Source organism: Astatotilapia calliptera, chromosome 4, assembly GCF_900246225.1.
Source record: "Astatotilapia calliptera chromosome 4, fAstCal1.2, whole genome shotgun sequence".
In the NCBI taxonomy this organism is placed as follows: Eukaryota; Metazoa; Chordata; class Actinopteri; order Cichliformes; family Cichlidae; genus Astatotilapia; species Astatotilapia calliptera.
This window is the reverse complement of record NC_039305.1, coordinates 32,397,408-32,541,586: the sequence shown is the minus strand read 5'-3', so window position 1 is coordinate 32,541,586 and position 144,179 is coordinate 32,397,408. Positions and strand designations below refer to the sequence as shown.

General features: G+C 43.1%; 3 protein-coding genes across 13 annotated transcripts in view; 1 reads left to right on the top strand and 2 right to left on the bottom strand.

Moving 5' to 3' along the window:
* Positions 1-10,880, bottom strand: part of cog1 (component of oligomeric golgi complex 1) — a 30,049-nt gene extending 19,169 nt beyond the window's left edge. Inside the window, exons 1-7 of one of the 3 annotated variants that reach the window (XM_026166208.1) lie at positions 10,854-10,880; positions 3,163-3,410; positions 2,876-3,057; positions 2,592-2,768; positions 2,125-2,281; positions 170-380; positions 1-40 (exon numbers count right to left, since the gene is read on the bottom strand). The exon at positions 1-40 is cut by the window's left edge and continues 318 nt beyond it. In XM_026166208.1, coding sequence (XP_026021993.1) covers positions 1-40; positions 170-380; positions 2,125-2,281; positions 2,592-2,768; positions 2,876-3,057; positions 3,163-3,410; positions 10,854-10,877 — 1,039 coding nt within the window. In that variant the 5' untranslated portion in view covers positions 10,878-10,880. Of the gene's footprint in view, positions 41-169; positions 381-2,124; positions 2,282-2,591; positions 2,769-2,875; positions 3,058-3,162; positions 3,411-4,421; positions 4,958-5,679; positions 5,719-10,853 lie in introns of those variants that run through there. The other 2 variants (XM_026166207.1, XM_026166205.1) reach the window with 2 other exon arrangements.
* An 893-nt stretch (positions 10,881-11,773) lies between these two features.
* Positions 11,774-22,775, bottom strand: rogdi (rogdi atypical leucine zipper). Of its 2 annotated transcripts, none has more exons than XM_026166256.1 (11): positions 21,685-22,775; positions 18,801-18,872; positions 18,424-18,506; positions 18,198-18,255; positions 18,034-18,114; positions 16,510-16,605; positions 16,334-16,432; positions 15,411-15,524; positions 15,276-15,325; positions 14,788-14,914; positions 11,774-13,531 (listed from the first exon to the last, which is right to left on the bottom strand). In XM_026166256.1, the coding sequence occupies exons 1-11, from the start codon at positions 21,757-21,759 to the stop codon at positions 13,490-13,492; spliced, it is 897 nt and encodes a 298-aa protein (XP_026022041.1). In that variant the 5' UTR covers positions 21,760-22,775; the 3' UTR covers positions 11,774-13,489. The 2 variants fall into 2 exon arrangements, with proteins under 2 accessions (XP_026022041.1, XP_026022042.1); XM_026166257.1 differs by having other exon boundaries at positions 18,198-18,252; positions 21,685-22,771.
* A 22,083-nt stretch (positions 22,776-44,858) lies between these two features.
* LOC113021485 (potassium voltage-gated channel subfamily C member 1-like) lies at positions 44,859-134,860 on the top strand. 8 transcript variants are annotated; one of them, XM_026166232.1, is made up of 7 exons: positions 44,859-46,226; positions 73,256-73,387; positions 82,878-83,739; positions 86,803-87,015; positions 87,722-87,791; positions 88,997-89,072; positions 120,618-122,277. In XM_026166232.1, the coding sequence occupies exons 1-7, from the start codon at positions 45,684-45,686 to the stop codon at positions 120,630-120,632; spliced, it is 1,911 nt and encodes a 636-aa protein (XP_026022017.1). In that variant the 5' UTR covers positions 44,859-45,683; the 3' UTR covers positions 120,633-122,277. The 8 variants fall into 8 exon arrangements, with proteins under 8 accessions (XP_026022017.1, XP_026022019.1, XP_026022015.1 ...); XM_026166234.1 differs by lacking the exon at positions 87,722-87,791; XM_026166230.1 differs by lacking the exon at positions 120,618-122,277 and having other exon boundaries at positions 88,997-91,007.
* The last annotated feature ends 9,319 nt before the right edge of the window (positions 134,861-144,179 follow it).

Below are 144,179 nucleotides of genomic sequence, written 5' to 3'. Positions count from 1 at the left end.
ACAGCACTGAGATGGCTTCAGTTTCCTCTTTAGTGATGACCTTGAAGAGTCGAAAGAAACAATAAAAGTGTTACAATAACTGCATGTTTATCCCCCGTCATTAGCAAGTATACAGACTAAGTGGGCCCTGAAAATGAACCTATAAAGCTAAAGATAGAAGAACAGCAACCTGCAGCCGCTGGAGGAAAAGCTGCTGCAAGATGTCCTCCCAGACGGTGAGGGGGTGCTCCAGCAGACGCTGACAGACGGTGCTCCAGTGCTGACTGATGGAGTCTGCTGACAGAAGGTCCCAAACAGCGTCTCTGATGGCTGCCAGCCCCTTCAGGCTCTTGACGTAGACCAAAAGGCTTCCAACACCATGGCAGATGTCCTCCTTACAGCTGGAAACAACACATTTGGAGAGACTGGAAATGATCATGTAGCCTTCATGAAACACACGCCCTGCACTCGATAACATCAAGGTGAGCTTTGCAAACAGGCCAGAAATAACCAGTGTGGGTAAGTTACTTTAAGTAATTAATTACCAATTACTTAACCAACAGTGTATTTAAAATACTTATCTAATTACTGTGTCTGAAAAGTAACTTAATTACTCAATAAGTAATTTAACTAAATACTTCTTAAAATCCCAATAAAACCTTGAGTGGCAAACAATAGAAATTAAACTCTTTAAATAATAAATTATTTTAAAGACGGAGACTCTGCAGCAGCGGCATCTCTTCCAGTGTCACCTGCAGTCACCGTGGGTGCTGCTGAAGTAAAACCAGGTCCTGCTCAGCAGTGTTATCCATGGATGATGAAGGATCGCTCAGAAGTCTTCGTCTATGCTCTGTGTCAGGCGCTTCAGCAGGTTACTGCTGCTGTTAACAGCAGCCCATAGTTTTTACATATCACTGTAATGTTCTTGTCTGCTTGTTTCAGAAAAGTGAAGAGGCGGGAACATGTCCACGTCATGAAACAGCCACTCGCTTCAGTCCGACAGCTTCCGCTGTAGAAAACGACCGTGCAGCAAACTGGTGTGGAATGACGCGCAGCTGCACCTCAGCCATGTTACAGAGCAGAGTTTACTTCTACCTTTAGAAGATAAATGATTGAAATTAAATAACGATGTTCAGCCAGTTTAATTATTTTACAATGTAACGCAAGCACATTGTAAGTAACTGTAATTAAAATACCTAAAAATGAACAGTAATCAGTTACTCTACTTTTTCAGTGGAAAAGTAATTTAATTACACTGGACCATGACATGAGAATAATAACGATAACAATAAGGAGTAGTGAATAAATAGATGTGCGAGTGGTGAGCACATGTGACAGGTGGTGGGATGAGACGCTCCCTCATCTTTGTGTTGTTTGTTCCGTCTCTGGTCGGAGCTTCATGTTTGTTGTCCTGCAGTGTAAGACATGATTGGACCACAGACACTGGTCTTCATTGTGTCCCACAGCAGTCGAGGTGCACACATCTGCAGTGGATCGAATGTAAGTCAGCAGTTCTCTCCTACACGGCTGCTGAGCACCACCTGCCTGGACGCCAGTCATCACACGGTCACAGATAGATCCAGTTTTCACGTCGACGACTCCAAACCAGTAAACTTCATCTGGTCTTCCACTCGTCGTCTCACAAACTGAAACTAAAATGAAGATCAGCAGATAATGATCCTGTAATGAACCACATTAAACACTGACCCTCCTGCTCCTCGTGTCTAAACCTAAAACTTTGTCCTTGAGCCAACGATCATGACGGTGTTCATGGCTCCACCCTCACTGGTCCCCAGGTGGAGGACCCACAGTCATCTCCGGACATGTTTAAGGCCACTGCAGCGGTGTGTAAGTGGCCGAGGATAAAATGCAGCGCGTCGGCTCCCTCTGCTGCTCGAGGAGGCAGCTTTAAGGAAGTCTGCAAGGCTGTGCTGGATCACGTATGCTACCCCGAGGACTCCCGCCGCCACTTCTGTGAGCTGGACTCCGCCTCGGGGTGATCGCTCCCTTCTATCAGCTCAAAGTGATCACAAGTCACTCCTGACAGCACAGAGGCAGAGCTGGAATGCTACTATTAGCACATTTTTCTATGCAAACAACACTGAAACTGAAAGAAAGGAAACAGCAGACATTCAGTGGCCTTACGTATCGATCCACTGTTGAAGAGTGTCTTGCAGGTGCTCCCTCTGGATTGGCTGAGCCAGGGTGCGAAGGACAGGTTGAAACTCTGAGATGGACGCAGGCAGATACTTTAACCAGCTGCCTGTACTCACATCTTCCTGCAACACCCTTCTGTCCTTAGCTGAGGACACAGATGGGGAACATTGGAAAAAGGGGGCTGTTAGTTTCTCAGACTGAGTGTTTCAGAGCAGTGCTCTTACTGCACACTCACAGCAGCTCAGACTACACGCACAATACAGTCATACAGTGTTGTATTCAGCATCTGCGTCACATCCACAGACAGTTTAGAGTCAGCTGCTCCTGTGAGGCACGGGGAGACATGGCCATGCTCACCCAGGAGATGAAAGCCAGCAAATTCTTGCTCTGAAGCAAAGCTTATTCTTATTAACCTGAACACAAAGACCCCGACGTGTCCTGTCTCAGCTGTTTACCTGCAGGACTCGTAGATGTGACGTTGTCCAGGACAGAGAAGAGCATGCCACAGCTCAAAGCTTCATCCCCTGGCCTGGGGCTGCCCTCTGGGGGGAGGTAGAAGATGGCATAGGCCTGAAACAGAGTGGTGACCAGCAGCTCCACGAGGCTGCACACCTGGGACTTGATCCCTGCACCTGCAGAAAAGCACAGGTTCATGGACTAACAGAAGCCTCGAAGGCTTTTTCTTTATCAAATCAAACATTTGTCACGCTTTACCACAGAAGGAAACTATAGAGCATACCATGCTGCGGTTGGTTCAGCAGCTGATGTATGGATGATTTCCGGGCCAACAAGAAGTCAGCCAGAGCCTGCCGAGGAGAGCTGTCTTCAAGCAGCATGATGGACACCAAGGCTTCAGCGATGGCCTGGTCCGACACTGCACGGCCCCTCAGCAGAGCCCTGCTGTCCAGCAGAATGGCTGCCCTGCAAGAAGACGCTTACTCTCAGCTACTACAAGTGCACTATTTTAGTTTCAAGCCACGGAGTTTCGATTTCAAGTTTCCGTTAAGCAGGAATTGTGACACAAACCTGAAGTGTTCGGTGGTGGCAACCTGTCGGATTAGGATGGGAAATCGGACAAGGACGGAGCTGTAGAGGCCTGCTGCAGTGGCCTCCAGCTGCAGCAGATGGTGCAGGTGGCAGCACATCAGGTAGAGCTGCGTGGCTCGGAGGTAGTGAGATGCCTCCATGGCACTCCAAATCCGCTCCGGGATCTCCAAAAGCAGCTTGATCTGGGAGGCCATGGTGTAGAACTTTAGCTGCCACGGTGTCTGGCTCTGCAACAGGACACACAGTGCGTCTCCGTCACAACGTCATCAGCTTCAAACAGTTGCTGCAAAAGCAGTTTGTGCACATGTGAAAGCGTTCGTTCTCTTAACTCAGGAGAAGCTTTAGAAGGAAACACGCAGTTTAGACGTCATTTCAACCAAGTGTTGAACTTTGACTGATGAAGTCCAGAAGAGTGTGTAAGGACTTCCCCAACACATCCACCCCGACACTGCTGCTGATCATCTGTGTGCAATATCTCAGTCTCTCCATGTTCTGTGCACTTATTCTGGTCCCAGTCTGTTTCAGTGTTTCCTACACATACACCATGTATATAGTTCCACTCACATATCTATACATACACACTGCTTTTTATTTTATTCTATTTATTTATTTATTTTCCACCTTTGTTGTATATTGGTTTCTCTTCTTCTTACTTCAGCACCTTTGTGGTCCAGAAACTGCACAATGACAATAAACAGCTGGAAGTCTCTGAAGCCTTTTCTCCTGAGCAGCTGCCTCACTGTCTGTATGGTAACTGCACCGCAGTACAGTGGATCGTGAGAACAGCTGGGAAGATCACTGGAGCCGCTCTTCCCTCCATCACAGACACTTATCACACTGCAAAGCCACCAGCATCGTGGAGGACCACACACCCCACAGACACACACTCACTGCCAGACTACAGAATAGTTTCTTCCCCCAGGCCATCACACTCCTGAACACTCAGTGACTGGACACACACACACACACACACACCAGGTCACTTCTGCACTGTTGTGTGTCTGCATCCTTCTGTTCTGCCTGATGGTGCTTGTGTGCTGCATGTAGCAGCGGTGTTGAACAGGCTGGAATGAACCACACACTGCTCTGTGACGAAGCTGTGTTCAGGTGGTTCAGCAGCCTCACCTTTCCTGAGCAGCTGCGAGTCTGCCGCGTTTGTAGGTGAGGTTACGGTAGATCTTCATGACGTTGTAAAGTACTACTAAGGCGCATGCGTCGACACACGGCGTTTGGCTCACCTCCACTCTGCAGCTGGCCACGCTGGCTCTGCCCTGCTTCAGCCTGTGGCAGTACTGCTGCATGTCCTGGATGGACTGCACGACGCTCTCCGAGCACTGCTTCATCTCCCCGATCGTGTCGGCGGCGTCGATCAGGTCCCGGTACCGCTCGCCCACCATCTGCCTCAGCTCCTCCCTCTTCTGCTCGATCTCCCCGCGGACTTTGCGCTCGATTCCGCGGATCTCCTCAGTGTTATAGCACTCAAAGAGAAGCGCCGGGTCGCTGATCTCCGACACCCGGAGAGAAAGCGCGTCCTGGGCCATGGTAGACACACAACAACATCAACCGAGACTCCGATCCGGAAACCAACGGAAGACACTTCCTGTCTCCACGTAAGCGACAGCAGCGGAACTGGTCACGCTGCTGTCATTTCCGTGGGCGTCGCTGTCCCGTGAACCAAGCGAAACATCCCCGAGTTCGCTCATCTTATGTGTGTGTGCGCATTATGAGTTTAACACACACTAACCAGCCGTTTACACATGATCAGATATCACTGTGTGACGTTTAAAACACACTCATGACAGGCCGAGTGCAGCAGTGTGCGCACGCCGTCGTAGAAACAGCAAACAAATAAACAACAACAACAATGGCGACTCTATGTACAGGTAAACACGTGACCTCCGCCTGTGAAATGAACACAGCGGCCTGTTTCCTACAAACTGCATGAATGACTTCAGTATGATGTGTGGTGATGTTTGAAGATGCTGCTGTCAGCAATCAATCTATCTATCTATCTATCTATCTATCTATCTATCTTTATTGACAGACGTTACGTCCATAGTTTCAAAAAACAACAACACAACATACAAATCTTAATAAAAAATATAAAATATTTGTGAAGATATAAAACCATAGTGTACGCTGCTCGTAAGATGACCATGAGGGGGCAGTATATAGCGCTGTGAACGTCTGTCTGTTTACGTCATCGTCATCAGTGAAGGGTCTCTCTTTAGTTGGACACAGAAATCCATTATTTATCACAAGAAAGCGTCCAGTGTATCATAAACACAGAGACACATTTAGTCTGATAGAAAACAAACAGGTTCCTCTACATGCTGACTAGATTTCCAGCGACGGTGGAATAAATGTATGCAGGGTTTTGGTACTTCTTCAGTAAAAAATAGTTCTGTAAAGATATAACGACCTAAACACTATTTGTGGGTTGTTATATTCACTTTCTTTGGCTTCATCTCACTGTTACTCTCTTTTTAAACGTACCTGGACACTGTCCAAGGGCTGCATATGTGAAATACGTCCACAGTCAGATCTCCACAGTACCAGCATGAAACGTAACCCAGAAAGTAAGGTTTCCTCGAGCAGGCCAACTATCTGTTGGCTTTTGATTGACTTCAGTGATAAACTACTGTCCTACTGCATTTATTTGGATGTAGGGGTGTGTCTAACGTCAGGGAGGTGTGTCTAACGTCAGGGAGGTATGTCTAACGTCAGGGAGGTGTGGGGGCTGTGTCCAATGTCAGGGGGCTGTGTCTAACGTCAGGGGTGTGTGTCTAACGTCAGGGGGGTGTGTCCAACGTCAGGGGGCTGTGTCTAACGTCAGGGGTGTGTGTCTAACGTCAGGGAGGTATGTCTAACGTCAGGGAGGTGTGGGGGCTGTGTCCAATGTCAGGGGGCTGTGTCTAACGTCAGGGGTGTGTGTCTAACGTCAGGGGGCTGTGTCCAATGTCAGGGGGCTGTGTCTAACGTCAGGGGTGTGTGTCTAACGTCAGGGGGCTGTGTCCAAAGTTAGGGGGCTGTGTCCAACGTCAGGGGGCTTTTTCTAAAGTCAGGGGGCTGTGTCTAATGTCAGGGGGCTGTGGGGGCTGTGTCTAACGTCAGGGGGCTGTGTCCAACGTCAGGGGGCTGTGTCTAATGTCAGGGGGCTGTGGGGGCTGTGTCCAACGTCAGGGGGCTGTGTCTAATGTCAGGGGGCTGTGGGGGCTGTGTCTAACGTCAGGGGGCTGTGTCCAACGTCAGGGGGCTGTGTCCAACGTCAGGGGGCTTTTTCTAAAGTCAGGGGGCTGTGTCCAACGTCAGGGGGCTGTGTCCAACGTCAGGGGGGTGTGGGGGCTGTGTCCAACGTCAGGGGGCTGTGTCTAACGTCAGGGGGCTGTGGGGGCTGTGTCCAAAGTTAGGGGGCTGTGTCCAACGTCAGGGGGCTTTTTCTAAAGTCAGGGGGCTGTGTCTAACGTCAAGGGGGTGTGGAGGCTGCGTCCAACGTCAGGGGGCTGTGTCCAACGTCAGGGGGCTGTGTCTAATGTCAGGGGGCTGTGGGGGCTGTGTCCAACGTCAGGGGGCTGTGTCTAACGTCAGGGGGCTGTGTCCAACGTCAGGGGGCTTTTTCTAAAGTCAGGGGGCTGTGTCCAACGTCAGGGAGGTGTGTCGAACGTCAGGGGTGTGTGTCTAACGTCAGGGGGGTGTGTCTAACGTCAGGGAGGTGTGTCTAACGTCAGGGAGGTGTGTCTAACGTCAGGGAGGTGTGGGGGCTGTGTCCAACGTCAGGGAGGTGTGTCTAACGTCAGGGAGGTGTGTCGAACGTCAGGGGTGTGTGTCTAACGTCAGGGGGGTGTGTCTAACGTCAGGGAGGTGTGTCTAACGTCAGGGAGGTGTGTCTAACGTCAGGGGGGTGTGGGGGCTGTGTCCAACGTCAGGGGTGTGTGTCTAACGTCAGGGAGGTGTGGGGGCTGTGTCCAATGTCAGGGGGCTGTGTCTAACGTCAGGGGTGTGTGTCTAACGTCAGGGGGTGTGTCCAACGTCAGGGGGTGTGGGGGCTGTGTCCAAAGTTAGGGGGCTGTGTCCAACGTCAGGGGGCTTTTTTTAAAGTCAGGGGGCTGTGTCTAACGTCAGGGGGGTGTGGGGGCTGCGTCCAACGTCAGGGGGCTGTGTCCAACGTCAGGGGGCTGTGTCTAATGTCAGGGGGCTGTGGGGGCTGTGTCCAACGTCAGGGGGCTGTGTCTAATGTCAGGGGGCTGTGGGGGCTGTGTTTAACGTCAGGGGGCTGTGTCCAACGTCAGGGGGCTGTGTCCAACGTCAGGGGGCTTTTTCTAAAGTCAGGGGGCTGTGTCCAACGTCAGGGGGCTGTGGGGGCTGTGTCCAACGTCAGGGGGCTGTGTCCAACGTCAGGGGGGTGTGGGGGCTGTGTCCAACGTCAGGGGGCTGTGTCTAACGTCAGGGGGCTGTGGGGGCTGTGTCCAAAGTTAGGGGGCTGTGTCCAACGTCAGGGGGCTTTTTCTAAAGTCAGGGGGCTGTGTCTAACGTCAAGGGGGTGTGGAGGCTGCGTCCAACGTCAGGGGGCTGTGTCCAACGTCAGGGGGCTGTGTCTAATGTCAGGGGGCTGTGGGGGCTGTGTCCAACGTCAGGGGGCTGTGTCTAACGTCAGGGGGCTGTGTCCAACGTCAGGGGGCTTTTTCTAAAGTCAGGGGGCTGTGTCCAACGTCAGGGAGGTGTGTCTAACGTCAGGGAGGTGTGTCGAACGTCAGGGGTGTGTGTCTAACGTCAGGGGGGTGTGTCTAACGTCAGGGAGGTGTGTCTAACGTCAGGGAGGTGTGGGGGCTGTGTCCAACGTCAGGGAGGTGTGTCTAACGTCAGGGAGGGGTGTCGAACGTCAGGGGTGTGTGTCTAACGTCAGGGGGGTGTGTCTAACGTCAGGGAGGTGTGTCTAACGTCAGGGAGGTGTGTCTAACGTCAGGGGGGTGTGGGGGCTGTGTCCAACGTCAGGGGTGTGTGTCTAACGTCAGGGAGGTGTGGGGGCTGTGTCCAATGTCAGGGGGCTGTGTCTAACGTCAGGGGGGTGTGTCTAACGTCAGGGGGTGTGTCCAACGTCAGGGGGTGTGGGGGCTGTGTCCAAAGTTAGGGGGCTGTGTCCAACGTCAGGGGGCTTTTTCTAAAGTCAGGGGGCTGTGTCTAACGTCAGGGGGGTGTGGGGGCTGCGTCCAACGTCAGGGGGCTGTGTCCAACGTCAGGGGGCTGTGTCTAATGTCAGGGGGCTGTGGGGGCTGTGTCCAACGTCAGGGGGCTGTGTCTAATGTCAGGGGGCTGTGGGGGCTGTGTTTAACGTCAGGGGGCTGTGTCCAACGTCAGGGGGCTGTGTCCAACGTCAGGGGGCTTTTTCTAAAGTCAGGGGGCTGTGTCCAACGTCAGGGGGCTGTGGGGGCTGTGTCCAACGTCAGGGGGCTTTTTCTAAAGTCAGGGGGCTGTGTCTAACGTCAAGGGGGTGTGGAGGCTGCGTCCAACGTCAGGGGGCTGTGTCTAACGTCAGGGGGGTGTGGGGGATGTGTCCAACGTCAGGGGGCTGTGTCTAACGTCAGGGGACTGTGTCCAACGTCAGGGGGCTTTTTCTAAAGTCAGGGGGCTGTGTCCAACGTCAGGGGGGCTTTTTCTAAAGTCAGGGGGCTGTGTCCAACGTCAGGGGGCTGTGTCTAATGTCAGGGGGCTGTGGGGGCTGTGTCCAACGTCAGGGGGCTGTGTCTAACGTCAGGGGGGTGTGGGGGATGTGTCCAACGTCAGGGGGCTGTGTCTAACGTCAGGGGACTGTGTCCAACGTCAGGGGGCTTTTTCTAAAGTCAGGGGGCTGTGTCCAACGTCAGGGGGCTGTGTCTAACGTCAGGGGGGTGTGGGGGATGTGTCCAACGTCAGGGGACTGTGTCCAACGTCAGGGGGCTTTTTCTAAAGTCAGGGGGCTGTGTCCAACGTCAGGGGGCTGTGTCTAATGTCAGGGGGCTGTGGGGGCTGTGGGGGCTGTGTCCAACGTCAGGGGGCTTTTTCTAACGTCAGGGGGCTGTGTCTAACGTCAGGGGGGTGTGGGGGCTGCGTCCAACGTCAGGGGGCTTTTTCTAAAGTCAGGGGGCTGTGTCTAACGTCAGGGGGGTGTGGGGGCTGTGTCCAACGTCAGGGGGCTGTGTCCAACGTCAGGGGGCTGTGTCTAATGTCAGGGGGCTGTGGGGGCTGTGTCCAACGTCAGGGGGCTTTTTCTAAAGTCAGGGGGCTGTGGGGGCTGTGTCCAACGTCAGGGGGCTTTTTCTAAAGTCAGGGGGCTGTGTCCAACGTCAGGGGGCTGTGTCCAACGTCAGGGGGCTGTGGGGGCTGTGTCCAACGTCAGGGGGCTGTGTCTAACGTCAGGGGGGTGTGGGGGCTGTGTCCAACGTCAGGGGGCTGTGTCCAACGTCAGGGGGCTGTGTCCAACGTCAGGGGGCTGTGTCAAATGTCAGGGGGTAATGAGATCAATTAGATAATGAGATCAATTAGATCAATTGTTTGTTAGACCCTCATTACAGTAATAACAGTTAGAGAAAACAGAAATAGAAACAATAGAACGCTACAGCCAAGACGAAGACGTACCAACCACAGTATACATGAACCTTTCACAGTAACTTTAAGCTAGCATCACAAAGACAGTGGAAAACATAACGTCTACAAATACATGTCAAAGCTGGTATATCAACACCACATTAACTCACTCATTAAAATCACTGCTGTCCATTTCAATCCTTTTACCTGGTAGCACTGCCTTATTTGCATGAAGTCAGGAAAATGGATTCTGGGCTGTTCCCGTCCTTTTCTTTGTGGCCCTCTGTGTGAATGGATAACAAACCTGAGCGATTAGCAGGGGTAGAGGGCCTCTCCTGGCTCCTATCTGTGGGGCTGATTACAACCAATAATGTCCAATGAATGGACTGATAACATCTGAAGCAAGTGTGAGGACTGCAGACAGTCCATTCCCATATTTTGGAGGTAAGCTCTGATAAACCCTGCTCTATGGGAACGAGCAATATAGAGTTCGGTCTCAGAATATGAAAATATGGGAGTGCCAGTGGTTGCAGTAGCTCATCTCAATATCTCTCAGTATTGAGACTGCAGTGATGACAAGTCTTGTTTCTTCTAGTGAGAAAGATGGTGCGCCAAACTATATCAAGGTCTTCCTCATGGTCGTGTTCCAGCGCTGACACCGACAGTGCTGGTGGTCAAGGGCAGTCCCGGCAGCACTATGACCTCAGAGACTCTGAACCGTCTGAGCCATTGGTCAGATCATTCTGCAGACCTCGATGGTTTGTCAGTGTTGACGAGGAGTGGAAACAGTTTTTTTTACCTTGATTTACACAAGTTGCTCGCTTTGTTTTTTCCTGGTCAGTGTGACAAAGTGGAGGAGCAGTTGCAATGCTCTCCATTTGTCCCACATGTGTTTACCTTTTTTTTTTTTTGCACATTATTCTGTTTCTATGTATTTGCTATGATTTGCTGTTTGTCATGTAACTTTGCTTCACTCACTGTCCCGGGTTTGTTTGTGGAAGCGTTTTGTTGCTGGCAAATCAAACATTCTGCAAATTAAGACAAATACTCAGTTACATGTTTCTTTATATTTTATTATGTTACACATTAAGTAATTCGTTCATACTTACTCTGTTTGTCTTTTCAGTCTTCATGAGGGTCAGGTGGGGGGAAACGCCCACCTGGCATGTCCTCATTTTAAAGTCCTGATGATGTCACACATGACATCAGCAGGTTGAACCAAGTGGAGGGGTTTCTTTGTCCACAGAGATGCTTCCTTTTGTTTGTGTTAAGGTTTAAATGGATTTGTTGAATGTGTTTCCTTTTGTTAATACTGCCATTTAGTCATGTAAATGTGCATGTTAGAAGTGTGTAGAGGTTTTGTGTTTTTAGATCATCTGTGTAGTTTTAGATCCCTCAGTTGAGTGAGTGGTACTGGCTGGGCAATTGGAGGGAAATTGATGGCCCTATTTAAAGCCAGTCTCTACCAGATGCAGCAGAGGTGAGCTGTGTCATCAGAGCCATGTTATGTTGCACATTAAATTAAGCTCACTGTAAATAAATTGCTCACCTTTGGAAACCTGACATGTCTGCGTAATCTGCTTTCCTTCCACCTTCCTTGACGTTCGAGTGCGACTACTTCAGTCAGCAACCATTGTTGCTTCCCTCAGCATTTATTCTTGGCAATGACAAGGCATCACAACTGGATTTTGACTGAACAACTCCAATATCATTTTGTCTGTTTTGAGCCTTTCAGAAGTAAAGGTCCTGGTGTTTCATCTCACTGTGCTGCTGTATAACCAAGTACATGAACTTGAGCTTCATGGAACAAACTGATGGATGTTTCAGAATTCTGATTGCAAATCAGGTGCAGCTGGTGTTACCACAAACAAACAAACCGGGTCGGGTAGGTTTGGATCTCTTTCCCCCCCTAATGTAGGACATCATTACAAAAATGAATTTTGCATGAATCTTTGTCTAATATTAAATCTGACAACCTGAAATGTGACAAATACAATGTGGCACTGCATTTCCAATAATACAAATGAAGTTCAGTGATGACTTTTTTATTACATGCATCTTAAGATCACCAAAGAGAGTTCATCAGGACGAAAGTTTAATTGCACACATTCCACATTTTACATGACAGGCATCTTTAAATACATTAATACTTAGTGGAAAGAAGTCATTTGTTCATGTCTACAATAGTATTTGGTTCAAAGAAAATCAACACGAGACGAATACAAACAGCAACAGATGATGTCACAGGTAGCTTATTTAAATAAATCCATGTAGTAACAAAGAGGGAATGTGAGGTCGAGGGATGAAGGGCCCTGCTCCAGCCACGTTTGTGTTCATCAGTTTGCACAAATGTGTTTCTGCTCATCCTGCTCGTCGGGTTTTCTTACAGCTTCTGCTGTTCTGAAACAAACGTGCTGCCATCTGTACTGAGCTCAGGCCGGTGTGCAGAAGCAGACAAACACAGCACATCAGGACTGCACGACAGTCTGAACCAAAGCAGACTGGAGGAGCCATGACACGTGTAAATATACGCCGTGCGTGGTTCTCTGTAAAGCAGACCACAGGGGGAGACTGTGGCATGTTCGTGATATCACTCCTAACAGATGTTTTACCCATTACAACAACGTTTGATTCTTACTGTGTCCCACACACCCACATACTGAATGAGGGAATAATTCGGAGGAAGAGGCTGAGCTAGAGCAACACTTCCTCTGTTGATTGTGCACCTTATAAAACTGGAAACAGGATCAATTAGAGCTCAGCTCTGTGAAGAAGAATCTCAGTATCTACATACACAGGTCAGCCAATCAGCTAGTGACAGGTAAAATGAGCTGAGCAGCTGACATCTATGTCCAAACTGCCACTCATTACACCCCAAACGACCTGGTACAGTGATGACAGCCTCCAGCAGAGCCCCGTCCTCCACGTACTGTGGAGCAGGTTTGTTTCCTGTGGGAAGATTAGAAAGGTGCTACGGCAGGAGAAACGGAACAGGAGCTTCTTCAAAGACCTTCCTCCTTTGTTTACGTTCTTGGTCCCATCAAAAATACAGAAAACTGTTACCTTCATCACAGATTCGTCCTCCTGTTCCCACTCCAACATGATGCGCTTGGCAGCCACTGAAACTGCCTTTTCCATGTGCATCATAACAGTAACGCACAGGCACTGTCACGCAGCACTGCTGCTGCATGTGAGGTTAATGCTATGCAGCAGAGTGAATAGATGATGCTGTTAGTGGCAGCAGACTGTTTGACTCTGAGCATTTTACACAGTCACAGGCTTGTGGTGTCCACCTGTGTACCAGTACTACAGTACTACAGTACTACAGTACCACAGTACTACGGTACCAGTACTACAGTACCACAGTACCAGTACCACAGTAGTAGGGCAGGACTTTACTACGAGGAAGCTTTCAAAGCGATCACCATGCTGGGACAGAACAAGTACAAGAAACGTACTTTTAGTACAAAATTAGTGTTCTACAAAACAACTCAAACACAATCAGGAATGTGAGTGTGGGTAATAAATAATTCTATTAAAGGGAACCAAATGACATGAATCCACACGGCAGTACTGAGACGCACTGACGGGACTGTCTGCTATCTGGGCTAACATCACTGGGGGCGGAGCTTTAGCGCTCTGACATCACACTGCATTTCAAATAGCTAAAATAATGAACACTTCCTTTACAACAGAGTGCTAAGTGCGAGTCCGAGCGGAGCCTGGAGGATGACGGGCTGCAGGATTAAAAAGGTCTGTAGTTCCAGAAACTGGAGAAAACCGAGATCTGCAGGGAAGGAAGCAGCTGGGATTCAGTCAAAGATGAAACAGTTTTCACTTCCTTTCACTTTCTGCTCACTGTAACAGATTTAATGGTGAAAAACAAAGAACTGTCTAGACCAAAAGGAAAGGTCACTTTATGAAACAAACTGCCAAACGGTCAAATACTTCACGCCACTGTAGAAACACGTTTAGGCAAACCGTGCTGTGATCATTTAAGCCAGAGCTCTTTGATCCCGATCTGTTCCCACAGTAAAGACTCAGGCTGCTTCTCTAAAGTAAATGAAACAAACCCAAAGTCTTTGTTATCCAACGTTGCTCATACAGCTGTCACGTGACCCTGGCTAACGTCTCGGTTCACCCCAGGTTAGTTACAGCGGTGTGGAGACGTGTTCGTGCCCTTCATCATAACTGACTTTTTGTATGTTTGATCCGAAACACTTAAGCGTGACAAAAAGACCCCCCGCCCCCCATGAAAGCTCCAGAACCATCAGCATCAGGGGTTAGGCTAAGCCTCGCTACACTGAATGGTGGTGTTACTAAAAGTTCATATTTTCTAATTAGTTTCTGTTTTTATTTCACTTTTAGCTTTTAATTCAGTTTTCAGAGTAAATGTTCATATTTCATTTACATGTTTGAACATTTTTAGTGACATTTGTGTCATGCTGGCACAGAAAAATCAGTACAGGTGTTACAGTAGGAGCTGTCACGGAGCAGAAACGGGAGCTGGAAGCATGTAAATATAATAATAACCACTGCAGCCAAACAGAGAGCCTGACGAGCCCAGCTGTAAGTAAGCTGTTAAGACTCGACTGTACGCTGTGTTCCTGTTTTCCTCTGAAACAATAAGTTCTGTTGCAGCAGCCTTTCAACGCCTCTCTCTGTCTCTCACTGCAAACTTGACCCACACAACAAAGTAAAGCTAGTTTTCAGCTACGAGCCCGACACGAACCCGACGTATCAGCCAGAGGTCCCTTTACTACGGTTCGGAGCCGCGGACCTGTTTTATATACGCGTGGGATAGTTTTCTATATGAGATCGCTGCAAAAAAAGTGCAGCCTTACCTAATGTCCACCTACTGTTACTCATTTATATGAAGATTTTAACATCTAGCTGGTGTTGGTGTGGAGAGTAACAGTTCATTTTAAAAGTAACCTTCCCAACACTGCCGAACAGACAGCACGTGCTCCCAGAATGAATGCTCCATCTCCTCCACGTCTCTCACGTCATGATTAATAATGTGCGAGTGTTTGAGGGACTGACCTTGTCCTTCAGCTGCTGACAGAGCTGCAGGGATATGGTGAAGAACACCAGCGTGTCGCTCAGCCAAGGCACCACACACTCCACTTTGTGAACATGGCTCACCTCAAACCGGTTGTTGTTGAGCTCACTGTGTTAGCAAAATGTAAAGAGAGCTTAGATACTGTCCACCATGTACACTTTAGCACTACTGTGTGTTACCAGTAACTAGATAGTAAATCAGTTTCCATCCAAGCCAGCATCATGGGGCAGGAGCCCAGCTGTTGAGTAAGAGGCCATTTGGCCACAGTCATATTTAAATATTACTCATAGAGCCAGGTTTCAGTAATATTACACAACAGAATAAGGCTGCATCATCTGGTAATGGAAATATGTGGTTTTCTAATAATAAGCATGTACAGGAATAGTTGCAATGACACTGATGGCTCTTTGTGTAAACGTTTCACCTCCTACAACATGTTCAAGCTTCATCAGAGGACTGAAGGACTTACAACATCGCTCCAGGGCTGTGCAGCACTGAGCTCCCAGCAGGCTTGAAATTCTGCAGATATGAGAAGGATCACAAACACTGGTCACATGACAGAGGGCGGCTCCACAGACGGGTGCACGGTGTCACAGAGTCTAACCTTGGTGGTGTTAGCAGGCAGCACGTGGAGCTGGTACACAGTCAGACACAGTTTGCTTAAGTTGATGTAAAAGTTGACCATGACATCCCCGGGTATGGGAGGAGAGAACATTTTCTGGTGATCAAACAAGAGAGGCCGGTGTGAGGCAGTCAGGCTGAAACATCACAGGAAGGTTTAACCTTCAGCAGTATTACTCTGCTGGGTTTCTCTGCAGTGACTTCACTGAGCCAGCACTCAGAGCTCATCAAGTCCTGCTTTAAAATTCATCATCAGAGCCAGGAACAACCTGCAGATTGCTTTGGTGTATTTCTGTCCTGGTGGAGTTTATTTCCACCCACACCACCTCCATGAGTGCTTCTCCAACCTTTCTCCTCTAACATCAGAGCAGCATGGGCTCCGAGCAGGTTCATTGGTTAACGATCTAACGAGTAATACTTGATGTGGCTACTGCCACGTGGCTCTAATAACATATCCTGCATTACACAGGTCTAAAGTGTGGACAGCAAAGGTGTAAATAGCTCCTACAGGTTACCTGAAGTTCATCTCGGATCCTGTGAGTGTCGACCGAGGTTAGTCAACGCCAACCCAGACTGCGGGCGCTGGTTTCACAGAACAGTTGTGGATTCAGAGCCCAGCACTGAGACTGGGCTTTTTACAGGACCTAACTATGACTCACTGCGACTGTTCCACTTCAGCACTGCTTTTGATGCCATAGATCGCCCTCGTCTGTCAGCGGGAGCCTCCCCCCAGAGTCAGAGGGCTGGAACAGTTTACACTGCACTGACCTACAGGAGGACAGCTTCCTGAGAAACCCTGCTCTCACGAGGAACCTGATTTGACTAAACTTGCTGTCATGTTTTCTTTAAAACCTGCATCTTTACACAGTTATTCTTCAGTAAGATCACTGAGTGCAGCGTGTATACCATCAAACCGCTGGCAGCCAGCTCAGGCAGCGTCATGGAGGCCGGGGTAGTGAGGCGGTTTCGAGCTCGTGTAAGCTGCAGCATCACTCCATCCATGAGCTGCAGCATGAACACAAACGTGATGTTAGTATCAGCAGCATCAGCAGAGTGGCAGCTCTGTGCTAACAGGGACACACCTTGTTGACCTCAGCCCCAGACTTGAAGTGGTAGCTCTCGTCACGGCTGCTCAGCAGCTGCAGAGCCTGGTTCACGTGGTTCCTGGCATCTTGGATCTGATGGGCCACAGAAACGAGGACCAGTGAAGGGTGGGGGTCATATGTTAACACAAGTTCCTGAAGAAAACTGTCCAGCATCACCTCTCGGCTTCATTGCATTCACTTTTAAAAGCTAGACTAGTATGGCGTTATTTTTGTGCCACTACTCTGAGCGCACGTAAAAAAGGTTTGCAGGTGTAAGTGTTGCATTTTGAGGAGAAATTTATTTTGTTCACTCAAAATAAATTTCTCCTCAAAATGCAACACTTACACCTGCAAACCTTTTTTACGTGCGCTCAGAATAGTGGCACATAAATAACGCCATAGACTAGCTGATGACTTACAGACCGTCGCCTGTAAGTCATCAGGTGCAGCTACTCATACGGATAATAAGTAAAGCTTTAACTGTGAACATGTTTAACAGCTTGGTTTTTCCATGAGCTACTACAGAGAGGAGCAATCTTCTGTTTGACAACATAATCATGCAAATGAAAGCAGGACCTGAATAACTGGTAAAGTCTGTACAGAGAACTTCAATAAATAAACACGGCCTCACAATGACAAAGATATTATTCCTAACTACAAACAATGTGCTGCTTGGGGTCTTTCCATCACTGCAGAGCTCAGACATTAAGACAAACGTAGTGCTTTGGCTGTGGGACCAACATGTAGAGAGGAGAACTGGATCCACTGTCCCCTCCTGGATGTTACCAAACATCAGACATGTGAAAGAATCTGCTGCTTTGTTTTCAGCTCGTGGCATAACATGTCCCTAACATGAGAACAACATGTGACCAGTGTCACGTTTCCAAAGTAGACCGAGGCGTCTGCCTCCACCCACACCTGCCCACACCTGCCCACAGCTCGGCTGCTTTGGGCTCAGTGATATCTTCATAATGCTCTGAATGTCAAACTGTGTTTGGTATAATTAATGCAAAGTGTTGATTCAATTCAAAGTCATGTTAGAAGCTCGCTGGTTGTGATGTGGTCAGGCCTCCCTGGTCAGAGGCCCCGCCCCTCTGACCACAGTCCTGCTCACGTTTGTCATTAAACTCTGAACAGACACATGCTGACAGTCTTATAGTTACATGGATGCATCAGGTAATACTTCTGTGATGTCACACTACATGCGTGCTAGCAGAGGGCCCACACAAACGTTACAGTGACCGTTAACGCCGTGAGACTGGTTTCATTGGTAGTTAATATCTGACCTAACATCGCTCTGCCTCAGCCTGGCTGCACTCTGACAAACAGTAAGAGATTGCTGCTTTGCTCTGTGTGAACCACGTCGTGCACGTTAGCTGCTTCATGGTGAGCGTTATACCGGGGAGCTGAGGAGCTGCCTTCTTTCTCGTTGTTTTCTAAGGTTTCATCCTCAAACTTCTGTAGCTGTAAAGTCAGAGAAGCAGCTACGTGTTGTATTAAGTGCAGCGCTGTTTTCTATACCTGTTGCAGTTTCCACTGTTTGTCTTCTCTAAACTGGAAGTGCAACACTTGGCTGCTCTTTGCAACCTTCAGGTTGATATCCTGTTGAGACAGAGTCAAACATTAAAGATGCTCAGCCTAAAGCAGTGTCGTTAAAAGCCTTGGTGAGAACGTCATACACTCACAGCCTGAGTCAGCACCTCCCCCTGCAGAGTCAGCACGCCCTTCACCTGATCCATGCTGCTGGAAAAAGTCACATTTTTACCTTTGGAATCATCACAGGACAACAAATACAGAAGGAAGTGGATGTGAAAGGTGACCCTATCACGTATAATGCCGACAGCGCTACATGTAACGTGATGTCACAAATGATTACCACGGTAACAGTACGGCAGTGTGAGCTGCATTTACGTTGAGCTGCCAAGGATGAAGTTCTCCTGCTTCAGCTGATTTTCAAAGCCTGGTGTCGGCATGGAGAAACGTCTGGATGCCTCCTGGTGACAAGAACACAGCAGAGACTTCTTCATGTGCTGAAACGACCTGAGAGCTTCTTCCTGCTCTGCTGTGGAGTCCTGTTAGAGGACTGTGTATTTATGGTGCTGAGGACACTTGTGTTTGCCCAGCCTTTCAGTTAAAACAGCAGCGCTCTGTCATAGTGACCTGCCAGATGCTGTCAGCCTGGCAAAGACTTACCGTGACCAGCAAAGAGCTCCATGGGTAAAGCTCATGTATCATTTCAGCCACGTAATTATGCAACTATTTCTAACACATGAAAGCTCATCGTTTACCTTGAGAACATCTTGGAGCTGCTTTAAGACAGCGTGCACTTCTTCTTTAAGCAGCCAGTTGAACTCCTCCTCCTGCCAAACACAGTGAACCAGTTTCCTGTTAGTGAGAGACAAAGATAACAGCTCGCCCTGCACGCGTACACAATTACTATTATTGATGGTAAATGGGCTGATTCTTATACAGCACTTTTCTACTCTCCCGGAGTACTCAAAGCGCTCTATACAACATGCCTCATTCACCCAGTCACTCCCATTCTCACAAGCACTACCTCTGTACTGAGTGCTTTCTAACTACACTCACACACATTCATACATCGGAGAGCAAATTGGGGTTAGTATCTTGCCCAAGGATATTTGGCATGCAGAGTGGAGGAGCCTGGGATCGAACCTCCAACCTTCTGATCAGTAGGTGACCTGCTCTACCTCCTGAGCTACAGCCACCACCCATTATTGATCAATAATACATATCAATAACTATACGAGACTTCAAATTACTCATATGTCAGTAATTTACATGATTACCTAATAATCTGCAACATTGTGTCCAATACCCATAAAGGTGTATTTTGACTTCATCTGATTAGACTGATTGACTCTATGGAAGATTTCTGCTGCAACACAGGCAGCCGTCAGGTCAGGTCTGTTACCTGACCTTTTGTAGTCTCGCCTCTTTCAAATAATTCAACTAATGTGAGACTGAAATTGAGCACTTGAAGGGTTTGAATGGAATATTTACGCCCGTTTAAAAAAGCTAACTGGCTAGCAGTGTCATTAATAGGGATGGGTATCGGTGTCCGGTGCCATGATGGCACCGGTTCTGACATAAACGGTAGTAACCAGACCGAAAAGCAGCGCACATTTTGGTGCTTTTTTTTCCTGAGCTGTGATACACTTCTAGCCAATCATTTTACGTTTCCGAGGATAGTAGGCGGGTCCAGGTACGTACGTTCTTTTAGAGCAGAGCTACAGATTAAAAATGTCCAAGGCGAAGCGGTCAAAGTCTGGCTGTACTTCACAGCAAAAGATGCAAACTCAGCAGCAACAAGTGCTTCAAGCTGATACTGTGATACTGTCAAAGGAGGTAACACCAAGAATCTGATGAAACACCTGGCGACGCATAGCGTTTTTTTTAAAAGCCCAGAAATGCGCCGTATTTGATAGCTTGCTGCGAGACCTCACACTATTCACGTTGGGTGGGTTGCCTGTTATCGGACCCGGAGCAACATCCCCCAAAAACCCGAAGAGGAGAGTCCTGGCCCCTAACCCTGCCAGTGTAGCAGAAATGATGAGGATGATGATGCAGCAGCAGCCGTTCTTCTCTGCGTGAGTAGCTTAATGTTGTTCGTGTGTAATTTACGTTGAGTAGGCTAACCACGTTATTACATTAATGCATGTAAGGTGAACTAGCAAACACCATCATAGCTACATGCGGCTGTCTTCTTGTTTGATGGCAGATGCTCCCTTCACCCTGGCCAAAAAGGCTAAAATGACCAAAGAAAAAGTGGAAAACAGCTAAACATGAGAGGTTTTTGGACAAAGTTTGTGTTTTTTTTCCATTGTTTAAGCACTGCTTCCAGCCAAGAGTGATGCCATATATGCCCTATAGCTGCAGAAAAGGCTAACATTGTTATCTTTTTACAAAAAACAGCTGAACATGAGAGGTTTTTGGACAAAGTTTGTGTTTTTTCCATTGTTTAAGCTTCCAGCCAAGAGTGATGCCATATATGCCCCATAGCTGCAGAAAAGGCTAACACTGTTATCTTTTTACAAAAAAACAGCTGAACATGAGAGGTTTTTGGACAAAGTTTGAGTTCTTCATTCGTTAAGCACCGGTTCGAGCACCGTTTAAGCACCGGCACCATTTCAAAAGTACCGATTTGGCACCGGTATCGGATAAAACCTAAACGATACCCATCCCTAGTCATTAATGTCGGTGTAACATCCACATGAACACAGGGAACCCTAGAACAAACTGTGGGGTGTGGCCCACTGGGGGGAGCACCGGTCTACAAGGGGACAAGCCGTTCTGCCAACGAGCCGTTGTTTCTTTAACGTCCCCACACAGACCACTGTTTCATGGTCCAGGTTCAGCCACTTAAAACGGTCTGATCCTGGACACTAATGACTCCAACAGGCTGTGACGTGGAACTAAGCAGCAGTGGTAATGTGCCGCGTGTCCACAGTGGGGCTCAGTGCAGAGGCTCGCTACAGTAGACCTTACACCCTACTGGTTTGTATGAAAGCATTAAAACCACACTGCTAATGTTCTTTCACAAAAGTGTTGACATTATTAGCTGTGATGTTACTGCCCCGTGTGTCCAGCTCAGACTTTGTTCCTGTGCGCGTCTCATTACTGAAGGACAGGCCAGCTGTGGACCGTCAGCCAGCTGTGGACCGTCAGCCAGCTGTGGACCGTCAGCCAGCTGTGACAGTGGGAGCTTACTTGTGATTGGTTGTTACTGGCAAGCAGACGGTTTTACCAGTACATGGCTGAATCTGTTCACAGCCATATTAGATCATTCCCTCCTGCTGTCGTAGAGATACACTCTGTGACATTTACACGCGTGTTGATGCCGTGTTTAACAGTACGACCCCCGCCCTGCAGGGAAAACGTTTAGGTCCAGTTTGTCCTCGGTAGTCAGCAGCAAACAGAAGGCTCGGGCTCAGCTGTCGCTCTCACGGTGACGGTCAGTGAGCCGTTGCCATGGGCCCACTGACCGTCAACCACAATGTCACAGTAACATGACAGCGCGCGGGGCTAACAGCTACCGTGGGCAGCTCTGTGCAATAACAGACGAGTCAGTGCGAAGCACCAGCAGCCTTTCAGTCACAGCGCTGTTTGCTAGTGCAATGGTGCGATATACGCGACGGCTGAGCAGCTTACCAGCACAACGCGCTCCACCTGACTGGCCGTCGACGTCTTCGGGAGCTCCGACAGAGACCTCTGCGGATTCAGCATTTTGTCCTGGCACCACAAACAAACACCGGCCTCTCTCGCTCGGGGTGACGCCGTCTCACGGTGGCCTTTGGAAGCTGTGTTGCCTTCACTGACGTCGGATACAAGTTAAGTTAAGTTGAGCACCCAAAGAAACGGCGATAAGTTGAAATAAGAAACCAAACAAAAGCGACCACGGCACGATGCTCCGTCACGGCAGTAGTTTATAATCCGGCCTGTGATCATGTGAGTCAGACGTTATATTCACTACTGCAGTCCATAGAGTCTGTATACTACCGGACTACCTGTGTGCTGTCGTTACACACAGACGATGCTTCTTCTCTTTAGCTTCCGCCTGCTGCATTTAGTTTGAGAGAATGAAGCTACATTTGTATTGTTTTATGACAACCACCTGAATGCAGCATCAAATTAGTCACGTGTTTAGTGCGGAGCCCTCCCATCCAACGGCTCTGGCGTAGTGGCGCCACCCACCAATCCATATCTGGCTTAAGAACTTCCGCTTGGCGTTTTCCACGCCGTTACGCAACCCACGCCTGACAGTTGGTCAAACTGGACGTGACGCAGCGTCAATGCGGCGACATTCCTCGTCCTGAGAGTTGAGTCGGGAGGAGGTCACAGTGAAGTCCTGTGGAGTGCGCTGAGATTTTATGTAAGAGCGAGGGGACGTTTGCATTCACTCTTCTTGGAGGATTAGCATCACCTGCGAGGCTCACCTGCCTCCGTCACATGTCTCGCATTCACATTCATACACCTCGCTGTGATCTTGATGGCACATTTGTTTCAAGGTTATTTTCAGAGAGAGCAGGCGGACTGATGGTCGGGATGTCCGCGGATTTAATAAACAAGTTTCCATAGAAAACACAGTCGTGAATCGCTCCAAGAGGATCCAAAGGTGCCAGACTGTGCCATTTAAGTGAGCAATAGTTAGTCAGGCTTTGTGAAGGTCATTCACAGTGTTGAAGTCAAAGGCGGGTAAAGCAGGAAAAAAATGAAACACCTTTTCAAGACAAATGAATCCGAGTGAGAACGACGATCGCTTAGCAGAAAGTGCTTTTCTAACAGTCAAGCTCTACTAAGGTTAGATGTTAGTTAAACTGCAAAGCTGTTTGTCTACAGTGTTTCTTCTGTGGTTCATGTACAGAAACCTGTAAACAGACAGGCACTTAACGTGGAGCCGTTGTGTCTTACTCACAGGGTCCAGTTTCCTGCACAGAACAGACATTACTGCCACTGTGCATGTGCTGAACACCCAATGAGGTATTTATTAGGTGCAGTCCTCCAGCTTAAGTAGGAAGCTGATCACACAGGTATTCACAGGTGAGGTAATCATCTGCAAGAGCTGGGAGCAGGAGACGGACCACCTCTAAAATACAAGGTGTGTTTAATCCATAATCACACACAGAGACATAAAGACCATCGTGGCAAAAGAAAGAGTGAGTGCGTTACAACTGTAATGCATTTCAACGTCTGTATAAGTGTCACCATAACAACGGTCTACACGTGTACAAACGAGAGGTGCATCTTCTCGAGTTCAGTGAACTTGTGACTGGGGGGTTGAGAGCTGGATTCTTTTGGTAAACTGGAGAAATGACAGATATCCATGTACCGACTTTGGAAACAGCAAGGAAACAACATTTTGGATGTTTCACCACTGTTTGTAGCCTCTAACAGTGGAGACTGGTGGGGGCACAGAGACAACTTACAGGTGTTAAAGGAGAAGTGGAGGGGAGGGACGCTCCCATGTTTTACTCCCCTGCAGGCAGACTTCCCCACACTGCAGTAAAAGCTCAGATACAGACGCTGTGCTGCACAGAGGGAAAGTGTGGGACAGATGGAGAGGTAATCAGGAGCATCCATCCTCTCTTCTCTACATTTTCCTCTTCCTACTTCCTCCCTGCTTTCTTTCTCCTGTGTAGTTAAAGGGAGGCTTTCATGTTTTGTTTCTGGGAGAACAGGAAGAAGAGAAATACAGAGCTCTGTATCAGGGAGGTATAGAGCTGGAGTCAGAACTCCAAGCACAGTGACTGGTGGTGGAAACAGAAGCTTGCACATGTATTCAAATCTTTCATATCTGAGTTTAGTTTAAATGTAGAAAACCAGGATACATTTCTGACGGGTTATACATTAGTTTTACTCATTTACATTATTATAATAATACTTTGATTTAAAGGTAAAGCAGTTTCTCGTGTGTGGAGCCTGTCTCAGTGAGCAGGCTGGTGACATCAGGACTAATCGGGGAAGATTAGTGTTTTTTTGTTTTTCAAACAGATGTGTTTGTCATTTGTAACTGACATTTCAGAGCTGAAAGAAAGACTGACTGAGAGTGCTTCCTGGGTTAAAATGCCCATAGAAGTGATCATCTATATAAAACTAAAAGGTATTCAGATCAACTGATGCATACATTTTTATCCTTAGTTATCCTTTTTCAAACATGTATGTTCAGACATATCTGCCATCTTTCTCTCACAGCTACGATGGCCAAGCTGACTTTAGATTGGTTTCCCCTACAGAAGAATAATTTTGAAGTGGTTTGTGGCTGTGGTTGTTTCTAGTTTCTACTGGGACCAATCCGAACTTTCTGTTCGCTAAGCTTAACTTAGTGGCTTAGTGAACTAATATGTCTGTGAAGGTTCTCAGTCCTCCAGGTCATCGTAGTCTAAGGAGCTTGGAAAGAAAAGCGTCTGGGCTTCTTTAAGTTGCTTGAAGACGTTTCACCTCTCATCCGAGAAGCCTCAAGACATGCTTCCCCCACACTGGATCCTCACCAATGCTGTACCCACAGGATGCTGTACCCACAGGATGCTGTACCCACAGCGCTTCACTGTGTACTCTCACACCTGGACAACAAGAATACATAAGCAAGAATGCTGTTGGCTTCATGTGGAAACAGAAAATGGGCACAAGAACAGTTTAAGGGAGGAAAGAGTTTGATATAGTTCGGGTCACTCCCTTGGTGAGGAATGTCAAATGGATGAGAGTGACAGCGAGTAAGAGAAGATCCCAGAATGATGTCTAAAGAACAGTTAGGAGATCGTGTGTGTCTGTGTGTGTCTTTAGAGGACACTGTGATGTAAGGAGCCAGGATGTCGTTCCACGCAGAGCCGTCAGACACAGACACACAGAAACTTGTACAACTGCAGATACGGATGTATGCGTCATGCGTGGTGTCACACAGGTGTATTAGCCCAGGCACAGACCTGAGCCACAGCCAAGTCATTCATAAACAAATCATCTGCTGATGGGAAAGTTAGTGTTTGGTGGTCTGTGTGCCAAAGTATTCCTGAACCCAGTTTGCTTCACTGGAGTGTGAATGTAGGAAGTGCTATAAAAAGCAGTCTATTATTTCATTGTTACTAAACACTTATATGAAAACCAGCTTGTTTGTTAAAATAAAAATTTTGAACCAATTAATTGTTTTCTCATAAATTTACTGACATTTTGTTACACTTAAAACACTTTATTGTCCTGAGGCAACAAACCAATTTCTGGTGTGTGTGTGTGTGTGTGCTGAGGGGGACTAACATCATTGGTTTATATACAAACTGTCTCGAGCCATCAGAGCAGCGGCGACATGTGGTGCATGTGGCAGGGCATCCAGGCCATCAACACCTGCCTGCCGCGGTGACGCCTCCCTACCAGACGCACGGAACAACTTCTATGCACGGTTTGAAGCTCAGAATGACGTGGTGATGAGGAAGTCCAACACCCTCACACATCCGGGTTCTGTGTCTGACCTCCGCTGATGTGAGGAAAACTCCTTGCAGAGTTAACACATGGAAAGCTGCTGGTCCAGATCACACTGCTGGGAGATTCCTGGCTTCAAACTTTAATCTCTGCACAATAGCACAGGTTAAAGAAGTTCCACAGATACATACAAATATTGTAACTAACAGAAAAAATGAAGGATGTGCTCATAATTCACAAAGAACAAGTAACATTCAATGTGTTTATTACATTAGATTGAAATGAATGAAGAACTGTTTGCTGGAAACAGTTTTGGTGGTTTGTGGTACAAAATGTGTAAATGATCAAACTGTAAACCTTCATCTTTTTATGTTTTTATGTTTTAACAGAGGTTTAAGAACAAAAGCTGTCAAAATAATGTGACATTCAAGTAAATTCTGTTTCACTCCTATAGTGCTAAATCAGCAGTCGTCTGATAATACCGAGGAAGATTTTTGTGAAGAAAGCGCCATCTGCTGGTGACATGTTGTAATTGAATGAAAGGCCTGTTTACAGGGGAAAGCAGTAGAGGAGGGACTCCCAGCAACTGTCAGCTGCTGAGGGGCAGTTTTATGTATCTACACATCCTCACAACAGTAATACACACATGCATGCCTCATCCAAGGATCCTGTCCACACGCATACTGTACATGTAGAGTAAGTGTGCACATATATCATCCTCTGTAATTTCCATACTGTGAGCAGTGCTACTCAGTGAGCTAACCTAATTAACTGAGTGACTGTGTTTAAATGTGCTCATGCTCTGTTCACCACGCTCTGCTGTGGATGTTAGGCAGAAAGCTTTTAGGCATGTTTCAGAAAGCACTGAGTGCTCCAGAAAAATACCCTGTAAGAATCTACAGGCGCTTGATGCAGTTTATGAGAAATATTTGCACACAGTTGTCTTATTGGACACAAACTCTATGAAGAAAAATGTCAAAATACACAACATAATATATTAAAGTTAATATTTCAGTCACCTGAGAGGCGCTGAGCAAGACGGGTTTGATTTTCATACAGACGCCAAATTATATATGTAACTGTAAATAATCATAAAGATTACTATTTCTGTTGTTATTTAAAAAAAAGCTCTATCCAACTACACTGACACACTGATAATACTGCGCTATAATGACATATAATCAAATACTTTGTGGTTTAAAGATGAAACAGCTCAATCTGTCATAACGTTTTCTCTAAATTTAACCTTTATTAAGGAAAAACTCTTGAGATTAATCTCTTTTTCAAGAGTGTGCTGGCCGAGACGTACAGTGGTGCAGTCATAAGTTTCAGCAAATACACATACAAATCCAAACACTACCACAGACCAGGAGCAAACAAAGAGAAAACACAGAAACAAACAATACCTTTAGTAAAAGTCACTGTAAAATAAATAAAAAAGGGAAAAAGGCAAACTATTGGCAGCCTGTTGAAAGAGGTGGGATTGGCTCTCATTACACCCGAGAAAGGTAAAAGTACTTAACATCCATAAGAAATGCATGTCTGGCCTGTTATGCATGATTTAAATAAGAGAAATAACAGTAGCATTTTTGCTGCACAGCGGTCAGCACTGTCGCCTCACAGCTAGAACGTCCTGAGTTCAAGTCCACCATCCTTGTGTGGAGTTGGCATGTTCTCCCCATGTTTGTGTGGGTTCCCTCCGGGTACTCCGGAGACAGCTAAGACAGCTGGGATAGGCTCCGCCCCCCTGTGACCCTAAAAAAAAGAAAAAGAAAAAGCAAAAAAAGCAAATGGATGAATGGATTAAGCATGTTGTAATTCATAACTGAGAATCAGAATATATGTGATTTTGCAAATAGTTAATTCTGCTGAATAGAATAAATGTAACAAACATAAATCAGAAAACGTATGAAATGATTGTAACAGGCCTCAGTGTTGGTGCTGCGTGGGAAGAGCAGGAGACACTGAGGCTGCACTAACCTCAGACAATCTGACTTTAACATGTAGTTATATTGTGATGAACAGAGTTATGAAGTATTTCTTTGAATTAAAAAGAGATGATGGTGGAACCACAAAGAGTCTAATGATAAATCCTGTTAAACAGCATAAAGTGAACGAAGCATCGAGGAAAGTAAACTCGTGACTGAATGTTCTTATGTGATGGAGTCAATGTAAGAGGACAACACAAGAGGAACATGCAGTGATAAAGTAACCTAATAATTACAGTAATTTGATTTGGCTTTTGCTCCTGCTACATCACTTCAGTCCTGCAATTAAAAAGTCTAAATTGTGGACGTTTAAACCTTTTGTAAGATGTAAAAACCTGCATATTTTTATAACATCACTCAAACAGGTTTTTGCTCCAGTCTTTGAGGCCTACCTGTCCAGGCCAGTCAATTCTAACCCAATCAGTTACAAGTGCACACATTTAGTTACTGATAACAGGTGAGTGTTTGGCCACAGGGCCGTCTTGGCAAGCACACCTTCACAGGGAGCAGCATGGACGGTTAGAGCTCCTCCCCAGCTTCATCTTACCACCCTTATGACCGCTCGTTTAAATGACTGAGCCACACAGTGTCTTCAAAGACATCTGATAAGGGAAGCTTGTGTGCTGTAAGATCATCTCTGTGCAATTCAAAAAAGCCTAGAACAGGCCTTCCCTCTTCTGCATGGAGCAGAAGCTGGACATGCCCATCAGAGCACATGAAACAGTGCATCGGCCTGCTCTTTATGAAGCTGACAGTTTCCACAGCTGAGTCTAGTACAGCCTTAAGTTCTCCAGGTGTCTTTTTCACTGCGAGGGCCTCACCATGGATACTGCAGTGAGTCCACTGCATTTCTGGCGCCAAATTCAGCTTACTCCGCTGTGGCGACCTGTCATGGCTTTAGCACCATCCATGTAGACTCCAGTGCACCTTTTCCAATCCAGCCAATTCTCTTGAACGGATGCACTCAGGAGCTGGGAAACGTGTTCAGCTGTAGTTCTTGTCTGAAGTGACTTACAGAACAAAGTCCTCTCGAGCTGCACTTTGATGTTCATATCCAATATAAACAAGCAAATTGGCCATATCTGCAACGTCTGTAGTCTCAGTGTGCGCTTTTATCATCTGTCATGGATCCTGTTCATCACCAACCTGTGTCGTTGGTAAGCGTCACCAAGCTGTTTGGCAGCCTTCTCCTCACATGTGATGCCTGTGAACTCTTTGGCTAACAGGCACAGCTGTTCACCAACTGTGTGTAGCTTAGCTGCTGTCGCTATGAGGAGACTGGCACTGAGGCTTCTTGTGCATTGGCTATGGGTGTAGCACAAGTTCAGCTTTGTGCTTTGATGGATTGCTTTCCCAAATGCAAAACACAGGAAACCCTGACAAGGACCCTCTATAGCAGCATAAGTTATATCTGGATACATAATATGATAAAAATATTTCAGGTAGCAAAGAAAGTGGAACACATGTTTCCAAAGTCCAGTACATAAAAATAAGATGCCACCCATGTTCTCTCGCTTGTCCAGTTCAGGGTTGGTGGGGGCACAACACCACCACCCTGCTCCGCCTTAATGATTGACCCCTAACCATCCAAAGATCCAGCCTCTCCTGCAGCAAGTAGCACCGAGCTGAACACTTGCATACTGAATGATTTAAAGTTTTGAAAAAAATAAATAAAAACCATGTTAAAGCAAGCATGTGATTGGCAGTTCATTGAGCAACAAAGCTGTCCTATTAAAAAATGCACCATTATAATTTGTGTACAAAGATAAGATAAGATAAGCTTTATTAGTCCCACACGTGGGAAATTTGTTTTGTCACAGCAGGAAGTGGACAGTGCAAAAGTTATATAGGCAAAAATTAGAATACAATAAGAATAAATACTGTACACAACTGTACAGAATAGAATAAAATAAAATACTATATACAGTAGAAGAAATAGAATAAAATATACAATAGGATAAAATAGAATACAAATGCTTTATACAACTGAGTAAAAATACAACTTTGTCAGAAAAAGATATAATCATTAATTAGTTTTTTCCTTTTCTGTGCAAAGCGAACTTCGATTATCGTAGTCGTACACGAAAGACGCCCGACTCATTACTACTTGAGTTTAAATCAATAATCTGACAGCAGAAATCTGCCACGCCGCTCCTTAAGTAGCCGGGCTGATGGCGTCTGATACACCGCAGGTGTGTTGGGGGAACTCTGAGGATCACGGCCACGCCCACCTGAACAGAACACCCAACATCCCAGCTCCTAACATAATGGTCAGTTTATTTCAAGACAACTAGACTAACCTAGTTTGCAGTTGCAGCTCTGTTTCCTGCTCGTTACACAGAAACTACCAAAGGTACTTAAGTGCTAATAACTTAGAGATGATCACACGACTATTACCACTTTATTACCGAGCTTTTTGGAAAGTGCTACTGGTGTTCTATAACTGTATCTGTAGCTAGTTAGTATATAGTCCTTTTGTGTGTTTTTTCTAAAATTATTTATATTACAAAGTCATATTAGGGCCACATATAATATTCACTTTTTCTTAGAGTTGAAATTTCAAGAGTAAAGTCATAATTCTGTTTTGAGAAACAGACAAAATGTGCAGGTAGCAGTTATTTGAAGACAAACTGCTACCCTCTACAAAATGCCTTGTGTAGATAACTTGATAAAACAAACTGATCACATCATACACACATGAGAGTGTAACCATCAATAACCTTGCATCTGTCCATTACCAGCCTTTTCATTGTGTACAAATCTGTTTCCTGTTTTATTTTGAAAGTCGCTTGTCCTGTGTTCAGTGTATTTTTTGCTTCCTCCCAGTCTCATTATCACAGATCTGTTCCAGCTGTGTTTCCCTCCTGTTTCTCATCCCGACAGAGGACTGTGTATCGTGCATTGTCCCACATTGCTTGTTTTTCTTGCTACTTCCTGCTCCTAGTTTCCAGTTTATTTTGTTGTCTGTTGTGTTTGAGTTTCCTACAGCAATAAAAGCAGCCTCTTTCAGGCCATCTTGAGTCTGCATTTGGGTCCTACCTGTGCCTCCACACAGCGCTGCCCTGACGGCAGCAGTTTGAGCCAGAGTGCAGACAGTCGGAGACAAAAGGTGAACTTAAATACAGCTTTAACGCTGAACTCCAAAAAGGAACAAAACTGAGACTCCGAGGTAAACTTAGGCAGACGGCGCACACACAGCAAGACACGCGTAGATCACAACACCGACAAACTGAAACACAGGGCTTAAATACACAGAGGGAGCAATCAGGGGCAACAGGAGGGAAACACAGCTGGGGCAAATCAGGCCTAACGAGACAAAGGAAGCAAAACCAGACACATTAACATCAGACATGCACCTCCAAAGTAAAACAGGAAACATAACACAGACTGAACTTAAAGACAGACTCACAGGCAGGCACTGCAGAGGGAACAGAGACGTAAACCATAAGACAGAACTCTAACAAAGAAACCAAAGACTAGAAATGATAAATAATATAATAAACTCAAAACTCTGGGCCAACGACCCAGGCATCCTAACACACTCTACTTGGGAAAAAATAAAGGAAAAGTCAAATAAACACAAAAACCAGCGGTTGCCTGTCGCGACAAGGCTGCCATACTTGGCGCCATCTTAAGCTGGCTACTTAAACAATACAATATGTTACAGAGTTTACAAAGTTAATGAATAGCACTAATATAAACAAACCACTCAATTATAAATGTAAAGAATATCGACAAGAATATAACAGACGTGGAATATATATGACTGACATTTGACTCAGCACGTGCAAAAAGGGTGTGACTACTGCAGTGAGAAAAAGGTGAACGGCCATCTTTAAACAGATGGGTGGCTTATGACACCAACTATCAAGCTATAATGCAGTTTTGAGATCCCCCCCCCCCCCGATACCCCACTTGCATCTTGCATCAGGTGATCTCAGTAGGTCACATGATAGGGTGAGCCAAGGTGTCACAATGGTTTCATCCAAAACCTCTGCTGACAATGACCACGCCTTTTTCCCACTTTGGCTCATGTAACGAGGCACATGATGAATAGTGGGTCAACGACGGGAGGACACACACTGGGGCTTCAAATCTGGGACTCTCCACCCTTTGGTATTAGATGAGAGGTGAAACATCTTCAGTTAATTTTAAAGAAGTCCAGTCACTCTGGGCGACTTAGAACATATACAGACAATACAATAAAATGCAATTTTATTTATACAGCACATTTAAAAACCAGAGGTACGCCAAAGTGCTTCACAGAACCAGTTAAGAGCAAAAACAGATAAAACACTATGGCCCTGTGAGGCCAAATGCACTGTGACTTAAGAAACACCAGCAATAAGAAAAACGCTGCCAAACAGACATTTTACCATTTACTGTCATTTGTAAACACTGAAGCAGCTGTGTGTTTATGTGGAACATTTGTGATAATTAGATTAATTCAAAATAGTTTTTCTGTCCTACGACAGCTGGGATAGGCTCCAGAGCCCCCGCAGGTTAGCACTGCGCTGACAGCTGACGGTGTCGTATAACAACCAGCAACTGTGACGTGCAAAGTTTTGGAAACTTTTATTGAAGAAAATAAACTTTATAAGATTTGGGTGTCTGGGTGGGGGGATCGTTGCCTGATCCGCCTGATCTCTCCTCTGTGCCACCTGTCTACCATGTTTTGGTCTTCAGAAAAGACTGAGTGCTACTGTTACTGTGAAGAGGAACGGAGCCAGAACGTTCCCTGGCCTGTAGGTGTGAGGGGCCTGATGAATTAATTCTTCTGTGTTATCCACTTAGCCAGAGGTTGTTTGGTTTCCCCGATGTATAACTCATGGCAATCATTCTCTCACCCCAACCAATCACAGCAGATGGCCCCGCCCCTCCCTGAGCCTGGTTCTGCCGGAGGTTTCTTCCTGTTAAAAGGGAGTTTTTCCTTCCCACTGTCGCCAAAGTGCTGCTCATAGGGGGTCATATGATTGTTGTTGTTTTTCTCTGTATGTATTATTGTAGGGTCTACCTTACAATATAAAGCGCCTTGAGTCGACTGTTGTTGTCATATGGCGCTGTATAAATAAAATTGAATTGAATAATATTGAATTGAATCCTCCTGCACTTAACAGCGTACACTATGTTACTCTGTGTCGGAGGACCCGATCCTTGGGGTGGACCAATTTTAATTTTAATTTTAAAAGCCACAGAGACACAGTGTTTAGAAAAAATGCGTCTCAGCTGCTCTGATTTTCACAGGTTTTCTCTTGGGCAGCGGTTGTCCTTCTCTCCTGGATCGGCTGGAGCTTTCTTTAGTCCAGCTGGGATAACCACATTTACTCAGGGCCTTCTTGATGTTCTTCTGCTCCCTGGCTGCTGTGTCAGTGGGGCTGGTGTTCGCTCTGTGTTGTAGCGTCCTGATGACACCCAGTTTGTGCTCCAGTGGATGACGAGAATCAAACTTTAAATACTGATCTGTATGCGTTCATTTATGGTATGCATCAACTTTAAAACTGGGGAACCCATGGTTCTGCCTGTAGAACTGACCCTTGTATGTGAAATAGGTGGAATGAAGACACAGTTCCAAAAGCAAACACAGTTAGTCGATGCTGAGAGTGGTCCTGTTGCTGAGGTTGGGGTCATCCTGTCATCTCTTATGAACTACCTCAGTGACTGGAACACAAGTGAAGAGAGAAGTAACATCGTACGAGACCATGGTTTCATCTGCCTCCCTCCAAAATCCAAGGTGTTCTGGATGTGGTGTTCAGAACCTCCTACCAACAGGTTGAAGATCGAAGCCAGAAACTTGGAGATGTTACAGGTGACGAGTTGATCATACAGACAATCAGTCTTAAAGGTGCACCCTGTTTATGTATCTATGGTAAACCATACAGACTTGGTGTAGACTCCCCTGGGTAAAGCCTGTGGTATGAGGCCGGGTCAATAGCCTTGTCTTGTTCTAACTGCTTCAGACAGTCTATCACCCTCTTCCCGTAACCACTTTCCTGGGTCTCGTTTCAGGGGCTCACAAGTATTTTTGTCACTGAGTAGTGACAAAAATACTTGTGATAGTCTTTCTGGTTTAGTATAACTGTGCACCTGCTCTTGTCTGCCGGAAGGATGTTGTCATTACTAAGTGATGCGAGTGCCCTCCTCTCCTCCCGATGTTGGATGCTGGGGACTTTGCTGGGGGACGTTGCTCTGCATCTACATTTGCAATGTTGTTGTTTTGAATTGCTCTTCTTGTGGCTGTATTCAGTTTCACTAGCGGGATTTGTCTCTGCATCACAGCAAAGTTCAATCTGTTTGCAAGGATGTTTTTGGGTGAGTTTCAGACAGATTTTTCACCCACTTGTTCACATCCTCGATATGGCATCGTTCTCTCTCCTGGCCACTGAGGACACTCTCCGTATTTTGCTGTGGTTTCTGATGCACAACAAGTAGGTCCAACTTCCTTTGTTGCCTGGTCTTAGACGTTTCGTGCTGTGCTAGATGAGCCTTCTCAGTATTCTCAACTAAATCCATAATAAGTCTGTGTTGGGTCCTTTTCCATTTTGATTTTAGCACATTGGTGGTAAAATTTGTTTGTCTCACCCACTCATTGAGCAGCTGGTGCTGTGCCTTCTGGGGCATTTTAGTTGCTCGGAGGCCCTTAGCTGAAGAGCTTATTTGCAGACTTGTAGGAGTAATCCTGTTGTGTCTGCATCTGAGGCTGAATCTCAGGTGGTTGTAGTCAGCCTTCTTACGCACCGTTTACTCCTATTCATGCTAGCCAAAATGGGCTGAAATGTCTTGCCTAAACACCAGGTAAGGAAATTCCAAGAAGTTGATTCTATTCATCTGGACATATTGTCTTCAGTGGGATAAAATGAACAGAATTGACTTGTCTGGATGATTGAGCATGCATCAAGACAGCTTAGCAGTAGTGTCACTGTCCGGTGTGCTGAAAGCTGGAATTCTGTACTGTGAGGACCATGGAGAGCGCCAACATGGCCCAAAAAATGCAGCATGTTCTTTGCAATGGCAAATTGCACACACAACTGTGAAGAATGTGAAAAGCAAAACTGTCATGTTTTACTCTTATTTTTCAAACTTTTGGGACTAAAATTTAAATTTAAACTCTTTGGGACTAAATGGTAAGTAACAGATGTGTAATATTAAAGAAAAAGTAGCTCATGAGCCAGGCTGTGCTATAATCAGCACCCATATACACAATAATTGCACTTAGCCACACTTTCCTAAATCAAATAATCTCTGTCATTTTTATCTAATATTGTCTCTTAGGCGACAGCATTTAAATAAAGATCTGTAATCCTCTAACTACAGATCCCCATCGTACAATCTTGTATCTTTTCTGTCAAATGATCACTGGTGGAATAAAATAACAGTGTCTTTTGGCCCAGGTTAAAGACTCTGCCTTCTTGTCATACCAAATCGTCTGATGTTCTTGGGCTGACCTTATGTTGTCCTGTGCAAATGCTGCCATCTCCACCAGCTTCTCCCACTATGTTCTCTCCTAGCTGGGGATTCTCCCAGTAATCTCTTAAGAGATCCAGAAGAATAGAATAGAATAAAATAGAATTTGACTTTATTGTCATTGCACATGCACAGGTACAGGGCAACGAAATGCAGTTTGCATCCATCCAGAAGTGCTTTAGTGATATAGATATATTACAATATATATTAGCAATAATATAGATATGTGAGTATATTACAGAAATGGGTCTATTATGGTATGTTATAATGTACACGGTATGAAGTATGTTGTGAATATTCTATAACTATAAGTATGTACAGGCTGTAGTGAGTACAAGCTATGTACAGGCTATGAACAGGATATAAATATGAAAAACTATACAGAATATGAAATAAATAACTTTACAGAATCTGGGATATACAGCTATACAGAAATGGGAACTATGCAAGTTGTAAACAGTTGTAGGGTTAAAAATTATCGTATGTACAGAATGATTATTTACACAGAGCTATACAGTAGTGCAGTTAAGATAAGTGAGGGTGTGGATAATTCTACAGAGGCTATATAAAGTGCTAGTGGTTGTGAGTGGTGGTTCAGTCCATGTTATTATTGTGTGTTTGAGGGTACAGTTGTCCATTGTGGGTGTGTGTATGTTCAGTCCATGTTTTAACGTGGGTCAGATGTCAGGAGGCAGAGTTCAGGAGTCTGACAGCTGTGGGGAAGAAGCTGTTCCGGTACCTGGTGGTCTTAGTCCGGAGGCTCCTGTGGCGCCTCCCAGAGGGCAGGAGGGTGAAGAGTCCATGTGATGGGTGACTGGGGTCTTTGATGATTTTCCCAGCCCTTTTCAGACACCGCTTCCTGTAGATGTCTTTTATGGCAGGAAGTGGTGCTCCGGCGATGCGCTCTGCAACGCCTTCCGGTCCGAGGCAGAGCAGTTCCCGTACCAGACTGTTATACAGTTGGTCAGGATGCTCTCGATGGTGCAGCGATAGAAGTTCACCAGGATGTCTGAGGACAGGTGGTTCTTCCTCAGAGTCCTCAAGAAGAAGAGGCGCTGGTGAGCCTTCTTGACCAGCTTGGAGCAGTTGGTCGTCCAGGTGAGATCCTCGGAGATGTGGACTCCCAGGAACTTGAAGCTGCTCACACGCTCCACAGCCGTCCCCTTAATGTGGATGGGTGGATGTGGGTCAGCATTCCTCCTGTAGTCCACGATGAGCTCCTTGGTCTTCTCGGTGTTAAGCAGCAGGTTGTTTGTGTCGCACCACTCAGCCAGACGATCCACCTCCTCCCTGTAGGCGGCCTCATCGTTGTCACTGATGAGGCCAATCACCGTGGTGTCATCTGCAAACTTAATGATGGTGTTGGAACCATCAGCAGGTCTGCAGTCGTGGGTGAAGAGGGAGTAGAGGAAAGGGCTCATCACACAGCCTTGTGGTACACCGGTGTTCATCGTGATTGTAGATGAACAGTGGTTATCCAGCCGGACATGTTGGGGCCGGTTGGTCAGGAAGTCCAGTAACCATTTGCAGATGAGGGAACTGATGCCCAGGTCTGTCAGTTTCCTGATGAGTTGTGAGGGGTGGATTGTATTGAACGCTGAACTGAAGTCTATAAACAGCATTCTGGCGTAGGTGTTGTTGTTGTCCAGGTGTGAGAGGACAGAGTGCAGTGCGATGGAGACTGCATCCTCTGTGCTCCTGTTCTGGCGGTATGCGAATTGGTGGGGGTCCAGGGTGGGGGGGAGACAGGATTTGAAGTGTGCTAGGACCAGCTGCTCTAAGCACTTAGTGATGATGGGGGTGAGTGCTACTGGGCGGTAATCATTGAGGCAAGATGGGTTGGAGTTTTTGGGTATCGGGACGATGGAGGTGGAGTTGAAGCAGGCCGGTACCACAGCGTGGGCCAAGGACAGATTGAATATGTCTCTGAGCACTCCTGCAAGCTCCCCAGAACACGCTCTGAGAACACACCCGGGGATGCCATCGGGACCTGCAGCCTTGTGGACATTGATCCTGCTCAGCACCGCTCCTACATCGGTGGGGGAGAGAGTCAGAGGTTGGTGGTCTGGCGTCACGTCTGCTTTGGTTGTGATTGTGGGGTTCCCTCGCTCAAAACGAGCATAAAAGTTGTTGAGCTCGTTGAGGAAGGAGACATCAGAGGATGCGGGGGAGGGTTTGGTGGTCCTGTAGTCTGTGATGGTCTGGAGTCCTTGCCACATGCGTCGGGGGTTGGAGTTGGAGAAGTGTTCTTCTACCTTCTTTTTGTAATGGTGTTTGGCTTTTTTGATGCCCTTCTTTAGATTAGCCCTGGCTGTACTGTAGGCGTGTGCATCTCCTGACCTAAAGGTGGTGTTGCGGGCCTTCAGGAGGAGACGAACATCCCGGTTCATCCAAGGCTTCTGGTTGGGGTACATGGTGATCCGTTTCTGGGTGGTGACACTGTCTGTGGTTTCGGAGATGTAATCCAGTACAGATGAGGCGTACTGGTCCAGGTCTGTGTGGGTGAACATATTCCAGTCTGTGTTTTTAAATCTGTCCTGGAGCACTGCGTCTGTCCCCTCTGGCCACACTTTAATTGTCCTCACAGCAGGTTTCACATGTTGGATGAGTGGTGAATACCGTGGTGTGAGGAACAGGGAGAGATGGTCCGATTGTCCAATGTGGGGGAGGGGTGTGGCTTTGTAGGCTCCAGCCAGGTTGGAATACACATGGTCTAAAGTCTTGTCTCCTCTGGTGTGGCAGGAGACATGTTGGTGGAATCTGGGGAGGACTGTCTTTAAGTTGGTGTGGTTGAAGTCGCCAGCAACAATAAAAGCAGCCTCGGGGTGTTTATTCTGGTGTTTGTTAATGGCTGCAGAAAGTTCTTTCATGGCCAACCTAGCATTAGCGTCGGGGGGTATATACACGGCAGTGAGTATGATAGAAGTGAATTCTCTGGGGAGATAATAAGGTCTGCATTTGACCATTGAAAACTCCGCATTAGGTGAGCAGTGACTCTCAGTAGTAGTGGAGTTCATGCACCAAGCATTGTTAATATAAATGCACAAACCTCCACCTCTGGTCTTGCCGGAGTCATTTGCTAGCCTGTCGGCTCGGTGTGTGTGGCGTCCTGCTAACTCGATAGCATTGTCCGGACAGCTTTTGTTCAGCCATGTTTCGGTGAAAAACATGACATTTGAGTCCATAATCCGTCTGTTGTTAGTGATGGAGAGCCGTATCTCATCCATTTTGTTTGCCAGAGAACGGACATTGGTGAGGAAAATACTGGGTAAAGGCAGCTGGTGTGGTGTTTGCTTTAGCTTAGCCCGTAGCCCTCCACGCCTACCTCGCCTTTGTTTACGATCTCGGTCCTCGATCCTTACCAATATGCTGTATGTCTCTCTAAGAACAGGAGAGAGCATCATAGGGCCAACCACACACAACAGCTGTTCCGCTTTCGGCGAAGGTGCCCTAGCCACTTGCACCTCCAGCACTCCTGCCCCAACACTCATGCAGCTCCTGGTGAGTGGGATGCAGGACCTGTAGCCGCCGGGACCTGCAGAGAGATCGCAGTGGAAAATGAAATCAATGCCAATATGCCCTGCTCCTCCGCCACTGACCAGGATGGAGACATGCCACAGAGCCTCCTCCTCTGGGCCATGACTGGTTGGCTCCCCACCGCCAGTTGCAAGCGTTCTCATGGAGTTCCTGGCCCCACTGCCAGCTGATCCTCTGCCAGGATCAACAAAACCCCTCCAGGACCACCATGTTCACCAACCATTCTGTGTGGCAGCAGACTGCAACATCCTGGCTGCCATGTCACTCCCATCCATCATGAAAGAACCACAAAGTGTTCATGCCACTTGGCGAGTGACTTTGAGCTTGAAGAAGGGAGTAATACAGGCACTTTGGCCCCTGGTGAAAATTGCCCGAGTCTAGTCCCTCTGTTGTATAGGCACTGTTGACGTTCCCGGGCCTAGAGCTAATTTTCCTGTGACAATCTGTGTGCAGCTTTGGGCTCAGGTCCAGGACATACCGAATCTTGTTTTTAGCTGGGCCTGGACGGTCCTCTCAGTGTTCTTTAATCAGGTCCAACAACCCCGCGACTTCCTGCCGAACAGCAAGTGAAAGGGGGAAAACTGTTGTAAGTGCGGAGTGCCTCCCGCACTGCAAACAACAGAGGTTCTAACCAGTGATCCCAATTGCATTTATCCCCGTGAATAAAATTATGAATCATGGAGTTTAAAGTCTTATTGAGCTGCTCCATCAACCCTTCAGTTTGGGGTGGTAGATGCTTGTCTGGTCCCCATCTGTGCTGGCGCTTGCTCTCTGCCATCTCTGCAAGCATTTGGGGGAGCAGTTGGAGCGGCTGTGTGTGTTGCAAGTCTGATATGGCGAGCCTGGGTTTCGGCACCAATGTAAACCTCAGTCACAGGTTCAGATGTTGCGCAAATGGAAGAAAGCAGTCTTACATATTTGTTTAATATGTGCGTTGAAGGACATGTCCTGGTAAAAAATGACTCCAACAGTGTTACTGGAGGCCAAGGTAATGCCATCCAGAGTAAGAATCTGCTTAGATACCATATTTCTAAGATTTTCAGGGCCGAGTACAATAACCTCAGTTTGATCTGAATTAAGAAGCAGAAAGTTAGTGGCCATCCATGTCATGAACTGGCTGTGTGGAGGCAGATGAGGACCCAAATGCAAAACTCACGGACACAAAAAGCTGAACTCAAAATCATTGCTTTATTGCAGGCTTCACACAGAAACAGAACTAAACTGGGAATGCTAACTGGGGACCGAGGGAACACAGAAAAGCACACAAGTTCGGGGAGGAGACATTGACAACGCGACACCGAACTGAGGGAGACATGCACATAAATACACAGAGGGTTAACGAGGGAAGTGGGAGCACACGGGAAACACAGCTGACACAGATAACCATAACGACAGGGCAGGAGTAACACAACACTGACGGGAGACTGTCAAAGTAAAACAGGAAGTACACAGAGGTGCAGACAGGAGGAGAGAGAGAGACAGGAGAGCACAGGCATAGCGGGCTGGGGAAACATGGAATAAAACACAAGGAGGGGAGACGAGGGCTCACAGATACAGAGGGGCACACAGGGGGTAAAAGTCACAAGAGGAAATCAAATAAGAAACAACTTAACAGAGCAACCCAGGAACCATGGCCTAAATAAAGAACAAAATACAAAAATACATGAAAACTAAGAATACAGGGCCAACATGGCCCAGGATCATGACAATCCAGGTCTTTATGTCTTTAAGACATTCCTGCAGTTTAACTCATTGGTGTGTGTTATCTGGCTTCATGGACAGATAGAGCTGGGTGTCATCTGCATAGCAGTGTAAATGTATGCTATGTCTTCTAATGATGCTGCCTAAGGGAAGCATGTATAATGTAAACAGAATTGGTCCTAGCACTGAACCCTGTGGAACTCCATAATTAACCTCAGTGTGTGAAGAGGACTCTCCATTTACATGCACAAACTGGAGTCTATTAGATAGATATGATACAAACCACTGCAGCGCAGTACCTGTAATACCTACAGCATGTTCTAATCGCTCTAATAGGATATTATGGTCGACAGTATCGAACGCTGCACTGAGGTCTAGCAGGACAAGCACAGAGATGAGTCCACTGTCAGAGGCCATAAGAAGATCATTTGTAACCTTCACTAAAGCTGTTTCTGTGCTGTGCTGAGCTCTGAAACCTGACTGAAACTCTTCAAATAAACCATTCCTCTGCAGATGATCTGTTAGCTGTTTGACAACTACTCTTTCAAGGATGTTTGATATAAAGGAAGGTTGGAGATTGGCCTATAATTAGCTAAGACTGCTGGGTCTAGAGATGCTTTTTGAGTAAAGGTTTAACTACAGCCAGCTTGAAGGCCTGTGGTACATAGCTGATCATTAGAGATAGGTTGATCATATTTAAGATCGAAGAATTAATTAATGGCAGGACTTCTTTGAGCAGTTTTGTAGGAATGGGGTCTAAAAGACACGTTGATGGTTTGGAGGAAGTAATTATTGAAGTTAACTCAGAAAGATCAATTGGAGAAAAAGAGTCTAACTTAACATCAATGGTACTAAGAGTAGCTGTAGATAATATTACATCTGTGGGATGATTATTGGTAATTTTTTCTCTAATGATAAAAATTTTATTTGTGAAGAAGTTCATGAAGTCATTACTAGTTAACGTTAAAGGGATGGTTGGCTCAACAGAGCTCTGACTGTTTGTCAGCCTGGCTACAGAGCTGAAGAGAAACCTGGGGTTGTTCTTATTTTCTTCAATCAGTGATGAATAGTAAGATGTTCTGGCTTTGCGGAGGGCTTTCTTATAAAGCAGCAAACTATTTCTCCAGGCTAAATGATGATCCTCTAGATTTGTGACACGCCATTTCCTCTCCAGATTACGAGTCATCTGCTTTAGGCTACGTGTTTGAGAATTATACCACGGAGTCAGGTACTTCTGATTAGAGACCTTAGTTTTCACAGGAGCTACAGTATCCAGAGTCGTACGTAGTGAGGAGGTGAAATTATTAACAAGATAATCGACCTCTGTTGGGGTAGCGTTCAGATAGCTGCTCTGCTCTATGTTGGTACAGGGCATTGGAGATGATAACAGTGGGTGGATTATATTCTTAAACTTAGTTACAGCGCTTTCAGAAAGACATCTACTTTGATAAAGTCTACTCTTCACTGCTGTGTAATCAATTATTGTAAAAGTAAATGTTATCAGGAAATGATCAGACAGGAGACGTTAAATGTTCAGCTGCAGAATGCTTGCAGCATTTTTAGCATCTACATGAATGTTAAAATCACCCACAATAATTATTTAATCTGAGCTGAGCACTAAACCAGATAAAAAATCTAAGAAATTAGACAGAAACTCAGAGTAACGCCTACGTGAATGATAGAGAACTACAAATAAAACTGTTTTTTGGTTTTCCAGCTGGGGTGAACAAGGCTAAGAATCAGGCTTTCAAATGAATTAAAAGTCTGTCTGGATCTTTGGTTGATTAATAAGCTGGATCGGAAGATTGCTCCTTCACCCCCTCCTCAGCCTGTGCTTAGAGGATTCTGACAGTTAGTCTGACTCAGGGATGGTGAACGTTTAAAACGAACACAATCATCCTGCTGTACCCAGGTTTCTGTAAGGCAAAGGAAACCCATTTGTTTAGTTTGCACGACCAATCAAATATCAGTCCATGTACTAAAACCTTAACACATCCTGTGTAGAGGTGGTCAGATTGTGATAAGAGCTTGAACCTTAGGTCTGGTGTATTTGGGTGGTTTACTGTATTTCATATTTTGAGGGCATAGCTCTGTAGACGCGTGTGTTTCCATGACGTATTAGTGGAGAATGAAGCACAGTGCTGCAGACTGTTCTCAACAGGCCAACGCAGCACATTAGCTCTGCACTGAGGGAGAGAGGAGGGAGGGCCGACAGGCAGTGGAGATGATAAGGAAAGGTGGAGAGAGGAATGGAAAGAATACTCGGTGTGAGAGAAAGAGAGAGAGAGAAAATGGGAGAGCACTAATGATCTGATGGTCTGCAGTCTTTTCCCTCCACATTCTGTGGATCTCAGCAAATACTTGTTCTGCTTCTGGCCTGTCTCTCTCCCTCTCCCTCTCGTTGGTGGTGGGGGGACAGTCTTGGAGAGTAACAGCGATAGAGAGAGAGAGGGAAGTGGGCGTGAGGCAGCACCATGTCCCTCCTGCTCTTCCTAATTGAGCCAAGTGTTTTAGTAGATTAAAAAAGTGTGGATGAAGCTGAGACAGAGAAAGACGATGAGAGCTTTATCACTTGCGACTTTAATAAAACTGCAACAAATAATTCAGAATTTTACATTGAACAGATTTAATGTTAATATGTTAGTTACAGCATCGCTAAAGTATTTAAAAACTATCGTGACCATAAAACTCCCTGGAACGTAAAAGCGCTAGAACGATCGTTCACAGAGTCTTCAGCAAACATACTCGGTGCCTCAAACGTCCACAGCATGGCCCCACCTATAGGACGCGATGTAACATCACACTGAGTTCTACAACCCAGTCAAAAACTATGGAATCACCACATTTGGAGAATGTTCATTCAACTTATTTATTTCGTATCAAACATTTTTGTAGCAACTATTTTTGTTTATTAATTGAACACGAAACATCCCTCAAAAATATTACTTTTATTAATTATACAGATTTTTTAGATCAAATAGAGGGAAACCAGTATGGAGTCACTCAATGCTGAGAAATAGTTATAGAATTACTGTAAAGATTTTCCAAATCTGCCATCAATATATTCAGACATGCACAGGCTTAGATTTTAAGAGGGACACACCCATCGCAGTATGTAGAAAACACCATTTCAGGGTCGCTGGAGCCTTTCCCAACAGGTTGCCAGTCTGTCACAGGGCTAACACATAGAGACAAACAACCATTCACACTCAGAATTACCCCTATGGGCAATTTAGAATGACCAGTTAACCTAATTCCACTAACTGCATTTCTGTGGACTGTGGGAGGAAGCCAGAGAACCGAGGAAACCCACGCAAACACGAGGAGAACATGCAAACTCCACACAGAAAGGACCCAGCTGGGTGGTGGAATAAAACTCTGGACCTGCTTGCTGTGAGGCAACAGTGCTAATCGCTGCACCACTGCCCGTGTAGAAAACGTGCATTTCTCAAAGCCAGACGACATGAAAAAAGGCCAAAATATATACTGAAATAAACAACTGTTGCCTTCCTTCAGAAATATTTAATTTTATTCCCAAAATGTGAATTATGACTTAACTGGATATGGTCAGTTACAAGCGTATCTGTAACCGGAAGGTCGCCGGTTCGATCCCTGGGCTCTCTGTCCTGGTCGTTGTGTCCTTGGGCAAGACACTTTACCTTACTTGCCTACTGGTGTTGGCCAGAGGGGCCGATGGCGCGATATGGCAGCCTCGCTTCTGTCAGTCTGCCCCAGGGCAGCTGTGGCTACAACCGTAGCTGCTCCACCAGTGTGTGAATGTGAGAGTGAATGAATAGTGGCATTGTAAAGCGCTTTGGGTGCCTTGAAAAGCGCTATATAAATCCAATCCATTATTATTATTATTATAGATCAAGGGAACAAACGGATTTCTACTCAACCACACGTCTTTGACACCAGAATAGTCACCTCCTGCTGGCAGAAAGAACTCAGTGTTAGGGCACGTTAGCATTGGCTTTACTTTTCACAGTTGGAAGTTATGTCCATTGGAATGGTGAGCATGGTGGTGCAGTGGTTAGCACTGTTGCCTCACCCTGCTTGGGCCTTTCTGTGTGGCGCTTGCATGTTCTCTCCAGGTAATCCGGCTTCCTCCCACAGTCCAAAGACGTGCAGTGGGGTTAGGGCAACCAGCGATTCCAAATTGCCCATAGCTGTAAATGTGAGAGTGAATGATTGTCTGTGTGTAAGCTCTGTGATGGATTGGTGATCTACCCCAATACTGAAACCTGAAACGAGGAACAGAAGGCTCCGTTTTATATGCAGTCTATGGATATTCATGCATCACACCAAAGAAAGAAACTGCTAACATGTGAATATTCAGAATGTGCAAAGTTCTAAACATTACAAACCTTTGCTGAAACCCACGTGGGTGATTAAACTGACATGAACAAGTGGCTGGTACAAATTTAATTAGGTTACTTCACAAACAAAGGAGACAAAAGCAGCCTGAATTCATATCATCTTGTTCCACTCTTCATGTGTGACTTGGCAGGGACAATACTGAATTAAATCCACTGAGAATAATTATTTCAAAGTGGGAAAGAATGGCATCGATCCTAACTGGGTTATATTCCAACACATGTTTTCATTTACTGTACATGAATACATACTTTTACTGTAAATGGATGCAGAAAACATATAACCTACTGCATAGAAATGCAACAGATTTTCAGGTATGGAAGAGGCTGATGCTCAGATTTTCCTGGCTGAGAATTCCAAATAAGGAAAACCCCAAAACAAGAGAAACACACAAGGTTTTTTTTTTATAATATATGGTTTGTGATCCGTCAGCCAGAGTGAGGTTTACCCCCTCCTCTCAAAGTCAGAACTGTAAATTAGAGAGAAAACAAGAGCCATGCAACAATAATTCAGTGCCACTAATGTTACTGAGTGCATTCTCCTGCAGCCAGTTTTAAGGATGTGGTAGAAAGTTGGACACCAGGAAAGCGAAACCTACTAAATAAATGAAATTCCTGAATAAGGTTTGTTTCAGCAGGCATAGAGATGCTAATGTCTAGATGCGCATCAGTATTTCAGCATTTCCAGAAGGAAAAAAAAAGAAGCAAATGATCACGTGCATGCTCTCGCTCTCTACTGCTTAGTTCAACACATCTGATTTCTCTGCACAAGTACGGGCTGCAGAGACCCACGGGATGAGAATAAGAGCAAATGTATTCATGTTCAGGTATTCATGTGGAGGTCGCGAATTCAACATCGTCAAAGGATTTGAATCACACGAACTCAGTAAATCAATCGCGCGGGCAGGCAGTCAATCAGCGGGGAAACCTATTGATTCATAAAATCCGCATCCCACACATTCTCTCTTTCGTACATATACACGCGCCTGCAGATCCCCCCTCTCTCTCTTAGAGAGGCAGAGAGGCTGACTCCTCCTTCCTTTCCTTCTCTCACTTGTGTCTCCTTGTTGGCGGTACAGTATAACACAAGCATACAGATCGGGGACCGACGGTGGATGGGGAAAGGCAGTAGCCGCAGCAGCAGCAGTCGGACGTACCGACCGAAGGATGCTCCAGCACCATGACTTGCTCGGCGTCAGATAGCGAGAAGATCGTCATCAACTGCGGTGGAATTCGACACGAGACCTACCGGAGCACCCTAAAGACGTTGCCGGGGACGCGTTTGTCTTGGCTGACAGAGCCCGACGCCTACAGCAACTTCGACTACGATCCCAAGTCCGACGAGTTCTTCTTTGACCGCCACCCGGCCACCTTCGCCTTCATCCTCAACTACTACCGTACCGGCAAGCTCCACTGCCCCAACGATGTCTGCGGGCCGCTCTTCGAGGAAGAGCTTGCCTTCTGGGGCATCGATGAGACGGACGTGGAGGCGTGCTGCTGGATGAATTACCGACAGCACCGTGATGCAGAAGAAGCCCTGGACAGCTTTGAGACCCCCGAACCGGATCCACCCGAGGACGACCCTGCACTCACCGGCGGAGCGGATGGCGACCTGAAACGTCTGTGCATGCAGGAGGACGGCCGCAGGGCGACACGGTGGGAGGTGTGGCAGCCCTGGATGTGGGCACTGTTTGAGGATCCCTACTCCTCCAAATATGCCCGGGTGAGTGGCAAGTGTAACGTTCAATCTGTGTTCCCTTTTTTCTCGTGCGCGCTCTGCAACTCATGCGTTTGGCACTGTTTTGGCCACTGCGCATTGTTGCGCGTAAATGTTCTCCGGATACTGTTGGAGGATGAAAGGACGTTCAGTTCTCTGCGGGTTAAAAAAAAGCCACAGTGGTGTACGTTTGATCTTTCTCATGAATCATTTTGCAGGAGGATTGTGGCTCCTGCTGATGGCATTTTTTTCAGTGCGCATCAGCCCATCCATCTCACAAATGTTTCACAAGTGTGCATCCATCCTGAATGTCTATCGTACACCAGACATTTATTTATTTATTTATTAACCTTTATTTAACCAGGAAGATCCCATTGAGATTAAAAACCTCTTTTTCAAGGGAGACCTGGCCAAGATAGGCAGCAGCAGATGTCTCACAGTTACAGAAATTACTCAAACACAGGCAGCAACAACACACATGCAACAATAAGTGAAAGAATACAAATAAAATAAAAATAAAATTCAATAAAATTCAAATAAAATAAAAAGTCAGTTAAAATGACAATCAATCTAATTGAAACAGTTGCATGTTATGGACTTGGCCTCAAGGATTCGTAGTTTAGATTTAAAATCACTTAATGAAATGAATTCAGACATGTTTTTTCCATATCTATTTCTTGTCAATCCATACTTTGTGAAAATTATTCAACAGTCTAGAGGTCACCTCTATGAGTAAAGTGATCAAAATGTAATAAAGGAACGTCAGCTGTGCATCCTCACACTTCATCCTAGAGGTTTGTCTCAGTACATGTGTACATGTAGTTTACATAGACTTTAGTTAGGTACTGCTCTTGCTCCAATGTTGTTCACAACTGCTTTTTCTGTTTCTAAATGTTGTTGCCTCCCAGGAACTCACTTCAAAATGATTCAACTGTTCTGTCCTGACTATAATGAGTCAGAAGATCAGCTTTGTAGCTTATTTATACTATATAACACCAATGACCTACAACAGTAATCTCAGCATGCTGTGTATATGTAGGAGTTTTATCACAATCAGAAGTCAAAGGCCCTAGAAAATAGGAAAGTATGCCCTTACAATCAAGCAAGAACCGAGCTGTCTTTTAATAGAAAGATAAATATCAGAATGCAAAAATAGAATAGAATAGAATAGAATAGAATAGCCCTTTTTGGTCATTGTACATGTACAACAAAACCAGCGGTGCCAGAATAAAATGTACACAGCAGACAGCAGGAATAAATAACAAACATGAGAAGTATTTACAATGAAGAGGGACATACACAGAAAGACGAGAAAGGCACACATTTAGAACAACATAGCTGTAAAGTGCTTGAAGAAGTCCGGAGAAAGGACTTGGTCTAAATAGAGTCCATGTGTGAGTAGCCTGAGTGATGAAGGTTTCTGAGACCATGGCTCAGGTGAGGTGGGTGGGCAGGGGTGGGCTGTGGGGGGATAGTGCTTGTTAACAGTCTGAATGGTCCAGGGGAAGAGGCTGTTAGTGAGCTTGGTGGTGTGGGACCCGATTGGCCTGAGCTGCTGACCTGCTGGTCAAACAGGTGGTAGGGGGAGTGCAATGGGTCACCTGGGATGGCCCTGGGCCCTGAAGCAGCAGGATGTGGCGATGGCCTCGGGGGGTGGCAGAGGACAGCCAATGAGTCTTTTTGGGCAGTTCCTGTTCCAAGTTGCGGCTGGGAGTAAGTGGAAGGAGAAGAGAGGAAAGAGGAGCGCAAAGAGACCACTAACAACAAATGGCCTTCTAACCTGAACTTGCAGCTGGTGTTTGTGTGGACACAGAGTCCACGGGGCTCCACGAGAGAACAGGAGCTCACCTTCATTTTCAGTTTTCACTATTCTTGAATTAAATTCCATCTAAACTGCCTCATGTTGAATCTGGTGCAGTTCTTAGATCCAGTGATTGAAAAAAGTGATTTGTTTGACAGTACAGCATCACAACATCATGGTGACAAGAACTGGCTTTGATATGTAACGAGCTTCTTGGTTGCATGAGAATATTTTGTGGAAGGTGAGACTATGTTAAACCTTTTCGCTGGCACCAAAGCAGTTTGAAGATGTTTATGTGCAGCTGGTCTGCAGTCTGCTTTTCAACACAGAGGAGAAACTGTACTAGCTCAGGACTAGATTAGGTCACATGTTAATTGGAAGGTTAAGCGTGTGATCCCTGGCTGCTCCAGTCGGCATGCCAAAGTATTCTTGGGCAAGATACTGAAGCCCAGTCTGCTCTGTGGTGTATTTATCAGAGGCAGAAAGCACTTACATGTAGACAGTGTTTGGGTAAATGATGCGTTTTGTACAGAGTGGTGACTAGAAGGATGCTGAATAAGAACCAGGCTATTTACCATAAAGTGGGCTTTACTATCTAGAGTATGGTATTTTAAATATGCTGCTTTTTTACCCACTTTAAGTTTACTGAAAGTTCTGCTGATTAGAGAAAACTATAAGATGTCAGCAAAGCTATCTGATGGAATTCTCTTGGTTTTTATAGTGTCAATGCAACAACAGTCATTTCGAGGAGAGCTGCGTTGTGATGATTGATACTCTGAACTTTTAGTAGAATTAAGGCAAATCAGCTTCTGACAAATGCTGCAATGCACCAGTGCACAAACCAAAGTGGGTGAGATTTAATTTGTAAAAACCACAGGTGTTGTTTTTGTGAAAAACTCAAGTAAACTTGTTAGATTACTACAGTAAATAAATAATTTTCAGACGTTATTTTCTCAAGCTGAAGACAAGGCTGCTGGATTAATTTAATCAAACTGTAACCAAGCTGTGGCCCAGCACCTCATCCACATGTGAAACAGCAATCAGACGTCAACAGTGATATAGGTGAACATTTCTATCAGCATGTCTGCTGTATCGGTCAAAGAGGATCTCACTCAGTTTATGCAAGTGTTGCAGTTCAGAGAGGCTTGTTCCAACCCAGTGTCCTCACAAAATACAGTCAAATAGAATGATGCTGCAACTTTCAGTGTAAGTGCAGGACACAGAATGCCCTTTATGCAGAAAAGCAGGCAGTCTGGCTGTAGATGGTCCTCGTGTCTATACAGGGGACCCCAGTTTGTGCAGACAAAAACCTCATACGAACCAAGATCTTTTCTTAACCATAGTGTTGCGTCCATATGTAGATATCACAGGAATGAGGACCTGTGGAAGCATGAAGTACCATAAAAATGGACAGGTCTGCAATGTAAATGGCAGCAAACGAGTGACTGAATAATGAGGGGTGATAGTACAAAAAAAGACAAGCTGATGTCATGGTTGAGGGGGTTAGGACAGCATCAGTGTGACAGTGGAAGTGACTTTGAAAGTGTTGCAGTCAATAGTTTTGGTGCCAGCACTGGGACAAAAAGGTTGGGTTGAAAGGTAGATGGTCAGCGCAGCAGCAACACTCAGGTAAGCTAAAGTCCAGCTTCTGTTAGCCGATTAGCTTGTTTCAGGATGAAGGTTTAAACGTTTTTTCACAAAGATATTTGACAAAGAAAAGCAGGACGGCATGAGTTGTTGTCCTGTGGCGTCTGTCCTTAAGTATGTGTATTATATTTGCAAAGGTGCCAGGTTTGCCCATTTCTGTCTGTCTTCTGCTTCACAATCTACATGGTCCATCTCCGATCTCGTTCTCTCGTGTCATCGCACCGACAGCTCACTGTGGTTTATTACTGTGCTACATAATCAGAGATGAGTGCTATATTGCTTATTATTGCTATTCAGTCCCTTCTCACCAACCCTCCACCCAATATGCTCTCACTCCCCCACCTCGTTCAACCCCCCCCCCCCAGCTCTCTGCTTGTGCTATAGCGTAAGACTGCAGTCCCCATAGTAGCTGACTGTGCTGTAGTCTGCTGCAGAGTAGGAGAGAGAGAGAGAGGCACAAACAGGGGGAGGGAATTACAGAATGTGAGGTGTTTTTGGTTGAGGGTGAATTCAGCAGCAGAATAAAAAGAAGCAAAAGAGAATGGAGCCACTGCAATCCCCCCCCCCCCCCCCCTATTTCTTTCATTCTTTACTTTTTTCTTCCCCCAATCTCTCAACAAGACAAGCAAATGCACACACGAGCTTCACTTTCACACACTTGCTAGGCTGCTACACACAGAGTTCATTGTAGCAGTGTGTCATTTTGGTCCTAGTACTTATAGCTCTTTCCTACTGTATTTAAGCCCCAAAGCACTTTCTATTATGAGGCTCATTCAGCTTATTCACACACATCACACAAGCACTTTTTTCTGTCCCTAAGTGCTTTTGTCTAACATTCACACTCGGATAAATGCTTCAGTGGTTCAGTATTCTGCTTCATGGATAGATCCAGACCGCAGGAGCCGGGGATCAAACCACCAACCTTCCGACAATCTCCTGAGCCACAGCTGCTCGTTTTGTTCTTCCATGTTATTGTTATGTCAGCGGAAAGGAAAAAATAGTCTCTTTATGATGTCGTTCCATTTACAGTTAACACTGAAGATCTTCAATAAAAAGTAATTAGTAATAGATTTTATTAACCTCCTATTTAAAAGTGAACAAACTTGACACTCTGATGTGTCCCTCCATACTCTGCCACCCACTGGTCATTTAATGTTACTACAGATGTATGACGTGTCATTTAACCCTGTCATGCATGAATTCTGATGACCTCAATCAGTATTTTTTTTTCATCTTTTCATGACTGAAGATGAATAAAAATTCTTTAGAAAAAAAGCTGAATGTTTTTGGAAGTAGTTTTTAGTTTGTTTTTAGTTTTAGCTATTTTAGGGGGATATCTGTGTGTGCAGGTGACTATTACTGTGCATAATTATTAGGCAACTTAACAAAAAACAAATATATGCCCATTTCAATGATTTATTTTTACCAGTGAAACCAATATAACATCTCCACATTCACAAATATACATTTCAGACATTCAAAAACAAAAACAAATCAGCGACCAATATAGCCACCTTTCTTTGCAAGGACACTCAAAAGCCTGCCATCCATGGATTCTGTCAGTGTTTTGATCTGTTCACCATCAACATTGCGTGCAGCAGCAACCACAGCCTCCCAGACACTGTTCAGAGAGGTGTACTGTTTTCCCTCCTTGTAAATCTCACATTTGATGATGGACCACAGGTTCTCAATGGGGTTCAGATCAGGTGAACAAGGAGGCCATGTCATTAGTTTTTCTTCTTTTATACCCTTTCTTGCAGCCACGCTGTGGAGTACTTGGACGCGTGTGATGGAGCATTGTCCTGCATGAAAATCATGTTTTTCTTGAAGGATGCAGACTTCTTCCTGTACCACTGCTTGAAGAAGGTGTCTTCCAGAAACTGGCAGTAGGACTGGGAGTTGAGCTTGACTCCATCCTCAACCCGAAAAGGCCCCACAAGCTCATCTTTGATGATACCAGCCCAAACCAGTACTCCACCTCCACCTTGCTGGCGTCTGAGTGGGACTGGAGCTCTCTGCCCTTTACCAATCCAGCCACGGGCCCATCCATCTGGCCCATCAAGACTCACTCTCATTTCATCAGTCCATAAAACCTTAGAAAAACCAGTCTTGAGATATTTCTTGGCCCAGTCTTGACGTTTCAGCTTGTGTGTCTTGTTCAGTGGTGGTCGTCTTTCAGCCTTTCTTACCTTGGCCATGTCTCTGAGTATTGCACACCTTGTGCTTTTGGGCACTCCAGTGATGTTGCAGCTCTGAAATATGGCCAAACTGGTGGCAAGTGGCATCTTGGCAGCTGCACGCTTGACTTTTCTCAGTTCATGGGCAGTTATTTTGCGCCTTGGTTTTTCCACACGCTTCTTGCGACCCTCTTGACTATTTTGAATGAAACGCTTGATTGTTCGATGATCACGCTGCAGAAGCTTTGCAATTTTGAGACTGCTGCATCCCTCTGCAAGATATCTCACTATTTTTGACTTTTCTGAGCCTGTCAAGTCCTTCTTTTGACCCATTTTGCCAAAGGAAAGGACGTTGCCTAATAATTATGCACACCTGATATAGGGTGTTGATGTCATTAGACCACACCCCTTCTCATTACAGAGATGCACATCACCTAATATGCTTAATTGGTAGTAGGCTTTCGAGCCTATACAGCTTGGAGTAAGACAACATGCATGAAGAGGATGATGTGGACAAAATACTCATTTGCCTAATAATTCTGCACTCCCTGTACATTTTGGTGTATTTCAGGGGACCTTGTTTGATAGTATTCATTTTCTAATTCCTTTATTTTTGTCTCTAACTCTTTTGCCTTTTGGAAAGTCAATCTTGCTTTAGAGCTAGTGATGCTAATTATTTGGCCCTCAATAAAAGCCTTAAAACCTTCCATCTTATGGTTGCAGAAGTTTCTGTTTTATTCATTTCAAAATAGAGGCTAATTTGTTCATCCAGAAGCGAGACCAAACCAGGGTCCGCCGACCATTTTTGTTTGCAACGCCTAATTCTAGCATCTTTCACAAGCTTTGCGTCCTGATATACCAATGAGTTGGGAGCATGATCTGAGATTAGGATCGCCTCAAAGGAGCATTCCTTGATTTTATGTCTCAACTCTGCAGATATCAAAAAGAAGTCAATTCTTGAATTCTTTTCTTCCCTCCAGATATCTATTAAGTTTAATTTCTTCATAAAGTGCCGTATAGTTACTCTACTACGGGTGTGAGACTCTTTGGTTCCCGAGCTCCTATCTTTCACCGGATCTAGTACACAGTTAAAATCACCTGCCACCACACATTTACCAGGAAAAGAGGACAACATGAGGAATAAGTTTTGAAAAAAGATAGGGTCGTCTGTATTAGGTGCATAGATGTTCGCCAAGATAATTTATTCATTTAGTAAGTTCCCTTGAATGACAAGGTAACGTCCAAATTTGTCTTTGGTGACTTTACCTGGAGTGGTATGGATTCGTGCACCAAAATGGTAACCCCTCTCGCTTGAGAGTTAAACGATGCAGACAAGACCTTGCCTCTCCACCTCCTCTTAATTTTCAAGTCCTCGTTATGCATCAGATGTGTTTCCTGAAGAAACACAATGTTAGACTGCAAAAATTTTATTTTGTTCATGACTTGTTTAACTTTCTTCAGATTTCGTAACCCTCTGCAGTTCCATGATGTGATTTAGATTTTTATCTCACTAGACATTTCTTGTAGATTGTGCAGTTATATTCCCCAAACAAGTGAAAATATATGTCAAAAAAATAACAAAAAGAAAAAGACGGAAAGCTAACATAAATACTATTAGTAACATCAGAAACTGCCCGAATACCCTCACCGTCACTCATATCCAGGCCTTCCCCAGATGTTTAAAGCTTTCAGGTAGCAATTAACAGTCCCACCCAAGGATGACACCGTATAGCTGAACTAGTAGAACCGAACTATCCAACTGTTAACTATAACATTAACCATACCCTCCTGTGCCACCAAGGTTAGATATTACATTCTTATCTATTCATAAACACCCCTCTTTGCCATAAGTGAAATCCAATTTCACATTTCAAATCAGATTTCTAAGCAAAACTAATCAGAAGTGGTCTGCTGGTTTGATTGAGCCCCACTTACTTGAAGTTGACCAATTTACATTTGTTGCAGAAATACGTTCGGCCTATTAATCTTTTTTTATTTGATTTATTTATTTATTTTAAATTAGAAGACAGATATGGGTATCTTAAGAGCGTTAATCCTGCACTGAGCCCCTGATAGAAAATGCATTGTAATATGCGCTATTAGACACAAGCATACATTTAACGTTATAGTTTGATCTGCCCGAGCCGGCTCGGCTCGATCCTGCTCCTCTTCTTCTCAGGTCAGATGTTACCTTCTGCTTTGTAAACTTAGACCGTATCCTAACCATCAGTCCGATCCCTCTTTTGACTTGATCCGTTTGATGAAGCCCTCCGCCTCAACATGGTTGTTAAAGATGAGGGACCGTTCCTTATATGTCACTATCAGCCGGGCCGGGGGAATGATGCCATAGCGGAGCCCCATTGTGCGGAGTTGGCGCCTCGCCTCGTCGAACTCCTTCTGTTTCTTGTGGACACCTGCCACCACGTCCTGGTAAAACCTCACCGTCTTGTTCTTGTATCGTACTTCTGTTTTAGTCTTAGCTGCTCTCATCAACAATTCTTTATCTTTGAAGCTGAGAAATTTCATTATCAGCGTACGGGGTGCAGGATTGTTGTGGGTTCTCGGCCCAGCTCCAGCGTTAGTTATGTACGCCCCAGCATCAACTCCAGTGCATCCGGCAGCCAACTCTCCAGAAAGGCACAGGCGTCCTCGCCCTCCGCTCCCTCCGGTAGGTTGACCATCCTCAAATTGGAGCGCCTTGATCTTGTCTCCAGGTCCAGCAGTTTGTCCTCCAAATCTTTATTTTTATTTTCTAGGACTAGTACTTTTGTCTGGAGGGAGGCAACGTTATCCTCAATTGTCAAAATCCTAGTTTCTGCTTCTGTGACGCGCTCTACACAGTCAGTAATGTCTTTCCTCGCACTCTCAATAGCGGACCTATGCCGTCAAACCTGGAGGAAAACTCTGTTTTCATGTTGTTGATAGCGGTCAGGATGATGGCCAATGTGGGGCAGGACTCTCCTGCCGCCATATCCTTGCTTCTGTCCGGCGCATTAACCTTTGGAGTCCCGCTAGCGTTAGCCTCGCCGGAGTCCATGGCCTCACTGCTAGCTGATGAATCCTTGCTAGGCCTCGACTTCGTAAAGTCTGACAATTAAGCTTGGAGAGTTTTGTTCCGCCCTTGACTGACTTTCTTCTGTGACACCGGCATAACCCTAAGTTTATTTGTTGAAATAGCGGTGATTCACCTACTCAAGTACAATATATTAGCAGGATTTTGCCAACAGGGTAGCAGAGCAGGTTAACGCATGTCCGCTCAGCTCGCTGCCATACTGGAAGTCCCATTTGAAATCATTTGGTAAAAAAAGTATGGTAGCCAAAATACTTTCATGAATGTTTGACATATGACATGACACTTTTCTAAGTTAGTTTATAAATAAGCATAAATAAACAGAAAAGTTTACTAAAACCAAATACTTGAAATGCCAACGTAGAACAGTAAAAATATCACCTGAAGTGAAAAAGTACTGAAAAGGTGTAATGCTTTGATGAACGAAGAAGGATAAAGTAGAAGTTCTACCATTTAAATTGGCTTACATATAAGAAGAAAAAAAGAATACTGATCATCATTAGTTTACATCATTCTCAGTGTTAAAAATGTTGACTTCTTCAAATGAACATGATCTGTGAGATGGGTGGTCAGTGGATGGAAACTGGCCCAGTCGATTCTCCTAGTAACAATAACTGAGCCAGTTTTATTCACAGGTGAGCTCCATGTGGAGTACAACAGTTAATGCCTACAGGGTCTCAGTACATCTGCAGAAAAACAGTGACAACCAGGTGATGATATTTAATCACAAGCACATGCTTCAGCATTTTTCCAGTTCTCATTTTTCCCTTTTCTGTCATTGCAGTGTCTTTCATCTTTTTATAAACCACCCATGTCTCTCTTTCTACATGTCTCCCTGGAGGTTTGCTGTGGTAAAGGCAATATATCCTGCAGGGTCCCTCTCCCCCCTCGGTGCTTTTCAGGATAATGCTGTGAAAGAGACTTTTTTTTTGTCTGTGCCACCTATCTGTGAGGGAGAGAGAGAGAGAGAGGGAGGGGGACCAAACTATATTTCATGTCACGTCAAGAAACAAAACATTTAACCACAGAGGGATCTCCGCTGTGATCTTGCCTCGTAGGGAGTTAATAAAACAGCCAACGAACAAACACACAGACACACACATGCAAAAATAGCTAACTGAGCATGGGAACGGTGAGCCCATAGGCTCATTTAATACAGTACATCCATACATGCAGCAGATTCCTGCAGAATGATCTGTTGTGACGTGTTGTGCATGGTGTGTGTGTGTGTGTGAACTGCAGTATCTAACATCTACTGTGAATGAGTTCCTTTCACCTTCAGTCCGAGACAGACAAACTAACACACACAAATCTACCTGTATACACACACAGCCTCACACATGCACACAGAACACAGCACACACACGAGACAAGCACAACTGCCAGCTTTGAGGTACACTTGTAAGCTTAACATATGGTTGTGATTTTCAGTAATGATATAGAATTCCTAAGGTACGCTCGTCACTGTGACACGTGAGCATACGTGACATACGAGTACTCTGTGACTTGAAATGTTTAAATGTACATGGGAGAGATAAATATCTTAAACCATATCTTCTTCATTGTGTCTTTCCTCAACTCAACCATCACCATGACAGTCATCCTTTCCTCACTGTTTAAATGGTTGTGTTTACATTCTTGAGAGAAGATGGAACTTCAGAAAAACCCAAAGGTTCTCAGACTGTATTCTCCATCTCTGTCTGAAGACAACAAAAAAGGCTTTTTGTGCAAACTGTGTGAGTAAGTATATGCAAACACATAGTGGGGAATACAGTTTTCCGGCAGGGCTTTATATTGTTGAAGCATTATCAAACCATCAATATAATTTTTCTGTTGGAGGACAAAGACATGTATGATTATATTTCTGTAGTTTTTGAACATCTAATTCTGTCTTGTTTACTGTTTGCTGCTTTATATGTAATTCAAAACAAATGTTGCTCTTGTGTGTACACAAGCTATGTTCTTACAGTCCTATTACCAATAACAGCACCCTATAATCTGCATACATGTACATAGTAAGGTACAGACACAGCTCATAGACACTTATATTTGTCATGTGTTCAATGCTCTGTAGAATAATGGACTTGCCAACATCAGCACCATTAGCTTGACCTCTTCCCAGCTTGACGCTGTCACCTGCTACTGCCCCTTTCTGTGATACTGTACACTGTCACCCATCTCTTCAGAGGAGCCAGTGGTCAGCTGACTCAATCCGACAATCAGCCACCCAGCGGTAGATGAGCTAGTGAACAGCTGCTCAATCAGTGACTGGACCAGTCTTGGGTTGTTAGCTTTTGTGGTGTATTCTGCTCGTGTTAACTAAGCTTGGTGTTTTCTTTGAGGAACTAGTGAATGTTACTCCCCTCAACCCCTTGCCCTTATTCTTGGGGACGTAACAAAATTATTGCAAATTTATTAAAACTAGAAAAATAAAAAATATAGCATTTACAAATGTATTCACAGCCTTTGCCATAACACTCAAAAGGTTTCCACTGATCTGTTCGATGTTTCTATATCATGTTTTGAGTTTACCTGTGATAAATGCAGTTGATTGGACATACCTGTCCAATATATAAGGTTCTATAGCTTACTCTCTATGTCAGAGCACAAACCAAGACATAAAGTTCAAGGAATTGTCTGTAGACCTCCAAGGCAGGATTGTATCAAAGCACAGCTCTGAGGAAGGGTACAGAATAATTTCTACAGTTTTGAAAGTCCCAATGAGCACAATGTCCTCCATCATCTGTAAGTGGAAGAAGTTTGAAACCACCAGGACCTAAAGCTGGCTGCCAGGCCAATATGAGCAACCGCTTGTGACCAAGAACCTGACAGTCACTCTGACAGAGCTCCAGTGTTGTTCTATAATAATAATGGATTGGATTTATATAGCGCTTTTCAAGGCACCCAAAGCGCTTTACAATTCCACTATTCATTCACACACTGGTGGAGGCAGCTACAGTTGTAGCCACAGCTGCCCTGGGGCAGACTGACAGAAGCGAGGCTGCCATATCGCGCCATCGGCCCCTCTGGCCAACACCAGTAGGCGGTAGGGTAAAGTGTCTTGCCCAAGGACACAACGACCAGGACAGAGAGACCGGGGATCGAACCGGCGACCTTCCGGTTACAGATGCGCTTCTCAACCCCATGACTCACGGTCGCCTATGAAGGCAGGAGAACCTTTTCTGCAGCACTCCACCAGCCAGGCCTGCATGGTAAAGTAGCAAGATGGACACCACTCCTCAATAAGCTGATGTTTGCAAAAGATGCCTGAAGAACTCTCAGATTAGGGACAAAATTCTCTGGTCACCAAATGAACTCAAAGATTGAACTCTTTGGCCTGAATCCCAAGCATCATGGCTGGTGGAAACAGGCACTCCCCATCACCCGGCCAATACCATAACTTAAGTGAAGCATGGTGGTAGCAGAATAATGATGTGGTGATGTGTTTAAGCAGTAGGAACTAGGAGACTAGTCAGATGAATGCAGCAATGTACAGAGTATCCTGGATATCTCTGTACATTGCTGGAGCACTCTGTCCAGAGCACTCTGGATCTGGCAATAACCATCTCCGGAGTGATCTGGACTTCAGACTGGGGGTAAAGTTTGTCTTCCAACTAGACAACAATCCTAAGCACACAGCCAAAAATAAGAAAGAAATTTATTTGAAACCACTTTGTGAATGTTCTTCAGTAGAGCCCAGACTTGAACCATATTGAACATCTCTGGAGAGATCTGAAAATGGCTTTCCACCATAGCTCCTCATTCAACCTTGAGCTTGAGAGGTTCTGCAAAGAAGAATGTGCAAAAAGTTGTAATTGCTGTCAAAGGTGCTTCAACATTCGCCCTGAGTTCCTGAAGGCTCTTAATGTTGTAGGGCTGTCTTGGTTGACACGCCTCTACAATGTTGCGTGGAGATCCGGGGAGGTACTGGATTAGCAGACCGGAGTGGTGGTTCCCATCTTTAACAAGGGGGAACGAGAGGGTGTGTTTCACTCTTCAGTCTCCCTGTGAAAGTCTCTGCCAGGGTGCTGAAAAGGACAGCCCATCTGTTAGTTGAACCTCGGAGGACCAATGTGTTTTTTGTCCTGGTCGTGGAACACTGGACCAGCTCTTTATCCTCTCGAGGATACTTGAGGATGCATGGGAGTTTGCCCAACCAGTCTAGATGTGCTTTGTGGACTTTGAGAAGGTATCTGACCATGTCCCTTGGAGTGTCCTTTGGGAGGTGTTTTGGGAGTATGGGGTGTCTGGCCAATTGCTACAGGCTATTCGATCCCTAAACAAGCATTGCAAGAGCTTGGTCCACATAGCCAGCAGCATGTCGGACTCATTTCCAGTGGGTTATGGACACTGCCAAGGCTGCCCTTTGTCAACGATTCTGTTCGTAATTTTTATGGACATAATTTCTAGGTGTAGACAAGTGGCAAAAATCTTTCACTTCGGTGGCCTCAGAATCTCATCTCTGCTTTTTGCATATGATGTGGTTCCATTGGCTTCATTCTGTGATGGCCTCCAGCCCACACTAGAACACTTCACAGCCGAGTGTGAAGCGGTGGGAATGAGAATCAGCACCTGCAAATCTGAGGCCGTGGTTCTCAGTCGGAAAAGGATGGAGTGCCCACCCTGGGTCAGGGACAAGTTCCTGCCCCAAGTGGAAGAGTTTATCTTATCTTGAGTGATAGGAGAAGGGAGATCAACAGACAGATTGGTACATTGATGCGGATAATGTACCGGTTCGTCTTTGTGAAGAGAGAGCTGAGTGTAAAAGCAAAGCTCTCAATTTACCGGTCGATCTACATCCCTACCCCAACCTAAGATCACGAGGTGTGAGTAGTGAGCAAAAGAATGACATCGCGGATACAAGTGGCAGAAATGAGCTTCCTCTGAAGGGTGGGTGGCTTCTCCCTTAGAGATTAGGTGAGGAGTTCGGCCATCCGGGAGGGGCTCAGAATAAAGCCTTTGCTTCTCCACATCAAAAGAAGCCAGTTGAGGAGGTTCTGGCATCTGACAAGGATCCCTCCTGGGCGTCTCCTGGGTGAGGTTGTCTGGGCATGTACTTAATGGGAGGAGGCCCCAGGGCAGACCATGGACATGTTGGAGGGATTATATCTCCCAGGTGGCCTGGGAACGCCTTGGTGTTCCCAGGTATAACAAAGTTTTTATCTGACGTAAAATGTATAGAAATTATACATATACCAACAAGACAGTGTACATATGGAAAAGATATATATAAACCTTATAAAGTTTGTATCTGTCTTGTGTGAAACTTGTATGAAAAGCATACAAGAGTAAAAACAGATATAAGATCCCTTGAAAGATTATATAATGAATCTTGTATGTTTTGGATACTTACTAAAACAATATATGAAAGTAATGAGAAAGTGGCCACTTTCATGAGTTAAGTCATATAAGTTTTTACTATTTCTTTTCCATATGGGCCCTGTCACAACAGCATTTGTTTTCATTCAAAGTCTTTATGGCTTTAATACCTGGGGGGCCGGTCTGTAGTCAAAATGCCCAATTTTCTGTCCCAGTCCAGCCCTGCAGGTTAATACTGGCAGTGTCACCATGCCAGCTGACTGGATTTCATCATCAGCCAGTGTTGCTCTCTGGCAGCCCGTGGGGATGAGAGAAAGGAGGACCCAAATGCAGGACTCTGGTGATGATGACAGAGCGTTTTTATTTACAGTGCAGAAAATAAAGACAACCAATAAATCCCTGTGTGTTCCCGACTCCCGTTCCGTGTCTCCACTCCCTGCGTACCATCCACCCGCTGCTTCCTCGTTCCCACAAATCCTCCTTGGAAACACATACAAAGGCAGCCTTCAGAAAACTCTAGAATCGCGGCAGACTAGCACTTACTGGCTTGCTGGGAAACTAACAGCTAGTCACGCATAACGATCCCTTGTTGTGGAGCTCTCAGCCACACTGCTGTGTAGCTCCCCGACGATGTTAGATCAGCTCCAGGTGTGTGTGATGATCCAGATGGCAGGGCCACACCCCCACACATGCACACACACACACGCCTATATATAGAAACAAATGACAGCAGCACAATACAAGGACACGGTAACTATGGCGTTATTTTTGTGCCACTATTCTGAGTGCACATAAAAAAAAATGTGAGCGCAGGTAAAAAAAAGTTTGCAGGTGCAAGTGTTGCATTTTGAGGAGAAATTTATTTTGAGCGAAGAAAAGCTAAATTTGAGTGAACAAAATTCACTCCTGCGTGCAAAACATGTATTTCAGTGTTTGCTGTTATCCACACACACACACACACACACACACACACACACACACACACACACACACACACACACACACACACACACACACACACACACACAACAGCCCCTCTCGCTCGCTATGTGTTGCTCGCGCTCTCAACATTTCTGTCCGTGCGCGCTCAACTCTTTCTCTACACCGTTATATTTGTGCCACAAAACCAGCCAATCACAGACTTGGATGCAAAAAAATCTGATTGGCTGTTTTGGTCTCCAATCAGCTCGAAATGACGAAATGCAATATCCCCGAATGCATTTCGTCCAAAACTTTTAAGATATTTTCAAATATCTGCTCGATTTATAGGTGTGTCTTTAATGTCCTGTGGCAATCTGCTTTTCAAAGAAATCCAGCATGTCCTTAAAAGCAGCTCCCGACTCGTAGTTTCCCTGAAAACCACAGAACACAGTTTTCTGTTTATCTGTCAGCTGCTTTTTGGTGACTGAGAATAAACTGCTCTGAAAAATCTAAAACTGCCTCGGTAGGAGTCCTGGAAAGCCCAAGTGAATGCTTTTTCTGCCCAAAACTATCTCAAATTTTCTGTTATTTTTAGGACATGTGTCCTGATCTTGTTTTCAGTCAGTCTACGAAACAAAGTTGAGATGTATGAACATTTTCAATGTACAGAAAGTTTTGTATATGGGCAGAAGAGTCTGTAAATGACTTAATGAATAGGTGACACATGAACATTTTAAGTTGTTTACAGTCATAACGTAATCTGACAATAGCCAGTCACATCTTAATAAAGGCAAACAAAAAAGACAGACCAAATCTCCAACATTAACGTTTAAGGTTAGGTTAAGCTAAAGTTACAGCTCAGCTACAGTTAGTTGTGATTCACTTACATTTGCTCCTGTAGGCTTACACTGATGGACTGGGGGACTGACTTGCTGCATTCCCAAGCAAGTTGACACATAGCTGCTACTCCCTTATCCTGGTTCTGCCTGTTAAAAAGGGTCTTTTCCTCCCCACCATCCCCAAGAGTTTGCTCTGATTGTAAGGGTTTTGTCCTGTATTGTTGAGCCTTACCCCAACAATCAGACGAACCAAGCAACAGTGGGAAGAAAAATCTCCTTTTAAACAAGAATGAATCTAGTTTGATAATTACTAATGATTCAATGTAATAGTAGTGTATAATTACATAAAAGGTGAAAGAGGTAAGTGGAACCCCCACCCCCCACCCCCTAGGAGCCCAAGGCTATTTCATCATGGCACTGTTGACCATTGCAGAAATCAGGATAAATAGGAAAACTAAGCAAAAATAGTGCGTGTGTGTGTGTGTGTAACAGAGACTATATGGAAATGTGAAGAAGTCCTATGTCAGACATCAGTTATATGAAGCGCTTCAGTAATGGCAGTGCACACTGTTGCAGTCATGCACATAATGCAATGACAATAAAGTGAACACAACATTGAGATGTGTTCCGTAATCATAGTGTAAAAGAATTATATCTGTATTTATATTTGACTCAGTAGTGTCTTCTCTCCCCCCCCCCCCCCCCCCCCCCCCCCATAGTACTATATTCCATTATGATGATCTCATTTTGGTTGTCCCTAAGGTGCTGTTCCTAAATCAGTCAGTGGAGCTATAACTTATATCTCAGGCCCATAGCTCTGGACACACCCAGAGACATAAATGCATGTATTTTAAGAGTCCACCATTCTTTCTAGAATCTATGAACTTTTTGGTTACAATGAATAGAAGACCAAAATCACACTTAAATCCATGATCCCAATCAATGTCTTTCTTCAAGTCAAAACTTTGGAAAATTGTAGTCATGTTTTAGACCCCATCGCAGCACTGACACTGTGCTTGTTAGGGCTGCGAATGAGATCTTAAGAGCTGCTGATATGGGTGAAAGTTCTGTGGTACACCACTGTGAACAAGAGACCCGACAACTCTACGGATCATGCTGTTATTTCTGCTTTCTCTGTCTCCATCCCACACACACACACACACACACACACACACACACACACACACACACACACACACACACACACACACACACACACCTTAGTGTTTTTTGTAGTTCCAGCTTTTCAGCACACATCCAGCTGTTTCTACTGTCTGATTATCCACATTCTCAGAGTCCCAGCATGCTCCTTGAATAGGAAAAAGTGCAGATAAATAAATGGTTAACAAGCTTGTTCGACCAGTTCACCCAGGCACTGCCCCCTGAACCTGCAGCCCCATCCTTCCTCTGCAGCTGAGCCACCCCCACATGCCCCCGTTGCCCAACTTAACCAGGGTGAATCCTTTATCCTAAGATTTTACGCAGGCAGGATGCGATGGCTGCTGTCTTGTCCATCTGAGAGCACACCTGCCCACCTCCCCAGTGGTACTCCAGGTACTTGGTTTACCCGCCCTCCATCCAAACTCCCTCGGGTTTAACCGAGGGGGCCCTGGCCGACCTTAAAATTGTTAAGACCCGCGGCAACCTGCTGCACATGCTTCGTTCCAGGGTGGTCAGTTATGGGATGATTGACGATCACCAAGTAGGTGGCAGCATACAGTATGTAGTGTGTGGATGCAGCACTTGGTCCATGAGTCCAAAACTGATGAGTGTTGTGAAAACGAGCGGTGGCAATCTGTTCCACGAGCATGGGGTAGGCCCTGCGACCACTCACTCACTCTGCGGTAGTCAACACAGAGCCGCATAGATCCATCTTTCTTCACCACAAGAACTATGGGGCTACACCACATGCAAGTGACTCTTCTATTACTCCCATTTGTATTATCTCAGCCAACTCCTGAACAAATGCAGAGAGGTGAATGTTGAGGTAACATGTCAGGCTGTGAATGCTCCATCAAGACAGAGGTCAGATCTGTCTGCTGAAGGATCTCTTTCCTTAGAGGAACGCTGGGCGATTCTAGACCGCCTGGGTCTATCCTCAAAGGAAGTCTGGTTGCAGGTTTCACTGTGACAAAGGACCCAGCAACTCAACTACTTTTTTTCTCACTGGGCTTTTATTTAGACTTCAAAATTCCAAATACTGATAATACTTTGTGTTTGCTGGATATATAAAAGTGTTTATGGTCACATGAACTATAAAAGGTGACGATGTGCCATTTAACCTCATTTCAGCTGAAATTCACTCAAAGGTGACACTTTGTCCCAACTGCATAGAGAAACTCCTCATCAAAGCTTTCCAGTGTAATGAAACCTGAATAACATTTTTGGCATTGCGTAATAGAAACAAGACAAGATGTTATGTTGGTGAATAATTCATACAGGAATATAGACCACTGGTCTGTTCTATCCTTCATGTGTGTGCTGTGTTCACTTTCTGCCTGCAGTCATTTTGTCCCGCTCTGTGATTTGGCAGCCTGGGGCACTATTTGGCAGACCTCCGTCATTTCTACTTAGTATATCGGAGTTGCTTCTGCATTGAGTGAGGCACTGCAGCAGTCTGCAGCTTGTAGCAGTAACACTTCAGCAGAGCAGCAGGGGACAGAGGAAGGAGAACAAGCATACCGACGTTTCAATCTTATCGTTTTTTACTTTGTTTTTGGCTTAACTTTTAACTCGACTGAGATTGTTTGATTACTAACGAATCTTCTTGGTAAAATCTACTCAGACAAGTCCCGTTTTGGATTATGTAACTGACCAGTTCAGAGTGGAAACCATCACACATTTAGCTGGTTTGTGATATGACTCTATGCTGTTTTAGTACTGCAGCCAGTGTACAGATGGGCGGCCGAGCCACATGACATTGTAACTACCCTTCCTCCTACTGCTTTCCTGTTTCACTGTACCTTGGATAATCATTGGAGCATGTCATTATAGCACAGTATGCAGCTCTAGGCTCTGCAATAGATTTGAACTACCTATCCTGCTCTCTATGTTTCGTCTGGACAAGGACAGAAATTACAGGAACATAATCAAATGTATATTTTAAACCTGTGATCTTGCAGATGACACTGCGTAGTCAGTCAAAGACAACTGACAAATGATGATTTGTTACCAACCAATTAATATGCCAGGAAACGCTTTGTCGGTTATTGTACTCTGGTGGTAGTTTTTACATGAGTGTACACCACCTGTGCACATCCCAACTGAATGGATCTTTTCTTGGGAATCTATCTTCTGAGGGGATTTAATCCATTGCTTTATAATGGAAATATGTCAAGTCTGCTTTGTTTCCCCTCTAAAAGAATCTGATTGATGGTGTTCCCGGCATCATCGCCCCCTTCTCACTGAGTCAGTGCAGTGTAGCTTTGCTTACATATGCGTCTGCTGCTGACTGGAGAGCAATTAGTATCAGGAGTGATTTGAGAGGTTTGCGCAAAGATCAGCTGGTTGGCTGCAGTTGTTGTAAGATGTGCTGTTTGTCTCCGACAGGGGAGGAAAGGCGAGAGGGTGAAATCTGAAGGGAGGGAGACAAAGTAGAGGGTCCTTCATTCAGGAACCTGTGTGACGCCGTGCACTGAGGAACAGTGTTTAATATGTACTGCAAATTCAATACGACCAACTTAACCTTTTAAAAACACCAACAGGTGAAGTGCAGCCTGGTGTGGATTAAAGTTAAGTTCACTTTTAGGTTTACCCTTTCAGACAGAATTTACATTTTTGGGCATCGCTGGAAGGAAATCATGAAATAGAAGAACTACAAGGTGCGAGTGGAGTCAGATCCCAGACGTGGACAATAAGGGAAAAAACCTACAAACTTACTAGTCTAGTACAAACCTGCTTAATGATTGGTTGGCAGTAACAGTCATCTTTTACAAAAACACAAGCTACGTTTCTCGTTTCTTGGTTGACTACGGTTTATCGATCCGCCCAGTACTCATTAACAAGATCTCAGGTTTTGAACAGAGATGAAACATTTCTCTAAAATATAAATGTGATATTGTTCCTGTAGTTTCTGTCCAGATGAAACGCATCATAAATCACAATTTAACTGCAGAGTGAACCAGAGATCCAGGCTAGCTGGTTGTTCCTGTGTCGAGTCAAAGGTATAAAGATAAATGCATTACAGACATTCGCTTATTTAAAGCATTGCGTTCAGCTTTGTGCTCAAATTACAGGATCAAGTTTGAAGAATAAAAATTAAACTTGAGAAAATCCTAAACGGTGGTCATAAAAAATGACCCCTACCAGACTTAAAACTCCTTTTTGTCACTCCCTGCATGTCATCATTTGTCAACAGCAGGGAAACAGATTGAGGGCTTCAGAAAACAAAAACATAAATGAGCACGAATGGGAAAACTGACAAGAGAGTAAGAAAGGGATTTGAGAGAGGGAGGTGTGCTCAGACATTCTACCTTCTGTAGTATGCTGAGAAGCAGTACACTGCAGCACTGATATCAAAGCACATGCATCCTGCCTCTCACCTAACCCTCTACTATGATGTCCTTCTATTCGTTTTGTCGCATACATGAGCACACATATCCACACGACCTCGCCACACACGTCGGAAAAACTTCAAATGTGTGTGTGTGTGTGCATGCAGAGGGATCTCAGCCAACAGACTGCTGTATTCTCCTCCTGCTGGGGAGCAAACAGTATGCAAATCTTCAGCCAGGCTATTTGTACTGAAGTCACCTTACAGGGGACACTGTTTGTGTCTTTTGTGCAGTGTAGGGGAGGACATCCCTCTTGCTGCATCACTGCTGCAGTTATGGCAATCATCGGCTATCAGTTTGGAAAGTCTGTAAAATGCAGTCCCAGGTTTAACCACAATGACTGGTTTCATTTGGCCATCACAGAGTTACAATTTCAGGATTAGTGTTCACTTTCACTGTAGCTGCAAGAATTTCTCTCTCAAAAATGTCCTTTCCCAAAGACAGCCTGCCAAGTTAGACTGAATGACAAGTGAGCTTCATGATGTAGTCACCTGAGATGGTTTCACCTCACAGGTGAGCCTGTCAGGGTTCATTGGTGGAATTTCTTGCGTTCTTAATGGTGTTGGGAGCATCAGCTGTGCAGAAGTCAGGCTGGTACACAGCTGACAGCCCTGTTTGACAACTGTTAGAATTCATATTATAGCAAGAACCAATCAGCTAAGTAAAGAGAAACGACAGCCCATCATTACTTTAAGAACTGAAGGTCAGTCAGTTGGAAAATTGATAAAACTTCTGATGTGTCTGAACTAAACGTGTCCAAGTGCAGTCACAAAAACCATCAAGCACTACGATGAAACTGTCTCACATGAGGACGCCCCAGGAAAGGAAGACCAGGAGTCCCCTCTGCTGCTGAGGATACATTCATCCGAGTCACCAGCCTCAGAAATCACAAGTCAACAGTTCAGAGGAGACTGTGTGAATCAGACCTTTATCTCAAATAGCTGCTAAGAAGCCACGACTAAGGAAGAGCAACAAGCAGAAGAGATTTGTTTAGACCAAGAAACACAAGGAATGGACATTGGACCAGAGGAAATCTGTGCTTTGGTCTGATGAGTTCACGTTTGAGATCTTTGGTTCCACTCGCCGTGTCTTTGTGTGTTGCAGAAAAGGTGAACATATGGTCCATGGATGGTTCCCATTGTGAAGCATGGAGGAAGAGGAGGTGTGATGGTGTGGGGGACATGCAGCGACATGCCATCCCATCATTTAGTTTTCAACAATGACCCCGAACACACCTCCAGGCTGTGCAAGGGCTATTTGACCAAAGAGAGTGATGGAGTGCTGACCAGACAGCCTGGCCTCCACAGTCACCTGACCTAAAGCCAGTGGAGATGGTTTGGGATGAGATGGACCGCAGAGTGAAGGCAAAAGGACCAAAAAGTGCTCAGCATCTCTGGGAACTCCTTCAAGACTGTTGGAAAGCTGTGGGTCTTAAGCAGGTCAATTATTCGTTTCATGATGCAGCATGTTTTCCTTCAGTGAAAGGACTTGAGTATACTGTAGGTGTAACCAGGCTCGATTACACTTTGGTGTAAGTGGCCCAGCCAAATCATTTCCTTTTTCCATTTGGGTCACTCGAAGGAGCTCACTCACCAGCCTGAGTGATAGGATGCCTCCTGTGCAAACAGTCGTGAAATTTCCCAGGATTTCACAGTGATATTATATCAAAGAGGACGTGGTTGGGTATGGGAGCCATAAAGTGGTAGGCCACAGAGGGGCACAGAGTGAGATCAGCATATGCTGAGCTATAGAGGTCAGAGGCCACCAACTTTCTGCAGAAGCAATCAGTAAAGACCTGTGCTGAGTCTGCGCTTCCACAGGCCCCGCTGGTTTAGAGACTTATTACCCTTAACGAAGCAAGATGAACAGCGATCGATTGATTTTACTTGCTAGCAAGGGAAGGACCTCAGAGCAGCCCTTCTGCCCTCGGTGTCAGACCACTTCGAAGAACCATCACCCCACAGTAGCCTTTCATTTCTGTGACACAGAGTTTACACAAACACCCATTGTAACCCCCCCTATGGTGTGTCATAAACCCCAAGGCATTGAGTGTGCATGTGTATGTATGCTCGTGTGTGTGTATGTGCATGCATGTGCACGTGAGTGTGTGTGTGTGTGTGTGTGTGTGTGTGTGTGTGTGTGTGTGTGTGTGTGTAAATGCGGGTGTGTTTGTGTGACTTCCTGCTCACAAAAGGGTCATAAAGGCAGGAAGTTTACTAAACAAGAAAACAGAACCTTCACACAGAACGTGTCCCTATAATAAAACGCTACAGTCTCCCCCACCATTCAACTTCATGTGGTGTGCAGATTAGCTCAAACACAGTGCATTACAAGCTTGATGCAATTGTTTTTTCATGGCAAGTGCATCCAAACCTCACATCACCAAGTGCAATGCAAGAGTAAAGCACTGGTGTAAAGCCCACTGAAACTGGACTCTGAAACAGTGGAGACGGCAATTCGATGGATGAGTTTGGTGGCTGCAGAAAAACTGTACTTAGTGGAGGTGGAATAATGGTGTGGGGTATCTTTTTCAGGAGTTGGGCTCAGTCTCTTTGTTCCAGTGAAACTTAATCCTTCAGGTTACCAAGACATCTTGGACAATTTCACGCTCAGTTGAACAGTTTGGGGATGACCCCTTTCTGTTCCAACATGACGGTGCACCAGTGTGCAAGGCAACGTCTATAAAGACATGGATGACCAAGCTTGATGTGTACACACGTGGACAGGCAAATTAATTTATAGCTTAAGTTCTACTGGCAGCAGGACTTAAATGATCTTATAATGTGCTTTCTTCCTGTACGTTGGTGGCTGAGTGAGTCTGCTCTCCAAGTAAAATGGTTTTGTTGACAATGACAATACAGGGTGACTGACACAGGCTGATCCAGCATCCATGTTACTGAACACTGGAAAGTGTGAATCCTTTTGAAGGTGGTTTACGGTTAGCGTAAGTTTTAGAGCTGAGAAAATGGTTAAGGGAGAAAATGAATGCAAGTCAGTGTGATTTCCTCTGAAGGGATGGAAGCGCTCTTCTATGTGTGTGTGTCTGTGTGTGTGTGTGTGTATATATCCAGGGCAGCTGTAGATAGCAGTGTTAAATTAGTCCGGGATAATAAGCTGTGGGACTTGATTTGCTCCCTGCGGATTAGAAGTAAACTTCATCTGTCCATCTTCATCACTGACCTGAAAGGCAAAGGCACAGACTTGAGAAAAAGCAAGCAGATGAAAATGCTCACATACGTAGTGATTCGTTGTGAGCACACACAAACAAATGACATACATGTGTGTGTTTGAAAAAGCACAACTGCATGACATTACTGACTTTCATCATTGACCTACAGAGAGCTGCTGTTTGACATGTGAACACATGTAGACGTGGTTTTCATGTGCTTTGATTCTAAAACGACTAAAATGTAACAAAAATGTTACAACGGCTCAGTACCATCATTGAGCTTATTACTTTTCCCACCCATTCACACTGTGACATATATACATAAATGTGTGTGTGTGTGTGTGTGTGTGTGTGTGTGTGTGCGTGTGTGTGTGTGTGTGTGTGTGTGTGTGTGTGCGTGCGTGCGTGTGTGTGTGCGTGCGTGTGTGTGTGTGTGCGTGCGTGTGTGTGTGTGTGTGTGTTTTAAAACCAAATATCCAATTGAGGGCTGTAAGGAGTATTTGTGACTATGCTCTGTGCACAGTGTATAAGCTGGCAATTGATCACCACCAAATGCAGCAAGCTGAGTACAGCCACAATGCTTACCATGGATCCTTTACAGGAATGGTATGCAGTGTGTCTTTCAGAAATTTGCAAACACTGAAAAACTGAGGACTGAGGAGGCAGGTTTTAAAAATGATGTACAGCACATGAACAGTGTGTCATGTCCTTCATCAAGAAAAGAAATGAAGCTGTGACACAGGACCTGACTAACTAACTGAAGCCTCATCAGAAATGATCTCAGCGGAATGAATCAAGAATCTATTCTTTTTTTTTTTTTTTTTTTTTTTTTTTTTATTAATATTTTTGGATGGACAGAAACATTAATAAATAAATATACAACTGCAATAATCATACTGTCAGTTCTCTGTCCATTTCTAAACAAACAAACAAACTAAGACAAGCAAACAAACAACACACTAACAAACAAAAAAAACATAAAAAAAAAAAAAAAAAAAAAAAAAAAAAAAAAATTACATAAATAAATAAATAAATAAAATAAATAAAACCCAGGAGAAACAAAATAATACACCGCCTCCTGGAAAACATCAGCAAAAACAAAAACGAATAAGGGTAAAACCCCCTGGTGCAAAAAAAAAAAAAAAAAAAAAAAAAAAAAAAAAAGACAACAACCAAAATACCAATGACACATGAAATATCCCTCTAAGAGACCATTTATCATAATGTCTAAGAGACATTGTCAATGTACCGCAAAAAGGGACCCCAGACCTGCTCAAAAATATCTTCTCTTCCCTTCATTCTATACATAACCCGTTCATATGATGCCATCCTAGACATTTGTTCGGTCCATTCCTTGAAAGAACAGGGGCTGGATGACTTCCAATGCCTAAGAATTACCCTGCAACCAGTTATAAAAGCCAGACGCATCCACAATCTCTGTTTTTTTGAGAGAATGTTATCGTCAGGTAGTAGGCCCAGGACGCATATAGCTGGAGATTTAGAAAGATTAAGTTTAAAAATATCATTCACCAAGTTGATGATCCCATCCCACAAATAATCATTTTTCCGACATGTATACAACATATGAACTAGAGTCCTGACTTCCTGCTGACATTTCCAACAAATGTCCTTATCTGCGAGCTTCAACCTGACTAATTTACTGGGTGTCCAATAGTTTCTGTGAAGCAACTTGTACTGGATAAGTTGAGACTGTGTTTCAGGTGAGCAAACATACCATGATGAGATCAGCATCTTCCAACTGTCCTCTGAGATCTGGATACCCAGATCTTTCTCCCAACACCGCCTCAGTCCCCCCAAACTGGGAGCGTGTGCCTCTTTGAAGCTCCCATAAAATTTAGATGCCCTGATTCTGTTATTGTCAGGGGTTGCAAACATCTTCTGAACACTAGATGGAGGGTCTAGATTATTTTTCAAAATGGCTTTAATACAATGTCTTATTTGAAAAAACCTCCAAATTTCCCTTGGATCCAAATTGAATTCTCGTCTGATTTCTGCAAACGATTTCATGCCAGTCTGCCCAAATAGGTCCCCCATCTGATTAATACCTGTCCTAGCCCAGGCCTCCCACCAGACCGGTTTCTTACCTATTAATACTTTCTTATTATACCAAATAGAGGCTCTAGCGGTGAGATAAGGGCTGCTGTTGGTATATTGGTGAGCTCTAAGCCAGGTCTCTTGCATGAAAGACAGTACTGGATCTTTAAACGGTACTGGCCTTCCCTTCTGAGTAAGGAAGGCCTCTAAAGACGAAGGGGCCACAAGACTTTCCTCAATCCCAACCCATGATGGCTTATCAGTAGAGGAATTATGTATCTTAACTAACTGAGAGAGGGAGAAAGCATAATGATACCTTCAAGAATCTATTCTTAAGGGGTGTCCAAATTCATGGGCTGCATCCTCCTGAGGAGCATTTGTAGACAGATTACGTCACAGCGACGCGCCGAAGGCTGTGCAAATTCGTAGACTCCTCCGAATGCAGCCGAAAAATGCGTCCTCCTTTTCCCCGAATTTGAAGGATGGGCCAGGTATGTCCATCGTGGCCTACCACATCCCAGAATTCATAGCGCGGCCCAACCAAACTCCAGTTTCCAGCAACTTTTAACATATTTTCAGGCGAGAAAGTAGCCGTGTAAACTTCAAATATCTGCTCGGTTTATCAAGATATCGCATACTTGCAAAAGTGCTCCGACGTTTTCGGAGACATCTGCTACCCACCAGCTCGATAGCGAGCCGGGAGGTCGAGGGTCACTAGAGCCGCCGAGAACGGCACAACTCCCGGCACATCATTTTCAGATCACCGCGGTCTTTTGCTACTCAGGTTAAACGTGATATATAAGTCACTTAGTCAACCTAAAAATGTTATTGTTGGGCTTTTTTCAGTGTTTTATTTGTTCGTGAGTAAATCGGTTTGGCTGAGATTAAAGTTATTAGATTAGATTAGATTAGATTAGATAAAATAAAACTTTATTAATCCCCCAGATGGTTTTCAGACAGCTGAATAAACGTCAAACAGAAAACTGATTAAACAGAAGTATGAGACGGTCGAGCGTTTACTCCAGTGTCCTGTTATATTTTAGATAGCAAGGAGCAGACAGCCGAGCTTATTAAACTCCACCAAGACAGCGGTGACGCTAATCTGAAGGCTAGACCGTCCAATTTCACAGGGGTTTACTTTGGGTCTACCCGACCTTCTGAGGACCCGGCCCACGTAGACCGCGAAGGCCGGGTCCTCAGGAGGATGCAGCCCATGAATTTGGACACGACTTTAATGAAGGGGCACTTTCTGCATCCTTTGTTTCTTCCTTACTGTGTTCTCAAATATGTTGAACCACTCAGGACCTTTGCACTGAATCGACAGGATTACTCCACACTGGCTTCAGTGTGTTGTTGGCACCCCCTCCTGTGGTAGAAGTGCACTAAAGTGAGTTGGTGATAATGTCCTGATGTTTTGTTTGAGAAAACAGAGTAAACTGTAACACCTTTCTTGTTCTCTTTCTACTGTCACTGTTTCTCTACAGTATGTGGCTTTTGCCTCGCTCTTCTTCATCCTGCTCTCCATCTCCACATTCTGCCTGGAGACCCATGAAGTCTTCAACACCATCTACAACAAAACAGAGAATGTCACCGTCGGCAACGTGACACGTGAAGAGGTACGGTAAAGTTTTAGTGACACGCTTTGCCTAACCACAGTAGGTACCGCCTTGGGAAATATATGTCTCTTTAAGTACCAGTCATGTGACAGATATTAAAATACAGTAGCATCGGCCTAAAACTTCACTACATACATAGTTGGGACAATGTTATGTCTTATATAAATGCTATTACTGACTGCCATCAGCAGCCACAGCTGTATTTGACTCAAACAGTATTAACTGCATGGCATTGAAACACTCACATAGTCAGGGTGTGACAAGTGACAATAGTAACTGCATTGAAACACTCGCAGCAAAGGGGGCTAACAGCTCTGATACTGCATTCACACACGCAGCAGGTGGGAATATTAATAATAACAGCTCCATGCCATGCAAAACATTAGCATTTAGTCATTGGCAACATAGCCTACACTCCTCGTGTGTGAATGGCTCTGTAACACTGCTCTGTGATGTTTGGATCAAGGAAGGTCAGCTTCAGCCTCACACAACCTGCTTCTGTATTCTAGCATATGAAGAGAAACCTTTCTTGCATGAATATGTGGTCACCAATGGAAGTGCATGGCCTTGTCTAAGAGTCAAAAATGTCAAAAACGTCTGATTTCTGAAAGCAAACTTCAGTGTCTCATCACAAGATAGTTCTCTTAAACCCTCCTGCTCTTTGGGCATGCTTCGAGGCTGAATGGGTTTCTCACTTCTGCTGTCACTGGGAAATATTCACTGAACTGTCTGAGAGAGACAAGGTGCACAATGATGCTGTCTCTGGCAGTGAGGATCAGGTTGTTGTCAGACAGGAAGCTCCAAACTGGGGAAACCTGAAACATCGCCTGTCTTGACCTTTAGCAAGCAAGCAAGCAATTTATTTATATAGCGCTTTCAGATCAGCCACCAGCTGAACACAAAGTGCTGTACACTTGACATGCCAAACATGATACATTGAGCATGTTAAAAAAAAATGAGAAAAATAGTAATAATAATATAAGATAAGTAAAAAAAAAAAAAAAATATATATATATATAAAAAAAACACATTTAAAACAATAAAATCAGCACATTAGATTAAAACAATAAAATCAGGGTCAGACTGTGTCATAAGCCAAAGAGTAAAAATGGGTTTTAAGACGTGTTTTAAAAGTGAAGGGGCCTCTCTAATGTGCTGGGAAAGATTGTTCCACAGATTAGGAGCAACAATAGAGAAAGCCCCGCCCCCTCTGAGCTTCCTCTTGGACCTGGGTACCTCCAGGAGCAGCTTGTCAGCTGACCTGAGAGACCTGGGGGGTGAGTAAGGATGCAGAAGCTCAGAGAGGTAAGTTGGGGCAAGACCATTTAAACATTTAAACACAAACATGAGAATTTTAAAATGAACTCTAAGATATACAGGCAGCCAATGGAGTGAAGCCAGGACGGGAGTTATGTGCTCTCTTTTACGAGTTCTGGTTAAAAGTCGTGCAGCAGAATTTTGGACCAGCTGCAGACGAGAGAGAAGATGCTGACTAACTCCACAATATAGTGCATTACAGTAATCTAAACGACATGAAATAAAAGCATGGATTACTGTTTCAAGATGCGGCCTGGATAAAATAGGTCTTATCTTTGCCAAGCGCCTTAGATGATAAAAACTGGACTTGACAGTAGCCCTAATTTGACTGTCTAATTTAAAATCACTGTCCATCTTAAAACCCAAGTTTGTAACAACAGATTTAAAATACTCTGCCAGGGGTCCCAAATCAATAGCGGAGGGTTCACAAGGTCCGCTAGGACCAAACAGAATGACCTCAGTTTTGCTGGAATTGCATCTTTAGGGACATCCAAGATTTAATGTCCTCTAGAGATGCTAAAAGTGGCTTAATAGAGAAGGTATCGTTCTGCTTCAGAGGCAGATAGATCTGACAGTCGTCAGCATAGCAGTGGAAGGATATTCCATGCCTTCAGAGGATGGTTCCCAGGGGCTGTAAATATAATGAAAAAAGCAGAGGCCCTAAAATTGAGCCCTGCGGGACCCCAGACTGAAAAGTGGCAGAGGAAGACTCATACCCTAAAAAGTTAACACTAAAAGTTCTGTCACAAAGATAAGACCTAAACCATTTCAAAGCAGTACCACGAATGCCTGCAAGATGGTGCAAGCGAGACAGTAAAATGTTGTGATCTACAGTGTCAAAGGCAGCTGTTAGGTCAAGAACATCATGATTGCCAGAGTCACAGGAAAGGAGGATATCATTAAAAACCTTTAAGAGTGCTGACTCCGTGCTATGCAAGTTTTTAAAACCTGATTGAAAGACCTCCAGGACACCATTCTCATTTAAAAAATCCATCAATTGGCAGTGTACAATTTTCTCTAAGATTTTAGACATAAAAGACAACTTGGAGAGAGGCCTGTAGTTAGCCAACACAGTGTGGTCCAGGGCAGGTTTCTTAAGCAAGGGTTGTACTACTGCATGCTTAAAATGAGCAGGGACTACACCAGATATTAAACTGCTGTTTATAACACTAAGAACAGCCTGGCCTATGCTAGGAAAAATCTCCTTAAAAAATTGTGGTGGGACAGGATCATTTGGGGAACCAGAGGGCCTCAGGTGGCCGACCACATCCTCTAAATAAGAAAGAGACACAGGCTCAAACTGGTTAAAAACAGCAGAGCAAGGGATCGAGACAGAGGGGTCAGACTCAGGGGAAGAAATGAGAGCCCGCGTGGTTGCAACCTTCTCAATGAAAAAACACATAAAATCATTAGTTTATGAGAGGCCTCCAAGCAGCCACTTTGTGGAGCATTTAAGACTGAGTCAGTAGAGTTAAATAACACGTGGATTGTGACTGTTGGAGGAAATGATCTTAGAGAAGTATTTTCTTTTAGCCTCTTTGACCGTATCCTGATAGAGGCGCCAGCAGTCCTTTAGGATTTGCAGAGACACCTGCAGTTTGTCCCTCTTCCATCTGCGTTCAGCTCTACGACACTCCCTCCTCACAGCCCGAGTGGCGTCATTAAACCAAGGGTCCGTTTTAGCCTTGGGCTGCCTGGTTATTAATGGTGCCACAGAGTCCAGAATGGTTAGGCAAGAAGATTGAAACCAGGAGCTGAGGTCCTCTGTGTACGATCGGCAGGGATAGACAGCTGGTTAAAAGCAGAGGAGAACTGGGCAGCAGTGGAAGGGTTAATAATCCGACAGCGGTGAACAGGAGCACCGGTTTGAGCTGTAGTGTGTGAAAACACAACATCAAATAATACAGCCATATGGAAAGCAGTGTCAGTCACTTCCACATTAGACACAGGTAGACTGTGTGACAAGACCAGGTCTAGTGTGTGTCCATGTTCATGTGTGGGACCAGGTACGGGCTGGACCAGATTAAAAGAGTCAATGAGGCTTAAAAACTCCTTCACCAGAGGTTTGTCAGGACAGCAGACATGGATATTAAAATCTCCCACAATAAGAACATGATCATAGTTGGGCATAATCCCAGCTAGAAATTCTGAAAAGTCATTAATGAAATTCTTATTGTATTTAGGGGGACGATAAATAACAGCAAAGAGCACAGAGTTAGAACTTCAAAACACGTGAGCTCAGAACTGGAAGACGAGGGCTGTAAAACACACTGTTTACATTTAAAATCCTTTTTAAAAACAACCGCCGTACCTCCTCCTCTCCCTGATGTCCTTGGTGTGTTAAAATAGGAACAACCCGCTGGTAAAAGTTCGGATAAAGTACTGGACTCACCAGTGTTAAGCCAAGTCTCCGTGACACACATGAAGTCTAGTTTCCAGGAGGTGAATAACTCATTCAGAATAAAAGATTTGTTCACCAGCGATCTGGCATTTACCAGCCCAATCCTGACAGGAGCCGGGGATGAGGTAAAAGCCCAGCGGCACAGGGAGTCCGACACAGCGGCCTCAGATTGCGGACGTTCGCCCGGCGCACGTTGAGCCGAGGGGGACAGGGGTCACGGAGGAGCGGCGCATCATCCTGGCAGACCACGGGGATGAGGCAGGAACCCACGGGGTCCAGGAAACGTCGGTGCACAAAAACTCCAGGAAATAATCTCTGTATTCCTTTGACGGTAGTGGGATGGTGTGCTAAAGAGATCTTGAGTTTAACCAGCCGACCACTGCGCCTACCCCGACGTCTTCGCCGGGGAGGTAGCATGACTGCACGGCATGGGCAAGTTGGGATATGTGACAGCAACGGACACCATGAATTCTGACCTCCGTTAGAAAATGGAGCTGTATTTTGTCCAGAACTTCGGAGGTTCCGAAGCGATTGGCGATCGTACACCAGTAATGACCCGATTTCTTGCGTGACACACGACAGGAGCAATATAAAAACAAACAAAACTGACAGCGACAGACGAGCAGCCACGTACACCGGCGCCATCTTTGAAGCATCAGCATCTTTATTTGGAATAAAAGGCGTGTTTGTTGTTGTTCTGCACATCAAAAGCAGTGAGGGACACTCCCTGTAGCCCCAAGTTCGGTTCTTTTAAATGAGAAAAAATGTCCGACTGGTATGTTAGCTGGCCGAGTCACAGAAAGTCTTCAAAAACATCGAATAAAGGGAAGTTTTTGCCCTGTAAGATGATCTGCACATCTCTGTCCTATTTAAAAAGACTTGAACGGATCATCCCCTTGAAAGCCATCTTACTTCTGTATGGACCAAAAGGTCCTCTGAGCTGCGCTTTGATCTTCATATCCATTTTTGCAATATCTGTAGTCTTATTGAGCTGAATAGGAAAATAACAAATGCGCTTAATGTTCTCAGTCGGTATGTTCTTAAGTTCATTTGGTCTGACTGCTGTTTGCAGCAACAGTAAGTTGTTGCAAAGAGGCATCAAGTTAATCTGTTAGGCAGCCTGCAGTACATGATGTCTGTTAACTCTGGCTGGTGGCAGACACAGCTGTTTCCCAGTGACGTGTGGCGTACCAGCTTTAGCTGTGTGGAGAAAGACACAATATGAAGCTCATTGTGCTTTGGCATTGGGTGTAGCATATATCTATATGGCTGACTTTGCTGGTTTGCCTTTCAGCACTGTGTGCTCGGTCGTAGGACGTGATGGTTTCATGCATTTATTACTAAGAATAATAATTCAACCCAAGAAAAGAAAAGAATATTCTAAGAATCTTCATCAATGCACATCATCCTCTGTCCCCTTCCAGAAGAATCCAAACCTGATGTAACTCACCGTTGTGTGCCGTTTGCTGGCATCAGGTATGACTGCTAAGTCGTCACCGTCACTGGTGCTGGTAGCTTCTGCTTACCATCCCAGCTTAGTTTGTCAACCCTTTTACCTTACACCTGGTAAGCTTGTAATCTCATGGCTGATTTAAGTTTTTGTCCTTCTTTATCAAGAAGAACAAAAACATAGTTCAAACTCAATTTCAGTGATCTTGTGGTTAAGAATTAAATATATGTAGGAGACTTCCTGCGTACCACAGTTTGAGAGATCTTGCCACCAGGCGTTTCAGTCCAGTCCAGAGAGCATATATGGGTAATGTTCACGCCTTCATCTCGTTGTCCAATAAGAACTTTGAGTTTTGATGAATGCTCAAAGTTTTCAGTTTTTCTGCTGAAACAATGCTGTCCTCTGGATTTGATGGGCTACATACTTATCTATTATACAGGCTGTACAGTACATAACATCAAACTTTACATGTTTTATGTAACTGAAATGTTCAATTATGTGGGCTACAGAAAATAACAGTAATAGACTATATTTATCTGAAATGTGTAAACTTAATGCATTGAGATGATTTTAACCACATGTAACACCTGCGTATGTGCCAGTGTGATAATGATCTAATCACTGAATGAAGTCTGAACTAGTTCAAGCAGTCAGCTCATAACATGGCTCCCTCTCTTCACATCATATGACTAACACACACACTCTTGGATTCTATTTAAAGGACAGCTTCCCCTCTCTCTCGCTCTAACATGTTAGTGCCATTGCTCCTCTTCATCACCGTTTACTACTAAGAAGTGTGAGCAGTGGTCTCCTCTCAATAAAGCCCAAAATGGCTCCCGATGGTCCTGAAACCCCTTAAAAAGCTGAAGCAGATATTTATACTATTATAGCAGTATCTGAAAATGCATGAAGTTACACACTGGCATGTTGCTCAGTACTAATTTGTGGGATCCATCCCTTTAAGGAGATCCAGAGACTGGACCCACACCATATGAGGAAAATGCCCTGAATGGATTCAGCCTCTAGTCATCACACTAGTACCTGCTATCAAACACACAGAAATCTACTGTTCATTTGTGATTATATCAACTGTATATGTGCAGTCGTACTATATATGTAATAATATTACATCTTAATAATAAAAGATGAGGAACAGAGGTATTGACTGCATTTTATTGTGTAACAGTATATACATTTGTGATTTGTCATGAAGTGTGGAATGAGAGGCATGAACATGCAGCACTTAGACACCAGCAGGTGAAGCTGAAAACAAACCTTTAGTTCGGATGCAGAAGATCCACAGAGGGAAAAATTAAACAGCAAAATCCAAACTTTGTGAAGAACAGGGAGCACATGAGAGGATGTTAAAGAATGACCTGAAATAGAACAAAGGAAGCAAAATTAAATGCAAGACACAGAAGACTAGCAAAAAGTAAGGATAATAATAAACACCGAAGGTCCACATGAAGGGAACACTGGGTCTATCATCCAGACTACATTAACTGCAGTACTTTTCATATCTATCCCTTTAAAGTCTTACATTGTAACACAGAAAATAGAAACTGATGCTGACAGTAAACAAGACATTTCAACATGCTGCAAGTTTTTAAGTGAGACTTGGAACCTGTTAGTTTCAAGTCTCCCCTTTCCACTACCCCACGACACCAACAGCTTTAAAATGAATCCGCTGATAGAAGGAACAACAGGTGACACCTGAATGGATCAATCTATTGAGTGCTGAACGCTAACTATTATGTGCAGGTAGCTGAAAAGCTAAAACGGCTAGCATCACCTCAGCCCTTACCTTTGCTAGAAACTCTATTCTTGTCTTAATATCAAGAGAGGGACGTTTCAAAATTTTAATAATGCCTGGAAGACTAGTCATGAAGATTTAGTGCCAAGGTGGAATATAGACAGTTTTTTTTATATTAGTAAGCTATTACCAGTTAGCTTGAGTATACTGGCCGATACTGGCCTTGCAGATGCAGCGTATCCAGTTGTGCTGCAGACTGTGACTGTTCGTTTTTCCTGCCTCAAAGTTATTATTGATGTTTTTACAACAATGTTAGAATTTCCCGGTCTCCACAGTACCTACCTGAATGTAAACACTAGATGCTTTTTTAAGGTCCATTTGCTGTCCTTCGGACGAAGCTATAAATGGTCCATTTTACTCTGCTGAATTTTCTCTTGTGCTGGCTGTTTAACAAAAGTCTTCACCTTCTTATTCCACACAGTACCCTTGTAAAATTGCCCATAATCCACAATTTTTATTTATACTTTAATTTGTTTGCATCATTTTACACTCTGCACATCAAATTTTAGAGCTATATTTGCTGCATAAACCTAGAATTAAACAGTTTTATCTTTTAAATAAAATTATGTTAAATTTGCGGCTGCATTTTTACATATGTTTTGTGTGTAAAAATAAATACATTTTGTGTAGGAAAATATAGAAATAATGATTATTATTCATGTTATTTTACAAAAAGACATTTTAGTTTACAGACTATTTATTTTGTAATTTTATTGAGTTTTGATGTATTAACAGGAAAATTCTGTAACAGTGTTAAATTATGAAATTACAATTCTTTTACAGTGTGTGACATATGAGCTTGATTAAAGTAATGTGTGTGCTCATTTACATTTTGTAAAGCCACGGGTCAAATGACGGATTAAACACTGTTGTTTTCAGCAAAAAGCACTATAACTGCTTCATCTGAACTGGCCACTAAATCAGATTAAAACTCTAAGAAATCAGACGGTGAGTGTCAGTAATACCAGGTGAACGATAGGTAACAAGAAAAAATGAAGCTCTTTGGGTTCTCAGGTTAGGGTGAAGTAAAACTCTGTCTGGATCTTTGCTTGATTAAAAAGCTGGTGTAAAAAACTGCTTCCACTCTGCAGCTGCTGCTTCAAGGCAGAGAAAAATCAATATGTTGATCTGTTATTAAATCATTTACTAAGAAAGAGACCTAATGTTTCAAAATCCACATTTAATCATTTCACCCTTTGTTGCAGCTGATGATGCTACGTTGTTCTTTCTTTATTTTTATGCTATGATGTTTTGTTTATCTTGTTTTGGTTTGATGAGAGTAGAGAAGCTTCTGAGAGGCGTGTAAGACTAAAACTCTGCTTCCTGCTCTCAGCTCTACGGGGTTTTTCAAGAAAGTTTCCCAATCATCTATAAAGCCCACTTTGGCACCACTCAGGCCACCAGCAATTTAAAAATAACGTGCAGCTATATATTCCTGGTCTGAATGGGAGAGGGCCAGGGAAAGCTACAGCATCTGACATTATTTTGGCAAGATACACAACGATGCAACATTTTGCTGAATCTATGTTTATTTTTAGCCAGCGGTTTTAGGGTACCACCAGTGTCACATGTTCTGGCCCTTGGAAGATAATCAGCAATGCTTGCTGCAGTCTTTAGCTTAATGTTTACCAGAACAATCTGCAGGAGGGACAGATGAAGAAGACATGCTGCTTGTGATTTGGCTAACATTTGTATAACCATGTGGCAGCAACTGCCTTAAGCAGATATCTGTAGCTGAGGAGTTACAACAAGTGATCTACCGATTGGAAAATCGATCCCTGGCTGCCCCAGTGTCCAGTCTCCATGCCTAAGTGTCTTTGGGCAAGATGTGTTCACTGAAGTATGATTGTGTGTAAATGTTAGACATGAAGTGTGTAGAAAATAGCTTTTGGGTGAACGAGTGAGTGTGGCACATTGTGTAAAGTACTTTGAGCACAATGTAAGACAGTGTTCATCAGTCTGTCACAAAAGAGCGCCCTACTGCCCATACAGGCAAAATGTAAACAAAAGAAACGATGACAAAGATGTCATCAATACTGACCGCGATATATCATCTGAAACCCCAACAGTGATTTGGAGTGTTTCACCTGCATTTGGATTTTGCTAGCGTGTTCATTTTCACTAATTACCAATTTTTTAAAATTACTTTTAGATTGTTGGCAATATGCATGTGTGCTCACACTCGTCAGTTTTGGTTTTGCTTTTTTTTCTAACCCTTAGCCGTAAAAAGCCAGTGGGGTATTATTACTGAAGTCAATAGGATAACTTGAGCACAAGGCGACGGAGGATTATTGAAAGTTCAGAGGTCCCATTTTCTGAAAATGGTGTGAATACGATACCGAGAAGGAAGCCATCCAGGATTTATACCACAGGTGCATCTGCTAAGAGATGTCACACAGAAATGTTGTTCTTGGGTCAACAACCACTTGTCAGAAGTCAGACATGTGTCTGTTGTAATGAATAAATAATAAGATCAACTAAAATTCTCTTCTTCTTTTCTTCTCTGCAGATTGTGTATGAGGTGGTCACAGACAGCTGGCTCACATATGTCGAGGGCGTCTGCGTCATCTGGTTCACCATTGAAGTCATGGCACGCGTTATCTTCTGTCCTGACAAGGCAGAGTTCTTCCGCAGTGCCCTGAACATAATAGACTTTGTGGCAATTGTGCCCTTTTACCTGGAGGTGGCGCTGAGTGGCCTATCCTCCAAAACAGCCAAAGACGTTCTGAGCTTCCTGCGTGTTGTGCGCTTTGTCCGTATCCTACGTATATTCAAGCTGACCCGCCACTTTGTTGGTTTACGTGTGCTGGGCCACACTCTGCGTGCCAGCACTAATGAATTCCTGCTGCTCATAATCTTCCTGGCACTAGGTGTCCTCATCTTTGCTACCATGATCTACTATGCTGAACGTATCGGTGCTGACCCAGATGATCCAACAGCTGCAGCCCACACCAACTTTAAGAACATCCCCATCGGCTTCTGGTGGGCTGTGGTGACCATGACCACGTTGGGATATGGGGATATGTATCCTGAAACATGGTCAGGAATGCTCGTGGGTGCCCTCTGCGCCTTGGCTGGGGTGCTGACAATTGCCATGCCAGTGCCTGTCATCGTCAATAACTTTGGCATGTACTACTCCCTGGCCATGGCTAAGCAGAAACTCCCCAAGAAGAGGAACAAGCACATCCCCAGGGCGCCACAGCCAGGCAGCCCAAACTATTGCAAGCCAGATGCCCTGGCAATGGCGACAGCATCTCCTCACAGGTTGATGGGAAATGTGCTCGGGCCTGGCATGGTGGGATCTGGCAGCATGATGGGTACTGGAGACTGCCCATTAGCACAGGAGGAGATCATTGAGATCAACAGGGCAGGTGAGTAACTGGACAGAGGTGAGCCAAGTCTCTTATGGAGTTTGAAGGGATGTGAGGGGGAAAGTTTCTTTAGGTGAAGCTGCTTTAAAGATGATGGATTCTTCCAAACAAAGAGGGAATTATTGTCCCCCTATGAAAGATGAAGTGTTGTTAAACAGAGCAAGCTTTTTTAAGGTGTTTTTTAAACATAGTTTTATTTTAGCTGCTTACATTGAACAATATCACTTGACAAAAAACACAAACTACCAGGGTCAGCATTATTATTGATAGTAATAATCAGCCTGTTGTTATTACTCTTCTTTGCAAATCTTCCAAGCTCCTTCAGATTCGATGGTCCTGGGGGACGTTAGTCTTCGGTTCAGTAACATTCACGTTTGTCTTCCGTACTTATTCATCAGGAGCGATGTATGACAAAGTGATGACCGAGGCACAGTTTTACAGCTTGAGGTTTTCCTTTAAAATTCTGTCCTTTCTTCATGATTCCTTCCACCTTAACGAGAGTTCCACAATCACTGAGCCGTCCCCAGAGCATAATATTCCATAATACTCCCACCGCCATGTTTCACTGTGGGGTCGATGTGTTGCACACTCTTATTTCTCCAAACGTAAGCAGCACTTAGATGAGCTCTAGTTTCATCTCATCTGATTACAAGATTACAATTCCCAGCTTCCAACTTCTGTCGGGCTTGTTCTGTACGACATGAGGGTTAGGGTTATCCCCTAACCTTTTTAATTTGTGCAAATTGGAAGATAACTCTCAGTTTTTGCGCATTTTGAGCACGACAAACCTATCGCACATCATTACACATCAGTGTGCTGTCAATAAAACTAATAATAATAATATTGACCCTGGTGAAAAAGGTTAGAGTTAGGAAGTTTCAGCTATTAGGAAATTCTTAAGTCTCGAAGGGCAAGTTTGAATCTGGGCCGTTTCTCACAGACTGATTCTCATTACTACTGGTAATCTGCAGGTGGCACTGATTTTTATTATTGTACAATCTACTGTACAATATGAAGCGCCTTGAGGCGACTGCTGTTGTGATTTGGCGCTATATAAATAAATTTAATTTAAATTGAATTTAACTCATAAATTGCATTGTGTAACTATAGCAACATTACAAACACATCCACGATTGTGATGTTGTGCAACTGCAAAGGAAACCAGTGATGTCCTCACTTTGATTTCTTTTCTGTCCATTACTCAGTTATTTTGTGAAAGTGCACTGTTGACCTGACGATGACGTCTATTGTGGCTGTTAGAATATCTTTAACAAATTGATGTGACAGAGCATACAGACAGGTCCTGAGGCTGTCTGTATGCTCTGTCACAACATGTTGCCACAGAGTTGAAGAGCTTCAGACGCCACCTCACCACATAAAGGTGTTGGAGCTTATTTGTTGATAGTAGTGGGAGACCAAACAAGCTCAGCGTATTGACTCATTCTACTTAAAAATGCATTTGGAAATATGAATAACACACAAGTCACACTCTTAAAAAAATCAATTATAAAACAAAAAGGGAAAAGGGTGTTTTGAAAGATATTACAATAGAGAATGATGAGATTGATGAGATGACCAGTTGCTCAATATAATAAAAAGCATTTCACTTCATGTGATACTGTCTCTGCTTGTGTGCTGTGGTTAAAGTAAGCTGGAAGAATCCAGAACAGTTTTCCAGCTACTTCAGTCGTCATCCATCCTTCCTTTTCCACTTACCCAGCTCAAGGTCATGTAGTGCTCAAAGCTTCTATAGGTTGAGAGGCAGAGTGTAGACACATAGCCAGTTTGTTGGCACCCTAATGCAGAGAGAGTCATTCACACCTATGGGCTGTAGACACACCAATTAACATAAGATCAGTAACTACATGGCAGAGCACCTGGAGAGAACCCTCACAGACATGAGGAGAACAGGACAACAATGTTAACCACCATAGTGCATATTTGGTTAATAAGCAATTAAAGCTGATTGATCATGTTTTGTGTGCTACATTGTGGCATTCTAGTGACACCATGGAGATGAGTAAAAAGAAAAGAAAGATGTAAGACAGGACACGTTCAGCACGTCATCTATGCCTATATATACATACATCTTTGTTTCAGGCATTGAGATATTCTAATTTTGTGTTATAAGTAAGTAACGTTTATTTGTTCAGGACTTTTCACAGACAGTCACAAAGGGCTGTACACAAAAAAGAGAAATAAATTAGAACATGAAGTGTCACAATAGAGAATAAAAAGGTACAAAATAACAAAATAAAATGAACAGGTTAAAAATAAATAAATAACAATTCTATAAAATTCTCAACAGAAAGCCTGATTTAAAAAACAACAACAACCTACAATTGAATTCAATTCGTTTTTTAAAATGTATTCATACACTAAATCACAACAATAGTTGCCTCAAGGCAATTTATATTGTAAGGTAAAGACCCTACAATAATATAGGAAAAACCATCAGGTGACCACCAACGAGCAAGCACTTTGGCAACAGCGGGAAGAAAAAACTCCCGTTTAACAGGAAGAAGCCTCCAGCAGAGGGAGGGGCTAAACTACACCAAGATTTCAAATACTGGACTAAGCAGCTGAAGCAGAAGGAGACAGAGCTTGATTCACAGCACGTGACCCCCATAGAAGAGATAAGAAATGTTAAAAGATTAAATGTTTTGATTCATCCTGGCACACAGCTATAACAATCGTGGCTCAAGAGTTGGGAGTTCGCCTTGTAATCGGAAGGTTGCCGGTTCGAGCCCCAGCTTGGACAGTCTCGGTCGTTGTGTCCTTGGGCGAGACACTTCACCCGTTGCCTACTGGTGGTGGTCAGAGGGCCCGGTGGCGCCAGTGTCCGGCAGCCTCACCTCTGTCAGTGCACCCCAGGGTGGCTGTGGCTACAATGTAGCTGCCATCACCAGTGTGTGAATGTGTGTGTGAATGTGTGGATGACTGGATGTGTAAAGCGCTTTGGGGTCCTTAGGGACTAGAAAAGCGCTATATAAATGCAGGCCATTTACCATAATGGTCACTCCTATAATCTTTTAACTGCCTTCTCCTTCCCTCTTTTACCAGACTCCAAGCAGAACGGTGATGCAGCAGCTAACGCTGCGGCTCTGGCCAATGAGGACTGCCCTACCATCGACCAGGTCCTGGGAGATGAGCGTAGCCCGGCTACCGGTGGGCTAGGCTCCACCACCAGCCGTGAGCGCTACCCGCACGACCGGGCGTGCTTCCTGCTGAGCGCAGGGGAGTTCCAGCGCACAACAGACGGAAACGTTCGAAAAGGTAAGGGGGTGGAGGGGGATACTGAGGGGAAAAGATGCAGAGAGGGGAGGGGGGTACTTGAGTGACAGCAGTACATGATCCTGATTGATTAAAGCAACAATATGCATAGTGTGTGAAAATATCACGTTTGATCTCAGACTTACATACATATATACACACGTACACTGAGTTAACTACAACACTGAGAGAAGATTACTCCAACATAAGCAATAATAAAAAAGCCATGGTGTTGTCATTTAAAATAAAATGAGTTAAATCATCCTAAAGCACACAATTGATCACATTCCCATTCCATCCATTCTTTTTAATGCAAGCTTAGTTTTGCAGTCTCACTGCCTTGAGACTGTTCATAATCACAAACGCTGTCCGTGGCACATGTAACACATGACTCTCCTTTCTGCTTTCCAAGTATGTGATTGTAGAGGAAGTTCCCTAAATTTGTATGTCCTCCATCTGTACTGCAGAGGTCGCTGCGGCGCTAGTGTCTGGTGCCCTGAGATTGAGTGACTAGATTTACTGTGCTGAACCACAAAAGTAATCACTGATTCATTGAACTGAATTCAATGAATTGAAAAATCATTGTATTAATATTCTGCACTGAGGTGACTGAAGAGTCCCTTAGTAGTACTACACTGTCCTTCAGTGTATGCTTCACACTGTTTATGGCAGCTGATAGAGCTCTTTGTGTCAATCTCTTTTCACACAGCTAAACTGCTTCATTATGAAACACTACTCTTTTTGAGGGATTATAATGTCAACTGTAATTCTTTCTCCAGGTAGGTATTACACAGCAGATACTGGTGCTACTTTATGTTTTTATACTGTCAACAAATCCCATGAAAACTAAAATAACACTAGCAAATATGTTTTCCTGTCATGGACCTCTGCTGGCAGCATACGTCAGGGTTTCTGTCCGACTTTGATCAAACTGTCAAATACTTGTTTTCCAAATTGTAATTATGCCGTCTGTACTTATATACAGTGATCACAAGCAAGATATAATGTGACAGACTCTCAGAGAAAAGGGCTATTTCCCCCAGGTTGACCAATTTGGTGGTGGTGGGTGGCACTGGTAGATGTTATGTGCACCATGTCCTCCCTGCTGACTGATAGCAGAGTTGACTCAGAGTCATTTGGGATCATGTTGGGATATATTCCATAGTAGGAAATAGTCCCTTCAGACGTCTTTCCACTGCTAGATGTGCAGAGACAGCACACATAATGCTTATTCACAAGGTATGAATGCATCATTGGAATAACTGGGCTATCTATGCCCGAGGAGCTGGCAGGTTGAAAAACAGCTAATGTGGAGATTTGTGTGCTTACATGGTCCTCCAGCTAAAGGGCTCCAGACTAGTGTGGATACTCGTTTCCTTCTGGGCTTTGTTCACAGTAAGAAACATATCGAACGTCATGTATATTTAGATCATTTTTTGTAAGTGTGCTATTTTTCATATTTTATCTTGCTGAACAGATGGATCAAATACGTTTCAGTGTGTTCACCATATCACCCTGCTTCATTGTTCTGCTCTCTCTCTCACTGTCACTCTTATCTATTCACTGCATAGTTTATTTTTCTTACTTTGTTACACTGAAGTTCATTAACTGTTCATTCTTTGTTTCTTTCTCTCTTCCTCATACTCTCTTCTTTCCCATCTCCACTGTCTTGTCTATTATTCATCCATCCGATGATTCTTACTTTGCCCCCTTCTGCTGCTGCTTATTGTCCGCCAACTGTGTCTGCTGATTGTCCTCATCCATTCATTTTCCTATTATATTCCTGTTCCCAACGTAACGTTTGCCAACATGACCTGCCACACAATTTTCCTTGACCTTCCTTTTTTTAAACTCTCTCACAATCGTCCTGTACCCCCCACACTGTATTTCCCTGATTCACACACACACACACACACACACACACACACACACACACACACACACACACACACACACACACACACACACACACACACACAATTAGCCACAAGCTGGAGGGGGCTCTGTTACAGCTCGGTAGGATTCCACCTTCTCCTGGATCAAACCACAGAGACACAGAGGTAACCCAGAGCACCCTTAATAACCTGAACTACTAAACTGCATAAGTGAACCAAAGATTACCTTTAAAGCTAATTAAACCACATTAGATCATTAAATATTGCAATAGATATCATTTGACTGAATATGGCTCAAATACAAATACAATTAAAAGAAAAACAATACAGTTCACTACACCAGACTAACTATGCTAACATACTGTCACTGAAATGAACCCCTTGAGTCACCTTCAGTGCTGAGTCGTAACCTTATGATATCAGAAGTTGGGTTTTCTTCTTCTTCTTCTTCTTAGAAACAACAACAACAAAAAGTAAGAATCATTCTGATGCACATAAAATGATTCACAGCTTCCAATATTAAACTAGACTACATGTACTACATCAGAGTGCATATAATGTAGTGCACTTAATGCAGTACATTAGAGCTCTGGTCATTAGGTTAGATTAGGCTCAAAATCAGAATCAGAATACTTCATCAGTCGGGGAGAAAATTATGTGGTCACAGTTGATCCAAGACAGCAAGAACAGGAACTAACTAAACTCAATTCAATAATATTACAAAATATAGTAAAAAGAGTCTAATAAATACAAATAGATCTTATAAATATCCCAGTATATTAGACAAATGAAAAAGAAATATGTGACATTTTGCTGCCCTTCTTATCATATTGACTTGATGTTTAGGGTGTGTACTTGTGACTTTGATGGAGGGATCGTACAGCGAGCTAGCCAGTTTCCTGTGTAGTTAGTGGTGTATTTGGGTAATCTTAGTATCCCGTTGTACTGGCCTGTGACCTGTCATGGAGTAGGTGAGAGGTATTGTCCAGTATTCTCCTCATCTTGGACTTCTTCTCCTACACTACCTTTAGGGAGCTCCAACCTCACCATCTTACTGGCCTTGCACATCATTTTATTGAGTCTCTTGGCATCCATGACCCTCAACCTCCTGCCCCAACATGCAACTGCATAGAAGATAGCACTGGCCACAACGGACTCGACAATCCTGAGTATTGTCCTACAGATGTTAAATCATCTCAGCTGTCTCAGAAAATACAGACGCCTCTGGCACTTCGTGTAGATTGCAGCTGGTTTTCTGGTCCTCTTAAAGTCCCCAATCAATTCCTTGGTCTCTGTCACATGGAGCTGCAGATGATTCTGCTCGCACCACGTAACAAAGGAGTCCACCACTACTGGGTACTCCATTTCATTCCCCCCACTGATGAATCCAACCAGAGCAGAGTCATCAGAAAATTTCTAAACATGGCAGGAAGGTCCATTAAGTGACTGATGTCTGTGGTGTAGAGGGTCAGTAGGAAAGGAAAGAGGATGGATGCTTGTGGGGTAGCAGGTATATGATGGCATCCTCAGCTCTGAGGCAGGGCTGGTAAGCAAACTGAAGGGGTGCAGATGTGGCCTAACAGTCTTTCCAGGGTCTTCATGATGTGGGAAGTCAGTGCCATAGGCCTGTAATGCTGGGGGCCTCTGGGACGTGGCTTCTTTGGTACAGGAATGAGGCAGGACGTCTTCCACAGCAGCGGGAACCAACTCACGTTCAGCATGAACGTTTTAATAAAGACTCCACAAAACTGGGGGGTACGAGCCTTGAGGACATGGGGAACTCACCCCGTCTGGTCCTGCAGACCTGCCTGAGCGGAGTCTTCACATTTTACTCTGAACCTGGTCGAGACTGATAGTGACAGGTGGGGGAGGGGTTTCTGGTCTTTCTCGGGGGGCTATAGACCCTTTGACATAGGACGCTGCACACAGAGCACTGTGCTCTAAAGCCCATCTATTTCTATTGCTTGTGCTGTACAATGGTGGTTTCCCGTTGCACCACGCCAAGCACAAGCATGTCAGTGCAAGCATGCCCGCACTTGCCCTGGCATACAAATGCAATGCAAGCGCTTTCCTTTTTGCTAAAGCATATAGTTAGGGCTGGGTCAGGTGACCCTGACTCCTCCCTTAGTTATGCTGCAATAGTTGTAGGCTGCTGGGGGACTCCCATGATGCATTGGGTGTTTCTTCTTCACTCACTATGTGTTAACAGACCTCTCTGCATTGAATCATACTTGTTATTAATCTCTGGCTCTCTTCCACAGCATGTCTTTATCCTAAGGCCCCCTCCTCGATTTAGAGATGGTCTTTCCCTTTTCGCATAAAGCAGCGTTCCTCCATTTCCAGAATGTGGACATCCTCATCATTGAAAGAGTGTCCACTGGCCCGTAGGTCTAAATGGCCTGATGAATTAAGTCTTCTGTGTTGTCCACTTAGCCAGAGATTGTTTGGATTCCCCGATGGATGAATCATGGCGGTCGTTCTCTCTCCCCAACCGGTCGCAGCAGATTTAGATTTAGGTTAATTTAGATTTACCAGTTATTCTAACCACATTAGCTTCATGTCTTTGGACTGTGAGAGGAAGCTGGAGTACCTGGTCAGAAACCAAAAGAAACACAAGTAGCCATGTTAACGCCACTCAAAATTGATTCCAGCCTGGTTCCTGAAACTTATGGCCTGTTTCTACGCTGACTGATATGCTGCAGGGTCCTCCCTCCTTTTAAATTGCCTTTATTACTTTTAAATGAGATCAGTCACTCTGAGGGTAAACACTATCTCCAGAAGCTCTGTGGTGACAGAACAAGGTACATCTGCTTATTCTGTGCAGAATATTGTGACATTTCGTGACATCGAGCCTGAGTTGCCCATGTTAAACTGTGACCATTGTTGGTGTATTTCTTTAATCAGCAACCGGAGTTTAACAGCTGACAGAGTGAACAGGATATATAGAGGTAAAGTCTGATAAGATCAGTGATGTCGTAGGGAAATGTTGGCTCCTTATTTATGTTACAGAAACACAGAGCTTTGAGGTCAGGTGGATGGCGTGTTTTTGTTTTGTTTTTCTAATGAAAGTAGAGCCATTGTTCCCTGATGATAATATTGATACGAATATGCATTTGTACAAGATAGAGACCTTTTTTTCCCCCCGAGGTCCACAATCTTATCAGACCGCATGATACGCTGGCAAACAGAGATAACCATTTGTTGAAAATGACGAATCTGCTGATGCAACATCTGCAAGCTGGTCTCGCAGAAAGTGGACTATATAAAAGAATCTGAGCAGTTAATGTAAAACAGTGTCACCAGGGCGATCAGCTGATCCCTGGAGTAAATAAAGCATGAGGTGTGTAGCTGCTTCACCCCGATCCCATTCTTCACTGAAAATAACAGAAGGAAGAAAACTCTCTCAACCCACACGTATGAGACAGAGCTATTTAAAACAAACACTCTACAATAATAATAAAGAGAAGTAAGTAAGAAAAAAAACAGGAGCAACTGAAACAGGCACCTTGAGGTTCAGATAGAATAAAACTGAAAATAGTAGAATAGCTAACCTGGATTATGGCAGGTTAGACCCATGATGACATTAGAAAAAATTACCATATTACCATAGTAGCTTTAAATAGATTAAAGTGGATTAAACAAAACAATTTATCGTATTTCATGAAACCTTTACAGTCAGTTCAGTTTTATTCCACACATATTAAAATCCCACTAATGTGAAGTACAATGCTGTGAAAAAGCCCCCGTACGGATTTTTAATAGACAAAGAAACTGGAATAAATGCACAGTTTTTAAATGATGATTGTATATCTTACAGCAGAAAAGCTATTCAAATGTATGTAATTCCCCCTTTGCAAATTATGTCATTAACTACATGTTTTTGGAAAGCTGAGTTCAGTTGAATTAGCCACATCAAATCTAAAGAAACAGCTGAGAAACAAAGTTATTGAAATCTATCAGACGGGAAAGGGTTGTGCTCTGGGACTCCAACAAACCAACAAAGACTCTAATAAACCATGGTGAGAGCCACTATCCACAATTGGAGAAAACTCGGAACAGTGGTGAACCTTCCCAGGAATAGCTAACCTACCAAAATTAGGGCAGAACTTGTAATTTGGCTTAAAAATTTTGGCATAAAAGTGAAAAATTAATGCAGCAAAATGTGTCAAATTAAGGACACATTACCTTTTGAGGTTGCTGTTGCTGCACCATCAACAGTAGTACCAGCTCCCATCCCAGGAGGGTGCTGTTGCTAGCACAAACCATCGACAGGTACAGGAGGAGGGACAGCATTCCCAACGAGCACGAGGAAGATACAGAGGAAGGTGAAATTATACAATATTGAAATTTGTTTGCAAAAAAAAGATACCAGAGTCAACATTAACATCAGATCACACGACATAAAACCTTGCAATACACACACACGCACACACACACACACGCCCGTTCAGCTATCTTAGTGAAGACCTTCATTGACATAATGCTTTCCCTAGCCCCTTACCCTAACCCTAACCATTAAAGATGAATGCCTAACCATAACCTAATTGTAACTCTGACCCTGAAACCACATTTTGAGCCTCGAAAATGCCTTTAAATGCTTCAAATTTGTGAGGATTGGTTTGTGTGTCCTCACAAGTGACTGTTGGTTCTCACAAGTATAGTAGAATGCAGATTTCGGGTCCTCACAAAGATAGCTAGACAGGAACACACACACTGTGTTTTTGTTACTGTAAAGCTTTTAAGTGTGATTCAGCATCACATAGTAAATATGTTGGGGCATATGCATGGTTTCTGTATGTGTTTGTGTGTTTTCGTATAAATTACACTGGAAATTCAATCTGTGTGTGTAAATAAATTATATGCACATGGAAAGAATGCACATATAATTTATACATATTACAAATATGTGATTTAATATATTTTCACTGCTAACTATTATCAGCTGTGTTTATCAAGCCATTATTGGCCCACTACATCTCGTTACAGCTAATTACAGCCAGGATAGCTCCCCCAGATTCTGGGGAGCTATCCTGCATTGCCTCTTGACACAAATTACTTGCCTTTCCTTACACATAAAATGTACGTAATTACATTTCTTCCATCCATCCTTCCATTTTCTGCCGCTTACATGGGTTTAAGTCTCAGGGGCAGATGTCTAAGGAGAGACGCCCAGACCTCCCTCTCCCCAGTCACCTCTTCCTCTTTTTTGATCTTTAATCTGACCCCCTTCTTAATGACCAAGCTCTCCTCTCTATAAAGGCCCCAGTATTCCCTCTGCAATGTCCGCTTTGCTTGTTTCACTTGTATTTACATCCACCATTAAGGTGCAGAAAGCTGCAGTGTTCTTCTGAACAACAGGTGTCACCACAATATCACTATGTAAGCGCTAATACAAGAGGAGAATAAATCAAAACAGAAGCCAAGACTTTGTCAAGTGTTTTTTTTTGCTTAGTCTTAGTAAGGTTTCAGAAACTCTGCAGTTAATAAATTGTTCTAACTTCTCCCTCTGAATACAGTGGCTTGCAAAATTATTCGGCCCCCTTGAACTTTCCCACATTTTGTCACATTACAGCCACAAACATGAATCAATTTTATTGGAATTCCAGGTGAAAGACCAACACAAAGTGGTGCACACGTGAGAAGTGGAACGAAAATCAGACATGATTCCAAACATTTTTTACAAATAAATAACTGCAAAGTGGGGTGTGCGTAATTATTCAGCCCCCTGAGTCAATACTTTGTAGAACCACCTTTTGCTGCAGTTCCAGCTGCCAGTCTTTTAGGGTCTGTCTCTACCAGCTTTGCACATCTACAGACTGAAATCTTTGCCCATTCTTCTTTGCAAAACAGCTCCAGCTCAGTCAGATTAGATGGGCAGCGTTTGTGAACAGCAGTTTTCAGATCCTCGTTCGGCCTGTGAGTTTAGGTGGACGGCCTTGTCTTGGTAGGTTTACAGTTGTGCCAGACTCCTTCCATTTCTGAATGATGGCTTGAACAGTGCTCTGTGGGATGTTCAAGGCTTGGGAAATCTTTTTGTAGCCTAAGCCTGCTTTAAATTTCTCAATAACTTTATCCCTGACCTGTCTGGTGTGTTCTTTGGACTTCATGGTGTTGTTGCTCCCAATATTCTCTTAGACAACCTCTGAGGCCGTCACAGAGCAGCTGTATTTGTACTGACATTAGGTTACACACAGGTGACTCTATTTAGTCATTAGCACTCATCAGGCAACGTCTATGTGCAACTGACTGCACTCAGACCAAAGGGGGCTGAATAATTACGCACACCCCACTTTGCAGTTATTTGTAAAAAATGTTTGGAATCATGTCTGATTTTCGTTCCACTTCTCACGTGTGCACCACTTTGTGTTGGTCTTTCACCTGGAATTACAATTAAATTGGATTCATGTTTGTGGCTGTAATGTGACAAAATGTGGGAAAGTTACTTTTGCAAGCCACTGTATCTGCATGTCTCTGAGCTTCTGTAGTGGAATATAATTAAAATGGCAGTACAAACCGTCACAATCGTACATTTGTGTATAGGATAGGATAAGATAATAAGAAAAAGATACTATATACAACAGAATAAAATACAATGTTGTCAGAAAAGAAATTGCACTTAGTGTTTTTGGTATTGCACATATATGGATTTGTGTGTTTGGTGAGTTGTGAAGTTTTTGTTGTGGAGTCTGACAGCAGTTGGAAGGAAAGACCTGCGAAATCTCTCCGTCCCACACCGTGGGTGCCGCAGTCTCCCACTGAAGGAGCTGCTCAGTGCTGTCAGAGTCTCCTGCATGGGGTGGGAGATGTTGTCCAACAGGGATGACAGCTTAGCCACCGTTCTCCTGTCACTCACCACCTCCACTGGGTCCAGAGGGCATCCTAGAACAGAGCTGGCCCTTCGGATCACCCTGTTCAGTCTCTTCCTGTCCCCAGCAGAGATGCTGCCGCCCCAGCAGACCACACCGCAAAACATGGCTGAGGCCACCACAGAGTCATAGAAGGTCTTTAGGAGTGGGCCCTTCACTCCAGAAGACCTGAGTCTCTGCAGCAGGTACAGCCTGCTCTGCCCTTTCCTGTAGAGGGCGTCTAAGTTATGAGTCCAGTTTATTGTTCAGATGAACACCAAGGTACCTGTAGCTGCCTACAGCCTCAATGTCCATGAATTGGATGTTCAGTGGTTGCAGTGGGGGATGTTTGTGCCTGTGGAAGTCTACCACCAGCTCCTTGGTTTTACTGGCGTTGATCTGGAGGTAGTTCAGCTGGCACCAGTCCACAAAGTCTTGAGTCAGTCCTCTGTACTCCTTGTCGTCCCCATCAGTGATGAGGCCGACTATTGCAGAGTTATCAGAGAACTTCTGCAGGAAGCACTGGGTGAAGTTGTGGGAGAAGTCTGCAGTGTAGATGGTGAAGAGGAACGGAGCCAGAACCGTTCCCTGTGGGGCCCCCGTACTGCAGACGACCCTGTCCGACACACAGCCCTGAGCCCTCACATACTGTGGTCGGTCGGTGAGGTAGTCCAGGATCCAGGTAGTGAGGTGATGGTCTATTCCTGAGTTCTCCAGCTCGTCCTTCAGGACTGTGGGAATAATGGTGTTAAAGGCACTGGAGAAATCAAAGAACATGATTCTCACAGTGCTCCCAGCGGTCTCCATCATCCGCTCCAATGCCAGGCTGGTAGGCAAACTGAAGTGGGTCCAGTGATGAGCTCACCAGGGGCCAAAGCTGTGCCAGGACTAACCGTTCCAGGGTCTTCATCAGGTGGGATGTCAGAGCCACCGTCCTATAGCTGTTGAGGTCCTTGGAATTCATGTCTTCAGCCCAGCTGCAGCAGCCATGGCACAAAGTCCCAGGTTACAAAAACCAAGAGGTGCACAACCGGCAGAAGTGCCACAAAGAAAATCACTTTTACACTCACCTCCCTCTTCATCGCACAGGCCGATGTGACACCAATCCATCTGTCAGTCAACCTGTTAAAGCTTGATGAGACCAAGAGAAAGCAAAGAGCTGAGACGTAATCCCAAGGCCACCAAAGTGGAGACCCTCCGTTACGTGGTTACACCTGCAAATTCTATCCATAAAAGTTATGAGCAGAAGTTGAGTCCAACTTATTGCTGGTGATGCGAACCAAGACCTTGCTACAGTTGTTGAGGGTTGTAAGGAGTCAGTGAGTTCAATTCAATTTTATTTTATTTACATACCATAACAGCTGTCTCAAGTAACCTGGTGCTAACGGAGCACCAGCTCAGAAGCTCAGCCTCTCTGAGAACTGAGATAGTAAGATACTAGTAAAAGGCTATAAAATAGAAAGAATTAAATAACACTGTATGAGTACGCTCAGCTCCCATGTTCCTTTAAATTTCAAAAGAGTCACTTTCTGTTTTTTCACCAGCAAAACAAATAAAAATGAAAATTGTTAAACACGTGAAATACATATTAGTAATATTAGTAGTATTATGACCAATATTATTATTATTACTAGCCAAAACCCACCACATGGACAATTGTTAACAGGCCTTGGTTGAAGTGTCTCATCACGACATATTTAGCTGTGACTTGAACACAATTCCAAATACAAAGTCTGGTGACTGTTGTCTACGGGTGATGTATGTTGACAACAAGAGGAACAAATGCAAACGGAGAATGTAACATCACATTTGTAGATGTGAAAAATTTCTATATGTGGGACAGTGTTTGTGTGCTGTTTACTTCAGATTGGACACTGTAATGGTGGAGATGTACACAGAGCATACATACAGACATAAACTCAGCACAGAAAGTAATACAATTTGTGTTTTGTTGATTCTTTCTTGTTGTAACAATGCTTCCTGGCAATAAATCATATACAGCTGTTTGTTTCGCCTGAAACGGTGCCACATGTGTAAGGAAAATGTATCTGTGAGATGAGCAGCAGGATTAAGTGTGGGGGTAACTTCTCTACCAATGGCAGGCAACCTGTTCTGCTGTTGACTCTTGTTTGATGTCGTTTATTGGTTTGGATAATTGATGACTGAAGAAATAAGACATGCTGACAATTTAATCATTTAATAAATTGGTCATGCACTTTATTGGGATGGCGTCCCATTCTTCAACCAGCTCTTATTGCAAGTGTCTAGTTAGTCACTTTGGCACGAACAACATGCCCAAACTGATCCCACAAGTGTTCAACAAGTTTGAGGACTGCAGGTAGGTCATTTCATTCTCTCCATTCTGGAAGAAGAGCTCTGCTCTGTTGGAGTGACCGTTGTCATTTGAACAGAGTTTGGCAGTGTAGCAGTAGGACCCAGGTTATAGAATCTCATCTCTGCATTCAGATTGCCTCCAGTTATGACAAGCCTTTTCTTACCAATGAGGTAGTGTTGTCTTCTTGACTAGCCCACTTCATCTCCTGTGTCTGGCATTCTCTATAGTAAGTAATTTGTTCTTTAATTTGGAGATGTTTCTAGGAGTCACTTAGAGATAATGTTGTAACTTGATTAGAGAGTAAATACCAGAATAAAGTGTTTGGATTTGGCAGACAAGATATGGAAAACTTTTCATGGATGCAACCTACAAATTCAGCTGTGTTATTCAACCCAAAAATCCCTACAAATGTGGCACCATCTAAGGGGACGTAAACAGCTTTACTAACTATATAACATCTATGGTCAAGAAGCATAATTACAACAAAGAAATGATTGGCCAAAGACAAATGTCCTTATTTTTGGCATAACTTAAATACATACACTACAATCCTTATAGAAGATTATTATCCGGTAAACAATACCGGAGCAAGTTTTATTGACTCTCATAAATGGCATGCAGCCTTTCAGTAGAGAATTTGAGAGTGGCTGATGCCTATGTTAGGGAAGCGAGACCTGTGACCCAAGCTTATGAGTTCTTCGATGTATTGGTACTAGCTGTGCCTCAAGTTAGCACTAGTAGGTTTAAATATCCCTATCTGTTGTGCAGACTGACAACAGTATCAGTCCTTCCCATGCCCTGACATGACTTGTCTTCCGGCAACAAGTTTTTTGTTTTTTCGTAATTCCTAGGGCTGCAAGGATTCATCAAGTAACTCAAATAACTCAGTTATAAAAAACTGTCTACATAATCTTTATTTTTTTACTCTAATTCCGATACAAACATTTACAGGGAAAAAGCTGGTGGGACTTTTTAGTCTTAAAAATCTGGCACAATGTTTGAATTAGGCAGCATGCTGAAGGCTCACGGCAGCTGTCATACTGTCTACCACAGTGATACCTGAAGCAGTGGTTAGTCTAAAAAAGGGCATTTAAAACACCTTGAGGCATCTATTGTTGTGATTTGGCGTTGTATAAAAAATAAATTGAATTAAATGTACAAGAATAAATTTATTTCAAAGCTCTGGTAACATTATTTTAGATAGATTAACATAAAATATTACATACACAAAAAACCCACACAAACTCTACCTCATCCAAGAGATACAGTAGCCCTACGGTCAAAACTCTTAATTGCCTCCTAGTTATGTAATAAAGCTTTCCAGGAAGAGGGCTTTTATATTTGGTGCCTTAGTTTAGTTTGTATGTATGCCTTATTTTATTTGATGTTACTGTACTTGTGATTATGTATTTATTTTTGCATTAAAGAAAATAGAAAGAGATCTCCGATGTTGTTCCTGGGATCTGCTGGAGCCACTCGCCTAGCTTGGGAGTCACCACACCGAGTGCTCCGATTACCACGGGGACCACCGCTACCTTCACTCTCCACATCTTCTTGACCTCTTCTCTGAGCCTTTAGTACTTCTTCAGCTTCTCGTGTTCCTTCTTCCTAATGTTGCTGTCATTCAGTACCGCTACTTCTATTACTACGGCCGTCTTCTTGTGCTTATCTACCACCACTATGTCCGGTTGGTTATTCACCACTTTTTTGTCTGTCTGTATCTGGAAGTCCCACAGGAACTTAGCTCGGTCATTCTCAATTACCCTTGGGGGCGTCTCCCATTTTGACCTTGAGAGTCTATGGATCTTGTGCTCAGAGCTTGTTCCTGTGCTGCCATGATTAGTGCCTCTGTGCTGTCTTTCAGTCCAGATTTGTCCAGCCAATGGGGGGATATCTGGATGTCAGCCCTTTCCTCTATCTGCCAGTGATACATACCATGCAAGGGCCTGTCCTTCAATGATGGTTCAACTACTTCCTCCTCTTCTTTTTTGGGTTTCTGCTGCCTGAGGTATTCACTACACACATGGTGAGTTGTGGCCATCTTCCTGATGTACCTGTTCGTTGTCTCATCCTAGACAGTGGTTCTGACACTAAGCAGTCCCCGGCCTCCTTCCTTCCACTTAGCATACAGCCTCAGGGTGCTGGACTTGGTGATATCGGTGGCTTCTATCTCCTGCTTTGGCCAGCTTATTTTTTTTTCTGCAGGGTACCTGAGCCCAGATCTTGTTTTTCCCATCCAGCTGACTCTTCAGGACCTCTCTGACCCTCTGCAGGTACTTGGTGGTTGCAGCTTTACTAGCGGCCTCTTCATGCCTCCCATTTAACTGTGGGATTCCCAGGTACTTTCAACGGTCCTTGATGTCTGCAATGTTGCCTTCTAATAGTTTGATCCCCTCAGTTCTGACTACCTTCCCTCTCTTTGTTACCATCCAATTACACTTATCCAATCCGAACGACATTTCAACATTAAACCTGTATATCCTGGTGGTGTGGATCAGTGAATTAATGTCTCATTCACTATTGGCATACGGCTTGATGTCATCCATATAGAGGAGATGGGTTGACGAATGCGCCGTTCTGTAGTCGGTATCCGTAGCCAGTCTTGTAAGAGATCTCACTTAGGGGGTTCAGGCCTATGCAGAACAGCAGTGGGGACAGAGCATCTCCCTGGTAGATCCCTCATTTGATGGTGACTTGTGCCTCTAGTGTTGTACGCCACATCTCCATTGAGTTCCTGATGAAGGCTCTTAGGGTCCTGTTGATCTTGCACATTTCCAGGCATTTCATGATCCGGGTGTGGGGCATTGAGTCATAGGCCTTCTTGTAGTCAATCCAGGAGGTGCACAGGTGGTCAGTCTGGTCTTGCAATCTTGGGCGACTGCTCTGTCGACCAGGAGCTGGTGTTTTGTCCCTCTGGTATTTCTGCCAAGCCCTTTCTGTGCCTCGCTCATGTATTGACCAATGTGCCTTTTTATCTTAGCCGCTATGATGCCTGACAGGAGCATCCATGTGGTACTGAGGCAGGTTATTGCCTAGTTGGATGGTACCGAACACTTCTGGAGGTTCTCTGGGTTCAGGACTGTCTGGCCTTCAGTTAGCCATTCTGGGTGTGTCTCATCTACTATCAGCTGGTTCATTTGTGCTGCCATGTGTTCATGAAGTGCCGTCAGCTTCTATAGCCAGTAGACGTGAATTATGTCGGGGCCTGGTGCTGTCCTTCATACTGGAGACCCTTTCTTTTTATATCTGTCACTGTGATGGTCACTGGACCCTGTTCCGGGAGGTGCAGTTGATTTGCTCTTAGACCCACAGGCCTCTGACCACTGTTATTATGGGTTGCGTCCTTCCCCCATATGCTCTTCCAGTACTGCATGGACAACTTGCTGTACTTTTTAGGCATCTTCTTTGGTGCACCTGTCTGTTACTCCAATAGTTGGCTAACTTCCCTCTGTGCTACCTTGATCTTAGCCTGTAGTTTCCTTCTCCGTGGAGGGTACTGCTCCTTGTGGCTTTTCAACTTGTAGCCAAGCATCTCACTGATCCCTGCTGCCATAGTGTAGATCAGCTGATTAGTCTCAGTGATGGTACAGCGCTGCATCCACATCTTCTAGTAGACCTTCACATACTTCACCTAATCTTGGTAACCTACTACGGAGGATGCAGGTTGCCAGCTTTGCCATGATCCTGTCTTTCAAGTCAGTTCGTTTTGCACTCAATGCTTCTTCTTCCATTGTACTTGGGGCTTGGTACCCAGTCGGGTGGGGTCAGGGGGTGAAATCTCCCCCTGACCTGTTGTCCTGGCTCCACTATTGCTGTAGCATTGTGTATGTATACTGTATGCAGTTAAACTGTTAAAACTAATGCAATTTCTAAAATGGAAACCAATGAGCAGATCATTTTAGAAGGCGTGTCATTGTTTCTTTTGAATATTTAAGATTGTTCATAAGACAAATTAATTTTGATCTGATCTGATTAATAGAATAATCAGTAGAACACTTGATTTTTAAAATGATCAAAATCTGCAGGCCTAAAGCTTCCTCTACAGACTGCAATATGTGTTTGTGCAAAATTTCCCCATGTGACACTCAAAAAGACAGCATTTAATCTAAATTCATGTCAGGAGCAGCTCACACAATTTCAGCACAGTTTAACATAGTAAACATACTGCATAAGAATCAGAGCATGACTGCGGGAGTAAACGCATGTCCTGTGTACTATTTATTGTGTTTTGTGTGAGAGAGCTACACTTTCCATTTTTACACCTGCAGTGTGTTGATTGATACCAAAACAGGTAATTAGTGGGCCTGAAAGGTAGAAGTATGCTGCTGTTGTTATTTTGTTGTTGTGATGTTACTGTCTCCTTCCCCAGGTTGTATAAAGTCATGTACTTGTTTGTGGGCTCATAGTGATCTGTGTCACACTATCATCTGTCTGTTTGTCTTTTTCTCTATTTGTTTCTGTTTTTTCTATTTTACATCCATCCTTTTTTCTCCGTCTGCCTGTATTCTGTGTGTAGCTGTCTTCCCCTCCTCCTACTCCTCTTCTTCCTCCTTCTCCTCTCACTCTGGTACTTACAGATAAGGGGAGGGTGCCACAAGTCCCATTTGTTCTGCTTTATGTTTTTACCAAACTTTATGATTTGATTTGCAGACTCTACAGCGTAGCCACGATCAATAAAATATGTCTTCGGTGACAATAAGCCATAATTCTGCACAAAAGTACTCAATATGTAAAGACATTAATTTAAAGAAATCATTTTCTTGGAAAAGTACCAGAGTGAAAATAGCTGCTGTGTACTGGTTGCCTCATTATTCTACCAGGCTAGTGACACATGGATGCCAACCGGGTGGTTGGTTGGTTTCCCTTGTCCTGTCCTGTGAAGCTAAGCTCAGATTAGTATGACAGCACAGCCTGCAGAGACTACAGTGGGAGATGCTTGTTTGATAATTTACTTGTTTGCAGATTATTGGATCCCTCAGAAAACACCTTTGGACATAGATTACACAAACAGGTTCGAAAAAGTTTGTGCTGTTGTTTTACAGTTGCTGAGCCACTCGAACTCTCTAACAGGCTGAGCTGAAACACTGACTGCTGGCGTGCTTCGAAGGGCCACATTACCTAACGAGACAGTGAACTGATTAACACCAAGACACAAATTTGTAGCTTCTAGAGAAATGAGCAGGCAGGCAGTTAAGAAAGACAGACAAAACTCGAATCCTAAAAATAATGCATGCTCCAATATTCAGGTAAGTATAAGAACAACTTCGAAGGGCTTTGGAAAAAATTTGCCTCTGTGCTTTGTCCTTTCTAGCCTTTTTACAATGCAGCTTATTAAGATCCTTGGCAAGAGAAACACAGTTGCACACATTTCAAAATATGTGCAACTGTGTTGCTCAGCTTTTGTCCTTAAAGTGCCTCCAGAAGTCTCTTTTAATGCCTTTACAACAGTCCTTCCTTTTTTCCCTGCCTCTTTCCTGCTGACATTATTGGGATTTATTGCCATCCTTAATATTAAAAAAGTCATTTAATCCAAAACAATTGGCTCTGTGGTTGTGATGTGTGGGAAGAACGGAAGACATTCTGAAATGGCAGCAAAGCCCCCCCCAAACCCTCGTCATGAATGACTATTTATCTGTATCACCCCACTTTTTTCTTGTTGGCCAAATAGACCAAAGGAAACAATGTTCAGAGGAACTGCGGGACTTGGTGCAGCAAAGCAATTTGGGTTAAGGCTCCATGATTGACTCTTGGTAATCTGAACTACAAAATGCAAGTTTGGCAATTTCAGTGACCCCATGCAAATTGTAGTCTTAGTTTCTGGTTCTCAGCTGAAAGGAGTGGCACCTGGTTTGTTGCTGCTTGGAAGCATGCCTTATTGTGCATTCAGAGGTGCTTTTCTGCATATATTAGTTGTGATGAGAGGTTATTTAAGTTCCAGCTGCCGTCCTTTCAGTTCAAAGCAGTCTGGCAATTCTCTGACCTTGAGCATCAACAAAGCAGAGAGCTCAGACAACTGCCCTTTTATTTCAGCTTTTCACACTCTGTAAACCCTAGAGATGTTGTGGTGCGTTGTGCGATGCCATTACATTAGCAGGAATGGTCAGATCAACCCATTTAAGACACTCTAATCACCTTTCTTCCCTGTTCTGATGTTTGGTTTGAACTTCAGCAGATCAGTTTGACTTGTCTATTTGCCTAAATGCATGGTGTTGCTACCATGTGCTAATGAGATATTTACATTAATGAGAAATCAACATTTGTGCCTAATAAACTGGATGATCGTCATATTCTTGCAAATAGGTAGGTAGGTATGCCGGCAAATAAACACATTGGAAAGAGTCACCAAAGTGACCAAATCTTAATTTTACCATAAGTAACACAACAACACAACGTGTTCAAAATAAGGACTCATGAACAATTTTAAAAGCATTTTAATTTAAAACACCATAACACTGTCTCTCTATCACTATTCAGCGTCGTAAACTTTCTCAGTTTCAGTTCAAACCAGGAAACGAAATTATAAAAAAGAAACAAGGTGCAAAAGAGAAAAAAATGAAACAAAAAAACGATGCAATGATTACACCAGTCAAAATATTTTGCTGTGGAAACCCATCATATGTAGCAGACATCGTTAGCATGCCTTGCTTTAGCAGATATAATGTCTTAATGTCTAAAACGAATATTGAATCAATGAGCCATGATTAGATTGATCATTACTAAGAACAGCTTTGGTCCAGTATGCAAACTAATGGGTAAATAAACTGATGGCTTTCTTTGGTTTTTTTACACTTCCTTTCATTTTTGTGCTTCCTCACTTCTTCCCAGTGATTTTATTTCAGTGAAATATTGTCAGCTGCATTTGGGTCGCATTAACTGTTGTGTGTTCTGTTATTTTACTGATTACTGTCTGTTATTGTTCTGCATGTTCTTTATATCTTTGTGTTTTTCATCTCTATTGTCTTAAAGTATGCCTCTGTGCTCACACGGCTTTTGTCTCACTGCTAAGGTCATCTTCTCTGTCATCGCCTCTCAGTCAGCTAGTCACAAGGCATATACATCAGTACATACATGTTACATGTATGCAGCATGTTCTATCTTTGTATTTAATACAAATATAGTTTCCTAAGAATCACACATCCACATGTGCTCGTGCTCTTCAAACATGTATGTTAATCAATATTTATTTTTTCATTTGGAACCTTTTTTATACAATGAAATACATGTTGACATGTTTGTTTGTTTTGGTTTATTTGTTTGATTTTTTTTTTTTTTTTTTTGGGGGGGGCACTTATATATTTTACTTGGTTGTTTCCCAATGTGTACTCTTCCTCAACCCCAAAGTCTTTCCTTTTCCTGTTCCTCAAACCTTCCGCCCCCTTTCCACCATCACATGCTTTTCCCCTCATTTTCATGTTCATGCTCTGTTCTTTGCCTTATTCGAGCCTCATTAATCCAGTTCAACAATCATAGATAAGACTCTGCTATCCTCACAGTTGAAAATAAAACATGTATGTATGTTGTATATATATTTTTAGGAGTCTCATGGGATGGCTGTCAGTTTGAAAACACAATGGCTAGCTCAGTAAGCAAAAACAGACACACTGTCAAACTGGTTTATCTACTGACTGGGAACTTTTAGGTGAACGTCTAATATTAGTATGCACATTACAGACCAGGAATATGTAACAGGGCTCAAAAAATAAACTCTTTAACATCCACATGACTCTTAAAAAATAGATTAAAGCTTGGAAGTAATTTGATTTTTTCACTCTTACAGGGGAAATAGTAGAATGTATTGTAGGATGTGTTGTACTCAAGTGGCAGAGTTGCCTTCAAAATGTAAGTGAGATGCATGTTTAATTACCAGTTCAGAGTAATCTGTCAGTTGTAAAATGTGAAACTGGTTAGGTAAAGTAAAGCTAGGGACGATCCTAAAAATCCGAATATATTCATTTTCCTTTTAGGGTTTGCCGTTTAGTTAACACAGAGCACTTACAGCGACCAACAGTTCCCATTATTACACCCACTTCAAAGTGTCATAATGGATCATTTTAAAATTTAATATAATGTGAGTGTATAAAACACTAAATCCTTGTACAGTTGTAACCAAAACGAGAAACTAAGTTTTGAGACCAAAACTGTTTTTTCAGGTGTAAGTAAACATGAAAAGTAATCTAATAATAAGATGGCTATGAAAACGTATTTAGCTTGTTCCATTCCTTTCACTGCACTCAATCACCCCTTCCTCCTTTTCTTGCCATCCCAAGTACCTCCCCTCTTTCCGCTTCCCTCCCCCCCTCCTTTATATCTTGTCATCTCATTCTAACACTGGTGTATCATCCCATTCTCAGGCTATCCTCCTCAGTCTCTCCCCCTCCGTTGTGTTTCTAAAGTCTGATTGAATTGAGGTATGTACAGCAAGTCACCATGACAGCACTGCTAACATTGCTAATGTAAGCCCATGTTTATTTGCTTGCTTAGTATTTAAAGAGAAATAATACTAATAATACTGCTTGGTGGGCCAGACATATAGCAGAATAACCATAGTTTTTATTATTATATTATTATTATTATTATCCATACCCAGGATAGCCTTCCAATATGCTTCGCTGTACATAGTCAGGCTAACACGTCACACAAGCATGGATATCAGCTCAGAAATGATTTTGCACCAGTTATCACAGAGAACTGCCTTTAATACTGAAAACCCAGGGTTAACACTGAAGTTAATAAAACCAGTAATTCCATCGTGTCTGTATAAACAACCCAATGTCACGGCAAAGCAATATCCATGCAACTATCACGATTTCAAAACAAATTTCCCACGTGTGGGACTAATAAAGGTTATCTTATCTTATCTTATCTTATCTTTGCCTCCAATAAGAGTAAATAGACATGCAGGCTTAAGTTGCAATAAGGTGAATGCCTGCAAAGGGAGATGTTTTTTATATGCTTATAAATATATATTGGAGTTACATACAATATACATACATACATAAAATGCTTATCAATTAGAAGCCACGTCTGTCCGTGCGCTCCACATGTTGGGGAGAATGGGGTAGCCAGTTTTTAATTGATGATTAAGTCTTTTTATTTTAAACAATAATTATATAAACACTAGATTGTTGTGTCCCCATGGAAATGAAAATTATGCTGTCAACAAGCTGATTTTCATGGTTTTCAAGAGAGAACAGAAAGATGAGCTGGTTTTCCCATCTGGCTATTCCACCAGCTGTGGTTGGTATTGGAAACTTTCACAACATCTCTCTCTGAGAGATTTCTTCATTCATTGGTTACTCCAGCTAGGCTCTCTTCAAGAATCTTGCCTCAAGTTCATCTTCTGAAACCTCAAAAAGTAATCAGTAAATTGATATATTTTAGATTACACTCTACCAGCAATTTGACCACTTGATTCTTCTGGACTTTTATCATACATGCAGTTGTCTTGGCCAACATTTGTGTCACTGTCGGCTGAGCGACTTTCCTCCTTGGTTGTTTGCTATCTACATTTTCTCCCCCTTTCACAGTTTGTTTTCAAGAGGCTTTTTTGTACACTAAAAGTCGAGTCAAGTTTCAGTCAAGATTTTTGTTTTGACTATCTTTTGACATCTTATCTTCCCACTTTTGGGAGTGGAATTATGTGCTTTTATGACACATGACATGTTGTGCTTGAAGAATTTCCAGGTGCCTCACAGGCTGGCTCTCCTGCACTGTGGACATTTCACTGTGAATGTTACAGATGATTGCATTACATTGTTCTACTTTATCATGCCAGAGACATTTTTAATTACTTTCCACATATTTTCACATATTTAGCAATAGGAACACCAAGCACATTTTCTGATGCCATTGCTAAATTACATTGCCAATGACATCTCTTATTATAAAAGACAGCAAGGTGTGATTACTCAGTGATTTTTCTTTTTTATATATATATATATATATTTTACTTATCTTATATTATTATTACTATTTTTCTCTTTTTCTTAACATGCTCAATGTATCATTTTTGGCATGTCAAGTGTACAGCACTTTGTGTTCAGCTGGTGGCTGATCTGAAAGTGCTATATAAATAAATTGCTTGCTTGCAGGTAAAAAAATTAAGGTCATTTGATAACCGGCACTATATTATATATTATAAAACAAGATGGGCTAGCTTCAAAGGCTTTGAAAAACACCACAACGACAAATAGTGGAAGATCTGCAGTGCAAACTGCAGTTAGACTCTCATTATGGAGGCTCAGCATCTTTCAGCTAGCCTGTGCTATATGAGTGCTATGGTAGAAGCTGGCACTGAATTTTGATTGTCTTAAAATTCTTTGTCTTAAAAACTACTCACATAAGCAATACAGAACAATAGATTTTGCCTTTCTTCTTCTATTAATAGAGGGAGCGCAGAATTATTAGGCAAGTTGTATTTTTGAGGAATAATTTTATTATTGAACAACAACCATGTTCTCAATGAACCCAAAAAACTCATTAATATCAAAGCTGAATGTTTTTGGAAGTAGTTTTTAGTTTGTTCTTAGTTTTAGCTATTTTAGGGGGATATCTGTGTGTGCAGGTGACTATTACTGTGCAGAATTATTAGGCAACTTAACAAAAAACAAATATATACCCATTTCAATCATTTATTTTTACCAGTGAAACCAATGTAACATCTCCACATTCACAAATATACATTTCTAACATTCAAAAACAAAACAAAAACAAATCAGCGACCAATATAGCCACCTTTCTTTGCAAGGACACTCAAAAGCCTGCCATCCATGGATTCTGTCAGTGTTTTGATCTGTTCACCATCAACATTGCGTGCAGCAGCAACCACAGCCTCCCAGACACTGTTCAGAGAGGTGTACTGTTTTCCCTCCTTGTAAATCTCACATTTGATGATGGACCACAGGTTCTCAATGGGGTTCAGATCAGGTGAACAAGGAGGCCATGTCATTAGTTTTTCTTCTTTTATACCCTTTCTTGCAGCCACGCTGTGGAGTACTTGGACGCGTGTGATGGAGCATTGTCCTGCATGAAAATCATGTTTTTCTTGAAGGATGCAGACTTCTTCCTGTACCACTGCTTGAAGAAGGTGTCTTCCAGAAACTGGCAGTAGGACTGGGAGTTGAGCTTGACTCCATCCTCAACCCGAAAAGGCCCCACAAGCTCATCTTTGATGATACCAGCCCAAACCAGTACTCCACCTCCACCTTGCTGGCGTCTGAGTGGGACTGGAGCTCTCTGCCCTTTACCAATCCAGCCACGGGCCCATCCATCTGGCCCATCAAGACTCACTCTCATTTCATCAGTCCATAAAACCTTAGAAAAACCAGTCTTGAGATATTTCTTGGCCCAGTCTTGACGTTTCAGCTTGTGTGTCTTGTTCAGTGGTGGTCGTCTTTCAGCCTTTCTTACCTTGGCCATGTCTCTGAGTATTGCACACCTTGTGCTTTTGGGCACTCCAGTGATGTTGCAGCTCTGAAATATGGCCAAACTGGTGGCAAGTGGCATCTTGGCAGCTGCACGCTTGACTTTTCTCAGTTCATGGGCAGTTATTTTGCGCCTTGGTTCTTCCACACGCTTCTTGCGACCCTGTTGACTATTTTGAATGAAACGCTTGATTGTTCGATGATCACGCTTCAGAAGCTTTGCAATTTTGAGACTGCTGCATCCCTCTGCAAGATATCTCACTATTTTTGACTTTTCTGAGCCTGTCAAGTCCTTCTTTTGACCCATTTTGCCAAAGGAAAGGACGTTGCCTAATAATTATGCACACCTGATATAGGGTGTTGATGTCATTAGACCACACCCCTTCTCATTACAGAGATGCACATCACCTAATATGCTTAATTGGTAGTAGGCTTTCGAGCCTATACAGCTTGGAGTAAGACAACATGCATGAAGAGGATGATGTGGACAAAATACTCATTTGCCTAATAATTCTGCACTCCCTGTAGGTCAGATTTTGGTCATACACACTGCTGCTCATGATCAGAATCATTTGTAAAACAGAAGACAAAAAAGAACAATCTTATGATAGCTATCTTTATCAGAAAGCCATTTAAATCAATTATATAGCACCAAATCACAACAAGAGTCGCCTTGAGGCAATTACAGGTCGCTTTAGGTTATTGATTCCAGTTATTCAGTTCTCTGTTGCTCCTTTGTGTATGAGAGGAGCAGTGCTGCTGTTTTAGAGGGAGGTGAAATAATTATTTGATCTCTTGTTGAATATTGAATTTTGGTCACTTAGACATGAATAGTCTCATTTTAATGGACAGAATGTCAACCAAAAATCCAGCACAAAACTCATTATATAAAAGTTAGAAATTAATTTGCATACCACTAAGTGAAATAGATATTTAATCCCCAAGCAAAACATAACTATGTACTTGATGATTTAGTACCTTCGTTGGCAGTGGTAAGGCATTTCTTTTAGTTTGAAAGCAACTCTCTATATCCTTTAGATTTCTTGACTGCCACTTAAACCTGAAGTGTCAGCCATCTCTCTAGAATTGAGTTCTAGAGACTGACTAGGCCACTTAATGACCTGAATATGCTTCTTCTCTAGTCCTTTACTTTTTTCTTCATCTTCGAAGTATGTCTTGGGTCATTGTCATTCTACAAGGCCAATCCAAACCTATTTTCAGTGTTCTGGCAGCAAGATTTCAGTTCATCAGAGCTTAGTGTGTTACTAGTGGTGTTCATGGTGACTGTGGTCCCAGTTGCCTTCAGATTCAATTCAATTCAATTCAATTTTATTTATATAGCGCCAAATCACAACAAAAGTCGCCTCAAGGCGCTTCATAGATACAGAGAAAAACCCAACAATCATATGACCCCCTATGAGCAGCACTTTGGCAACAGTGGGAAGGAAAAACTCCCTTTTAACAGGAAGAAACCTCCGGCAGAACCAGGCTCAGGGAGGGGCGGGGCCATCTGCTGCGATTGGTTGGGGTGAGAGAAGGAAGACAGGATAAAGACATGCTGTGGAAGAGAGACAGAGGTTAATAACAGATATGATTCAATGCAGAGAGGTCTGTTAATACATAGTGAGTGAGAAAGGTGACTGGAAAGGAAAAACTCAATGCATCATGGGAATCCCCCGGCAGCCTACGTCTATTGCAGCATAACTAAGGGAGGATTCAGGGTCACCTGGTCCAGCCCTAACTATATGCTTTAGCAAAAAGGAAAGTTTGAAGCCTAATCTTGAAAGTAGAGATAGTGTCTGTCTCCTGAATCCAAACTGGAAGCTGGTTCATTAACATGAAACCTCCACCTTTCTTATGATCATCCTAACCCCCTGAAGCAAGATTTTCCATGGAGCTTGAGACTAAGGGTGATCGATTCACTTTATATTTTATCCACTTCTGAATTTCTGAATGCACTAACAGTTGTCATCATTGCACTAAGCTTCTTGCTGATGGTCTTGTAAGCCATCTCAGCCTTGTGCATGTCCCACATACATGTTGTCGCTGACGTCCTTTGATAGGTCTTTGGCCTTGCACATAGCGTGGAGAAACTGGAATGGAAGGAATTCATTCTCTGGATCAAGGCTGGACTGGGACAAAAAATCGGCCCGGGCATTTTGACTAGAGACCGGCCCACCAGGATAAAGATTGAAAATGTGACGTCATTCAGGGGTAAAACCGCAAAGGATTTGGGGAACTTGTGGCAAGAGGTACTAGCGCACGCAGGCTTTCAATTGAACTCAGTTACACAGCGATAAAAAGAAACCCAAAAAATGGCAAGAAGCTGTTGTATTATTAACTGCAATAGCCGGTCGCATGACAGCCACGGGAAGCCGACGGGTAAAGACATTGTTTTTTTTTTTATTGGATTACGTCGTTGAAGAGAAATTTTTTAAGCCATGTTTCCGAAGTAAGAGCCGACGGATGGTCTGGATATACCAAATATAACATTTCAGAACACTCCAGCTCACAGGTTAGTCTGCTCCAAGCATTCCCACAAAGGTCAGAGTTTTGTAGTAGTTAATACGTCATTTTTCTTAACATAATTGGTGATATAGGTTACAAGCAAGTCTGGCGCTGAACAGAAATTGTGGCGCTATGCTCCTTTATTTATTGTGCATAAATAGTGAATTGTCCTGACACAATATTGTGTTTCGCTTCTGTTATTATGGTACATTGACAAAAACATATACTTTTATTCACAGGATAAAACAGGTTTGTATCACTAATTGCCCAGTGCGATTACAGCATACAGTATTATTGTCACTGCTACATTTCTGTGATGCTACCAGAAATTATTTCCACTACTAATTAATTACCGTTGAGCTCAAAGGTCCTATTAATAAACGGTTAAGGAATGTGTATTTATGAAGACGATTTGTGAGACTGGTAAACTTACCTTTGTTCGTACGATGGTCTTTCGTTCTACACGGTGCATTTCAAGGTCCTGCACCCATCCGTCGGTAAACTGTACCTGGGCTTGTTGCAGTGACCTGAAGTTACTAAACTTCATGAGTGTATGCACTCACTCCAAGAACCGTATGATTATAAATATGAGCGTGGTGAAAGTTGGGCAGCACGCTAACGTCTTTTGTCCCTCTGTGTGCTCGTGAGGGTCTGACCCTTTCACTCCTTTGATTTTTTCCTCGTATCTTTTCTTTGTCTTTTTGTCGAGTCTGTCTTTGTACGGACCGGCATTGTTCTCCTTTTGTTTTGTACATTCCTTTTTTGTGCACCAAAGAAAAAACAAGGCATTGGAACCAGAGAATGAACGTTTTGCGGTGCTGCAAATGCTTGCATTTGATGCGGTACTTGGATTGTTTTGCCACGAGTTCCCGGCATGCAATGCGCGAAAATCACGTGATTGCTAAACAAGGGGGAGGGTGCATCCGGCCTCCTCAGCTGTAATTGGTCCAGCCCAGAGTCGATCATGACCAATTGGCCAATCCAACACCTTTCATTATATATACCCTTCCTAAAAAAAAAAAAAAAAAAAAAATCCATCGGCCCATAAAAACAAAAAATCGCCAGCAGCCCACCGGGCAAATGCCCGGTATGCCCGATGGCCAGTCCAGCTATGCTCTGGATGGATGTCCTAGTACACATAACAAGTTGAGATCAGGACTACCGACTGACTGATTATTGATTGACTAACTGGCTGACTGATTTTTAGTTGATTTTCTGTCTCCCTTCATTAAAATGAAACTACCACAAAAACCTGGGGCTGTGCATTTCTTTGTAAGTGAGCAAACTAACAAATTTGGAGACTCAAATAATTATTTCCCCACTACATTTGTTGTAGGAGTTGATATGATGTCTCACAGAAAACCTGGTCAGAAGTCAAATAGACTCATCATGGGCATGAATGTCATGGTACATTTGGCCCTTTAATGATAACTTAAAAGACAATAATTGGGTGCATGGACCCAGCTTTTAAGTGTGTCTTCAAATTTTCAATAAGATTGAAGACTGTTTTGTTGAAAAACCCAATGATTTCCATATTTTAATCATTTATCTGGTGATTTTAAGAGCAGTTAAAAGACCTGGAGGTAGTTCATCCGATCAGAAAACTTTTCTCTAGACTATGCCGGCCACTTGGTTATGGTGTCCATGTATGCACCCTGCTGTTATGTGCTGGATTGTTTCAGTGACATCTTACACGGCCTGCAACTGGGGTCTTTCGTGGTGTGATAGACCCCAGCCTCTATGGATGTTGTACTCAGAGCATGTTCCTGTGCTGTCATGATTAGTGCCTCTGGACTGTCCTTCAGTCCAGATTTGTCCAGCCACTGGTAGGACTTCAGGATGTCAGCCCTTTCCTCTATCTGCCAGTGGTGCATACTGTGCAGGGGCCTGTCCTTCCATGGTCGCTCCTCATCCTCCCCCTCTTCTTTCTTGGGTTGCTGCTGCCTGAGGTATTCACTAAGCACATGGTCAGTTGTGGCCATCTTTCTGATGTACTCATCAGGATGCTTGTTTTCTCCTCCTGGACTGTGGTGCTGACACTCACCAGTCCCCGGCGTCCTTCCTTTCACTTAGCGTACAGCTTCAGGGTGCTGGACTCGGTGGGTGAATGGTAAGAAGCTTCCTTGTCTTGATGTCAGTTGCTTCTATCTCCTCCTTTGGCCAGCTTATAATCCCAGCAAGGTGCCTGATCACCGGTAGGGCGTAGGTGTTGATAGCCCAGATCTTGTTCTTCCCGTTCAGCTGACTCTTCAGGACTTGTCTGACCCTCTGCACTGTCCTCAGTGTCTTCAGTGTTGCCTTCTGGTAGTGCAATCCAGTCAGTTTTGACTGCCTTCCCTCCAACAATCCCTCCGACTACACTTCTTCAGTTCAACTTGTACAACTGGCATGAAGTTGGTCTCCAGTGGTGTATGCCACATCCCCTTTGAGCTCCCGATGAACTCTTTTGGGATCTTGATCTTGTATAGTTCTAGGCATTCCAGGATTCAGGTATGGGGCATTGAGCCATAGCTTGGTCATTCTGGTCTTACAGTCTCAAGCAACTGTTCTGTCTACCAGCAGCTTGTGTTTTGCCCTTCTGGTATACCTATTCCTTTCTGTGGCCCGCTCATGTATTGAGCCATGCGCCTGTTCATCTTAGTCGCTATGATGCCTGACAGGCGCTTCCATGTGGTGCTGAGGCAGATTATTGGCTTGTAGTTGGATGGGACCAGTCCCTTCTGGGGATCCTTGGGGATCAGGACTGTCCGGTCTTCAGTTATCCATTCTGGGTGTCTCATCTACTAGCAGCTGATTCATTTGTTCTACCATGTGTTCATCATGGAGTGCACTCAGCTTCTTTAGCCAGTAGGTGTGAATGATGGTTACTGGAGCCTGTTCAGGGAGGTCGCTGTGATTGCTATAAGCATTGCCTTTATGGGTTGCAGCCTTCTTCCATATACTCTTTCACTATTGCTCTGTCTCATTCCTTGGTGGCGCTGTTCTTTTATTTAAGTAGAGGAAAAGCCACTGTGTTGATTAAGAATGGTTTTGACTATACGCACACAGCCAGCTGGGTTAAAAAATTGGTATGGTGGGATTACATCAGACTATAATCAATTACGTTATAAGTAGGTGAATTGTGTGACCCAACACAAAGCCTACGGTGAGCCTGTGGTGAGTCTGTAGAAATTTAGAAATAGTGCTGCCTTTGCATAGTGTGTCCTGAGATCACAGGTATCTCTTAATACTTAAATGTCACTCTCAATACATATCACAGAGGAGATTGTTTAGAAAACAAAACAACATTGTACAGGACTGAAAGAAATAATGTTTATTTACTTTGTAAAAGCAAAAAAAAGAAGGAAAAAAATTCGTATTAAAAAATTACCTACCACTTGTGTATTGATTACTTGCAGTGTCAGGAATATTTAGAGTTCATCTGCAAATATTGACACGTTAACTCACAATACTACTACTAATAATAATAGTGAACATTGTGAACTATAGAATATGCAAAATGTCATTATTCATGCATCCATCCATTTTTTTCTGCTTATCTTGGGCCTGGTTGCCTAACCCAGGATGCCTAGACCTCCCACTCCCCATCCAGCTTGTTAAGATTGTCCAGTGGAACATTGCATTCCCAGGCCAGCCAAGAGATGTAATCTCTGTGTAGTGTTCCACTTACACAATTAAAATCACCTTTTTCCTCCTGTATCTGACATTCGACTAACGGCCAAACTCTCCTCTCCAGTACCCTTGCATAGATCTTTCCAGAGAGGCTAAGGAGTGTGGTCCCCCTGTATTGGAGCACATCCTCTTGTACCCCTTCTTAAACATGGGACCCCCGCCCCGACCTGCTAGTCCAGAGGCAGCACCACAGATCTCCACACAACGTTGTAGAGGTGTGTCAACTGGGACAGCCCTACAACATCCAGAACCTTTAGGAAGTTGGTGTTTAACTGCCTCAGAGACCTTGCTACCTGTGATGGATGAATCATCCACCTCGTGTCTAGGCTCTGCTTCCTCTACGGAAGATGTGTCAGTAGGACTAAGGAGGTCCTCGGCGTATTCTTCCACAGTCCAACTATGTCCTCAGGTGAAGTCAGCAACATCCCACCCACACTAAAAACCACAAGAATAGCACACTGCTTTCCCCTCCTGAGTCATCTGACGGTTTGCCAGAATCCCTTTGAGGCAGTTTCATGGCCTCACCAAACTCACCAAACTCCTCCCATACCCTAATTTTGGCGTCAGCTACCTCACAGGCCACATTCTGCTTGGTCTGTCGGTACCCATCAGCTGCTTCTGAAGTTCCAGAAGCTAACCAAGTTAAATAGGACTCCTTCTTCAGCTTGATTGTGTCCTTCACCTCCTGTGTCCACCATCTGTTTCCGGGCTTACCACCATGACAGGCACTTTGCAGCTGCAGCTCCTTCCGGCAGCCTCAGCAATGGAGGTGCAGACTCAATGTCCCCAACCTCCCTCAGAATGCTGTTGAAGTTCTGCTGGAAGTGCGAGTTAAAGCTGGGAACACCTAGCAAAAGCTTGCAATACATTTAGGGGTTCTGGGTCTTTCCAGCATCTTTTCCCACAACTTGATCCAACTCAATACCAGAGTTGGATCAAGTTGACAGATCAGCTCCTCTCTTCAACTAATGTGTCCAAAATGCAGACGCAATGATAAGATTACAAAGAGATCATTGACCTGCGCCCTAGGGTTTCTGGTCCCACGTGCCCTTATAGACATCCTTATTTTCAAACATGGTGTTCATTAAAAACTGTTATTTGTACATATGTCTGTGTAAGTTCTCAATCATCCAAGTCATGGTAGTCTAAGGAGCTTGAAAAGAAAAGCGTCTGGACTTCTTTAAGTTTCTTGAAGACGTTTCACCTCTCATCTGAGAAGCTTCTTCTGTTCTAAGAAAAATGGTGGAGAGAACAAGGTATTTAAGCCCTGGTGGAAGTTATCCCTTAAGAAGGTAATTGACCCACTATTGATCATGTGTCTTGTCACATGAGCCAATGTGTGAAAAAGGGTGTGGGTCATTATCAGCACAGGTTTCGGGTGAAGGCACCTGAAACCTGACTAGGAGGCCATTCCTCCTAGTCATGTCCCTCCAGGTCTCGCTGTCATTGCCAATGTGAGCACTGAAGTCACCCGGTACAGCAACTCCACAGCTTCTCACCGATGGCAACTCCAGACTGGAACAAAGTCCAGCCACTCTCCAGGAGACTGTTTTCAGAACCTGAGCTGTGCGTTGAGTTGAGCCCAACTATACCTAGTCATTATACCTCACACACTAGCTCAGACTCGAAGAAGTCCCAGCCTTGATAACCAGCCTCGATAGCTAGCCACCTGACACAATGCACCCGATCCCTATGGCGTCTCCTTTGGGTGGTCAGCCTACCAGAGGGCATGGCCAAGTAGCTTCTTCAGGATGTGCTCAGGTGGGATCACACAAAACCCTCCACCATGGTAAGGCGGTGATTCACAGAGGTGAAAATTCAATGTCTCTCCACATAAATATTAAATTAATTCAAATGAAGTGCGCCTACTCCTTATACACCTCTGAACTCCTTTCAACACAGCTTCTGTTTTAGATTGCTCCAGAGAATTTTGTGCTGATCACTCCAACCTTGATCTGAAACTTCACTACAGACATAAAAGCAAACATCTAGTTCTGTAACCTCATTTTCATGGCCAGAGACATTACTGCTAACTCATACCAATGTGATCTCATGTCATCACCCAACACACTTGCCAGACTGCTTGTGATGTTTTTTTTATTTATTCAAAATTAACTTCAGCTAGAAAGGTTTAGACACACTTGAAAAAGAAACCATCAAACAACATAGATGAGATCAGCTTAAAACTAGCAGTATACTTTGAACCTGAACTCACAAAGGATTTTGCCCTCTGTCTGTCTTTCTCTCTAACTGACGGATTCACTGTTAACAGCAGTTTATCGCCAGTAGACTGGCTAAAACCCCTGGAAACTGAGATCCAGATGTTTTTAAACACAGTGGTGGACTATATATATATATTGATTGTGGTCAGCTTCAGATGATTTACCTAAATGAGCTGCTCCGAATTTCCCAAAATCATCAAACAGCTAAGCCTTGCAGTGATTTTTGTTCCTGAATACAATGTGTTACCACCTGTGTACTGCAAAGCATGCGCACATATACAAATGCTGTGTTTGCATCAAAGAGCCTTGTCTACTTCCACTGGACTGATTCCCTCTGTAGGTATAGATATTTTGGCCAATGACAGTTAATTTTTGTAACACATATTCCTGTTTTGTCTTGTCTGTGTCTGTCTGTGTCTGTCTGTCCATCTGTTTGTCTCTCCATTCATCTGTCTGTTTTTTTGTTTTCCCAAAAATCCTCCTTTGGCCTATAAAATGTTCCCTATTTTCTGATGTTTTCCTTTTATACTATTATTTGTTTCATTTATAAATTCTTGTCACTGTAAAAAATGGTTGATATGTTCTATATATGATGTGCAATGCTCTCATAACATTTATTAATATAAATCTTGGCAATATTTTCTACCATTCCATCTATCTGCCTCATCATAAAAATGCTCATGTTTTCATATCTTATTATGACTGACCCTTCATAACCTTTTACCTGTGCATGCCATTCTCATGTAGCCACAGGTTATGAGAAGTCACGTAGCCTCAATAACATCTCTGGAATGACAGGCGTCCCGCTGCGCCTCACTCCCATCACCAATTCCACCTTTGAACCCTTTGAGCCGCCCGGCCTCAGGCGATGTCATTCACCCATCCCTTCAATCTTGTAGCATAGCCCACAGATAGCCACCAGATTTAACAACAACAGCAGCAACAGTAACATTTAGAAAGATTTTTTTGTCTGATTATTTGTTTTTGCTTGAAAAAAAAGCCTACACACAGGAATTACAGTTTTTCCAGGCCGCTCTGTCATTCTGCATTCATGCCTTGTGTTTTGTTCTTGATCTGAAACAACAATAAATGCAAGTTCATGGAGCCCCTAGAGGCCCCATTTAATAATTTCAAGAAAGATTAGCTGAACCTTACTGAAATAAATGTGGCAAATTTGCCTTACTAACATGAATAGAGTTTAGTTTACAGTAGAATAATAGAAGAGTTAGTTTACCTCTAGTTTTCCTGCGCTACGCCTTGCCTGTACTTCAACTGCACTTGTACATCAACACTTTAACCTTGGCACCTAAGAGGAGTTAGAAATCTTCTAATATGAAGCCTAAGAATGCATACAGTGACACACAGACACCAACATATTACAGCAGCATGTGTGTTTTTACTCCAGAATAAGAATATACACTAGCCTATAAGTGACTTAGAAGCAAACGTATTTTGTATTTAAATGCCCCTTAATGTAGCTCCTCTGCAACTTCAATTTGAAAGTCATGTTTGCTGTAGAAGGTGATGTGCTAACACATCATCAACCATTTAATATAGCCGAAAAGAGACAGGCTCCCATATATGTCAACTCCAACACCAGCTTCTGAGCCCTTGTGCCCTTTCTCCTGCTTCCTGGTAATTAATATAGAAGGACCTGTTAGTATGGTGGACAAAGTACTGTGGTTTTTCATTTGTCCCTACCAGTAAGGAGTTATAATGTACAGATATAATGTATTTTCCCATAACAGAATTGTACATTATGCTGATTTAACCATGCAAGCACTATTGTGCAGTAAAGCTAGTTACAAACTCATTATACGTAATAAATGTAGGACAAACATTATAGAATGTCAAGTTTTACACAGCTAAAAGTACAAAGCAGCAGGGACAAGGACTAGGGATAAGTGCTCCCTGTGGTCTGAAACTTTACACACACACATATATAGATATAAATATGTCATTGATCATATCATATGATCTTATTACATCTGCTTGAGCCATCAGAGATGATCACTTTCTTGTTTCTTTGTCTTTGTTAACTACTTTCAAAAAGAAAACTACAAAGAAAGCTTCTTTGGGGTTTTTTCCACCAGACTGGGGTCAATGAATTGACAGGACTGTAAGCTGATTGTCCCCCTGCATCACCACAAAATGCATGCTCTCATGTTTATGTGTAGATAAAAAGAAACACATTGAAGCAGTGACTTTTAGTTTGTAGGGGTTAACCCTGACTACAGTGAAGACATGAACTTACTGGAAGAAAGGAAAGAAATCAGCAAATCTTCCAACTAGCTGTTTCTTTCCTTTCTCTGTACGTGGAAAAATGTCCTGCAATAGACTAGCCACCTTTCCAGGGTATTCCCTGCCTCTCTCCCTGTGACAGCTGGAAAAGACTGCAGCACCCCTGATGCTTAGGAAAATAGCTGGATGGATTTATCTATAAAAGCTCCAGACATTGCAGCTGCACCTGAGAGTTTGAAGCAGTTTTCTTTAGGCTTATGTTCACCAGACCACCACCATCACTGCTGCTGCACCATCACTACTATCACTGACTCTAATGTGGCCAGTGGCAATATTTTTTGTTTTCTCCCCATTTCGCTTCTTGTTCTTTCCCTGTTTTTGCCTGTCTTTTACTCCTGAACCCCATCCTACCCTTCTTCTCCTGTCCTTCCATCTCTTCTTTGTTTTTGGCTGCGGCTGCTCAGTGGGAGGTACAGTGAACGGCTACTGGAGTGACAGCCCATGGTAGAAGAAGAGCAGATGCCAAAAACCACACAGGAAGAAGACAGCAAACAAAGGACGGACAGAGAAAAACACAATCTAGACAAAGTCCGCATCAGTGTTTTTATGTGCATGCGTGCCCAGACCTGCAGCTACCTCTGTACTAAAGCCAATAAATTCAGCAAGGAAGAACATATCTCCCCTCACATGTTCTTCTTGATTCCTGATGAAGATTTTTGTGGAAAAATTTATTTGAGTGCATTTGGAAAAAGACGGTCCGTTGGTTAAGTTGTATCTTTTTGATTCCCCTGTGCACAACTCTTGCTCTCTCCTTTTTTCTCTCCCAGCAGAAAGTAGAATAGAATGTTTCATTTGTTTACACATCAAAGAAAAATCAAAATGATGCAAATTTGCTTTAAAATTCAGAGAGTATTTAGAAAATTGCACCAAAATAAGTGTACAGTGGGAGGTATGTCCTTCCTCATACTTTTTTACATTCAGACTGTGAGTTACAGAAGGTGAGAGCACTGCTTATAGACATCATTTTTGAATGCTCATGTATGTTTTTGTTTGTTTGTTTGTTTTTTAAACAAATATCTTGTTTATGTTTAAATGTATGTTTACTTTCTTGCCACAGCAGTCTACAGTCTGGCTGCTAAGTTTGGAGCTATGGCTAGAAAGTCTGAGCTTACCTTAGATGGAAAGGAAAATAACAACTCCCAGTTTCATTACCTAATATAGTGTGGGAACATGATGACAGCTTGTTATTATTTTCAGGTTAATTTTCAGGTTTGTTAGAGGTGTTAACTGCATCCCAGTTTTGAATATTTATGCTAAGCTAACTTCATTTATCACCTGCTGGCTGTTTTTCAGGCACAACTGCTCAAGCTGCCGTTGGCAAGAAAGTGATGTACAGATTTGTCCAAAGTGTGTAGCTATTCTATGTGTTTTATGTCAGGCAAGGTTTTCTATTGTTCCCGTTTATCCTGATGCTCAACCCCTCTGTGGTGCAGTAATGAATAACGTGGATATTTCAGTCCACTGGGGGATTCATGAAAACCAGGAACACATTTACACACCTCATTTCATCCTCTCCTTTTCCCAGCATCCATTTGTACAGAGTGCATCTGTCACTTTTCCCCTTTGGTTTCTTTTGTTGTGACAGTGTATATATGTAAAGTTTGTGTTGTAGATAAACCTGCATGGGTTTCTGTCACAATCAATAAGGATGCTAATTTGATAACGTTTTAGTCTCAAGCCTAATGGCACTGTCTAGATTACCACATGTGCGTGGATGTATATGTTGAGGTACTTACATATGCACTAACAAAAGCATGCAACACAAAAAATGGTCACCTCTGAATGCAGGAAGAGGTCGATGGACATTATGCATGACTAGATGCTACGATGATACTGGTCAGACCAGACCAAGTTAGGTACTGTAATAGGGCAGGGCGAGGGTGGGAAAGTTTATTTTTGCAGGATGGGGAGGGGTTACGTCTTCTACTGTTGCTTTCTTATCACTCTTGAGAGACTTACAAGGTAAACATTAACAGTTGTAGCTTTTTCTTCTTTTTTTAGCTTCTCCGTTCACAAAGAGTGTTCTGAAAGCTGTGTACTTATCAGATATATGCAAAAAAGTAACAGTAACTGTGAACTAATGCTAAAAAATCCAGCTTCTTCCATCATTGTTTCATTTCCCCCGTTCATCTTTTCATTCATTTGCACCTTAATTTTGTGTTCACGTCATGTGTCGTTTCCATCTGCCCTTTCCTGTTCTGTAAACTGTAATATGTCCAAAAGACACGTCTCTGTAATGCAATAATTCTCTGCACCTTCTGAACAAAGAGCAATTCCTAATTATCCATCTTTCCTTCAGCAGCATACAAACAATTTCCTTCTTTTGATGTCCCAGTGACCCGATGTCCCTTCTTTCTTTTCCCAGTAAAGAGGAAAAGAAAGTCCATGAAGCCATTCCTGTCATAGAATCCATAAATATATGGATGTGATTGGTCAAAAGGGCCACATCTACAGTCAGTCGTAATCAATCCATGACTAACACATGCAAGAATCCTATCAATATAATTTAGCCAAGATGACAAATTTTTAAAAATGATGGAGATTTATACTGGTCTTAGGAAAGTAGCTCATTGTATCTTGTAATGTATAGAAGCCCTTTGTTTTTCTGGATGAACCACAGACTATTTGATTGCTTCGTTTTAAAAGTCTCAAGATTTGTGAATTCCTAGTGAGAACCATTATTGCTGGAGCAACGCTCAAAAGTTAGAGCTTGAAGAGTGTTTCATGTGAATTGTCGCTGGCTTTTTCTTTGTGTCATGTTTGTGATCTGTGTTTCCTCCATCTACTCAGGTATAGCTCTCTTAACCTGTGCCCATCTGTATCTGGTCGCCCATGCTTTCTCAGATATGACAAACTGAAGGACTAGAAAAAAAACACTGAAAAAGGTTTTCTGTGAATACCATGTGCTCTGTTTTAGGGTTCCTTCTACAAAACTGCTGTCCTTGCTTTGTTTTTCCGAATGTGCTCCCTGTCTTCTCCTTGTATTTCTCCTCACCTTTCTTCTCTGTCCCAGTAACTGTATCTCACTTTCTCTGGGACACCATCCATCCATTCTTCAAGCCAGAAAACTGAAGCCAAAAAGGAAAACGTGTAAATTAGAGCACCTTCGCATTGGAAAAACAAAAACTATTGGCCTGACAGTGGACTTCGCTGAGGATGAAGATAGGAATGGACAATAAAAAGAATAAAAAAGAGGGTAATGATATGTTGTAAACAGATGCAGATGAACAAATGTGTTGAAAACTCGTGTCCTGAGTGGATTGTCAGCTGAGCAGCATCAAAGAGAGGAGATGGAGGAGGAAAAGTTTGGGCAACACAGAAAGTGTTGGAGGAGGAAAGAAAGAAGCACAAATCGCTTCTCCATGTAAGAATGTGTCCCTCACTATTGCTCTCTTGCACTGTTTGCTTCTTCTGTGTACTTCCTCACATACTGTGTTTCGGTGTGACATCGTGTTATCTTCTTTGTTTTTTTATATTGTGTTGTTCTCATCTTTCTTTTTCATAGCCTTTGTGAGCACCACACCTGGGTCAAAGAGTGTTTGTGAACACTAACTATGGCTTATTCTATCCCACACAGGTGCAGGTGACTTATAGTTTGTCATTTGGCCAAACTGCGGCCAAATTAATAAATAAGGCAAACACTGCATGTCTGATGGTTAAAGTGGGATTCATTTTTAAAAATTCCAAAACTACTGTTATTTGGCCAAGGTCTGGTCTGTGCTTTGCGGGACACATCAGCTGAGATGTTCTGCTTTCAGTTCTTAGTCTGAATTCCAATCCAGTCCTGATTGGCTGCAGTCCTCTGCTTTGAGCGCTGAATCTCTTCAATTTCACTTTCAGTCTCCGAGCTCAGTGTCTCTCAGCTCCTTGTCTGTCGTATAAGTATTTGTTCCATCAGAGGTGTAAATAGTCCCCTCGAAGACCTCTGCATATTGTTACATATCTGTGTGTATGTGGGTCACAGAAAGAAAAATGTGTGACATTCATGCTGTGGTATCAGTGTCCTTGCATGTTGGCTGGACTCTGTAAGCTTTGTGATGAAATCTTTTTTTCTCCTTTGCTTTTCAGTGTGTTTGGGCTATTATTTCCTTGCGTTGATGTGTCAGGTTTCAGTTTCCGTAATGTACAAACAACTTTTTACAGCCAACACTGGAGATCAAACATAAACAAATCTTTCTCTATTGTCTAACATAGATATAGGTAATGCTAAAGGAACTCTCACAGCGACTACACTACACTAAAAAATCTGCAGCACAGGGGCAAAAACAATACAGAGCAAAAAGGAATGCAGATCCACAGAGAATGGAGAAATAAATTCCAAGCGAATGTGTGAGGTTGAAAAGGGACACCGAGTCAAGGAAAAGGAGAAAAGCGACTTAAGTGAGAGATATACGATACAGTCATGTGAAAAACTAAGTACACCGATTTCTGCTTAAGTAGTAATTAACAGCCAGGTGCTGCTAATCAAATCCGATTCAGTGTCAACAGCGTGACCACCTTTATAAAATGTTCTCAATTTGCTGGTCTGGAGCATTCAAGTGTTTGTTCATTTCAAAAAGGAAAGACAGTAACTGCAAATACAGACATACATGTCGGACTCCACAGGCTTCTGTTAGATTAAAAGTTAAAGTATGGCGTGTAATGATTGGCAGGAAAAAGCTGTGTGTGGCTTTGCCCAAAAAGTTGATTTCGTCACTCATCCAAGTGACTTCTTCAGTCTCGGCTGACTGTTTCCCCAACCTTATAAACAGCACATTTACACAACGACTGAAACCAGCACCACTGAAGGAACAATGGCTAGAAGGTCAGTTCCTTGATCATTAATATGCACATTGGCATGACCATTGATCAACAACCACTGATCAAAGCTCATTGATCAAAGGCCATCAATCAATGACCACAGAAGAAGTCACTTGGATGAGTGACCAAACGTTTCTCCCACTGAAAACGCTACGTTCAGGTCAACAGAATCAGCCTTTTGGGATTTCCTTACCTGGATGATTGAGCATGCATCAAGACAAGTATGGCTTAGGTTTGCAAAGTTGCATCTGAACAGATCACATAAAGTGATGCACAGACCAAAGTGGAGACTGACCACACCGCATGATTTGTATGTCATTGAATGAAATAAATATTTGATCGCCTACAGTCAAGGCAGAGTTCTTGCTCCCAGAAATTGGTTGTGTTGGTGGTTGTGGCAAACAGATTATAATCAATCAATCAATCAAAACAAATGACAGATACTCCTACTTTCGGTTTATGTGACTAAAGCATAACTATCCACATAATCAGATTATTTCATTCCAACCTTTCCACCACCTGTCAGGGACAAGATTGTCCACGGAAAGTGCTTACCCTATTTCATAGCAGATATATATTTTACAAGGTCCTCCTTTGCAAGAAGGCACACGTACAGACCCATCTTAAGTTTGGGAAATGTTGCAAGGCAACCAAGGCAACAAAGGAGAGGTTAAAGAAGAAGTAAATATAAGTCATGCAGTTTTTCTTGATTTGTGATTTATATTCTGTCTCTATCAATTAAAATGACCATAGAAATTAGAGAATGTCCGTTTCTTTTTAAACAAACTTTTACATTCAGCAGGGGATCAAACAATTGCCCCACCCACTGTATATAGCAAGTATTTTAGAGTCAAGGTTTTATGTCTGATAACTAAATCCTGGCCCAAATAGGGTTGTGCAACAAACCAACATCAGAATGGCTGAAAAGGAAAAGAATCAAGGTTTTGCAAACCTAAGTAAACTTAAGCAACACCATAAAGAAACATGGTTCAAAGTTCCCCGAGAACAATGTGACAGACTGATAAAGGCAATTACTTTAAGTTACAGCTGCTTGAAAGTTGTTGTAAAGGTGCTGAACCATGGGGTGTACTTAGTTTTCCACAGGAAAGGCAACTGACAATTTTTGGAGGGTAAAAAGAGTTAAATTCAAAATGTATCAAGAAAAAGCAAAACTCAACCATGTACTTAAAAAAGAGAGAAAACTTTAAGAAAAATCCAAAACATATTGAACCTTAAAGATCCAAATAAATTCCCTTCCCATTGTTGCTGAGCCTTATATTTCTTTGGTAACTGAACTGATATCATATTGAAATATTACTCATCCCATCAACCCCGAGACTATCATAATGTCCCTGATTGTTTCTCCAAGAATGTATAAATCATGATCACTCATGGTTCAGATTGTTTGGATTAGGGTTGAAGTCAAAGTGAAGTTTAGTGAGAAATGAATGCTTAATAATGCCTGAGGTGGGAAATTGTATTTTTGAAATATGTAAGTAATCATCTACTGGACTAAGACATTAGAGAAATAATTATTATAGGTCTTTTTTTTTCCCAAAAAAAGGTCCAACAGGAGGCTGTCTGGGAGAATCACCCAGAAGCAGTTTGCTCTTTGTTTTAGTCATCGTAAAACAGGAGTGGTGTAGGAAAGCAAACAAAACAGCAACAGAAGCATGGATATAAATATCAGCTCAAATCCCTGCATCAGAAAACTGCGTGCTAGGCACCAAAAGTAAAAGATTTTACAGAAAAACATATCACGATGTATTCTGTTAACGTGATACTTTTGAAAATGGTCAAAGTGGAACTAATTATGTCATTTAGTCCAGTAATTCTCTGCCCCTCCTATATTTTTGTAAATTTTCTCAAAGACTGGAAAGGATTATTATATGTGCAAGTACAGCAGAATTCAATGAAAAATATTTTAAAATCACAACTTTAGTTTGTAACTTCTGTTCCAATCAGTTTAGGATAAATGCCGTTTTTCTTTTTTTAGCAATCATTGTGTTTTTCCTCTGACACTGATATTTGTCTTTAAATACATTAAATTAATTGTTATTGACAAATACAATAACCCACAATAATTCTTTCATTCTTAACAACAATCATATTAACATAAAACCAGGTTTGCCAGTTACATACTTACTGTTATATCTGGTAGTTGCTGTGTGTGTATATTCAGTTATATAAATTCAATCAAGGATTTATTGTAACCATGGTGATACCATTTTTCAAGGTTTAGGAATAAGTTTGAACTGCTGGTGTCGCCAAAATACCCCAAAAGCAAAGAAAGCATTACTTAGCCATTAGCATCATTACAATGAATGAGTAAATGATATTTGGTCCACATGAAATCTGAAACATAAGAAAGACATTGAAAGAAATGACTAGGAAAGCTCATCCATTTTCATTGTTTTCTTTAACACATTTTGTTGCCTTTAGGCTTTTTGATGCCCCACACTGACTATTCCAAGATCTGGTGTCACATATTTACTTCATCTCCTCACAAAATTCTCTTTTCTTTTTCCCTTTCAGTGCTGAGTTTTTAACAAACTCACCCATTCCTCTACAAGAAGAGGAAAACTATTAACTGTAAACTGCTGCTCGTCTGTCTCTGCTGATGGGATTCACCGTAGAAACTGGGAGGGAGATAGAGAGAAAGAGAAGAACAACAATGGTGTTCACAGTTCCATCATCACATGCAACCTAATGGAGAAAGTGGCTGTTAGTAAATGTAAGCCATATTAACTTGGAAGACCAAACAATTTCACATCCTCTGAACTGATTTCCAGAGCGAATGGCTACATAGATTCTCTCAGCTGAGCTGCCAGAGGGCTTCCTGCCCGATGGTCTTGTATGTGGAAACCTCGTGTCTTCTGGATGTCTTCGGTGTTTTAGTCACAATTTTATGTAATTTAGTTGTCATATTGCTTTACTTACCTTTTTTTTTTCAAGAGACTGCATAAACTGCGACTGATTCCCAGGAATCATCCATTATTTTGGCACTCAAAGCACTATGCAAGGTGAGGGAGTCTATCACGATGTCCAGCGACTGCTAGGCTGCCCTGTTAATCTCAGCTGAGAAACAGCAAGCTGAAGTCAATTCATACATATCAAAAAACAGCAGCTTTCACACTTATATGCACATCACACAGTCATTTATGTTTTATACTAGCTGAATCTCCCAGGAGGCATCGAGACAACATCTGGGGACTTGAAATTCAGCAAGACATCAGCATGTTAGTTCGGATGATGTAACCCAAAGACTACAGACACTTGGATGGATGCATTAGTTGAGATGAACAGAAACACTCAAAGGCACTAAACTGGCCATAAGGTCACATGGCTGTCTTCAGGCATCACTGATGACAGCCATGGGATAGGCCCTCTTTCTCACTTGTTCCTTCTTGAGATTTTATGGTATCTTACCCGAGTACCCCCGCCACCCTTAACTGCATCTCTGCATTGTTATTGCTCCTCCCCTTTAGAAAATCTGCATGGAAATCTGTATTAATGGGGGGAGGGGGGCATAGTTAATTTTTCTTTCAGCATTGTTAGTGTAATGGTAGCATCACTATCATCCAAGATACGTTTTAACTACTTACTGCTAAGGAGCTAAGAAAACATGGTGGAGGAGGATGAGCACCCTCCTCCCAGAGAAAAAGGAGACCATACACACCATATCTGTTTGGAGGTGTGAAACTGAGCAGGCAAACATCTTTTACAAACTATTTGAGGGACAAAAAATGGCAGTGATTGCAAATTAGAAATTCATTTTTCTGACATTGTTTATCAGCATGAATAATGTGCATGACTTTTGCAAGTCACTCTTTTCTCTCATGAATAACAGGGCTAGAAACTGTGTTTTTTTGTGTGTGTGTGTGTGTGAAAATGTAATAATGTTATGTTATATGCAATAGAATGCGTACAGATAAGTGTGTAGGAATAACGATTTCATCCATTTGATTAACATGGTAAAACACCATTAAGAAAAAAAAGGTGAACCCTGTGTAGTTCTCTTTAAGATGTCTTAGGACACCCAATAATATAGCTTTCTTAAATCCAAGAGGAGTCCTCTTCAACTTTTGCAAGTATTTATTCTGCTATTGCTTCAACCTTTCACCTGGCTGCTATTCTGCCTTTTTCTTATTATTACTATCTCTTCTTCTTATTGAAGCCTCTTAGTAGAGTCCCTAGCTGTTAATCTCTACAATCACTGCTGTTTCCGGACTGAAAGTTGTCCATTCAAAGATGTCATTATCCTGTGCAGTCAAACTGAAAAGGTTACGTTGTTCTTTTAGTTACTTTGTCCTTGACCTAAATATTGCTTCCAAGGTCTTGAGGACCTTCCAAAGAACCATCAGAGGTGTGGGGTTCAGGTTACTTCAGGAGAAGGTCTACTGTTGCTTTATTTGTTCGTTTGTACATACTCTCAAAGTAATCCAAGCTGATCAGATGCCTTCATCAGATGAAAAGGTACACAATGCCTCACACTTGATGAGGGGGACAGTCTGACAGACACTGAAAGATGTCATCTGCAGATGTTTGATTTCATGGTGTAGCTTGGACAAATGACTCTTTAAGAGAAATACACAACCCCATCATCACTGTTCGGTATATTTGGTGTATCTTTTTGTCTTGATCTGGAATAACCTCTTTCTTTAATTTTCACAATGGTTCAGGGACAAAAAGAAAAAGAAATACCTTGGTGGAGTTTCTCAAGTTGCATATTTGAATATTTGTTGGCTGAATGAAATATGTAATCACTACATTTATATTACTCTTATCCATGAGCCCATTTCATAAAACTTATACCTGGAGTTTCCATAGTTTTGGAAAAAAAACAGCCTGCAAAGGTGCTGGCTACTAATGACCTCGCCTGATGAGTCCATTTATGATATCTTTAGTAGGCTGTCATAGCAAATAGTGTACCAGCTGAAAAATTAGGCTACAAGTTAATAAGTAAAAAGAGGTTGGGAAAACTGTTGTTTGAAATATTTAAAGAGAATTGTGCCAAAATACACTATTTGAGTCAAACAAAGTCTGCTGAAACACTGTAGGAGCAGAGTATGCACAAGTGTAAGACATGCTCCTCTGACAGATAGAAAAAAGATTATTATAAGAAATATGTTTGTTAAATTATCTGGATTTTAATTGTGCCTCTCATTTTTATACTGTTTCATTCATATGAATTGCTCTGTGTTGTCTCTATTATACATTGATTTTTGCTCATGATGCTGGGTAAATGGACTGGTTCATACGTATAGCGCTTTTCTATTCGAGCACTCAGAGCGCTTTATACAGCATGCCTCATTCACCTGATAACAGAAGGTATTTTTCCCATGCCCAAGTGTTTTAATCTAACATTCACTCACATTCACACTCTGATCGATGCAGTGAAGAGCAAGTTGAGGTTATCATCTCACCCAAGTATATCTGAAATGCAGGCTAGAGCAGCCAGGGTTTGAATCTCCCGATTAGTCGATGACCTGCTCCACCTCCTGAGCTGCATTACATTATTATTAGAATCTCTTATTTCATGAACGTCAAAGAAATGACAAAAAAGGCAACTACAAAGCCGTACAAAACAACTAAAGAGAGATTTTAATAACTAAAAAGACAAATAGAACACCCCTTACCCACAAATAGATCCAGAGAGTCTACAGTGATGATGATAATGACTACAATGACAGTTGGAGGCTCATAATAACTGTAAAGAGATTAAAAATCACCTCAAGAGACAAAACAGAACTAAAAACAACTAAAAAAGAGACAATAAATAAAGTTAAAAAATATCAGTGAGAGGCCCAAAACTTTAACAGAAGAAAAAGACGACCATGTTCACCTTCTTATTTTCTTTAAAGTGTCTGACTGCATTCTGACTGGGGTAGATGGAGGGGTAGGAGTGGGCTTTTACATGGCGATGCCTGAGGCCTCAAATTCTGTGAGTAGATTTTTTATTCTATGGCAGACATACAGTAGGACACCAAACGTCAAATCAAAACATAATGAAAAACATGTTTCCTATGAAAAATGTCAAAAATGAAACATTTGAAAAAATCTGTTTATTTGAAGGCAAGCAAGCACTTTCAGCTGAAGTCGCTAAACTCACCTGTCTGCTTATATAAGAGCCACAGAGCTAAAATTAGAGGCCACGTAGAAAAAAAAGATTGATCGTTATCCTGAGAGATTTGAATTTATGTACTATATCTTTAGATTATTGCTCTCCGTGCCTTGCTAATCAATAGCAAGACTCTGCTTTGGAAATACTGCTGTGATATTTAGGATTAATAAAAATGTATGTATATATCCATTTAAACAATACATTTATCATTTATTGCTTAGCAGCCATGGTAGCTGAAGCTGAGGTTATGGATGATGATAACAATATGTTTTATAATAAATGTTACTTTTTTCAACATAATTTATGGTGATTCTTAATTTTGGTGGTAACCCAGGGTATCTCAGGTATATAGTATTCTATCAAAACATCAGGATGTTAGGATGCTGCAGTACTAAATCCGAGGAATTCAGTGAGTACATGTGGCTCTGTGGAAGTTAACTTGGAGGCTTGAAGTAGATTTTTCTGACTAAACTCAATGCGTTAGCATCTCTGACTTTAGTGATATTGCATGGGATAAGAAGAATTGGTTCCAGTGTTTTAGATCAGTTGTTTGCTTAACACTGTATATTACTTCAGCTTCAGCCGTGTCAAAATGAACAAGAGGATTTTATGTACTGTATTGTAGCTACACCAAGATAAACATCCATCCATTAGTTTTTAAAACTTATGCCAATTGTACTCACTGGAGACGTGATCTGATGTTTTATTTGAAGTCTTGGAATAGTTTTGATTCTATTCCAAAACTAACACAAGTCCAAAAACTGCATAATGGGTCTTTGACGAGTAAAATTTGTTGTGATATTTGGTTCTCTGACATCTTCAGTTTGTGAATATTTTAAATTTTTGCTTTTCGGTGTTTCCAAAATGATGTCTAATCCATTCCACACGTATGAAAAAATGCTTCGGAAGGTTTTGGGACATGAACACAAACCTGTATCACAGTGAGCTTTACCCCATCACCTCATCACCATCGCCAACCACTCCCATAATTCATCAGCCATGTTGTGTCAACCAGGCCACCACTTGTCCACTAACCCACTTAAAAACATAATGAAGCATTAAAAGCCAGTAAAGACTGTTAGATTGTAGAAACACGTAGGAAGTTCTTAGGATAAAGTAATAATGGAACAGGGCTCCCTGGTTTATGTTATTTTTCAGGATTTCCAGTTATGTACATATGTAGGTGTTAAGGTGTTTGTGTATAAAACATGTACGACAGGAATGCTTTGCAGACTGAACTAGACAATGTCCCTGTGCCCAGATGGACCACTAACTAGCCAATAGTGCTACTTTTGCTTTAAACCCAAACCATAATGAATTTTGTAGCCTATACAAGTATTTTAAGTAGTTAGCTAAGTCAGGTTTTTGGTTAGTTAATCCAGCAGGGCTGAGACATGGGTTAAAATTTCAATGTGTAGTGTACATTTGGCCCCATCCTAGAAGAACACAAAATTAGAAAGTGAGTGGTGTGACAGGGCTCAGGTGTGGTAAAAGGTCCTGTGTGCAAAAGTTTAACCCATGTAGAGCAGAAGTTTACATAAATATTTTTCACATTTTAGGCTGAGCTAGCAGGATTATTAAGACAGTTTAGGTCTGGACTAGATAAACTTTTCTTTTTGCAACACTGTGGTGAAACTCCTTTTGCTTGTCTCACCAAATCTAACCGATATACATGACTTTCATGATCTGAATTCAGATTACGAGTGCCAACACTGAGAAAACATGGATAGCTTTAGATTCTAAATTCTCTTCATTTCAGTATGGTTCATGAGTGTAGCCAGTCTGACATCCAGTCTTGCATGGAAATGAGAATTAACGAGGTTGCTGACATGTTTCTAAAAAGTAGAAAAGTGTTATAACAAATAGACAAAGAAATATCACCCTTATCAGTTTTGGAGGATTAGGTTACTTGAAAGCACCCTTTGGCTAGTTCAAAAAGTATCACGAATTAAGTGTGCAAGAGAAGAAGTACAAAGTCAAATAAAAGTCTATGTTGAGGGAAAAGCAAATAGGTTCTATGTTGGCCTGGTCAGTCAAAAGATCATATGACAAGATGAAGACATGTTCATTCCAAAATCTTCATTGTGGTGGTTTCTCTTTTCTGAAGCATTAAAATATTGGTGTCTGTGACACTCTGAGAACTGGGGGTGTCGTGTACACCATGTAGCTTACAGGCTTGTTATGAATTCATAGGCCTAATAAAAGACAGTATCAGGATACAATAGTGATTTAGGTTTTTTTGCAAACAGATCGACAGCTTACCAGCAAACTGATAAGACACCGGCAGTTCTGACAGTCAGTAAAGTCAATACACCATCACCACTTCCAAAGCTATTTGCTTGATTGCTCACAGGATATTTAGTGAATTTTGGCTAGCTCTCCAAGTCTGGGTAAAGTGATCTGAAATTATATGTGGGTGTTGTAAGGAACAAAATTAGATTTTATATTCAAACGATCTGACTAGCTAGAATTGATGTAGCATTTTTGTACACCGGCTGTATTAACTGGTCTAGCTTTATTAGATTTTTTTTTTTTAAATAAACTGGTAAAAACAGACTTACCATGGTTAGTTACTCTGTCCTAGTGCCATTAGGCTATATTATTTGGATAATTAAGTCCACTAGCTTAAAACCATAAACAGTGATAAAAAAGAAATAGGCTTTTATGCTTAGCATGGAGAACTTTTTGTGTCAGTTTTAGCATGTTAAGGTCTAAAACTTCAACCCATATTTTCTGCAGCAACATCTCCATTCCAGGCGCCTTGCCTTTCCTCTATCTTAAACGTCTTCTCCTCTTTGTTCTCTTTCTTTCCTGATGCCTTCCTTCAGTTACTTTAAAGAAGAAGCTTTTTTTTCTTTTTGCATCCCTTGTTCCTGTATTTTTGTATTATATTTTTGGAGGTTAATTCCAAATGCATGCATGAGAAACATCAAAATAATGACGTTAACATAGTGTGAATGACCTGGTGAAGGGAAGCCTCCCCTCCTTTGACAGAAAGCAGTCCTATTTTCTTACTTTTTGTGTCAGATTTTAAAAGAAATTTTATAACCAACAAATAATATAATACTGTAATTTATAAGCCACAGAGGCAGCAGCACTATCTGAAGACAAATGTGGTTTAGATGGTTGATGCACCTAATTCAGATGTCTCTGAACATGAAAGTACAAAAAAATAAAGTCAGTGTCTCTTTTGGTAGGGTGGACTCTGTCACAAAACTCTGTGTTTCTGTCCTCATGATGAGACATCAGCAGCTAAAATACTATTACTATTTAAAGAACTGCATCTGCTTTAGGTCGTTTTAGTTCCACTTTTCTGTTTTTTTGTTTTTTGTTTTTTTGCTTTTTTGTTGATAGTGAAAAGGCAGAGCTAAGAAAGATGACTGCAACAGAAAGATGAGAGGCTTCCCTACATGAATGAATTAGTTACACTCTAAAAAGCTGATCTTGGATCTGATTTTGTTGTCACTGCAATGGAAAGAGAAAAAGAATCAAGAACTGTATAAAATATATCTGAATGGAATGTTAATTATTTACCTTTTTCTAGTTTTGAAACATGTAAAAGAACAAAGGTGAAACTATGAAAATTCAACATTTGTGAAAAAAAAAACTGCTGTCAAACAGTGTGAATGCTGTGAATGCTGATTTGCCTGAGCAGCTCTCCTTCCGAATTGATAGATCATCCTTTAAAAAAGAATAATACTAAAAACAAAATAACAATAAAAAAAATAATTTAAAAAAGTTAATAAAAGAATTAAAAGCAAATGCCAAAATTTTTTACATTTGTCCTGTTTTTTGTTTTTCTTAATGATTATTTGTCATTCCCGCACACATCTTCATGTCACATTTTACAGCATAATGTGTAGATACAAGATTGCCATAGCCACTGTGCTGTCACCCGTTTGCTTTTTGGACACTATATTTTAGAACTTTAGCGTTCTGGCTGCTTTCATGTTCGTTTTTTGGACCCAAAACAAATAACACCAATAACAAAAGTAGTCTAAAGGTCCACTACAAAGATGAGGCCTAGCAGACAGCAGCTGTAGCTGGTTTCGGGACAATTGCCAAGCAAAGACTCACAGCCTTGGCCAGCCACTTGAAGAGGTATATAAATCAGCTGCACTCTAATGAGCCTGCCAAGGTGTACTCTCAGTGGCATGAAAAAAAAGACTGGAGCCGGAGCAATATTTGAAGAGCATATGGGTGAAGTATGCAACCAATAACAGCAATGCTCAGTGGCTTGTGAATCTATGAGCAGACCACAGCAACCTCCCAGTGAGCATCACACTGGCTGACATCCAGGAAAGGGTCTCCAGTATGAAGAGTTGGACAGCACTAGACCCTGATATGATGCACACCTACTTGCAGAAGAAGCTGACTGCACTTCATGAGTGCATGGCTGCACAAATGAACCAGCTGCTAGTAGATTCGATACCCAGAATGGCTAACTGATTGCTGGACAGTCCTGATCCCAGATGATCCCCACAGGTCCCATCCAACTATCAGCCAATAACCTGCCTCAGTACAACATGAAAGCTCCTATCAGGCATTATAGTGGCTGAGGTGAACAGGCATATGGCTCAGTACATGAGCGGGGCACAGAACGAATTAGGCAGGAACACCAGAGGGGCAAAACACCAGCTACTGTTAGATAGAACAGACTCCGAGGCCAGGCTCACCAACCTCTGCACCGCCTGGGTTGCTTACGAGAAAACCTATGCCTCATACCTGGATCCTGGAATGCATAAACTGTACAAGATCAACAGGACCCTAAGAGCTAGTGATGGTAAATTTGATTCTTTTTACTGAATTGAGTTTTAATGAGTCACTCACCAAAGTGAATCGGCTTTTTTGAGTCATTTGATTCACTGAGTCAGTTGACCAGAGAGTGCAAAAAATGTACATTTTCACTCAAACTTAATTTGTTTCTCTTTTCATGTAAATCCTACTGCTAAGATGAGTGATTCTAAAAGAAAACAACTATTTTATATAGAAAAAAAGAGCAAAAACATTTCTAAAATTAAGCTATTTCTTATCAAAATTGCTAAATAAACATTTATTTTGTGTATTTTTATTTTATTAGTATTTTCCTTAAATGTGTTAAATATATATTTTCTCATCTAAATGTCCACTGAGCTGTGAGCCAGGGGGCGGAAATGCGCCTTAACATTGGTTGCCAACCATGAAGAAGAAGAAGCTGTGAGCCAGGAGGGAGGGGGTTAGTGAGTCCTGAGTGATTCGCTTAGGCTTACGATTCAGCACAGGAAGGGAGGGGGTGAGTAGCTCAAATGTGCTGTTAGCATGTTAGCAGAGCGATGCTACTGTGAACCGAGAAGCTATTGTCTTGATGTGAGCTTCTACTCAGGGTTTTTTTCTTCCAGTTCAGAGCAGAAATTTTTTTGTTAAGATACTGGATGTTGTTTTTCTCCAAAATTTTAATTATAAGCTAGATATATTGCTGCTAACAGCAACAGGGATGAGTCAGTGAGTTAGTTGGGCTTGTGAATCATGATTCATGAGTCAGTAAAGTGATTCTCGAGTATTGAACGATTCGTTCATAATTCGCGCATCACTACTAAGAGCCTTTATCTGTATTTAATGGGCATGTGCCGAACAACAACTAAAGGGCACTCAAGCCAGTTGCTCAAGACATCATTAACTGCAGGATTTACCAAGGAGATGTCCCTTCCTCACTGCTGTTCTGCATAGGCCTGAACCCCCTCAATGAGATCTCTTACAAGACTGGCTATAGATAACAACTATGAAATGGAGCAATTGTCAGCCACCTCCTCTACATGGATGACATCAAGCTGTATGCCAAGAGTGAATAGAGTAAACCTCACTTCACAGATCCACCACTTGAGGATCTACAGCAACGACACTGGGATGTCAATCGAATTGGAGAAGTGTTGCCGAGTGGTAAGAAAGAGAGGGAAAGTAGTCTGGGAATCCCACAGGCAAACGGGAACCATGAAGAAGCCACTAGGAAAGCCGCAACAACCAAATCCCTGCAGAGAGTAATGCAAGTCCTGAGGAGTCAGCTGAATGGAAAGAACAAGATCAAGGCAATCAATACCTACACCATGCTGATGATCAGATACCTAGCTGTGATGGCTCTGGTTTCCCTGGGACAGGGAGAACTGGGATAGCTTCCAGGGGTGACAGAGGGCAGCCAAAGATTTTTTGGGCAGTGTTAATGACCCTCTATGCAGTCTGGAGAAATACCAAGCTAGAGAAATAACAACGTCTGAGAGAGGAACTTGAGAAGATGTGGGGGGTGAAGCACACAGTGGTCCACGTGGCAATTGGAGCACTCAGGGCAGTGACTTCCAGGTGAGTGATGAAAGTGATTATGAATAAGAGCAGAGGATAATGTTAATTGATATATGACCCATAAATTAGAAGATTACCAAGGGAAGCGGAGCCTGGAATATCAACAAGCAAACAGCCATCTCTCAGGGCTGTGAGAGATGGCTGGGCTGGGCTGCCCTCTCAGGCTTCTCTGGACCTGTTGCATCTACTCATTTTGCTGTGTATGTGAGGACTGAAGTCTGTTATTCTCCACCAGTTTGTTGTGGAGATATTATCTGAATTTCAGGAGTGGGACCACTCCTCTTTCACGCCCACTCCAGCCTCAGGCTATAAAAGCCCCCCTTCACCAATGCCTGCTGTTCTCATTTTCATGCCCCCCCTTCCCACTCCCCTTTCCCTCTCTTCTCCTCTCTTCCTTTCCTTCATTCACTTCTCGTTAGTACATGGGGATCTGCTCGGCCTGGGAGCCGTTGCCAGTCCCCTTCGAGGCCTTCCCCAAACCGCAGGACCAGTTCATACTCCCTCATTGCCCATTGTTACCTAGGATGTGGTCCCAGCTAGTGAAATGTGGTAGTGATATGTTGGTAACTTGGTTTCTCATGTGCTCATTTGCTTTGTGAAGCGTATGAGCTGACAAGCAGTCCCAAATTGGTTTCTGACAAGCAGGAGTCCAAAGAAACTGTTTCACTGGGCTGACCAAATCAGTGAAGGGAGTTAAAACATTAGAGAAGTTTTTACAGAATCCTCTATAATAGCCACACATCCCCAGAAATCGGCCAGAAACTCAACAATAGCCTGAATTTTTGCCTCCACTGGACGTACCTATCCCTGTCCCACTCGTTTTCCCAGGTATGTGACTGTAGCTTTGCCAAATTCAAATTTAGTGAGGTTTAAAGTAAGTGATGCTTCATGGAAACGGTTGAACTTAATGGTCAGACCTCATCCAGATAGGCATCGCAGTTATTCATTCCAGCAAGTACCCTGACCATGTCATGCTAAAATATAGCAGGTGCAATACGCAACCCAAACGGCATAACTGTATACTGCGCAGGACCCTCAAGCTCCCAGGCTTCATGTAGAGGACCCAAGCTTGGAGGATAAACTGCCCGCAGGGGCGAGAGGGTATTTATTTTAAAATATATATTTTTAAAAAATTCCCCACTGGTCGGTTAAGGCCATCTTCCAGGGTTCGGGACTTGGGGTGAAACCCTCCATACATGGTCAGGGGCTTCCTTGTCTTGATGTCAGTGGTTTCTATCTCCTCCTTTAGCCAGCTTATTACCCCAGCAGGGTACCTGATCACGAGCAGGGCGTAGGTGTTGATAACCCGGATCTTCTTCATACCATTCAGCTCACTCCTTGGGACTTGCCTGACCCTTTGCAGGTACTTGGTGGTTGCAGCTTTCCTAGCGGCCTCTTCATAATTCCCATTTGCCTGTGGGATCCCCAGGTACTTGTAGCTGTCCTCAGTGTCTGCAATGTTGCTTTTTGGTAGTTTGATCCCCTCAGTTCTGACTACCTTCCCTCTCTTTGTTACCATCTGACTACACTTCTCCAGTCTAAACGACATTCCAATGTCATTTTTGTATAGCCTGGTAGTGTGGATCAGTGAATCGATGTCTTGTTCACTCTTGGCATACAGCTTGATGTCATCCATGTACAGGAGGTGACTGACAACTGCTCCACTCTGTAGTTGGAATCCATAGCCAGTCTTGTAAGAGATCTCACTGAGGGTGTTCAGGCCTATGCAGAACAGCAGAGAGGACAGGACATCTTCTTGGTAGATCCTGCACTTGAAGGTGACTTGGGCTATGGGCTTGAAGTTGGCCTCCAGTGTTGTACGCCACATCCCCATTGAGTTCCTGATGAAGGCCCTTAGGGTCCTGTTGATCTCGTATAGTTCTAGGCATTCCAGGATCCAGGTGTGGGGCATCGAGTCATAGGTCTTCTTGTACTCAATCCAGGCATGGGTTGATCAGCCTAGTCTTGCAGTCTCGGCTCACTGCTCGGTCTACCAGTAGGTGGTGTTTTGCGCCTCTGGTATTCTTGCCAATTTCTTCCTGTGGCCCACTCATGTATTGAGCCATGTGCCTGTTCATCTTAGGCGCTAGGATGCCTGATAGGACCTTCCCTGTGATACTGAGGCAGGTTATTGGCTGGTCGTTCAATGGGACTGGTCCCTTCTAGGGGTCCTTGAGGTTAGCCATTCCGGATGCCACTCGTCAGTGTGCAGCTGCTTCATTTGTGCTGCCAGATGCTCATGGAGTGCAGTCAGCTTCTTCAGCCAGTAGGCGTGAACCACGTCGGTGCCCCTTTCTTGGATGTGCGCCACTGTGATGGTTACTGGACCGTGTTCAGGGAGGCTGATTTGGTCTGTTCTTAGATCCACTAGCCCCTGAGCATTGTTGTTATTTGTTCCATCCTTCTCCCATGTGCTCTTCCAGTATTGCTCCGTCTCCAGCCTTGGTGGTGCTGTTCTCATATTGTTCCCCTGCCCCTGAGAGTACACCTGGCTGGCTCCATGGAGAACAGCTGGTTTATTCTCCTGCCTTCGATCTCTCTGGTGTATCTCTTTACACGGCTGGCAAATGCTGTGAGTCTTTGCTTGGCAGTTTCCAAGGACTCAGGTATAAGATAAGATAACCTTTATTAGTCCCACACGTGGGAAATTTGTTAATTATTTGCAGAGTCTAATTACTAATACGTTAGTTATAAAAAAATTACGAGAAAAAAGATAAGAAAGAAAGAAACTCAGAATGAGCAGAGCTGCTGTAACAGGCTGGACAGCTTGCTGTAATTCTAAGGCACTGTCTTTGTCGCACCTTTCTCCAGCTCTGATAGTTGGCTAACCTCCCTCCATGCTACTTTGATCTTAGCCTCTAGTGTCCTTCTCAATGGAGGGTACTGCTCCTTGTGGCTGTTTAGCTTGTAGCCAAGCATCTCACTGATCACTGCTGCCGTAGTATAGATCAGCTAGTTAGTATTGGTAATGGTATCGTAGCGGTAGTGCTGCATTCACACCATCTAGTAGATCTTCTGATCTTCTGAAGGTACTTCATGCAGTCTTTCAGGTCCGTTTCTCTCGCACTAAGCGATCCTACTTCCATCACACTTGGGGCTTGGTACCCAATCTCGGGTGAGGGTGATGATATATCCCCCTGACCTGCCATCCTGCCGCCCCCTTGCTGTAGCATGTGTGTTGTACCTGATCAATCTCTAGCTGTGAGAGCAGTCCCTTCTTCCGCTCCCGCTGGGGCTACTTGTGTAGTAGCATGTGTAACCCACATAAAATGGGGGTACCACTTTAAGGACTGATATGAGGAGAGATGGACAGCCTGCCCAACCAATCGAAATGCACAGGTCCCAGTATGTTTTGACCAATGGGAGAGGAGTCTGCCGCTGTATGTCCCACCTACCAGCAAACCTGTGTTTGCTGCTATGTGTGGAGGTAGTCGCGTGCTGGCAGGTGAAAAGAGAGACTGAAGCTTTTGAGCTGGAAAAAAGTATTAGATATAAGTTGCAACCAACTGTGTTGCACATAAGTTCACTGGTTATCAGCTACCTTTCATGTTAAAAGTAGCCACAGTGAGTAAACAGGCAAATGCTGCATTTTTCTGGTGACTTTAGAAAGTACCGCGTGGAGCTAAACTGTTAGCCTTTGTTAGCTCTGGTTGCTATCAACTGCCTGAAAGTTCATCTCAATCTGCTTCCAGAAGTAAGGTAACACTTGAAGCGCAACTTATGTTTATTTTTTCTTCATGTCGTATTATGGTTATTAAAGAGAAAACAACATGTCCTGTTACGTTATTTAGAGCCCTGCATTTTCCGACCGAGAGACACCATGCCATTGTCTTCGGCCGTGATGCACTGAGATCGGTGAGCACATGTTGTATGTCTCAGTTAGTTCACGTCTGTTTCACATTTTATCGTTGAGAAACTGAATTAATCTAAATTGTTTGATTAATAATTGTCGCCTATGCGACATATATGCATATGCACTGACTTTACTTGGGTTAATGCATAGTTTGTGTAAGAGAAATGTTTTATTTTTGCAAATTTGAGTATTTTTATTGCAAATTTATGTTGAATGTGATTTAAACAAAATCCTAAGTCGTGAATTATAGCTAGAACAGCATAATTAATATTTGAATTGCTCTTCTGACCCTGTCCGTTGACAGGTCAGGGTTTTTTTTGTATGCTGAATTGTTCCTGAGGTGGATTCTTCCGGTGAAATAGATGGCGAGCCTTCCCACCTGGACTTAGAGAGACTGAGATTCGCTTCTTTTCCACTTGATGATCTGCTGCACCTTGCGGTGTGGTAGGACTGTATCACTCACACTTTCACGCACAGCTGGTTATACATAAGACCACTGACTGACATTCTCTCATCCCTATTTTCTTTCACACCCTGGGAATTTTTTGGACTTTACCCCTTGGACATTTTTTATTTGGGACTTTAAATAATGAGCTGTTGTGTAGAGCATTCTCCACATGTGAAAAGAGTGTGAGATTTTCATTTGAATGTACATTGAATTTGTGTAATCTGTTTCTATAAGAGTTAAGGAGTCAGGTTACTAGGGTGCACCTGAGCATTGAAACCCGAACATTGAAAACCAAAAATAACACTTGGCCAAGTCATTGCTTTAGTAGTTTGTGTTTTACTTTTCTTTTAATTTTTGTAAGTTTCCTTTCTACCATTGTAAAGTGTCTTTAACCTGTGCTTGTCAACCTTATGGTTTATGTCACTAAAGTTGGCTGGTTCTTTTGAGTTACATTCTTGTCTCTGTGTCTCATTTGAACACACCCCTGTGCTCCTATAGTCGAGCCTATTGGCCCATTGATATATTCTTTTCAACAATTCCCCTTACTGTGTTACACATGCCATTAGCGCCCTATTTTTTTCTACATATGACAAAACTCTTTCCGCCAAATATGTAAGGTAAGTGTGTGTGTAACCAAATAAACACCCAAAGTCTGTATATGTATTGACTTAATAAAAGGTTTCAAGTTCAAGGTCATGATGCACTGTTCCTTCATTATCAGGCCAGTGCCTACATGAGAACTGAGCTGTAGGGAGTTCAGTTCTTTTAACTTTCTTCTTTCAATAAATCTCAGAAAATTAAAGAGTGATTACCTCAGAGGAAATTATTGAGGTGACGAGTGTTCAACAACTGAGAGCAGACAGAATCACCACTGAAATCTTAGTTGATAAAGAATCCAGAGTGAAGAGCGATTGAGACCGACTTAAATAATTTGTCCTGGAAAAATTAAAATACAATCTGAAATTTGATTTAAAGAATTTGAAATCATCCTGTGTTTGGTAAAACAGTGCTGGTGGACTTGTTTTTAGACAGTACATCTTGGATCTGGAGAATTTTCACTTGTTCAGTTGGCAGATGTTTTCCACTTATTTGAAGCAAAAATATCTTGTGTTAAGTGAAGAAAAAATCTGCCAATAGAACAAGTGAAAATTCTCCAGATCCAAGATGCACTGTCTAAAAACAAGTTCGTATATATCACTGAAACACTGTTACTCTGTAGCTGATTGTGTCTTATTTTAAGTGTGATGAGATACTTTTGATTAGAAATAATATAAGAAATATAATTGTTAAGATTTTGAGTTTTTGCAGTGTATGATTTAATTATGTTTTCTCCTTCTAAGCAGGCCTGTGAGATTGAAACAAAAGCACTACGAAAACTCACTGAGGACAGTCCTAGGGTAAGCCTCTCCAAATTACAATTGCTTCAAAGAAAGTCGCCTATCTGGGACACATGACCATCTCAGATGGTAAGTCCCCCCTGCAACAAGGATTGGAGCACTTCACTCCATTCCAAAATCACTTACATTTTCTTGGTGTGATGTCATATTGCTGCCAGTGGATACCAGAGTATGCTGCATGAGAGGCTTCACTATATATATATATATATATATATATATATATATATATATATATATATATATATATATATATATATATGTGAAGTTGGACACTTTACACCGGTACAAGACATAAGATTAGCATTGAATTAGCTCCAGAATTTAAATATCTTGGGGTCATTCTAGACCCAACATTATCCTTCAAGAGTCACATAAATGAAGTGTCCCAGGTACTTAGATTTAATAATCGAAATTTTAATCATATACGTAGTAATTTAAATATGAATGTTGCAAAAACTTATTTTTACTCAGTGATCATCTCTCATATACAGGGAGTGCAGAATTATTAGGCAAATGAGTATTTTGTCAACATCATCCTCTTCATGCATGTTGTCTGACTCCAAGCTGTATAGGCTCGAAAGCCTACTACCAATTAAGCATATTAGGTGATGTGCATCTCTGTAATGAGAAGGGGTGTGGTCTAATGACATCAACACCCTATATCAGGTGTGCATAATTATTAGGCAACGTCCTTTCCTTTGGCAAAATGGGTCAAAAGAAGGACTTGACAGGCTCAGAAAAGTAAAAAATAGTGAGATATCTTGCAGAGGGATGCAGCAGTCTCAAAATTGCAAAGCTTCTGCAGCGTGATCATCGAACAATCAAGCGTTTCATTCAAAATAGTCAACAGGGTCGCAAGAAGCGTGTGGAAAAACCAAGGCGCCAAATAACTGCCCATGAACTGAGAAAAGTCAAGCGTGCAGCTGCCAAGATGCCACTTGCCACCAGTTTGGCCATATTTCAGAGCTGCAACATCACTGGAGTGCCCAAAAGCACAAGGTGTGCAATACTCAG

Excerpts from the sequence above, each read along its gene's own strand:
- LOC113021485 (XM_026166230.1), top strand. The coding sequence starts at position 45,684 with ATGACTTGCTCGGCGTCAGATAGCGAGAAGATCGTCATCAACTGCGGT. Across the intron at positions 46,227-73,255 it reads ACTCCTCCAAATATGCCCGG|TATGTGGCTTTTGCCTCGCT; the intron begins GTGAGTGGCAAG and ends GTTTCTCTACAG. Across the intron at positions 83,740-86,802 it reads CATTGAGATCAACAGGGCAG|ACTCCAAGCAGAACGGTGAT; the intron begins GTGAGTAACTGG and ends CTCTTTTACCAG.
- rogdi (XM_026166256.1), bottom strand. The coding sequence starts at position 21,759 with ATGCTGAATCCGCAGAGGTCTCTGTCGGAGCTCCCGAAGACGTCGACG. Across the intron at positions 18,873-21,684 it reads AGGTGGAGCGCGTTGTGCTG|GAGGAGGAGTTCAACTGGCT; the intron begins GTAAGCTGCTCA and ends TGTGTTTGGCAG. Across the intron at positions 18,115-18,197 it reads GGGAGGTGCTGACTCAGGCT|GATATCAACCTGAAGGTTGC; the intron begins GTGAGTGTATGA and ends CTGTCTCAACAG.